The 142065-nt window shown below is 43.9% G+C and overlaps 9 protein-coding genes across 16 annotated transcripts in view; 5 read left to right on the plus strand and 4 right to left on the minus strand.

Moving 5' to 3' along the window:
- Positions 1-627: 627 nt before the first annotated feature.
- LOC142994354 (adenylate cyclase type 1-like) lies at positions 628-27198 on the plus strand. Of its 2 annotated transcripts, none has more exons than XM_076145146.1 (20): positions 628-1236; positions 3625-3774; positions 4237-4355; positions 8489-8600; positions 15789-15916; positions 17121-17279; positions 18075-18216; positions 19393-19548; positions 21392-21589; positions 21764-21861; positions 21957-22041; positions 22186-22275; positions 23142-23404; positions 24047-24173; positions 24626-24742; positions 24868-25014; positions 25120-25218; positions 25307-25421; positions 25519-25643; positions 25865-27198. In XM_076145146.1, the coding sequence occupies exons 1-20, from the start codon at positions 628-630 to the stop codon at positions 26273-26275; spliced, it is 3450 nt and encodes a 1149-aa protein (XP_076001261.1). In that variant the 3' UTR covers positions 26276-27198. The 2 variants fall into 2 exon arrangements, with proteins under 2 accessions (XP_076001261.1, XP_076001262.1); XM_076145147.1 differs by having other exon boundaries at positions 643-1236; positions 24626-24751.
- A 4067-nt stretch (positions 27199-31265) lies between these two features.
- LOC142994218 (insulin-like growth factor-binding protein 1) lies at positions 31266-33542 on the plus strand. Its single transcript, XM_076144959.1, has 4 exons — positions 31266-31693; positions 31789-31925; positions 32086-32214; positions 32306-33542. Exons 1-4 carry the CDS (start codon positions 31348-31350, stop codon positions 32429-32431), a joined length of 738 nt encoding a protein of 245 aa, XP_076001074.1. The 5' UTR covers positions 31266-31347; the 3' UTR covers positions 32432-33542.
- Positions 33543-33682: 140 nt separating this feature from the next.
- Positions 33683-38302, minus strand: LOC142994217 (insulin-like growth factor-binding protein 3). Of its 2 annotated transcripts, none has more exons than XM_076144958.1 (4): positions 37842-38302; positions 36946-37064; positions 36060-36179; positions 33683-34674 (listed from the first exon to the last, which is right to left on the minus strand). In XM_076144958.1, the coding sequence occupies exons 1-4, from the start codon at positions 38230-38232 to the stop codon at positions 34549-34551; spliced, it is 756 nt and encodes a 251-aa protein (XP_076001073.1). In that variant the 5' UTR covers positions 38233-38302; the 3' UTR covers positions 33683-34548. The 2 variants fall into 2 exon arrangements, with proteins under 2 accessions (XP_076001073.1, XP_076001072.1); XM_076144957.1 differs by having other exon boundaries at positions 36946-37196.
- A 6895-nt stretch (positions 38303-45197) lies between these two features.
- tns3 (tensin 3) lies at positions 45198-73133 on the minus strand. 5 transcript variants are annotated; one of them, XM_076144630.1, is made up of 27 exons: positions 72914-73133; positions 67175-67341; positions 66961-67011; positions 66679-66801; positions 66515-66579; positions 65255-65338; positions 64622-64734; positions 63974-64034; positions 63424-63499; positions 63209-63338; positions 62894-62959; positions 62330-62431; positions 56615-57787; positions 53441-53598; positions 53218-53350; positions 53036-53119; positions 50773-50911; positions 49955-50514; positions 49780-49866; positions 49544-49675; positions 48305-48403; positions 48027-48104; positions 47724-47801; positions 47385-47553; positions 47227-47295; positions 46940-46969; positions 45198-46851 (listed from the first exon to the last, which is right to left on the minus strand). In XM_076144630.1, the coding sequence occupies exons 2-27, from the start codon at positions 67322-67324 to the stop codon at positions 46707-46709; spliced, it is 4155 nt and encodes a 1384-aa protein (XP_076000745.1). In that variant the 5' UTR covers positions 67325-67341; positions 72914-73133; the 3' UTR covers positions 45198-46706. The 5 variants fall into 5 exon arrangements, with proteins under 5 accessions (XP_076000745.1, XP_076000749.1, XP_076000744.1 ...); XM_076144634.1 differs by having other exon boundaries at positions 49955-50451; positions 67175-67344; XM_076144629.1 differs by having other exon boundaries at positions 67175-67344.
- A 1573-nt stretch (positions 73134-74706) lies between these two features.
- dspa (desmoplakin a) lies at positions 74707-89758 on the minus strand. 2 transcript variants are annotated; one of them, XM_076144628.1, is made up of 24 exons: positions 89317-89758; positions 88024-88108; positions 87575-87693; positions 87289-87430; positions 85921-86046; positions 85741-85800; positions 85488-85655; positions 85296-85400; positions 85112-85207; positions 84641-84766; positions 84211-84363; positions 83938-84092; positions 83722-83848; positions 83436-83622; positions 83028-83329; positions 82718-82899; positions 82360-82498; positions 81973-82166; positions 81679-81841; positions 81468-81551; positions 81249-81356; positions 80945-81043; positions 80314-80811; positions 74707-78486 (listed from the first exon to the last, which is right to left on the minus strand). In XM_076144628.1, exons 1-24 carry the CDS (start codon positions 89604-89606, stop codon positions 75268-75270), a joined length of 6927 nt encoding a protein of 2308 aa, XP_076000743.1. In that variant the 5' UTR covers positions 89607-89758; the 3' UTR covers positions 74707-75267. The 2 variants fall into 2 exon arrangements, with proteins under 2 accessions (XP_076000743.1, XP_076000742.1); XM_076144627.1 differs by having other exon boundaries at positions 78997-80811.
- A 4931-nt stretch (positions 89759-94689) lies between these two features.
- Positions 94690-122318, plus strand: LOC142994058 (solute carrier family 22 member 23-like). The gene is made up of 10 exons (XM_076144728.1): positions 94690-95602; positions 101080-101183; positions 101294-101448; positions 111570-111738; positions 113185-113312; positions 114580-114682; positions 115349-115584; positions 116560-116592; positions 117030-117153; positions 117985-122318. The coding sequence occupies exons 1-10, from the start codon at positions 95159-95161 to the stop codon at positions 119582-119584; spliced, it is 3096 nt and encodes a 1031-aa protein (XP_076000843.1). The 5' UTR covers positions 94690-95158; the 3' UTR covers positions 119585-122318.
- A 383-nt stretch (positions 122319-122701) lies between these two features.
- On the plus strand, positions 122702-126493 carry LOC142993924 (tubulin beta-2A chain). Its single transcript, XM_076144476.1, has 5 exons — positions 122702-123009; positions 123350-123458; positions 123739-123747; positions 124518-124628; positions 125167-126493. Exons 1-5 carry the CDS (start codon positions 122953-122955, stop codon positions 126249-126251), a joined length of 1371 nt encoding a protein of 456 aa, XP_076000591.1. The 5' UTR covers positions 122702-122952; the 3' UTR covers positions 126252-126493.
- A 2161-nt stretch (positions 126494-128654) lies between these two features.
- Positions 128655-136615, minus strand: LOC142993965 (desmoglein-2-like protein). Its single transcript, XM_076144567.1, has 14 exons — positions 136306-136615; positions 135680-135805; positions 135238-135393; positions 134982-135123; positions 134688-134845; positions 134224-134358; positions 133942-134127; positions 133541-133815; positions 133309-133451; positions 132982-133203; positions 132593-132823; positions 132209-132336; positions 131811-132122; positions 128655-131695 (listed from the first exon to the last, which is right to left on the minus strand). Exons 1-14 carry the CDS (start codon positions 136357-136359, stop codon positions 130394-130396), a joined length of 3570 nt encoding a protein of 1189 aa, XP_076000682.1. The 5' UTR covers positions 136360-136615; the 3' UTR covers positions 128655-130393.
- A 3306-nt stretch (positions 136616-139921) lies between these two features.
- dsc2l (desmocollin 2 like) overlaps positions 139922-142065 on the plus strand; it is an 8826-nt gene continuing 6682 nt past the window's right edge. The window contains exons 1-4 of the mRNA XM_076144636.1: positions 139922-140210; positions 140379-140469; positions 140599-140804; positions 140895-141002. Coding sequence (XP_076000751.1) covers positions 140172-140210; positions 140379-140469; positions 140599-140804; positions 140895-141002 — 444 coding nt within the window. The 5' untranslated portion in view covers positions 139922-140171. The remainder of the gene's footprint in view (positions 140211-140378; positions 140470-140598; positions 140805-140894; positions 141003-142065) is intronic.

Genomic DNA, 142065 nt, shown 5'->3' on the forward strand with positions numbered 1-142065 from the left:
TGTGTGTGATGAAGGACACACTGGGGGGGGGGTGGAGCATTTTAATCAATGCAAATAAATGAGTTTTTGTTGATGTTGATGATCACATTGCTGTTGTGCTGCAGGGAAGCTTGTCTTTGACTGTGTGTGTGTGTGTGTGTGTGTGTGTGTGTGTGTGTGTGTGTGTGTATGTTGAGTAGCTGAGACCTCTTATCTTCACCTCATAATGCGCAGGCGTGATCCAATCTGAGCCCCGCAAAAAGCCGTTACCGTCTGAGCGAGACGCTGTGTGTACGCGCCGCTCTTAGCATTCATGTGGTGTCCAAAGCGGTGGTGCCGGGGCGGGGAGGGAAACTGTAAACACATCGACCTCAAATGATCCGTGGACGAGAAAGAAGCTTCTGTCGCTTTCCGATCTTAGCGGACAACAACAAGGATCCAACCTGTGGATAGTGTGGAGCGCGTCCGCGTCCCTGTCCGCCGATACGCTCCGCTATCTGCTGGGACGCTTTCCCGAGCCCCGCGGTGCGCGTCTGTGTGTCTCTCTCTCTCTCTCTCTCTCTCTCTCTCTCTTTCTCTCTCTCAGTGTGTGTTTGTGCGTGTGACGCTCCGTTTGACCCGTGAAGCCGTGAGCGGATTCCTCATTTTATGAATGGCACTGACATGGAGGAAATACCGTTTCAGAAAGTCAAAACCAGGCGGAAGAGAAGTCACTGTCCACCGGGCGTCCCTCTGACAACCATCGCCTGCGAGGACGAGTTCGACTGCAAAGAGCTCGAGTCTCTGTTCCAGAACTACAACCTAAAGCTGGAGCAGACCTCCACCCTCAAGGCGCTCGCTGTCCTCATCTTCATGGCATCCACGCTGGCCTTGCTGGAGTTCCTGTCCGGCCCCAGCCTCACCATCTCCAAGGGGTCCCATCCGGTCCACTGCGTCGTCTTCGTCTCCCTCTTCATCGTAACTAACGTCAAGTACCTCCAAGTGACTCAGCTCCAGCAGATCGTCAATCTGACGCTGCTCTTCGGCTTCACCTTCTCCTTCCTCTGCTGTCCCTTCTCCCTCGGCGCGATGGGAATGGAGCCGCCGACGTCCCCCGAGCAAGGCATGTGGCAGCTCATACTGGTCACCTTCGTCGCCTACGCGCTCCTACCTGCGCGGACGCTCTTAGCCGTCGTGTTTGGAATAATGGTGTCCATCTCTCATCTGATTGTGACCGCCACTTCTGTCACGGTCAAAACACAGAAACTATGGAGGACGGTGAGTACACACAGGCTATACATCACTTTGGGACATTTTCCATAAGGAAGCCTATTATCATCTTCATCATAATCATCATCATCATTATTCTAGGGTCAGAAATAGGCCCCAGCGCGACACACAGAGTTCAGCACCAGGGACAGCTCCATGTGTCTGCACTTGGGATTTGCTTTTGCTCAAATTTGATGAAAGGAAATTGTATTTTTCTGGGTTACACACATGAAAACATGGAAGAGGCATGAAGGTTACAGGACATGCTGGGTTTTGGCATATGTGGAGCGAGCGAGCGTGTGTGTGTGTGTGTGTGTGTGTGTGTGTGTGTGTGTGTGTGTGTGTGTGTGTGTATTCCTGTTTGATCACGTTATGCTTTATTTGAAATGTTATTCCTGGATAACATAGATTTAGAGGGTCAAAGTGAACAATGGCAGAGTGTAAATGGCTGTTTCCTTGGGAATAGTTTCCCAAGGACCCCCCCAGAGGACTAGCCTGAGAATGGAGAGCCAGGGTGCCTTCCTGTTAGCCTCAGAAGTAGGACAAGTTGGACAGGCAGACACGCCACATTCAGCACCACGCAGTGCTCCAGTCATAGAAAAAGGAGGGCAAATGCATTTCATTTCACAGCAGAAACAGAAATAGGTCCAGCACTCTCTGTACATGTATATTTTTATACCTTTCATGCTACAGAAAGCATGCCAGCGCCCACACACACAAGTACACACACACACACACCGTTCTGAGTGAGTGTCATCAGGTGTGAGGAAGGAAGATATGTCACATTAATCAAATCCTCCAGAGGCCATGGAAACATTTCTGCCTCCATGCAACATATGGACAGGGAGATTGTGCATTTCCCGAGGAAGAAATTGGGATTTGATCAGTTCATCATCGCCTCGGACGACCAAGTAGATTGTGTTTTCCGCTATGTAAGCTATAGTATGAGATACCTGGGTGGTACGTGAAGGACAGCCTCAGTTTAATACCAGAGAGAGCTAATCCATTAAGCTTACAGATGAGCTGTGTGGCATGACCCTGCATGGCCCGAGCTCACACTAACCACCTATACGTCCAAACACACTCCACAGCCGACCTATAAACCTGAGTTATGATACTGTTGATGTAATACGTGCCTGGAATACATCCATCTCATAACAGAAAGCGTAGATATAAAGTAAATATTGACTGCAACCATTAATCTTTTAAGCACTGCGTTTTGGAGATACATCAGATTTCGGAGTAATATGATATTACATCACAAGCTCGCATGGAAACCAAACACCGTATAATACGTTGCCACTGTTATTCAGAACAACTTGAACCAACTTTGACCACAATTTCCATTGTAGATGCTTGGCAGAACAACTTCCAAATCCATGACAGGCTGCTGCCACAGACAGTCAAGGCGATTTGTCATTCATGTGACTGGGAAACATTGCGCCTGTCTGTTGGCATTAGAAGTCCTGTGAAACTGAAATAGTGTTTATCAGGATTTCTCAACGCCAGCTGTAATAAACATGAGAGATGAATGAGCTAACATGATAATTAATGGCTTAAATGTTTTCATTTCATTACTGTTCAGGATCAGATTCTGAGCCAAATATACAGTAACTATCATTATGTAACTATCTTAAGCATGTGAAGCTACATGTTTTCTTGCTTTGTCAATAATCTGATAGAGGGAAATTGAAACATTTGACCCCACAGTCCTCTATTGGATAAGACTTTGACTCTCCAAAGGGGGAAGTTCACCGTGAAAGAGTCCTGAGACGACGATAAGGGAGCATTTTTGGTGCTTGACCAATAGTTTGGGAGCCAGCAAATCAAGAAAAACTGCTCTGTATTGATCACATTGATGTCGAGACATATTCAAAACACGTTGCACACATTTTACATCCATTTACGTCCTAATTGTGTTTAAAAAAGTATATTTTCTCTGCATCAGCTGGCTCAATAACTTTGCCCCCCAATCAATCATTCAATCAATCAATCAATCGGTTAACTGATCAATCATTTGGTCAACTGACAACTCAAACTATTGATTAATATATCAACCAACAGATAAATTAGTTCACGAACATGAAACACGTTGCTAATAAATAAAATTGGGAAATAAATGACAAGAAAACTAAAAAAACAACAAATCAATTAATCAATTTGTTCACTGATTTGCACATTTCTTAATCATTTACTGAATTGCTTTAATGTGATGTATTGATTGATTGGTTATTGTGTCTGATGTGCGACACTAATGTTGTTGAGCATAATGTGATATGCTGATGAGATCCACATTCTGATGTTGAGAGCTGAGTTGAATGCGTTTAATGTTTTGTACGATCTCAAAACTGTAAATACTTTGTAAGTGAAAGTGTTTCATGTGTTTACTCTTTGCAGTTGGTTGCCAACACGGTGCTGTTCACCAGCGTCAACCTGTCAGGACTGTTTGTGCGCATCCTGACGGAGCGAGCCCAGAGGAAGGCCTTCCTGCAGGCTCGCAACTGCATCGAGGAGCGTCTGCGCATGGAGGACGAGAATGAGAAACAGGTACAGAGCAGCTCAAAGTGCTCAAAATGTGTGTGAAACTGTGTGTGTTCTCTTTTTTAGCCTTTGTGAGTCATTTCCACACTCCTGTCTTGCACATTTAAGACATGTAACACTTTTTTTTAGCTGTGCCTTTACATAATAATGCAAACAATACACAGTAAATCGCAGTACAGTGCAGTAGCTCATACGGTTCATTCTATCTGTGTGAAGTTTAGAATGCTCAGATTTTGTTGGCAGTGTGTTGATGAGGTGTTGATTAAACCCCATGGTGATATTTAATTGTATAACATTAAATTAAAAGGTGTTTGTAATATCCTGCTGCCCCTTGCATGTAAAACATTGTGAGATAATATATAAAACACCTTTATATACTGTAAATATAGAACTTTATGTTTCTCTTTGTCTTTGCCCCCCTGTCTCTCTTTTTCACACATACACACACACACAATCACACACACATAGGAGCGCCTGCTAATGAGTCTGTTGCCCAGGAACGTAGCTATGGAGATGAAGGAGGATTTTCTGAAGCCCCCAGAAAGAATCTTCCACAAGATCTACATCCAGCGTCACGACAATGTCAGGTAGGATCCCCCAAAACTAAAAGCGGTCGCAGCTGTGGAGCAGCGCCAGTGATATTCAACACAAACGCCTCTTAGCTGTGACTTAACTGATGCCACTTAACAGTAGATTATGAAGACAGCCTGTTCTTTCCGTGGGAGCATTTCCAGCTGAAATAGAAGATTAAACGCTGTCTCAACATGTTACAGCACAACTCTGCAAATAAACAACGTGTCCTTTGGAAAGAACCCCCTGAAGGCAAGGCAACGCGGTTTGATCTGACCTCACAGTGTCCTAAGACATTAACAAACAAACCCAAATGTTTCATGTTTCATGTCTAATATCAACTGTTAGGCCTCGTTCATTTATTCCAAGCTGAGATGTTTTAAATCATCGGTCTGAATCACCCTCAACCAAGGTCAAACTCATATGTTACGCTCTGGAATCTCTTGCGAAAATCTGGTCGTGCTCCTTTGAGATCAAGTATAAGCCTTTAGTGTTTGGAACCGTCATATCTCAGCAGTCCCCAGGGGGGCGGGAACAAGGAGTTTATGGTTCCTAGGTGAGGAGACGCAGATGAAACGGTGCCTGGCGAAGGGGGACATTTCTCTGGCACTCGTACTAGATTCTGCCCGGTTACCGAGCACTCAACTGTTTGGGTTCAGCTGCCCGGTGTGTTTTTTGCTCCAGATCATTAGCTTTCACTGCAGGTCGATGGCCATACTGGATCACAGCCACCTAACTGGGATATGTGAGAACCAATAGGTCCGCAGACACTGAGCGACAAAGCTCAATTAGTTGTTTCTTTACTTTGACTAACTACTTTGTCACTGCCTCCTATCTGACGTAGCTCCTCCCACATTTTGACATGCCCCTCCCACTTTATTTCCTGTCTGTTATTTCCCTTCATCTCATCTTCTCCTCTTACCCTTCTTCCATTCCCCCAGCAGGAGAAGCTTGAGGAGGAGAGTTTGTTTAACCTCAGGAACCGAGATGCTAAAGGGGATTACATGCAATGGAGACTTACTTCTTGTTACATAACACCGGGTGTGCAGTGGTTAAATATGGACACATCTCAGCGGAGCTCCTCTTATTGCTTTTGCGTGTTGAACTGCCTCAGACTCAGCCGCCCTTTGAGAGATCTGAGCTCGCTGCGGATGATTTATGTGATTCGTGTGGGCTCTAATTACAAGTAAACAGCGTGCAGCACAATTTACTCAATATTTTCTTCATTATGGTCCGAGACTGTGGGCAGTGTTGATTTGATTAAAATCCACCCAGGGAAATATTATAGTAATTATGGTTTTGTCGAAATAGAACTTTAAATCAATGAAGGAACCGTATGGAGTTGCAAACCTGATGTTGACATGTTTATTTAACAAGATATATGAAACAATATGCCAAATGTTTGTGGGAAAGGTTCATAACTTTCCACAGGAGGAAATGAGTGAAAATGAAAAATACTCTCCTACGCTGAAAGCAACTGTGATTAATCAAAGGAACATTTTAAAATCAATAATCAATCAAATCACCTCACAGTTTGTTCCTTGCCAGGCACAGGAATGTCCATCTATCATAGATTAATTTTAATCATTTCATGGTTCATTTTTGTCGCTTGTTTTGTCGCCCTTCTAGGAGTTACATTAATATTGCATGTTTATAGAAAGGTGATAAATCATTTAAAAAGTGAATTGTTTCAAATTAAACCGGCTCTATTTCCGTTAAACAACGCTCATAACCAAGGTCTTATGAGCATCTTAATGACAATAGCTTATCTTATATCAAAACTGTCATCCTATTTACAAAAGAACAACGTTTGGGTCACTAGGAGACGGGATTGCAGGGTCCTAAGCCTCTGCATGCGTCACATCCCTCACGGGGCCGGATCTCAGCACGTACTAAACACACACACTTCCTCCAAATGTTGACCCTTGAGTTGGCACTATGCTCCAGTCTTGAGCTGTGTGAGTGTATTGTAATCCCATCAGTCCTCCCAGCTAATACCTCCCACTGAGGAAAATGGGAGATTAGCATAAATCGGAGGACTAACTCCCTCAGACTGAGCAATGTTGATGAGGAAATGATAGATGAGGGTGTGAGGGAGGTCATATTAGACTAAATTACTTATCAGACAGTATAAGTCACACAAGAATAAGCCTGTTTGCATTTGTGTGGCGTGTGTGTGTGTGTGTGTGTGTGTGTGTCTGTGTCTGTGTGTGTGTGTGTGTGTGTGTGTGTGATGACGGGGCGTGGTTTAGCATCTGTTTGCAGGCGAGAGTTCACATTGGCTGGAGTGGCTCAGCAGATGCACCTGTATCCAATTACTAATTAAAACTCCCTATTCTTCTGTTGATGAGAGACTAGAACTTTCCCTGCTGAGACAGACAGGCAGTCCAGTCCAGTGCAGTCCAGTCCAGTGTAGTCCAGTCCAGGATTTACTGGCAATTCTAGAGGAGTGACACTCAAGTTTCACTCTCTATTCCCCTCTGCATTACACTACAAAATTGAGGGGGACTAAGGCAAGCACAGGACGTCCCCCCCCCCCCCCCTTTCCTCAGTGCTCTGCAGTATAGTGCTGCTATGATGAGGGGGACATTGTTGTTTCTCTGAACACTTGGGGACTGAATAACCTGGTGTCCTATTGAGAATTCTGTGCACATCACTTCCTCTCTTGAAGATGACATACAGGATAAATGTACTGTATGTCTTATCCTTGCATCATGTTTAAAATTGGGCCCCACCAGTGGTTAGGCTCTAAAAATAGCAACTACATCTCTGTTCCTTTGTCCAAATCTTGGGTAATATGTTTTTCAAATAGGAATCTATACATATATACCTTATACATTATACAGAGATTGATTTACTCTGAAAGCTCCAATATACCCACTTAGTTAAGGCAAGAACACGACTAACTAAGTGGTGAACACAAGCTTACTTACTTCTGTTTGAGGCCTTCATACTCTCTCAACTGTTCCACATCTATTATTATTATAATTCTTCTGTTTTCTAAGGTTTGAAATCCTGCAAAAGAACAAGCAGGTCAAATTGAAACTATTCATCACTGCTGGTCCATTAAGTGTCCCTCATGCTCCTTTACTACTCTCCCACCATTACTACTGAAACGGTGTGAGAATGAGAATGGCAGGGAGCCAGAGACATATGGGTAAGAGTTATAATCAGTAACTTCACCTTTAAAAAAGCAGCAATAAAACAATTTAGAGGAAGATTTCAAATGTTCTGGCGTGGAGTCATGAGTGGGCATGGAACAGAATTCACTGGTGTGAGTTTGACTCACACAACAAGGCTGGTTAGTCAAAATCAGTTTGATCTTCATCCATCTTCTCTCTCGCTCTATTGTTGCGCAATACCCACACTACAACTAGGTGTTGTTCTATTTTGAGTTTTAGCTCATTAAACTTATAAAATAAAGTCCATTGCCCTCATAATGGTGACACGTGAGAGACAATATGACATTTAGAGATCCACCCTTTAGAGATCCACCACCCAGTCACACACACACACACACATGCAAGTTCTTTAGGACAGTCGCAGTTTGCTGACTAAAACCATTCGCACCTTCCATTGTTGCAGCAGCACTCAGGGCAAATTCTCCACAAGCAATGTCTCTGCTCAGCTCTGATGCAGATTGATAATGAGCAGGCTCTCAGGGACAAATGGAGCGTACTAAGACGCCAGTGTTTTCAACAGAAGTAGACTTTCCTTCAGGCTTTGTTGTCAAGTTTATAATGAAATGAGAGTTCACTCGCGGAGCGTGACCGCGCCTGGGCGGTGGCATTAGATGGCGTCTGTGTCGTGTCCACCTTGATCCCTGTGAGAACCCTCTCGCTTCTATTTTGGGTCACTGTGGCTCGACTGTGGCACCTGTCAGCCAGCGAATGGAGCGGGTCATTAATTTGAATGTTTGATTAGTTTGCAGTAAACACATTAACCAAAAAGGAATGTTCAAATTGACTTTGGCTCAGGCTTCCTAAATGTCATTTTGAACAAATTCCTGTAAACTAATCTGATCAGGCAGCCAATAATCTTGTTTCCAGGATACAGTTTAACATGCTACTATAAATAACCTGCATTTATTCAAGCCCTTCTTCTTTCTCTCTCTCTCTCTCTCTCCCCCCTCTCTCTCCCCACGTTACAGCATCCTGTTTGCAGATATTGTCGGGTTCACCAGCCTCGCCTCCCAGTGTACAGCCCAGGAATTGGTTAAACTACTCAATGAGCTGTTTGGAAAGTTTGATGAGCTTGCCACGGTAAGTCCATTGCCCTTCTTTGAACTCCTTAACCCTCAAAGTACAGTCACAGGTGTCGTTCTTCCACGCGAAGAGCAACTTGCACCTGCAATGCTCATGTCCAGTATCTGTTGTGCTGTAAGTAACTGCAGCCCATATGATGTTTAATATGATTACCCAGTGGTTCATTTGAGGAGGAGGCGACAGACCCCTTTTAATCTAGACCGGATTTATCCAGGGCTAAACCTTGCCTTGGCTCGGGTGATCTGAATGAAGAGACTGCTGACTTGTACTTATCCATGTGGGAAGGATTTCAGCGCCCATCTGTCGGTGTTTTCACTCTTTATGACTTCTGTAGTGAAAATCGGCGCAACTTCTGCCCCGATAGTGGCTTTGTGTTTGGCTGCTGTCACTTTCAACAAACCAAACATCTATTCAGAGCTCTATAGATGCGCTAACATGCTTAGAGGACCTTTATTGGTGTGAGGGTTGAGCTCCTGCCTTATCTAACATGTAATCTAGCTTCTATTACTTAAACTGAGCACATGGCCTCGTCAAATCCATTAATCCACAGGATTAACAACACAACAAACCCTTTTTTTGCTTTCACAGAACGCTTCCTTTGCCTTATCGACACCTCTATTTTTAACTTGTTTATATGCATAAAATAGAACCGACCAAAAAAGGGAGCGGCTCTTATCTGACTTGTCATTTTCAAACACTTCTCATTTTCTCATCCATTAATCTCGGATCATTTGATTTACTCGGGAAGTTTAATTTTGCCCAGCATTGTTTTCATTTCAATTAAGATGCTTTTTAATTTGGCTACAGATTATATACTTCACTCTTCATTTCCCAAATTAGTTTGTCCAGAAGGAATGCAAACTTGATCTGTCACTTTTCTTGTTGAGAGGTCTCACTGGTCCAGCTGCCTAGATGGGTCTCATCTCCGCTTTGGCTGCTAGCTGGGACCTTGGTGTTACACTGAAAGGATGTCCCCAGCCATGAAACTTGTCATCAAATGTTCTATCTTTGCCCTGACCCAAAGCCCCAATCATACTGATCCACTTTGGCAGGAAGTGGCAGTGCCAGTGACTCATCGCTGTGGTCACTGTGGGCACGCAGACTCTTCTCATTCCATACGAAGAGCGGGCGATGCCACATGGCCGTTGGGCATCATCTCATAATACCATTCCAGCACCATCCCCACACCACCTGTCCACTCTTTGGACTTGTCAAGCTGCATGGGAACTGTGCCAGGAACACAGTGTTCTCCTAAAGTGCTATTGATGTAATAAACCAAGGCCCATCTCGTCTCCTCTCCTCTTATATTAAACTGAACTAAACCCAAATTGCCTCATGCTTAAAATGCAAGACCTAATTCAGTCCAAACTCAATCCGACTTCGATGGCCGCTACGCGTCTGTGCCGACGTCTACGCGCCTCCCAGATTTTTGTCTGCACCTGCGCAAACATGCAAAAGCTAGAAAGACCAGATTTCAAGTTATATTTGGAGAGAAGCTGTGTGAGAAGATCCATTGTTGGAAAGAAGTCACCTAGACTGTGGAAATATATGTGAAAAGCAGAAATGATATTTTTCACACAGCATTCGCTTTGACAGCTAAGTGTAGCAAAGATAGGAACTGCTGCTGCTGTTGTAAATAAGCTGCCATCTTGATTTCTAGTGAATGTATGTGGAAGCAACCCTGTGCATTCAGAGTCAAACGAGTCGTATGCAGAACTGCTTGTGCGTATGCTGCTATCTGTGTCCACATCGATTTTGAAGCACAATCTCGCCTTTAGAAGATGTGGCTGTGCTTGTTTTCTATTCTTGCCTCGGTCTAAAAAGAGTGTGTGCACCTCTGTGATTCAGTATGGATACCAAACCTATTTAAATGAACTATATCAAAGTGGAACAGCCATCCTGTTGTCAACTGTTAAAACAGCTTGAAGTCCCAAAACACAAATCCTGTTGCCTTCCTGTTATGACAATAGAGCATAATGGTGTGCTATAGTAAGAACATCTTTAACAGGGTAAACATGCTAAAATATGAGTCACAGCTGTTGCCCTCCTTTTAACATCAGTAAACACACTCTGCTCCTCTCACGGAGCCTCTGGGTGCCGTCGTGCGTCGCGGTTGGACCACAATCACAGTGGGAACGAGTCAAAATTAGACTGTAAACAGAAACGTGGCATCCAAGGGACATTGACTTTTCCAAAAAGAGTCACATGTGAGAGGAGGGTTTGCATTAAAGAGGAAGGTGACATGTTCTTCAAACTCTTTTTCTCTCTGGCCAGCACCTGAAACAACAGTTTATGTTACGTACAGCGACCCGCAGATTTATTCATAGCTGTTGTGATGCTGTAACATTAATAGCTCTGGAGTGGATGCATTTTTATGTCTATGTGTGCGTGTGTGTGTGTGTGTGTGTGTGTGCTCGCATCTTCGCTGTTTCCATGGCAGAGTTTCACAAAGCTTTTCATCCCTGTCTCCCTTTTTTTTCTCTCCCTCTTCTCCTCTTGCAACACCTCCCTGCATCACAGCTTTCAGACTCCTCCACTTCTTGTTTCTCAGCTTTTTGATTGACACTCAGCAGCCTACTTCCCTCAACTGTGTCTTTTATGGTTCTCCACACACTCTTCCCCTCTCATGTTTCCATTTTTAGGACGGCTCAATGATACATCCAGCTACCATCTTCTACTTTCTCAACAAGCCAATGCTCCTTTTTCAGTCTCATACTATGACTGAGAAAGCGTGTCTGTTTTCAGTAATAGCATCAGTTTAAGTGCATATTTACTATTTGAAGATACACTATACAGTTTAAACCATTTCTTTTCATTTAAAACGTTTATTTGATATGACAAATTAAATGTTAGAAACAACATAAATGGAAGACATGAGTACAAGATAGCAGATGATAAGACAACAAGTATGTTTGTACAATGCCAACAAAATCTGCACCATTTAATGAATAATTAAGAACTATGCACTGCCCCCCTGTGACATCTGCCAGCCACAAAGCTAAAGTCTGAGTGCAAACACAGCTCGGATAACCGTGTTTGAGTTTGTCTCATGGTGAGCAGGTGCAGGGATCACTTTCAGTCCTGTAGTTTGGCTCGGATGCCTGACGATGGTACAGACTGGGGACTGGGGCAAACCCCAAAACAAACAAGCAGGCTGGGTTCTTAACAGGAGGGAAAACAAGGAGGAGGTGCTTCTGTCATGTGTCAATAAAATAAGGCTTAAAATAGATAAAATAAAATAAACCGTTGCCATCATCTTATAGCCAAACATTGTAGTTGATATGTCCCAAACCGATGGTACAAACAAATTGCAGCTTATATCTTTAAGTGTTTTATTTAGACATTTTATGTAATATTTCATTCATTTTATTGATTATTTTCAACAGAGGCAAGGCATTGTTAGAATATTTTGCTTTGGGAGGGTGAGAAAGTCATGTATGTAAAACATAAAACAAATAAAAGACCTTAACGGCTTTAAACTGTTAAACTATTGATCCCTGAACTAAACAACGCAAAATCAACCCAAACTCAACCAAGCTGGCTCATCTGGCACAGCGATCTATCACAATGAGAGCAAACTTGAACGCAGCACAACCTTCCTGGATGTCGAGCAGCAGCGAGGCGGATTGTTTCCTCATTCACAGCCGAAACAGAACGCCACCTTACGGGGCTGTTTCAAGTTCCCCCGGGCTTGATTGGGACGTTCCCATTGGCGGAGGCGTGGCAGGGGTCGTCCAATCAGCATAGTGGAATGGAAGCAGGGCGAACATGAACCTTTCCGGTGCGACTCCGCCCCTTCCACAGGAACAGCCAATCCTGATGTCGACACAGCACAGTCGTGTTTGCATATTAATCCCACTCAGTGAAATAGAAGGCAAGATAAATCAAATAAGGCAAACAAATAAACATACAGATGCATAACCTCCCCTAGAGGTCATTGTTGGTATTACATTATATTATCAATTTGTTAAAATTAAGTATTAAAATAATACAAAACAATATTCACTTAATAAGAAATCGTTCATAATATTATAATAAATAATTGGCAGAAATGTTAACTGATGTAGAAATGGAATGCGATAGCTAATATTATCTGCACTCTATGCATATCGAATGAATCAACTGGAGACTATTGAAAGAATATTACATTACTCTTTCCATTTTCTGTTTCTGTTTTAGTTTAATAGAGAACTTCAATGTGATTATGCAGTTTGTAGTGTTTGCTGTGTTACAGTATAATGAGAAAGAGTCTGTCTCAGTTACAGCATCGCTTTGTGTGTGTTGATAATAATTCTCTCACACAGGCTTTAGCTGAGCTGCTTCCCCAAGTAGATATCTCAGCCCATTTTTTATTTATCATTTCCATTTATTTATCAGTTCCAAGGAATCAAATATTCTGCCAAACAGTCTCAAAAGTCTGGTCACACTGAACATTTGTTATTTGCCATCTTTGTCACAGCTATTTGTCATATCCGTCGTATCTGTTAAAGATAAGTAACAGATCTTCAAAAGCAGCTCACACCTACTCACCAGATATATTAATCATTTGTTGTTGTACATTACTGATTTTACATTATTTCAAATCAAAACATCAGATAACATAAAAGAAATATCCAGTCACAGCTCATATGCAGCAGTGGAGAGGAGCCAGGAAATTTTGAAAGGCAGCCTGGAGGGCCTTTAGATATTATCTCCTCGCTGTGTTAACATCAAATACTTCAGTACACCACCTCAGTATTCTAAGGTTCTATCTAGTTTGACATAGTTTGGGTGGAGGATGCGCTATGTGCTTGTATATTTCAAATTTATGGGCATAATAAGTCAAAAACTCATTCGGCGAGCCAGAGTGTTAAAAACTTCTTCTCAAAAATGGGTCTGTGGGCAGGTAGCAGATACTACGTGGCGGCAGATACACCAGATACAATCCTGTTAGCACCAGATAATCTGGTATCTGGTGTGTGCGTGGGATAATATTTGTTGCATCATTTTTTCTCCCTCCAATGTTATATTTTAGGTAGTTCACGACTCCGAGCTTTGTCTTTGTACCTTTGGAAGACTCACTGAACTGTTGCTACACTTAGTTGACCCATTTCTTCTACCTGGAAATCATTTACTGAAGGTTATCCTACCCTGTGTTTGCCCCCCCCCCTCTCTCTCTCTCACGCTTTGCCTGTGTGTGCTGATGTGTTTGCTAATTTGCATCCATGCATGTAAACAGGGTGGCAGGCTGGCCCGGGAGGTGCACAAGCTGTCATAATACTGCAAGGTCCCTTTGACACTGCAATAGGTTGTGTTCAGCTGTGAAATAACAGGTGGACGGTGCCTTCATGTACACCGGTGACAGCACTGTTTTCCCCTTTTTAAATTAAGACAGCGCGCACAGGTCTATTCCGAGCGTTGCATTCTGGGAAATGAAACAAGTAAACATCTGGGACGTTTAGGAACAAGCAACATCACAAACAACACTTCTTCATGAACACTATGTCTATCTTTCTTTCTGTGCTGATGACCACTCAGATTGCCCACAGTGCTTCAGTCACATGATGGTGGTAATCCTGCTTGGGTCTGATTCAGCTCCTAAACCCTCACAGTGCAGATTAGCACAGGAAAAGTACAGAGTGGGAGACTCTGTATAAGTACCAGGGCTTTCCCCTCCTTCTTGGAGCTTCAGCCAGGCCACACTGAAGCTCCATCTGCTACTCCTCCTAGGTATGTGACCTAAGCTACCCTTACACCCTTGAGAGCCCTCCCTGGGAATGTTACATTCATAAATAAGAGTTATATATTCATTTACAGTCTTTCTCATTACATTGGAACATGTTGGAGAACAAATTAACAGTGTAATCAAAGATGTCATCAAGACACCTATAGACACCCAAATGGCATCAAAGTTAACAGGATTGCTCAGAAATATGTTCTCTCATATAAGGAGTCTCTTCTATATTTTGTATAATTGTAAATTCAATATCATTCTTTGCTTTTTGAGCATGTGTATGTGTGTAGAATAACTTTGGCATAACTATGGGACTTGAAGCTGAAGTTCTTCTTCTTTTCCACTGCACTGCATTCAAACAAATTACTAAATGATTAATTAAAAAGTACAATTAACCAATGAGTGATGAAAATATTCTTAAACTGATTATGAGTCATTTCAGTTTAGAATTCAGTATTCAGGCCTGCATTTTAAATAGTAAACTACTCGCTCTTTTCCTTTTCATACCTTTCAATCTCTGAGCTGTACATGAACGGCACATGCGTGAGCCTTTCTGCCACCGAACACTCAAACATAAAGAGCACAGCGTGTAAAATTACACGGGGTAAATAGTTCCTTTGCTGTCTCTTTTTCTGCATCATGGCTTGCGTGTTAAAAATAGAGCATTTGTCTTGTGCCCACCAACGTGCATAATTATGAGTCTCTGTGCTCTTCACATGCACAGACAGTGATCCCATTACGTCCAAGGAAACAATGAGGGGTTATGAGGTGTCCACAGTAACCAAATCTCCCAGATGAAATGAATGTGTGTTGCTCATATCCTCTAATAATGAGTTATATTTGTAAGCCACCTTTTTATGCCACTGCTTATTCTCCCAAAAGACTGAGTGTGAGTCACCTAGTTCACATTAACATGAAACTGCTGCATTGACTTAGACCTACACAAGAAACAACTCAGTGCTGGTCTAAATTGAAAGTTTTATGTTCAAATGTGTACCATATAGATTTTAGTTTGTACATATCCACAGACTCTGCATGAATATTTTAACTGTATAACCTTATCATTTATTTATTTATCTGTCTGGCACAGTTACAGCTAAATATGTCTGTCACTGCTGTCAGCCAGGAGATGGTGTGTAGATGATCATGTGTCTCCTACATATGGAGTCCCTAGTAAGCCCATCTGTCCACCTGAGTGCTGGCTGATGTATTATTGGAAATGGTATTAGTGCTTATGACATGTGGAGGGAGTGTGTTGCAGTGAAAGAAGTGAAAGAACAAGTGTGTGTAGAAATGTTGTATTTATGTCATTGGGACTCTGTAATGGCTTATCAGAAACGATGCTACTTGCGCTGGTTGAATGTTTTTTATCACAGTGCCGCCTGGATACTGCTCCAGGATATTGGAGGAGGATGAAATCTTCACTCAGACTGACATTTCCTCTCAAATCTTTTGTTTTTTTCATTTTGTAGGAGAACCACTGTCGCAGGATTAAGATCCTGGGGGATTGTTACTACTGTGTGTCTGGACTGACTCAACCCAAAACAGATCATGCCCACTGTTGTGTAGAAATGGGTTTGGACATGATTGACACCATAACGTGAGTGTTTACACATGAATTTGTAAGATAATACGATAATGGATGGATCACACAACTGCTTTGGTAAACGAACGCAAACTCGTGATTGACAGCTACAGTACGTGACCATGGGGACTGAACGTAGATCGATCATTTAGGCATAATTTACCACCGTTCTATCAATGGAATTTGCTCAAACAGGAACTGTAGAGACTTGAGAAATTGTTAATCTATTTCATTCTAAACACTGGTTAAGTGAGTCCGTGATGAGAGATTTCTTTCAAGGAGGAAAAATGCAGGCTGATTACCCGCATGTGTGCTGAGTGCATTCCAGCACTGAACATTTCAGAGAGCGAAATTACGCTTGGCTGAGAGAGAAAGGCTTTAATGGAGAGTGAAAATTCGGTTTTATTGAGCATGAAAGTGCTTGTTTTCCTTGCATATCCTGCACAGTTTAGATCTTGAAAAAAGGGCCAATAGAGTGGGAGAAACTGGGATGCAGCAGCAGAATGAAACACATATATGCAATCCTGTTAATTGGGACTGCCAGGATAAGATGATATTAAACTTTTTCTTAACACTCGAGACACACAAAGCACAAAATATGCTCACTTAGCAGCCATATCGTTTTTCTTTGTATCTGTGCACGTTAGCAGAGCATTTATGAACACTAAAGTATCTCTTCTATGTTCTCCACCTGTCACTTCCCTCCATTGAGAATGACTTACAACATTACTTTGCTGTTGTTCTGCCTCGATCATTCTTTTAAACCAAATATTCTAATGATATAAGAACAGTAATGTTTAAAGCAGCACTGATTATTTTATCCTTTTAGATGTGGCCAGTGTTTATACATATTATGATAAGAGTTGTGCCCTTATGCTTAATGGAGCTATGATGGATCCACTCATATACATACACACATCTAATTGCTTTATTTTTATTCATTATTATACTAACTAAACCAGGCACATTTGTTTTATCTTATACATGTTTGTGCATCATTTCAGCTGCTATAAATATTAACGTGTATCTGCTGCCATTTGTTCCTTGGATTCATATACAATCTGTCTCAAGGTATGTTATCCACATAAGGAAAAACAAATGTTAACGCAAGGTGTGAATGCAAATCCTGACTTCCGACGCAGCCATAAGTGACACAACCTCACCGACACGCACCAACACGTAGCTAATGTAGTTACATCAATGTGTTATGCCCCTGCAGGTCCGTAGCGGAGGCCACCGAGGTCAACCTAAACATGCGCGTGGGCTTGCATACAGGTCGGGTGCTGTGTGGAGTGCTGGGCCTTAGGAAGTGGCAGTATGACGTGTGGTCCAACGATGTGACGCTGGCCAATGTGATGGAGGCAGGGGGACTGCCTGGGTCAGTAAATAAATCCCACCCTCTACAGCTACAGACATCAGGTTTCTTTGTTCATTGTTCAACGCTGTTTAAGCCAAGTGATGAAAAATGTAGTTATAAAGGTTTTTTTTTTTTAAGAATGACATCTCAATGAGTATTATTGTTCAGTTAAATGTTGTCAAAATTGCAAAACGTTACAATAGAACATAACCTGACCAGTGAGTGAGTCACTGACCGGTAGCTTATGTCACAGCTGACCAATCAGAACAGAGTGGGCGGATTGAGAAGGGAGCCTTAAAGACACAGTACCTAAAAAAAGCCCTTTATTTATTGAGCGAAATGCTGCTGGAAGGAGGGGGGAGTAGGCAGATAAGTGGGAAATTGTGTTTTTCTGTGCATTGATGTGTCACAAAGGTTTCAGAATAGACCACTTAAATGAGAACGAGTACACAGGAAAATACCACATCCTACAAAATTTCAAAGGAACAATCCTGCATAAAGAGACTCTTGGGTTTGTTGTTTGGGGATCCTGCCAGATGAAACAAGTGCACTTATCTCAAGCACTAGAACGCTCACACGTTGAGGGTTAATAGTAAGAACTGAGGATAAACTTAACAACATTTTTGTCACATTTAAAATCCCGATCTGTGCTCCTGGCGGAAACAAAACGATTCACGACAAACGACACCCTCAATTCAAATATAGAGAGGCAGGACCGGAATCTGCTGCTGATGAAACAAGCAAACAATATTTCTCTGTCTAACTATCAAACTAGAACTCAGCTACATTTGACCTTATCTCTCGTTTATTTCACAGAAAGGTCCACATCACCAAAACTACACTGGAGTGCCTGAACGGAGACTATGAAGTGGAGCCAGGAAACGGACACGAGAGGAACGCCTTCCTCCAAAAGCATGAAATTGAAACCTTCTTTATAGTGCCATCTCACCGGCGGAAGGTACTGTGTTGTATTTATGTCCCGAGGGACAGTGAGAATTTTGTGTGCATTTCTATTGACGGGTAAAAAATGGCCAAAAGGTATCTTCAAGGTGACTCGTATTAGACCTTGGCCGTAATTGAACCTACTGTGATAATGCGTAGACAGTGTACACATTGGCAAAGCTTCTGCCGGCCATAATCCATCTTAATGGACCTGCGTGGTAAGTCAGATGCTAGATTACAAAAAAGCTTATCTTGACCTTGTCCTCTGTGCCAAGATCTACTGTAAAACCATCCTTCAAATAGAAATGCAACAGCATGCAGCATGCAGCATGACATGATGGAGCTCTCATGCATTGCAGATGATCTCGCATCCAGCCTGTAATGTATTGACTGAGATTATGAAGAGAAAAAAAAACAGCCAGAGGCATCTCTCATCTCAAATCTGCACACTCCAATAAATTTACACTTATGGGTGTGTGTTGGTGCCAACACACACGCATACACACAAAATCTCCACCAGATGTGCCACAAGCAGCTGGAGAGGGAATTTCAGTCTTGTCTTTGTATCAGTCCTCCAACAGGCTGCTTCTGTATTCTCCTCCCCTCTCCTCCCCTCTCCTCTCCTCTCCTCTCCTCTCCTCTCCTCTGCTCAGACTTGCATATACTGGTCTTTATGTGAACTTGTGTGTATTTCTCTTTGATATGTGGGAAGACTGTGCTTATCCTCTTAATAAAGCTGATGGTTAGTCTTCATCAAATACATGGCTTAGAGAGAGATGCATCCTGACCAAGCTGCTGTAGTGCCTTTAATCATGCATGCTTAGCGACACACTTGCAACTTAGCGTACCGAACAAACCATACCTTTCATTATACAAAGGACTTCCATAACTCATGCTTCATATTTATCACGTTTTCTTAAATAACTTAATGAAAGGGAAGAGGGCAACTAAGTCCAAAAACTGTTAAAGTAACCAAAGGGATTGACCTATTTTCCCTTTAACCACTTGCTCATTAAATTCCTCACTACAGTGAGTCTGATATACTAATTGCATGCGTGTGTGTGCATTGTGCACGTGCATTCTGTCAGATGACTGTGCATGAGTTGACAAGTTAGTCCCTTACATAATATATCTTACTGTGTGGGGTATCATGTCTTAATAATCCTTGTTCCCATTTCTTATCTGGTGACAGATATTCCCAGGATTGATTCTTTCGGATATAAAGCCCGCCAAAAAGATGAAGTTCAAAACGGTGTGCTACTTACTAGTGCAGCTTATGCACTGCAGGAAGATGTTCAAGGCTGAGATTCCCTTCTCCAATGTCATGAACTGCGAGGATGGTGATAAGGTATCGACTCTCCGTGTGTGTTTTCACGTTTCATTGTTGTTGTCAGTGCTGTGAGTATTATCAATAGAGAAAAAACACTTTAACATTCTGTCTGTCTATGAGTTGCCCCAGTTACAACAAAAATAGTGAATGCTTGTTTCCTAGATTATGCTACAAACATAAAGCGATGTCTGAAGAACCGGGCACCTGTAGAATAGTGGTCTGGAACATCTGAGGGGTCTTTGACAAACACTGAAATAGAAGTGGAAGAGATTCTTTTAGCTCTCCTATTGTGATTTCAGATATTACCACCTGCTACTGATGCTCTCATATCTATGGATGTTACCCTAATGTTCCCTGTCACCTCATTAAACATTGTACAGTGCACTCCTGCAGTAATTCTTGCTGTACAGCCAGAGGTTAGATAGCCTGGAGTGCCTCCTGTGTCCTTGGACGGATGCTCCAAATGGAACTTTTTCTGAGGTGATCTGAGGGATTTCCCACTGCATATTTGTTGATATAGAACCAAGCCATATTTTAGGTAAAATTTCATTCAAGATGTACGGTTTTGACAGAAATTAGGCTAACCCTATCCAGGCAGTGATTTTGGGGTGTTATCTGTCTGCATGAATCAATAAGCAGTGGTGACCTCTGTTTCTTGCTCTATAGCCACAGAACAGCAACATTACTTTGTGATCTAGTTTGGTGTCTTAGAGTTTGTGCCCGGAAGGAATCCTGCGACCTGGCAGTTGTACGATTCTTGCATCAGCTGCTTGAATGCCAGATGGATTCACAGATCTTTACCATAACAATACATGCTTATATCTGCCCTTATGTCTACATCCCCACTAACAACAGTGTTCTCACAATGGAGAGGGGAGGGAGATTAGTATAAAGCCCAAAGAAGGAAAAGGAAGAGGGTGATGGGTTAAGTGAGACACACACACACACCTTCCACTGAATTGTATTTTCACATTCCAACCACACACACTCTAACTGAAATGACATATGCATTCAAGGCACGGAGGAGAGTGATATGAGGGACAGAGGATGAATGAACAGGATATTTGGAGCAGCAGGCGCAATGGCCGACTGATGTCCTGTGCACAATATGGAACAGGAGGAGGGGATAAGTGTGCATCTGCAGGCTAGGAAAGAAGGAAAGGAAGGAGAGGTGGAGAGAGAGAGAGGAAGAAGTGAGGTATGAAAGATAGGAACTGAAAGAGGAGGGGAAAGGGGAAAGAGAGGCGGGATATGGGATAAAGGACAGTAGGAGGAGGGAATGGGTAGGGGGAGGAAACCAGGAAAGGAGGAAAATATGCAAGGGAAAGAAAGAAAGAAAGAAAGAAAGAAAGAAAGAAAGAAAGAAAGAAAGAAAGAAAGAAAGAAAGAAAGAAAGAAACCCACAGTCATGTCAAGTCATGAACAATGCAGTGATCCATGCTCACCCATTGCCCCCTGCCAACTGCACCAGAGAGCTGCACAGTTCATCTAACAAATCAAATCAAGTCACACCCACACACACACACACACACACACACACAAACACACACAAACACACAGACACACACACACGCACATTAACTCACTGGCTTTGCTCCAATGCCCATTGAATTGCAATGACGCTCAGTTTGGCTGGCAGACATACTTCGACACAGTGGGGTAAATTCAGTAATAAAGTGAAGTGTGAGGGCAATGTCACAATTTGAATGTATAATCAGCTGTTTATTATTAACTCTTCTTTGCCCCTAATGTGATAAAACACCAGCAGTGCAGAGATTTTGGGCACCGCATTGCAGTGTTAGTTACCAAACTACTCTCCCAGCACTGAAATTTCAGCCAAGATTTATTTTTATCCCACCAGCGGAGGGCCATGCGCACGGCTCCACAGAAGCTGAGGAACCGTGCCAACACCAACCAGGCGACGGTGATCCAGAGCAGCCCCAGAACCCGGGTCAACCGCTACATCGGTCGGTTGATTGAGGCCCGCCAGACCGAGTCGGATACGGCAGACCTCAACTTCCTCACACTCATGTATAAGTGCTCTGAGCACGAGCAGAGGGTGAGGGACCCTAGAGCAGGAATGCTGGTTCTCCATCCTGGTCCTTCCCTGATCAAACCAGGACCAGGATTGAGAACCACTGACTTAGACAGACATTTGTGAGCATGTGATGTACAAAACACAGAATGTTATGGTATAGTTGTTTACTCTTATTTGGTCTCTGGGGCTACCTAGTATCACCAGGTTCCTGATGAATACTTCACCAGTGCAGTGGTCCTTTCTCTGATCCTAGCGGCCTTGTTTGGACTTGTCTATCTTCTCATCATACCACAGTATGTAAGACGCTGACAGAGTCTTCTTTGAGATCTTTGTCTTCACAACTAACCTGCCATTGTCCCCTTTCCTTTCTTTTCTTCTTCTTGCCCAGGGGCACGGTGGTACTAGTCCTTCTCGTCTTCTGCATCTGTTTCCTAGTAGCTTGTATCATGTACCTGCATATCACTAGAATACAGGTAAATACCATATTATCATTATGTAAGTTAGATTTCTTCACATTTACAGGGTAATTTGGTCAAGGATGAAACTTCCCCAGCCTCTCTTATACAAAACAAGACTAAGACTAAATCACTTATAACATCTTCTCTCTTTTTCCTCAGTGTTTTCCAGGGTGCCTGACCATTCAGATCCGCACTGCTTTGTGTATCCTCATAGTGCTCTTAATCTATGCTGTGGCCCAGGCCTGTGTGGTAAGTAGGCATTGCAGCAGGAAATCTGATGCCACAAATGCACCACATTTTCGACCAATCAGTAGTGAGCGTGTCATCTTGGTTTTTATCTGTAATTATAATTCTTCATTGCGCTCATCAGAGGAAGTTTGGATGCCGGCTTGCAACAATGAGATGCATTGTTTTCTTGTGATTACATTGCATCAAGGAATCTGAGATGATGTTATTTTTGTGAATTATGTATTAAAATGTGAGCAGTGGCAGCTGAGCTACTGGGCTGCTGGAAATATTCATACAAACTGATTTATCTGTAAAAGTGATTTAACTTGGTGACACTCGCCAGTTTTCTCATATTATTCATACAACCCTAAATTCAGCAATGCGGTTTATGATGTTTGATGTCCACTATCAATAGTGACCACTGTGAATATTAACATTTAGATTGGCTTTGCTGTATATATTAATCTACACAATGAAGAATCACATTATTGAGCGATATAACCCCACATTTCAATCTTAATTTCTTAACTGAAAGTCCATTACACATACAAAATTGAAATAGATAAAGTACAGTGAATTTATGTTCATTAGCTGACCAGAAATATTACTGTTGTGGGTTCTTAATGTTGCTCTGAGTCTGCTGTGAGGTATGCTAGTACTGAAAGTTAGCTGATACAACTTCACATGTGTGGTACAGTGTCTGTCACCATATTTTTGAAGATTTCTGACCTGTTTATGATTCCCAAATAGAGAAAGAAACAATTTTTAAAACTAAAAGTAAACAAGATTACACGTTATATCCAATACTATCAGGCTAAATTAGACAATCCTCTATTACAGTAAGCTACATGCTAACTCACGTACCCGAGTGTGTTTGTGTGTGACAGGTGGGCTGCATGCCTTGGTTCTGGGGTAGTGCCAACTCCAACAGCTCCATCGTCATCATTGATGTGGACGGTGGCGCCAATCGTACCATGGTGGAGCTTCCTTGCGACGGTGCTCGCTATGCCTTTCTGTCCTGTGTGGTGGGCACGCTCACCCTGGCACTTTTCTTGCGTGTCTCCTGGCTGCCAAAGGTGGCGCTAATGCTCCTGTTGGGCGTGCTGTTCATCACGGTGCTGGAGCTCAGTGGCTTTCACAAGACTGCAGGGTGAGGCTCACAACACATATGTGAAATAAACATACCAGAGTAGACAGACGTACAGTTCATGTGTGTAATTTTGGTCGTTTCATGTCACACATACGCCCACATACCTTCCTACACACACACGCAAATGTAAACCAGAAACTCACACATCCTACGTTTGCCACATAATCACATCTTACACTTACAGCCTCCAGATTCAGCCCGACTGTGATTGGCTGCGGGCTGAGTGGCAGCAGTTGTGTCTTTGTTTGAGCCGGACATAAACAGGAGATCGAGGCGCATTCACATGTGATGAGATGTGTGTGAAGGAGTCTTTGCTTGTCCTCAGCCCACACACTCTTTCATTTGCCACCCTTTGAAGCAGCACATGTGCTCATTAGTTCCGAATCAGAAGCTCTAAAGGACAATGTGGGCTGAATGATGGGAGCACCTAAACGGTTTCCGGCTCCATATCAAGGGGTCTGGGCAATGTTATTGAGCCTCAGGTCATAAAAGTACTTCTAAAAATTATTTGGAAATCGCTTCTCTTTTTGGAAACTGGATAGACTTGGATAGAAAACCTCTGGCGAATGTGACAGTGTGATTTCTGTGTGGTCTGCTCCAGCGCTGTGAGGTGCTTGACTTGTATCTTGATCTTTTCCACAGTGGGGGGTCTCTCTACATCCGGGGTTACGAGCCCATCCTCTCACTGTTGCTCTTTGCCAGTGCTCTCGCCCTCCACTCCAGGCAACTAGACCTCAAACTACGCTTGGACTTTCTATGGGCTGTGCAGGTCAGGAAAGTGTGAGTGTGTGTGCGTGGATGATTTCTTCAAAGATAAAAATGGTTGTTAATGACAGCAGCCAGTACGAGATTCAAAAGTGTCCTTGAATTGGTGCCACGTGTTTCTCTGTGTAGTTGTTGATCTTTGTTTGCAATGGAAATGCTGCCATCTGTGGTTTGTTATATGTAAATTATCTGGTTTTGTTTTGAAGGCTTTTATATTCATAGGCGGCCAGCTGTCTGTTCTTTGACAGATATGATAATGGTTGGGTTTAAAATACTAGTGTGTAGATTCTTTATTTTTTTTATTCAGTGATTGATTCCTTGAAGTTGTAAGCTGAACCATAGCAGTTAATTACAGTGGCAGTATCCTAGTTGCCTAAATGTGATGTTCCACTCGGGAGGTTTTATACTGACGCCTTGTGGTGAAAAGCTGAAAAGTCCTCGTGATTGTGTGTGCAGGCAGAAGAGGAAAGGGATGGCATGGAGAAGGTCAAGCTGGACAACAGGAGAATTCTCTTCAATCTTCTGCCCGCACACGTGGCCCAACACTTCCTCTTGTCCAATCCCAGGAACATGGTAAGACAGGTAGAGAGACAGAGATTATAGCAAAAATAAAGGAACAATCAATATTTGGGTCCAAGCAATGAAACATTCATTATGTTATCCGCTGTTTCTGCCTGTGATCTTTCCATGTGCATTAGGATCTATATTATCAGTCCTACGCGCAAGTTGGAGTCCTGTTTGCCTCCATTCCAAACTTCAACGATTTTTACATTGAGCTGGATGGCAACAACATGGGAGTGGAATGTCTGAGACTGCTGAATGAGATCATCGCAGACTTTGACGAAGTAAAAGACTGAAAAGACTTTGCTCTTTGTTTTCTACTCTGAACATACAGTAGATCCAATGCATTGGCTATGTGTGTGTTCATCTGGTTGTGCTTTTTGTTGCAGCTCATGGATAAGGAGTGTTACAAAGACATCGAGAAAATCAAAACCATCGGCAGCACTTACATGGCAGCTGTGGGTCTCGTCCCCACAGTTGGTACAAAGGTGGAATATCATTTTCGGATTTTATTTTTCTACTTAGGAAGAAGCAAGTCTTGAATCAATACTTATCTCTTGTTGTGCTTCCCTGTAGGCCAAAAAGTCAATTTACGACCACCTGAGCACGATAGCAGACTACGCCATTGAAATGTTTGACGTGTTGGATGAAATCAACTATCAGTCATACAATGAGTTTGTCTTGAGAGTGGGTAAGTCCATCCTTGTGTCATAGTACATCAGTATGAATGCTCACCCCTGTTGGGTGGCTTTCTTGGTTTGACACATTCTGGTGTGGGCTTTGTGCAGGCATCAACGTGGGGCCGGTGGTGGCAGGAGTGATCGGGGCACGGCGGCCTCAGTATGACATCTGGGGGAACACAGTCAATGTGGCCAGTCGCATGGACAGCACAGGAGTCCCCGGAAAGATACAAGTACGCAACACTTTAAACTGACGTGTCTTTCAAAACATCATCGCACTTTAAATTAACAAACTTACAGGGATCAATTTCCCAAAGCTCCTTTCATTGCTTTGTCAGCCATTGGATGGTTGCAGACTGTGCCTTTGTTTATTTATTTTTGCAATTGAAGTGAGACGTGGTTTTACTCCTAGTCTATTTGACATTTTGTTTGTTTGCCTGTCTCTGTCATTCAGGTGACAGAGGAGGTCTATCGTCTACTGAATACCAACTATGACCTGGTGTGCCGTGGCAAGGTCAGTGTCAAGGGTAAAGGTGAGATGCTGACCTACTTCATGGAAGGGAAAGTTCAGGGCGTGGGCACCGTGACCACCTCTTCAGTGATGCGTTCTGTCAGCTTGGCACGGCGGATACACTCCTGTGGCAAGACCAGCACCCCGGCCAATCTGGCCTCCTCTGCAGCCAGCCTGACTGCTCATGCCAGCGTGTGCAGCACCAATCAGATGAGCACTGCCAACAGCAGCAACAGCCAATCAACTTGCCTGCCTTCGTCCCGGGTGCCTGCAGTGGGTCAGCTGGAGGAGGAGGATGAGGATTTAGATGTGACAGAGATCGAGATTGAGGCTGTGGCAGAAATGGCGGTGTAGGGGAGAAAGACGTTACGCTAGCGGAGTAAAGACAGAACAGGCCGACAGGAGAAAGGGCTATCCAGGTCATTCCTACGAAGCACAATCCAAAATATCCTTAATCGGGATATGAACTTCCGGAGTCATGACGTGGTGGGACAATCACGGCTTTGAAGGAATTTCAGCAGCTTGTCACAGTTTGGCGTGGAGAAGATGGGCACCTGGTATCTCAAAAATCCTTTTTCAACATCTTTACACGAGATGGTTTGATGAATGGTTGCCACAGATCCAGGTATGGCGTGCGTCCGCATTTTGTATGTACATACTTTAAGTACAGAAGATATGTACATCTAATCAATATCCAGAAAGGGACTGATCGTACTTTTGCTTTTGCGCTGTCTTTCTGATTATGCCAAGGATACATTGCGTTATTTACAGTGTAAAACAGTGTTATTTCTATTCGGTGTGTGTAAGCATGCACGTGTGTACTTGTGTGTGCGCGTGTATGCACGTGTGATTATTTCCGAATTGTACTGAAACGGCGCGGGATACTTTTTTCTATTCAGAGCTCGAAGACGAAATAGGCTTTTTTGAGATATATTTGATAGTGCATGACTTTTCCAGAGTTGACAGCCATAGTAACAGTACACCTAGAGAAGGAAAACCAAAGTATGAGCTTCTCCATGAGCTGCGTACATTGCCTCAACATACAAAAAGAATACACATTTTTATCGTGGAATGATGATCTTTGGCTATTTGTTTGTTGTTCTTTTTCTTTTTTTGGAATAAAACTATTTTGCAGAGAAACATTATCACTGACCACCCACCCTGCGACACTGCAGAGGACAAGCAGGAAAACACTGAGTGGTTGAAATGACTGAGAAGTTGACTGAGACCAATCGTAAAGTGTCAATAGTGAAAGCCTTTTTCAAACAACAAGACACCATTTTGTTTCAAACCTTGCTGGTATTTTTTTAACCCGTTCCTCCCTGTCACATTACCTGTTTTCACATTATGACGTGCCCTGTGTTAACTTGACTCGCAGGAAAGAGTGGTTGAAGTCCAAGGGAGGAGCTAAAACATGCGTGCTGCTATGGAAACTAGTTAATGCCAAACCTGGACTGGTCACAAAGTGGAACACACGTACAGTCAGTCACATAGTGGTCATACACACCTCCACATTGTAAAGGAAGGCATTCATCCACACAGAAAAGGCAGATACATACGACAAGCACACATTCCTACAAATGTACAAAGACATGACCTTTGACCGCTGCCGACGGTCTATGTACATTAATACATTTACTAGACACCACAGAGACTTTAGCCGCGTGTCCACTTCACGCGGCCACACTCCAGCTTTCATTGAATATTTAAGGTACATTTTGAGTTTTTCCTCAAAACAGTAAGTGGGAGCTTGAGTGGGTCTTTCACAGTCTCAGAGGTGTGAGGTGCTTCACATATCTTTCTAGCCTATCAGCATACAACTAAAAAGAAAATACTGTAAATACATCATGTTTCATGTTTTTGCCTTACTCAATAAGCTTACAGTGATTGCAACCTGCCTTTTTAGATATATTCTCTTTGATATGCAGATCATACTTTTGTAAATAGCCAAAAGCTGTAAACTATGTTGTATCTTGTACAGTGTAAAGTTGAGTTATTGAATATTTTGTAATAAAGACAATATTGGTGTATAAAATATCACACGTGTTTACGCTGATTATGATGGTAATTCATTTCAATAAATCATACATATATAATTGTGCATTGTGGGTATTATCAGTATATTGTATTAATTTACTATTATCTAAAACGATCATTAGTGCACAACATAAAATATATTTCATTATTAATATATCAAAAAAATCATTTTCTAGGTCAAATCTACAGAATTCTTGAGCAATGTGGTTCACAACTGCACAGCATATGTTGCAATGTGTATGAGGTTCATCCGTATCGTGCCTCTGCCCACAGATGTCACCATGTCCCCAATGCTTTGCCAATACTCGTGTCAAATGTGACGACTCAGTGTAGCACAGTGTAGTGTACTACAGTCCATAGCAACTTAGTTTCTAAGTATATCCAGTATTCTTAAAGGGAAAAGAAGGATTAGAGCTTCTTGTTGCAATATGTGTCATATTCATGTATTTGGACAGAGTGCCATGTGTTTTCTGATGCGTGAGTCATATACAGCAAGGCGGAGAAAAATGTGAAGGTTAATGTAAATGTAGTGTAGTTTTCATGTTGGGTATGTTGTTATAAAGCAATTTAAAATAGTTAATCAAAAAAAAGTTATGTTCAATCGCAGCGCAAATTTCGAAGCGCGCGCGCTCTCTCCCCCGTAAACAAAAGTCGAAGCGCGCGCACCCAGGGGGAAAACGGTCTGACTCAGCAAACTGGGTTGTGGCATTTAAGTACTTACAATTGTAGCTTTCTTCAAGATATCTTCTGATTTCGGTCAATCTTTCGGCCATTTCCTCTCCTCTAGCGCCCTTCCTCCACACCTGCTTTGAATGATTGCTTAATGAAACACAAGCACAGCACTCAAAGACCAAAGTGTGTGATATTTCAGCCCATAAGGTGATCAGTCATCAAGCGAAATGGACATTCAGCCGCAATATGTAAGTTTGAATCTGTTTTTTTGGGTGATTATCCTTTTAATAATGCAAAGTATTGCTCATTATCAAATAGTTTGTCCATGCTAATTTTGACTCATATTTCAAATGCAATGATACAAATGATGGAACAGTGGGATAAACTGGAGACCATCCTGGAAGCGGATGAGGCAGAGGAGGAAGATGAAATTGATGGAAGCGAAGAAGAGGAACAGAGGGAAGAGGAGGAGGAGGAGGAGGAGGATTTAGAAACAGAACCCAGTATGGCAATAGAGGAGGAGATGGCAGAAGATGAGAATGAAGATGATGAAGATATTGATGCTTCGCTGAGGGTTCTGAGACCGAGGAAGTTGTCTCGTTCCTTCGAGCAAGGTAACTCTTCCTCCACCCACCAAGAAGAAATAGAACATTCTTCTGTGTCAGACCCACGCACCCATGAAGCACGAGGGCTCACCCAACCTGGGCGCCTGAGGTTAGAAAGTGGAGAGAAGCCCAGAAGAAGGAGCTTTGAATTTAAGGTAACTTACACCACATAAATGAAAACCCTGATAATAAACAACTGAGTGGGCAAAGAGATTTTGTTATTTCAAGATTGCTAAGATCCCATGGAGGAGACAACAACATCATCACGAATCACCACCGCATCAACAACCGGTGAAGTTTCAACGAAGGAAATTACCCAAGAAGGTGCCTGTGAGTATCAATCAGAAAACCCCAGGTGTTTTAACTTGACAATAATTGATTATTTTCTTTGGTTCTTCTTTTCCGAGAAGGAGCCGCTTCCTGAGTGGCTGGTGCAACTGATGTTCGACATCGAAGAGGCAAAAACACACAAGCTGGTGATCGAGCGGCAACCATCTGTGTTAAATACTGACATTGTAAATTTGTAATAAAGTCAGTGCTCCTTGTGTTTGTTATCAATAAACCTTAAAGAAAGAAACCTTGTGAAAGAATCATTCACAAAAACAATGATGACAACTTCTCTATACTATTTGATTGATACATTCTAAGCCTGACAGACAAAAGTGAGCCATATTTACATTGAAGTAGCAAAGTTCCTGAGCTGCTTTTACACATTAACTATCTATCAGCGATATGTATTCATCTGTTTGTGAGTTGTGCAAAATGGACAAACTAGGCCAACAGTGATAATATGCCAAACTGGTTGCCACCCATTTCTGTGGCTTTGAACTAGATCAGCACCAACTGTTCTCACCTGGTTTGGCCCTTCAGACTTTCACCTCTTCCCAAACATCAAAAAGGCTTTAGCTAGAACCTGTTGACGCTGGTGATGTCATACATGGAGGGTTTTGGACAGTGAAGTAGTTGTGCATCTGGCATCATTGACAGAAGTGTGTCAACCTGGAGGGAGATTTTATAAAAGGAGATTTAAAACCTGAAATATCTGAGTAAGATGTTTCTGTGCTAGGCTCAGAACTAATCAATCAAGCCTTGTCTGTAGTGGCTGTAGTGGCTGGGTTAAGACCAATGGGAAATGTGTTTAGCTTTGATGCTGATAAACGTGGTCAAACTTGTGAAAGGATCATTTTCATTATATTTGATTGTATGTGTGTATGTGTGTTTAAGTGATGAGGTCAGCAAACATTGAAATTAATGAACACGTTGAGTGTCATTAGAGGACTTTGAGCAAAGTCTTTGGCCTCCTGGTTGTTGCTGCTGTGCGTAGGAGGAAGGCCATCAGGGAAACAAAAGGGCGTGGGGGGTGTGTTTTCATTGTAAAATCTAAAGCCTGGGGTCACACAGAGCACAATCACGAGTGGTGTGTGTGTGTGTGTGTACATTTGCACATTTGGTATGTAGGGGAAAGTTTACCATAAATATTTGTAAAAAAAATACTACACCAAGAAAACAACCATTACTACCGTCTTTCCTCGGACAAACATGTTGTGATTCTGCACTTGAATCCATAAAGTAAAGGTTATGCAATGTTAAAGGTGAATGATCTGTTTACCTGTCTGGCTGATAAGATGGACCTTCACCAAAGAGTGGGAGGCAAATACGTTTTTAGTAGTGACAAAGCATTGTGCATCAGCGTTACTTAACAAAACACGACAACAAGCGAATCAGTTTTCATAATCACCCCGTTGTTATCTCAAAGCTTGTGCTCCCTTGGATTATTGGGTTTTTACATACAGTGTATTTGGAGTTCAGTTTGTTTTTTTTTCCTTTGAAGAGGGTTGTTTTGATGTACAGTCACTGTATGTCCCAGAGTCAATATTGACTTCAGACCTCGTGAACCCAGATCTACGCACTTCAAGCAGGGTCATCCACCGATTACAGCGACTTGGTCGAAAACATTTAATATGTGTAGTCACCTTGTCAATCATTAACCCCCTCTGGAGGCCAGACCACCATATAAATACAGCTAGTTCAAAGAAATCAGTTTAGAAGAAAAACTACCTTGATAATTTGTACAGGCCGGCTCAAATAGACACCAAAGCTTTTTCACTGGAGATGCCTGGATTATACGAGAAGCTGACGCTTACGGCAGCAGTGGCTCTGGCCATCGTGGCTGTGGTCAGATCCTCCCCGGTGGTGCTACCCGAGCCTATCCGTTGTGCCTCCTGCACACAGGAGAAACTGAACGAGTGTCCAGCCATCCCGGCAGACTGTAAGCAGGTGCTGAGGGAGCCGGGCTGCGGCTGCTGCATGGCCTGCGCTCTGGAGAAAGGAGCGTCCTGTGGGGTTCACACTGCTCACTGCGGCGAAGGTCTCCGCTGCACTCCCAAGCCCGGTGAGGCCAGACCTCTCCATGCACTGACCAGAGGACAGGGAGTCTGCACTGAGGAGCAGGGCCAAGGTATTTTCACTGTCAATGCTTTCTCTATTCTCTCAACCTGCCTACTCTCCTCCAAAAGTAGGAGTATTTATGAAACATTTATTCTCCCTCTTCAGACGAAGCAGCTGCAGTACCTGACCACGGCTCTCTGCATTACCTCTTGGGTCTCAACAGACCCTTGGAAAGCACTCCTGAGACCCAGGAGAGCATCAAGGCCAAGGTCAACGCCATCCTCAACAAACTGGTAGAGGAGGTGAGGATCATCAACCCAACTCAGTAATTTACCTCCCCTCCACAAGAGGGAGTGCTTGGTTTTGAAGAGGGACTGTGAAATCTTTACAAAGATCATTGTGATTAGTAAATATAAGGTGTAATTATTGTAACTCGCTCACTAGTGTTTCCTTTTGGCACAGGGTCCCTGTCACACTGAGCTTCATGCAGCCCTGGACATGATCTCCAGCTCTCAGCAGAAACTAGGAGACAAGTTCACAACTTTCTACCTCCCCAACTGTGATAAATATGGAAACTACAAAGCCAAGCAGGTAAGGCATACATCCACATCGATCTTATATCATAATGCATAACTACTGGCTGATGTGGTTTTAACATCTCTTTTGTTGGGGCCTTTTTCAGTGTGAGTCCTCTCTGATTGGGCCGCCTGCCCGCTGCTGGTGCGTCTCTGCCTGGAATGGGAAGAGAATCCCGGGGACGAATGACCTCCAGGGTGACACAGAGTGCCATCAAGAAGTCACTTACTAAAGGACAGACACTTCCCTGGGAAATACACATACACACGCGTGTACACACAGGCAGACGAATGCAGCCACAGAGAAATGTGGCAGAAATATGTACATACATAATGTGTGGCTGATATTTAAACTAATATCAGATGGTGTGTATACAAATCTACACTGACCTGATGAAGCAACTTCCTTTTACATAAACACACGGGCAGACACTCATTCACATAAACACACAAAGTCAATAAGTACTTCCGAAGGGGAAATTTTCCTCCCAATGTATTGACATAATGTATGTATCCAGACTTATTTATTCAGAACTTGTATATTCTTACTAGCATGAACCATTTGTAATTTTTAGATTTTTTATATGTTTGCCTTTTTAAATTGTAAATAGAGCAACACTGTATACATTTGTGTTTCTGACTAAATAACTCCATTGCTCACAACCACAAGTCCTGCAGCTCTGCCAAGCCCATTTCAGAGTCCTCAGGATCCGATTTTTTTTCTTGTTCTTTAATTCATTCAGAACTGGAGCTGCGGCATGGCACGGAACAACACAGCCGCTCATTCATTCAACATGTTGACAATGTCTGAATGTATCTCAATTGACGTTTCCTCAATGGGTATTGGGGGGGAGTGAAATACTTAAAGTGCCGCAAGTATGTGCATGGCGGCCAAGCACAAACATATCAGGACTCATCCAAGCCGCCGTGAGGTTTTGGGGTGGGTTGATCTGCATTCGTCTACCTCGACTGGTCTCTGCAGGTCCTCAGGTTTAGCAGAGATCACTGGGGCTCGTCTGAAGCTCTCGTCTGCGACACCTTCCTCACATTTTAGGGATCTGTATTTGTCTAAAGGGTTGTTGCTGTCTTTTTTTCTCTTTTTTTTGCCCTATTCTTGCATTTACCCTGGTATTTATTACGATTCAGTGTTGTACGTTTATGATTTGTTTGTTGTTGATGTCTTACATACAGTGGGCCGACTTGTTTGTGAGAGCAATTTGCCCAAAAAATGCTGCTATTCATTTGTTGGGATTTGTTGAAAACGATGTATGTATATATATATATATGCTGTATATATATTCTAATTCTGTGGATGTTCTTTCCAATTAAAATGTTATAACCTCACGATGGGATGTTTAAATCTGTAACTCCACCACTGACAACACACACGTACACAGAGCGCCGGGAGAGAGACATACAGAGACAGAGACAGAGACAGAGACAGAGAGAATAATGAATAAAGCACAAGCTGGATGTTTTATACTGCCTTTATTAATTAAAAATAGACCTTTGAGGGTTGCATTATACATGCAAACAGCGTATTTACTTAAACCAGGGCAAGTGACAAAATTCATCACTGGGTACACAGAGATCAGGGATAAGGGTTTGTGGCCATTATCCCAAAAATCCAGCTTATTTAAACTGACAACAGTAATGACCACAATACTGATTAAAGGCAATGTCCCTGTGCGTGTGGCTTGAGATCCAGCAAAACACGTTAATATGCACATACAGTATGAGCTGCATGTCCCACTGTTGAGGAGTAAATGGAATTCATAGGAAGGCACTGCACTGGCTTCTGTCCCCAACAGTCCTAAAAGTCTTAATCTGAAGGACAGATTCATACATGCACGTAATGTTTGTCTTACACAACTCAACAAGACCACACACTAATACAATAATATAACAAATGCATACTTAAATCACAAGCACACAAATATGATTACACCTCACAAGCATGTACACGTGTAGTGCTAATAAATTGTGCGTAAACGAGGAGCGCTGTCGTCTGTGTTTGCACGTCTCTGGACTCAAGTGTATAATAATCGGAATACAGCTTCATTAAGTGTGTCCTCCTCTGGTCGGCTTAGCGAGACGCCTACATGATGGAAGAATCCATCCGTCGCTCTAAAGTACAGGATGCATGCGACACAAGGAGGGTTTTTCCTCTCGGTATTCTTCTTCTGTTCCCCTTGCTCTGCCTCAGAAAAAGGTCCCATGGGCAACAGATAGAAAAAGTAAACATCCATATATCAGCCGAGCCATCTCTCGACCTCTCCTCCCAATATCCTCAGTGTCTCCATTTGTTTACAATTCTTCTTGCTCTCCCTCCCTCCATCCTGCTCTGGTCCTATTGGCTCTCAGAGTTGTAGTACTGGGCGTCTCCTCGCTCCTTCCCATCAAAACCTGGCAGAGGCTGCCCGTATTTGTCCACACACCAACAAAAGCCTCGCTTTCTGCCTTTGGATGGACGACACTGAGAGTGCGGGAAGGAGGACAAGGTGAAGGAAGAGTAAAAGGGAAAAAAGGAGAAAAGGCAGCAAAATTTGTGAATGTGTTTGCGTAATATTCAACACAATACAAAACAACACGCTACTTAAGAGACATTCATGGTCAGATTGTGCTGAGTCGACGCAGCCTTGGCTATCAAACACGCTGTGGTATTTTGAGCTGCTTTTATGGTCCACCTCCTGTTACACACACATATAGAGACCTTAAAGGTAAACAGAAACCTGGTAAAATATTTGCTAAGTCCAGTTTGTGAACAACTGAGAACCAAGATCTATTTTCAGAAGCCGGTGGCCAGTACGAATCATCTGTTGCTGATTATACCCCACAGCTCCAAATTATGGGTACTACAAATGACTTACAGAGTCTGTGGAGCTACCCAAGGGCTGTTATTTTACTGCCAATTTTACTAAAGGTCAACCTCCACTCTAGTAAAACATGCAGCCATTCATTTGAAGGGCTAAGGCAACTGTGCTGCAGCTCCACGGAAGAGTTGGGAGTTGATCAGGATGGAAGACACTACTATTTATTCCAATATTGCAAAGGGGTTTGACTGGGACGCCGATGTAAGATTCTGGCATTTAGACCGCTGTGGCAGTACAGGAAGTATATTACTTCATTTGCTGGGAAGTTCAAATGATATGTTCAAATGTAAAAAAGAATATGTAGGAGAATCCAATATCGTCAAAGCTTTGGTTTGCGAGTTTTCAAACTCAAGATGCATGATTATGAATTGAATTATGAGATGATTGCAGGTCAAGGAGAAGACGTCCATTAGGTAGGAGAGACTGCTTTGTAATAAGAAAAGTTGCCTTGGTGATGCAGTGGCGCGGGAGCCCTAAGTGCCTCCATATGAATGCGTCAGAACCACTCATTTATTACAACCCGATCGTGGGTGGACCATGTGAGCGTGGGGAGAGCTGCAGCTCTATTTCTGTGCCTGCTTCTCAAAAGTCCAGCAATTATGGGGTGAACGCATCGGGTGCCGGTGGCCACCTTGACGTCTGTCTCCCTGGGAGGGTTTCTGTTAAACGGCCATCGTCCCAGCCGTCAACCCCACTGGGGTTTGGCCCCTGTGGTTCCTGTCTCCAGAGCCAGCGGCCTGGGTCTACCTCACTGGTGTGGTGGTGCAATGATGAGGCTCTAATAACTACCAGTGGAGTACAGGAGGACAGCAACAAATCTGTAATTGGGCTGCAGGAGAACTAAATCTACACTGCGTCTGAGTCACTACACTTCAGCATGGAATCTGTGTTAATGTAGGACTGTAAAAAAGGAGAAGCATTCAAAACGAATAGGGTGAAAGGATCCAAAAATCTGGATCTGGTTAATGTGATTGTGGTTTTTGTTTACCTGCTTTTTCTTATAGAATCCCTTCTTGTCACAGTTTGGAATGCGGAAACCTCTAGGGTTGAGACTGTCTGTAATCTTGAGGCTGCTGAGAATGCTCTCAATCTCCCGCCGACAGGGACCCTGCAGATGAGGAGGAGACACACAAGCATTAAGAATACATTTGCCAGACACATCAATATCTCCATCTCTATTTTCTGCACTCAATAAAATCTGAGAAGGACCCGATGCCAAAAGCACAACCGTCCACATTTAGATGATAAAACGGATGATAAAAAATAAATATGTGAACTAACCCCAGCTGCACTACACTGCACTTGTGTAGTACTTGTAGTAATGGCGGGTGCAAGATGAAAAGGAAATGAATTCATTTGACCAATGAGTGGAGAAGCTTGAGAGTTTGCTAAAGCTGCTTAGAACCCTTAACACTTTGCACAAGGGGTGCAGGATAAAGTGCAAGCAAAGAGCTCATAGGGAGCCCAAAGGCTTGTCCTCAAGTCCAGGTACTCCAGTCACTAATCAAAGCAGCCAGTCAAAGCCCATTACTAGTGTGCACTCACTTCTCTGGCCAAAGAGAAGATCAAAATAGCAGCAGGGCTTCCCAACAGGCACTCACATAGGCCAATCCATCATTCGCTGGCTCTCAGTATACCCGGCACGCGGACGCCTTGTGGCCAAACAACCGCCTGACCCAGGTCAGCCGCAGGGCCATCGTACCCACTCACTGCCAAGCCATTCTATTGCTTATGAAGCCTGCCAGCCGTCAGCACCGCTACCCAAAACATTTCATCACCCGCAGGGGGAGAAAAACACCAAAACACAGAGGAAGAGGAGAAAAACATTCCCCAGTATGCTCTGAAGAGAGAAAAATATTGGTTGTGGTACTTACATACTCAGGCTCCTGTTTGGTCTCCAGAGAGAAGTTCTGTTGGTCTGTGATGAGTGGTCCTGGAAGCTCTTCCATTTTAAAGCTCTGGGTTCTCTTCTGCTGCTCCCGTCTGAGGACTTCTGACTTGGCAGAGTGGAAAAAGGGATGAATTGGTGGTCTCAGGGTTCCCGTGGGTCTGTGAGGGCTGTATGAGACGCGAAGGCTTGGGCTGGTGGAATTTCTCCCCTCTTCCTGATTCTCAACATTCTCCACTAAAGTTTGAGAATGGCATGTGTTTATTCAGAAAACAGCACCGTATATTTTTGAAGCAGGCTGAAGGTCAGTCGAGGGGTCACACAGATTTCATATTTAAGAAGCCATTCAGATTGAACACTCACTTTCAGATGAAAGAGGATCAAGTATTTTAATCTTAACCTTTGAGTTTAGGGTGCAGCCAAAACAGTTTTAAGACGATAATAAGGCTTCAGACACCGTCCCCCTGACCTGAAACATTTTTCAGACATAGTCTCTGCTTGTGTCCTCAGACAAGTGCAAGTCCCTGATTAAGGGACATATGGGGACTTGCACCTCCCTTTTAGCACAGGGCTCATACAGGGCTTACAAATCCTTCTTAAGTATGACTCGCCCTGATCATCTACCTCCACCATGATCAATGTTGTGATGTGGCTGCTAAGTATTTAAGTCACTGCTGGTTTGCTTAATCCTATATATAAGGTTTAAAAAGAGAAAGCTTCTTGTCTGGGTGATTGACAGCCTTTTGGACGATCATGCAGCCCATAACACAAACACATATAATTACACAGGGAAACAGTAACACACAACGCTTAATACAACCTTACAACAGCAGCAACAAGCGTAATATCCTACTTTGAAGTGTGCAAAGTGGATTGAGTTACCTGGTAGCTCATTGACCGGAGGCGTCGGTCTGACAGTCGTTCGTTTGTTTGTGGCGTTTGCACAAATCCCGCGTCCCTCCAGCAGAGCCTGCAGGGGCTTAGTCTCACCGGGCTGATGCTGACAGGTCAGCCCGGAGCCGCACTTCCCCGTGTACACGCCGCACGGCTGCCCGAAGCTGAGCGCGCAGGTCAGGCAGCAGCCGCAGCCCGGTTCGCGGACTCTCTCGGCGCAGTCCTTGGGCAGAGGTTTGCACAAAAGCCGCGCACCGACGTCACACGGCTCGCATCTAATAACCGGTCCGACCGCACCTGACCTCCGCGTGAACGATGCCAGGACAAAAGTCATGCAAAGTGCGCGAAAGCAGGAATCCATCGTGGCATCCGAGAGCATCTGGTGGTGTCAAAGTGAGGAGACACACTGGTCCTGCTCCGGTGACTTTACAGCGGGCAGCTTCTCTCATTCACTTAAAGCCATCGGACAAAGCATCTGAATATATAGACCCCAGTGACTGTAGTCACACCCCCGAATAGTTTGTGGTCTACTGATGAATTACCGAGACTCCGTTATTCCTTTTCCTTTTCAACCATCATAGAATATCTGACTTTATGCAGAATAATGTTACCCACATGTGTAGCATTTAAATATAACGCCATTTAATCCGATTCTGGAATTAATTCTATAAAAACGTTATTTAAAAGGGTAGGGATTGTAAGAAATACAGCAAAGGTTGTTGAACACTATTTTGACTCTGAATACATTATACAATAATTTATCAGCATAGCAGTGCAAAACAATTTAGAGCCTAAAAATCAGCAGAAATGTAGATTCATAAGCAGTTGTGAGTTTACAGAGCCCACAAACAGGGGCCACATCCAAGCATTCATTCATAGGGGGCGCCAACAGTGTGTGTGTGTGTGTGTGTGTGTGTGTGTGTGTGTGTGTGTGTCTACCCGTGTAAAGCTTCCACCTATGTTGGTCAATGATTCAATGTAACCTGCACTGTACTTACTTACCAAAGAGGCTTAAGTGGTTTCATGTGCTATTTGTGTGTGTTCTGTCTGTGTGTGTGTGTGTGTGTGTGTGTGTGTGTGTGTGTGCATGTGTGTTTAGTTTGTTTATGTACGCTGATCTCCTGCCAAAGAGACTGCGCATGACCCTATGTGACCTTGATCGCTGAAGTGCATACATAAAGTGAGCATTCCAAGGTTTTGTGACATGGAAAATATGATTTATAGAGCGAGTATATCATTTACAGATGAGCTTAGAAGTGTGTAGTGCACAGTGCATGTCCACAGTATGAGTCATTATGTAGGTCACATGGCGAAAAATGTCTTTTATCCCTTTTTTATCTCATAATGTCATAATGTTGTACTGTAGAAAGGTTATCTTCTTGTCTCTATGAGGTAGTAAACAGTGGATGTCTTTCAAAATAAAACGTGACTTCACATCACCTCATAATCACATGTGCTGTACAAGAAGGGTGGATCTTGTAATATGTAACAAAGATGATCATGAAGTAATGAGATACTTTGGTAAGTTGGCTTCATGTAGGGGAAATTAACAAAAAGCCTGGTTGATATTTTAAGCAGAATCCATCCAGCAGATTTACATTTACAGTGTTGTTGCTGGGCTGAAAATGTAGCTGGCATGATTCAAACCAACCTGCCTCATATGGTCTCCAGTGTTTCTGAGCCGTGCACCCCATGTACTGTACCTGTTCCTCAGTAAAGCAGCGGTCTCTGAACTTGTTAGGATGTGTGACATACTTGTGCCTGTTCTGGTCATTTGTCAGTGTTACAAAGCAGACCTTCAAAATAAGGACACATACCACACATGTAAGTGGGAAATTCCTAGGTAATTGCATCTATATTTTTTTTAGGTCCAAAATTAATTGGTTACAGATGAGGAAGGCAATACATGAGCACAAAATGTCCAAAATACCTTGAAAGAATAACAGCAGGAGAGGCGAAGTGTACGGTTCCTCTTTGCTTTTGAAATTTCTTGGAGGCCAATGTCAAATCAGCTGCCAACAAGCCCTGGCGTACCGCCGTCCGTTAACAGACAGGTCTACAGCAGAGCAGTGCTCAGTGGAATGCCAAACATTTGTTTCATATGGTGAAAAAAAAAGCCTGCTGATTTTCCTCCCTCTCCTCCGGTCGGAACTCTGTGGAAGGGGGTCTTTCAGCCACCTGTGCATATTCGGCATAGCAGAAGAGAGAGTCGGGCACAGGGAGTAATGTACCGATGGAATGTTGTCCCGCAGAGCAGCCACTCAATAAAGAGGGAGTGTGAAGAATGTGCGTTTGCACACACAGGATATTACTGTACATGTGTTTAACATAACCTGCTGTCAGAGGCTGCACCAGCCAACCACAACTGCATGTCAAATCCTAATCTGTGGCAATTTTCCACTGTTTTAAGGTGATTCGGACAAATCAGACACACATGCTTAAAGCTCTTCGTCGTGCGGAGTGAGTGGCTTGCGTTGGCTCCGGCAGCCACCTTGGCTTACTGTAGTCTTTTCTATTCTACGCCTTAGCTAAAAATAAACCAACTACTGATTCCTGCCTCTGGAATTTCATCTTTAGTTTTATTAAACCCAAACGTTGCCACTCCGCACAGCTTCCAAAATAGCATCACTGCAGCTATTTTCCAGTAAGTTACTTTCATAACGCTGCCTTAATTATCATATTTCTGCCCGTGTACTTGAAGTGTTATTGTTATACAGCTGTGTCAGCTATAGTTTCACCAAATATGGGGATGTGAAATCACAGCATACATAACTCCAGTTAACAGAGGGAGAAAGGGCAGCAAGCAAGCAAGCAATCTATCTATCTATCTATCTATCTATCTATCTATCTATCTATCTATCTATCTATCTATCTATCTATCTATCTATCTATCTATCTATCTATCTATCTATCTATCTATCTATCTATCTATCTGTCTATCTATCTATCTATCTATCTATCTATCTGTCTGTCTATCTATCTATCTATCTATCTATCTATCTATCTATCTATCTATCATTCAAATGAACAATGTTTGGATTAAGGTCAGGTTTAAATTATTGAATTAGTAATGAACTGATTGGGTCCAGATGTGTAACAGCCTCAGTAATTGATTGCTGCTGCTGCTACATGGTCTGTCAACCAACAATAAAGCCATTGGTAAACAACTTTAACAACTTAGAAGACTTTAAAATGTCTGTCTTTTGATTGCGTTGTACAGAAAGCGGCTACAACATCTTACTCTGATTAGAGCAATAGCATAACGCAGTGCTGGGGGATGTAATCACGCTTCTCTCTTGCAGCTCTGGCAGTGACTGTAATCTTGTCTGGGTGCAGTGGAGAGATGGAGAGGTTGATGTTAGTGTAGTGACAGGGGAAAGCACAAAAATCTGCAGCCGGGGCCAAAGCTCACAGATAGAAAAGCACATAGTTGAATCAGCTGGAGGTCCATAGAAGTGTGGGTTAACCGAGGAGAAGGATCTTTGTGTGTGTGGCGCGAGAGAGAGAGAGAGAGAGAGAGAGAGAGAGAGAGAGAGAGAGAGAGAGAGAGAGAGAGAGAGAGAGAGAGAGAGAGAGAGAGAGAGAGAGAGAGAGAGAATGTGGGCACGTACATATGTAGGTGCCTTGAGGAGAGGGTGGGGCTGTTTAGTAATGAGGCTGAGATCACATGACAGCTTTGCTACAGTCGCTGTTATTCTTTTCCCCCCTTAAACTCACGAGCGTCTCCCACATAATTGCGTCTGTCTGAGAGCTTTTTCAAGCAGACTTTCATCACAGATCAACTGGAAGCACAGGTCTCTATTATGATTTATATGATTATCTCTCTGCCTTGATTGGCACTCATACAGAGCTCCAACAATGATCTAATTGTTAGATGTGGTCTGAATGGTGAATCGAATAAGGAATCAAAGGGGGCAAAGGCCATCTTTCATCGAATTCTAGGCTGGGTTCATTCTTTGTTTTGGAGTGATCTGTTCATTGAGAGAGAGTCAAAGTCAAATCAAGTTAAATGAAGTCATTTCCAGTGCTGTTACACTTGAGAAATTCTTCCTCTTGGCATTGTAAAACCTCAAAAACACCAAAAGCTGTATTATCTTCTCTTCTTCTCTTCTATTTGTATCTCTTACTGGCAGCATCAAGCTGTCTGCACTTCCTCTGCTCCTACTTCAGATCTATATGCTGTTGTAGCTGACAGAGGGAAGTCTCTACACTCTGCACTGCTTCACCATCTCCGATCAGTAAACACACACACAGATGTTTCCAATTGTATCCACCGACTCACATTGGACACACTGGCCGTCCCGTGGTTGTTACCAGGGGAATGAATGTATGAATTTCCGACACAGGTGTCCTATCGGCACCTGAATTGGAAAGCAGCCGGTCTAAGGGGCCTCGCAGGCCGGAGGGATGTTTGGTCGAAAGCGAACACAGAGACAAAACAGAAGGACAGTGGAGAAAGAGAGAATATTAACAGAAAAGAGCAGATCAGCCGCTGTGCTCCATCCCCTGACCTCAACACGTTCTCACCCACACAGGCTTGGCCCCTGGAGCAGTGCAAGGCTCTAATTAGGCCGGAGCGAAGTGGAAGAGCAGGAGAGGGAGCTCCCGGAGCTCTCAGCACTCAGCCTGACGGATTGCAGAGTGCTCGGAAGTGGGCTGCGAGCGGCGCCGCTCACCTTGGGCCCCAAATCCCCCCCTCCCACCCCAACCCCCAGACAGCATTACTTCCTATGTCTGTCTTTCTCTGTCTTACAAACACACATTAGAATATTTTAGCATAGAATCACACCTGTACCTACATTTCCTCCCTCTTACTTTGCCACACTGTCGCCGAGCCTTGTTGTTATGAACTTTACAAGCTGAATCATGCAAAACACAACATTGACACAGTGAAAGGTCTTTGTTTCATGCATGTGTCATTCATCATACTATCCTTCCTGTTGCTTTAGACCCACGAATGCGAATTATTGGAAGAAGATTCAAATACACGGAACAGACAACAATAGGTGTTATTCACTCTCCAGCAGTCGTATATCATTCTCTCACTACCATGAACGCATCGTCGTAAACAATGACCAAATTATAGTTGGTTAAGGAGGGAATATCCCTTGGCAGATTGCAGACCTTACAATGCTCCATTTATTTTGCATGTGATGGTGGTCTGCGGTTGCCAGATGTGGTTTGATGTTCATGTGGGGAGAAAAGACACATAGTTATCACTGCTGGAAGTCCAGCAATCAATATAGAAAGTTATAACTATCTTTGACAGGTTCACCCAGCTGTGGAGTCAAAGTGGACTGACCGAGTTTATTGGGAGATCTATAGGGAACTTCCAAAGCAAATAACGTATAAAAAGAACGTCCTTCGTGAGATTATGACTGCTAACAATTTGACGTATTCGCAGTAATGCCATTCAGTGAGCGAGGAGACGGCGAGAGACATTCTGTGAGGTCTTTGAATATCAGCATCGGGGGGTCAAAATGCATCTGTGCCGCCTTCGTTCTTCTTCTCTCGTTCTTTCTACGTGAGTTTTCCACGTCTGGTTCTCCTCGCCCTCAAACTTTTGACGCAAACCCGTGCAGCATCTTGCAGGCGGCACTTGACCTCACTGCTCCCCTTTCCAGTTCAGTGACCGTGCTGGGGCCGCTGTGACGTTACGTGTGACTACAGACCATCAATGGCCGCCTGTTAGCTCTGTAACTTGCAACCCTCCACTTAAAATGGGTCATCTTTACTTTCAGTGGAGTCATAACAGCAAATACGTCAGACTCTGTTATTTACTATATGTTTTCTCAGTGGGGTGAAGCTGTAACGTCTTGACTTCACCTATAAATATTAGTTATAGATATTTACCCTGCGGATAAACTGTTTTTAACTATAGGCTCATCCTCGTCTTGACCTGAACTGAACTATTACATTTTACTATAGGCAGTGCCTGAATGTGAAAGCCCGCAGTTAATCAGTACATTTTGAGGTTTCAGCGTCTGCTGAAAACCAAACAGGGGCCTCAAATTGTGCAGCCATCCCAAAATGCACTTTCTATTTTTGCTCTCCATTCTTTGTTCTGCCTCAGAGGACAGATGAGCCCTGCCCCTCTAATTAAGCGGCCGTAAACGCGGGCAGAGCCGAGGGTGCTTACAGAGAATGAAAATGAGTTTTGTTGTTGACAAACACGGTCCTCCTCTCTAATATTTCAGGGGCTCGGAGGACGACGGAAGTGACGGACATCGTTATCGGCAAGCCATTGTTTGCTGAGACAAGTCGTTCAGTGTGTGACAGGCTTAATCAGCATCACGTCACAATAGCGGTGTTATATTATCAGTGGTGACCTTTCTCAATGTTTCGGGGTGGAAAAGAAGCCCAATTCTGCTCTTGAACAATTCCATGGCTGCTATTTGTTTGAGGATATTCTTGGATCACTAATCAGTGTGAGGGAATTTTTTTTTTCAGTATCCAATCAGGTCCACATAGCTCTCATGCTCTCTTACACACACACACACAGACACCAATTATTACCTGTGTTAAATATTGTCTCTCTTGACAGGTTCCTCTGTAGTTTTCTGGACTTTCCCCTCACTTCTTTTATTTCCAGGCCACTCGGCACTAAATAACAGAGGAACACAGGATCGGGGCTCTCTGCCTGCCGCTACACCTGGGCCTTCGCTTCCTTCCTGCCCTTCCCCGGGAATTCTTCACTTTCACCACCTGGAGAGGGACAGCGGAGGGGAGGAGAGACAGTCTACCTCATTATACCTTTCCTCCTCTCCTCTCCCCCCCACACCCTTCTTCCGCTCCTCTGCAATTTTATTTCCTCTCAAACACCATTTGCCCAGTCAAAGACCAACCTGTCCATGCTTGTCACGGTGAAATCCTCTTTAACTGCGCTTCATAAATATGAGAGAGAAAAAAGAGACGGCGAGAGAGAGAGGGGGGCTATGTTGTGTTTTGCCACTTTGTTTGGTTCCCTTTACTAGTCTAACCTTAAAGTATTGCTATAAGTTAATGTTGACTGGGGAAGCAGCCACGTCACTACACTAAACCACCCCATTGGACTTTTCACTCATTGCCTGGGTTCAAAGGTTTTGTGTCGTTAGAGCCATCTGCTGGCTAAAAATTGAACTGACACGGACAGCTTTTCCCTTAACTTAGACCCCCAGTAAATCGTTAAAAAGTGCAACTATCTTGTAAACTCTTTCCGTTCCATTCCTTGTATTGTGAGATTAGCTTTTACTCATCTATTTACTAAAGAAATTAAAGATAAAATCCATTCAAAGTCAGCTTCTCATTGGCTACACATGTGATTCAGCTGTGTGCTCATTACATTAACATATCAAATGATTTGTTTTACCTTGTTTATTTACAGAACACATCAAACAATGCCATATCAATATACAAATAAACTGTTCACATGTAGTAAGTTTTAAACAATAGGCACGGCATTGGATGGGATATACTGTGTATGTATGAGGTACAGATAAAAGGTCAGGATAAAGACAACATGTACATTATTAATGGAAGCGTGTGGATTGAGCTTCGTTGTGGTTGGTCCCCTCTCCTTGACACGGCTGCCCAACATAAAGGCCACAACGTTAACGGTCCAAATGTTTTAAATTTTACGGTCATCATCTCATAAACAATGTCAGCAAGCAAACTGGGGGATTAAATCAAACCCAGAGCGTATAGCATCGTATACGTCATTGACAGATGACCGTACGAGTGTGTGTCATATACTAAAAATTCACTGCAACACTGGTCACTTTTTTTTTCTTCAAAGAACTTCTGAAGCACGATTGCATTTACAGCATTTTTTTTTCTCTTAATATAGCAGCCAAAATGATTTTCTTTTTAAAAAATAAACCCTCATTAAATACACAAACGTTTGTTTACCGATACATGTTTGATACTGGAACAGGACTCGTGGCTGTGAGCTTCTAAAAGAAACACACAACAAGATAACAACTGGCAGCTCTGAATAGAATGCCACTTCTAAACAAAGTACTGAGTTAATGAACACATGTCAAAACAATACATATATATATATATATGTGTTTATATATATTAGGGTTCACTTAAAATATTTTCTATGGTTTCTCTCATTTCAACACGCACACACATTCAAAAGTTACTGACAGCTCTCAAAGTGGTCATATTCACATAATCACCACACACACACACACACACACACACACACACACACACACACACACACACACACACACACACACACACACACACACACACACACACACACACACACACACACACACACACACACACACACACACACACAGAGGGTAATGATGGAACAAAAACAAAATGTGTCATGGAACCAAATACATGCTGCGCATCTATGCAATGGGTTACAAAAATAAACATTTACATTGCATAGATTAAGTATAAGTAATCTTGTAGCATGTATACAATGAAGCCGAGTACTTTGACACTGGCTTCCTCTTCACACAATGTTAATAGCTTGAATGAAGTTTGCATTGGTTAAATAATAGAAAATACATCATCTTACATGCAACAAAAAGGCTTTTCTAAATCTCCCACAATAAAAGGTGAGTGTGGATAAGAAAAGCAGACAGTCTAACGTTTTTAAAGCATGTGATACAGATGAATACACCCAGCTGTGTAAGGACATTACAGTTGGATCTTATTAGAGCAAAGTCACTGAACGTCCTCTTGCTGGTTTAGTCTCAATGTCCCGTCCACTTCCTCTGCTCCTCTCCTGTTCCTCTTCAGTCATCATCTCAGTTGTCCACTTAAATGACACTTCCAAAGTAGTTTACCTCAGTCCAAACCAGGAGGCGAGGAGGGGGTGGGGGGGGGGGGGGGGGGGGGGCAGGGCACTTACTTACTCTTGTGAGAGCCGATCATCACCTTCGACACAAAGTTGACGATGGCGCTCGCCGGCTGCTCGGGGTCGTGCTCGGCGAACAGGTGGCAGATGTTGTCCGTGGAAGTGCCGGTTTTCCTGGCCACAAAGCCGAAGATCCTGCGAAAGGGTGGAGGAAAGTGCTTAACAAAGCAATCTCACCAAAACTAACCAACCACTTAAATCACTGCACAAAATGTAAACTTACTTTGATGGAGGGCATCCATCTTTTTTCCACCTATGATGAAGAAAAAGAGGATCAGATGTTGTTATTGTCTTATCAACATGAGTGAATTGTACTTCACCTTATTTTCTAACTAAGTGTGTTTAGATTTCTTCCTTGGGTCATTTTCAGACCGCTTCAGATTATGCAGGAAATATTTTGTGACACCACACGGCCTTACAGTGATAACAGGTTGGACTAACTATAGCCATGACCAGCAATGTTAAAAGCCTTCAATGACATGTTTGACCCATGAATCAGCAAATACTCACTTTCTATCTTGAGGATCCAGCGCACAATAAATCACTGTGTTGACATTGTAGTGCCTCCTGAAGAAGAGCCTGGAGAGAGATGAAGGTAGGGAAGATTGTAAGAAGTGTATATCTATATATATGCCCTAACTGTGTGTGTGTGTGTGAATGGTACTCACTTCCTCTGGTTGTCCGTAAGGGTGATTCCCTGAGAGGAGACCTTGAAATGGACCACGGTGGAGGTCGGCGTGGGGTCAGAGCTCAGGATGACGCTGGTGGCTTTCTGCACCGCCTGGATGCCTGTTAGAGACTCCAACTCCACCGAGCCCAAGAACCACACATTACACGCTGCAGGGACACACACATACAAACACATTAACACACACATTCATATGAAACTATTAACCGTAGAGGTTTGCCTTAAAATCGAAGTTACTGACACCGAACCTTTCCTTACAAATGCAAAGGGAAATAACTGTACAACAACAAATAACAAATGATTTTAGATGACATATTACCTGCCCCTTGTTTGAGGAGCTCAGCAGCAGAATTGGTGACCGACTGCGACGAATTCTCCACAATATCTTCAAGTGGATCTAGGAAAATGGGAAAATTAATTTCCAAGCAGCTAAATAGACAGTCTCTGAGTGTGTGTGTGTAAGATAAGATAAGATAAAAATGTATTATCCCGAAGGAAATAACTGCATTTGTGTGTGTGTGTGTGTGTGTGTGTGTGTGTGTGTGTGTGTGTGTGTGTGTGTGTGTGTGTGTGTGTGTGTGTGTGTGTTTGTGTGTGTGTGTGTGTGTGTGTGACTATTCACCTCTGTCAGGGATAATAAGTTTGCATGGCAGGGCCAAGGGAGTGATGGAGTGCTGACAGACCAATGCAGTTAAACTTCCTGTAAACCAATCACAAACAAATTTCAGTTAGTTTCTCTGTGCTGTTGTACTTGAGCACCGGCCTCGCTCCGACCAGCAGAGGGCAGTGTTGGACACAGTCTCTTTCAGCTTGGATGCAGCTCTGAACCAAGCAGCCAGGCGGCGTCACTGTTGTCCACTGTGTGCAGAAAGAAAGGTTCTCAATAGAGTGGACACTCACCAAAATAGGGCTCATTAGGGCAACCCTTCAGCCGAACACCTTTCTGTGTACACTCAATGAGGAAGTGGCGTACTAATTCACTGGATAGATCTCCTCCTCCTGTTACAAAAAGAAAGGGGCCAAGAAAACAAACAGAGACATAATTAATTCCTCTGACAAAAACTGTCCCCTAGTTTGACAGCCCGCTATTCATCCTGACCCCGATAACTGTGTCGAGTACACCGAGACATTTCTCAGCGTTGAGGAGTTACATAAAACGTATTAAATCGCCGCATTCTATCGCCCCCCCCTGAGATTAACGGGATTATGATTGGACAGAAGCGCCTCTGAGGGGGCAGGAGGAGTCTGTGTGAGGAATGTCTTGACACAAAGGCTGAGAGAAAGGCCCCGCTCCTTAAGGTGGGTTGGGTTTCACACTGTTGAGGAGCGACAATACCCTGAGCTCAGAGCGTAGAGAGGGACCGTGTCAATGATGTCACCACAGGTGCCTTTGGACTGCAGTAGGGGGGCGGGGGGGTGAGGACAGACAAAAGGACAGGTGTGAGAGGGGGACGAAGTGATGGAGACGGATCCTTTCTACGCATTTACTTGTTTTTTGCAGGGGTCGGAAATGGAACATAGAAACTATGCAAGTCGTTTCTGATGTATTGTTAAGCGTTTGGTGTCCGTGGGCTGTTTTCAGAATTACAGGAGAAACACGAGCATCAATCAGTCTTTGTTTGCACGCTGAAACGCAGCCAGAGAATGCTGGCTGTGAGCATTTGGCCGGTCTCCTCTTGCACTTTGTTTTGGTTCCAAGAGATCATCCCCCCCTACCCCCACCCATCACCTCACCCCACCCCTGTCTTTCATGAATATTCTAAACAAACACGCCAGGAAACCACCGCCACCCTGGATCTAACACCTATATCAGAGTTATCAGAGTTATCAGAGTTATCAAAGTTACGTGGGACGGGCAGCTTCCCTAGAGAAAGGCTGCGGCTCACGGGCCCGGCACACCCATTGTTATGAGGTGAAACACAAGCAGTACATCTAAGCCTACCAGGCAATAGGTGTGTGTTTGGCTCTAACATGACGGTGCCCAGGAGAGGAGAGGAAGCCGGGGGCGAGGGAGACAGCGAGGCTCCTGTGATACTTTTAACGAGTCGGATCTTCGGTGTAACTAACTGCGTATTAAACGCTCGTTGTAATATGAGGTCGGGAAGGTGTTCTACTTTTCTGTCCCCGTCTATTGTGTACCTTTCTTAGTCTGCTGGAGAACTGAGGGCGGGGGGGTGGCCACCTTCATCGCCAGCCCGTAGGCCCCGCGGAAGGAGTGGCTGTCCCGCACGATGAAGCAGCCGGGCTCCTTGTCCTTCAGGACTGAGATGGCTGCGTGAAGAGAAAACCCAGTGTGAAGTTGAAATATCACTGGTCAGAGATGTTTCATTTATCTTTTGTTATTTTGAATCAAGAGACAGAAACTGGAAGGCTACCTTGATCCCTGGAGATATCCGGTTTGTACCAGAACTTTGACGTGTCTTGCACAAATTTGACAGTAACTTGCTTGCTGGCCAGTACATCTAGAAAACAGAAGTGTGAGGTAGTGAAGTTATGTGACACCCACAAGGCATCAGCAGCATAAGTCTAGATCCAAGAGTGGTATCTTACCTGGAAGAGGCGATGTTGGGCCTGGTGTCTGAGCTGAGAGGTCAGGCAAGATGTTGGGGAAGGGGATACTCAGGGTGCTCCCACTGTGGGGACTGGAGAAACCACTGAGGGCCGGAGACGCTGTTCCCAGGGAATGCTCCCCATCTGACGCTCTCTTCTTCTCGGGCAAAAGTGGGGGCTGCACCGGCGCTGGCTGCGTTTGATTCTGTCTGTCCACGGAGGTCAGAAGGTCCCTGTCCATGCCTCCGTTCCCCAGGAGGGAGGAGGCGGAGGGCGGACAGTCCGTGCCATAGCCCAGACTCGAGTCATCCTGCTCGTCGAAGCAATGGCCGTGACTCTGGTTAAGGGCGTAGCGAGCGATGTGGCTCCGCTGGATGCTTCTGGGGGAGCTGTGGGCGTTGGGCGCAGGGTGGGCGTGGGGGTGGTGCAGGGGAGGAGAGTGGTGGCCGTAGTCCAGAGACATGGTGTGCTGGGCCGGCGGTCTGGCAGTGGGGTAACTGCTCATAGAGGAGTGGCGGGTCAGGACAGAATGCTCTGGCCAAGACTGGCTTATCGACGGGCTTAAATTAGAAGAAAAAGCAAAGATAACACTAGAAATACACTCACACACTTGAGATACTACACGCGCACCACTATGTTTTTCTAATATGGGATCGCTCTGCAGCACTGTGGCTCCCACTGAGAGCCAACAGGGAGCCACTTCCTCCACACAGAGAGATTTGTTTGCATGTCTGTCATGTTTGTTATTCTTTTATCAGTCTATTTTCTGCCCTCTAGTGGTAAGAATGCTCCATGCTTTGGGTATGAGGGACCTCTACCTGTCTGTTCGCTGAAGGGTCCCACTGATGGAGGCAGAGTACGTGGCACTCAAGGATCTGTGGCAGTTGAGGGACGACTCCGGCAAGACATCGACAGGTAATCCACCGTGACCAATCATCTCAGAGTATCCTCGAGGCTCTGGGTGAGAGCGAGAGATCAAAGGAGGATTAAGTACAACAGTACTTATATGCTTAATGTCCAAAACAAACATTTAGAATTGTCATAGCAGGCAAAGCACAGGTGTAAATACTGTTAAACCTGATAATAGCTCTATTCCATTTTGTAATGCCAATGAGTCAACATGCAAAACACTGAATGTTATTAGTTACACCTGTGTTTGACCAGTCAAAGTTTCCACTGTTAAAAAGATCTGCAGCATACAATTAGACTGCATAAAGAAAGCGCCCAAGAAAGTTGTGTTTAAGTTTCACTTCAGTCTTTTCTCTGCCTCGTACACGTTTATTTGCTTGCCCACTCACAGGCTTTCTCTCTCTCTTTAGTCTGCTAATAGTTATATAAAACCGTGGCTTGTAGGTCATTAAAGCAACAGCATTCTCCTCCCATGGGCCCTGTGATTTCAAATGTGTGAAAAACGTGGTTAGAATCGTGGAATCCAGTAATAAAAATGAATTCACCGTGAAATGAGGTTGGACACCTTCATCGACAAACGGATCCATACAGAATAAAATTGAAAAAGGAAATGATACAAATGTTTCTCTAGGGTTCAAGGTGTCCAGTCGGCCTTCCATCGTGGCGAGGAGGAAGATTGTGAGATTGTGTTTGGGTGATGAACACAGATCCATTCAAACCAACTGCAGACACGTTTAATCCATTTGGTGCAGTGTCAAAAAGTGGATGTTGAGAAGGAAAAAATCCCCTTGGGGAAGAAATAGATTTTTTTTCTCCAATGAGACGCAATCAGTACTGGGGTTGATAAATGAAATGAAAATTCTGTATGCTGCCTTGAACAAAACCATCGATCTGGACAGTAAACAAATCAGCAATTAGCCCTGCCAGTATCCGCTCAGTTACTAAATCAGACTCAATGGCGGCTCCAAATTAAAAGCCTCTAACACAATTACTTAGAAACTTTAATCAGTCACAGGCCGGCGCCCCTGAGAGACACACAGGCTTTGCAGCCTTTTCTCTACTTAAAGAGCTGCTGGTCTCTTCTTGTCCCCATTTCCCCTCTCACATAGACACTTTCACAGGAACGGGGGGGCAAAATAAACTTTTTTGTATCACGGTTCCTGTCCCACGGTAACCATGGAGACGTGGCAGCACTGAATGTACTCAGTGTTTGAGGTAGCCGGAGCACCGATCGGCTCCCAGGCGCGGCCGCTCCTACGCCACAACACTTAACCCTACTGCAGGTCGCTATGGAGACGAGTCAATGAGGGGTCAAGGGGTTAGCAAGATGAATGTAAAGGTCAGATCTATAATGAGATCGTTCCTGTGTATGCGGGTAATCCCTGATATTAAGCAGTCTAGTGCCTCTCAGGAGCCAGAAACTGTGCCAAATAAAACAGAGACAACATAATTAAGACTTAAGGTCACAGCGTGGACATCAGCAGACAGGCTCAAGTCCAATTTAATTATGTTTCTGAGACGGCTCTTTAATAAACACTGGGTCAACCATGAAAAATGAGAGGATGTTGAAAGGGGAAAAAGTCCAAAAATGTGTGTGTGTGTGTGTGCTAGAAAGCGCAGTAGAAGCACAACACGTCCATACTCTGGGAATAATCTGGTACTCAGGGTGTGTTCGACCACAGCAAAGAAACTATACAGGAAGAAGAAGAAGAAAAAAAGAAATCCAAACATCATCGCTGTTGTGTCTAAAAAAAAACAACACATAAACCACGCAAACATTCTCCGCGACCGAACAGGGGGAACCAGAGGCCGACAGGAATCTCCCTGCGCAGGCTTTTATGAGACGGCTTTGTTTTCTGCCACCCCCCCACACAAAACCGCCAAAACTCCACCAACAACAATGTTACCGTTATTATTAAGTAAACCGAGCCAACCTGAAACGTCTTTTTCGGGTTTTAATGAGATAGTTGATCCAAACATGGCGTCACAGAGGAGCGGCCAAACAGAATCATGTTTTCTTTTTGAGTCTGTTGCAATTAGATCTGTGTTTTTGTCGCCATTTTTGAATTGCTCGAGGAAAATAGTAAGAGAATGTTGATGTAAGAATGGATGGAAGCTGTTAAGAGTGTTTGCAATATTCAAGTTCTCTTTACTGAAGGTGTGTGAACCTACCACGGTCGATTCTGAAGCCTCCGTAGGACTGCATGCTGGGAGATGGAGGTGGCCTGAGATGATTGAATTCTGACATGTTTTTCACTGTAAATGCAAAGCAAACAAAAATAAAAATGAAAATGAAACAGCCACATCAGCCACAAACACGCACTGGAGAACTGTGTTTACGCTGCAATACCCACCGTAAGGCGTAGGCGGAGAAATGGGGAATGCAGGAGTTGGCGGAGTCGTGTCGCTCCCGGCCTCAACCCCGTTGTCCATGTCTGGGCCGTGAGCCCTGTAATCTGTACTGTCGCTTCTGTACAACATGCCGTGCTGCAGCATACAACACACACACACAGACATCTCAAAAACGTGCGCACAAATCCAAACAGAGCAGAAAGCAGATACACACACTGTATTTACCTGGGACTGTGGTACGCAGGGGGAATACGCCCGAGGGGCCCTGTACTCCTCCGTCCCTGCCCACCCTGAGCTGCAGAAGCTTGGGTGATCCGTCAAGTCGTTTCCTTGACGACTCAGAGTGCGTGCAACACCCCCCTGCCCCTCGTAGGACTGGACAGCTGGATACACACACACACACAGGTAGACAGAAGTGGCAGAGAAAAGGTCAAACAGAGCTCACAGGATTGCAAACATCTCATTTAGTGATTTTATTTTGCCTGACGACTGTTTAGGGCTTTCAGAGGGGGAAAATGACATCTGATTGTCATTTCAAAACAAAAGATCGGCCATTTACATGACGATGTGTTGAAGTGGTAATTTTTCACAGCCCCTCTCTTCACAGTAATATTTCATGTTTGTCAGTGCGGGTAGTGAAAGGGCCACGCTGCTACAAATTAACATGATCCAGATCTGCTGCCAACAAAACGCTGTTCATATTTTGGACAGCTGAGGAATGTCAGTGGGCTTTGCTGGTGGGCTGGGGGGGGAGTAGGAGTGTGTGTGAGCGTGAATGTATGTATGTGTGTGTATGTGTAGGGTGGGGGGTTTCAATGTTGTGACTACTCTGGAGAGCGCTGCCACTCAGCACCAGGGTGTTAATTTGCGCCCTCCCACGGAGAGCTGCCATCTCAGGGCCCAAGAATGCTAATGATGCAAAGTGCTAATGCCGGAGATCATCACACACACACACACACACACACACACACACACACACACACACACACACACACACACACACACACACACACACACACACACACACACACACACACACACACACACACACACACACACACACACACACACACACACACACACACACACACACACACACACAGAGAGAGAGAGAGAGTCTGCAGCAAGTATAAATGACACGCACACATGCCGCTGTGTCTGCACATCACATTGACTTTGCGCATATGAGCCTGCAGGAGTTTGAGTGTGTGTGTGTGTGTGTGTGTGCATATGTTTTGCAAGTTATTTCTGTATTGTCAGTAAGAATCTTAAATCAATTTCATTTACCAACATAAAAAAGCCATAATTCACCAAACACTTCACTTGGAAGGCAACCAATAGAGGCATGCACTTTATTGGTTGTTCTTTTAAATGATGAAGTCCAGGGCCCTAACCTAACTGAACTGGTGAACCACAGGCCAGAAAATACCAAGGCCAAAGTTTCTTTTTTTTGTTTTCTTATATAACAAACATAACAAACATGTACCGCCTTATGCAATTATGGTGTTTGTTGACACGCCTTGCAAACCACGAGGCGAGCAAGAATATAATTAAAACTATTCAGTCTTGCAGGTGAAAATGTGAAAGGGGACAATTTTCTCTCTCTAACCCACAAAAATACAACTCTTTAGTTTTCACCTGCTAAGTGTGCTGGGGGTGTTTAAAATCAACTAAAAACCAAGATTTTGTGAAATAGCAAGCAGAGCAATAGTGAAAATTGCAATAACATTGACATGCACTAACCCTGTGAGCTTTGGGAGCACATTAAAAAGCTGCGGTAATGTGATCGGCACAGGCAGGGAACCATGTTTGGTCTAATTACTTGGATACTGGATGCAAATCTTGGCTCTGGGTGCTTCAGATGGGCAAGATGCACCATTCGTAAATAAAACCCCCAAATAAATCAAATCAGCCTCCCTATCATGATGAATGGGTGTCAAATCCGTAAAACTCGACACATTTTGGGGCGAAGTGAGTCGGCTGACACGACTCCTGGTGCAACTCCAATCCGATCTTACTTCCTCCAGAAAAGCCGATAGCCTTGGGTCTTTGTTTCTTGGAGCGGAGCCTCCGTGTAGTCGATATGCACAGACAGGTACGCCTCTGGAATCAAATGGAAAACATCTTCGCCTCGGGGCTTAGTCGTTCCTCTCCTGGAAATTCCTCAGCCTTCCCCTTTTTTTGAGCCCCCCCTTTGCAAGCGCAGGTAGACATAGGGAGTGTGACTCAGGCAGCGCAAACACCCTCTCCCACTCTGTCTCAATGGGGTTTCAAGTTTTAACCAAAACATGCAGTCCCAAATACAAATCATGATTCACTGCCCTTGTGTTTGTATCACCAAAATGAATCACCTTCGTACTGCTTCTTGTTAAAACATAACAAGGGGTTGTTATGGTTCTTGCCACAACAGTCTGTAGACTTTTTTGTAGACGTTACATACAGTTACTTCAAAGGTAGTTGTAGTTGGACTGTAAATTCTTCTGCGCAGCGTTTCTAAACCATTCTCTGCGTCCTTGCTCTTAAGTATTAGTTTCAACGTGATCCAAGTGGAAATAACCTCGGTAGATACGAGTCATTGTGTAGCATAACCTTGGGTCTTTCTGCAAAATAAACCAAACAGCGGCAATAACGACATATCCATAACCACAATCGTCGTCGTTCATAGAGAGGATGAATGGTGCAATGTTAACCACTACAAGATACATCTATTAACAATATTAAAACAAAGAGGGTCATTTGTCGTCGGGATAAGGCTCCTGTTGTTCAAACGGCGTATCTGGATTCCTCGGCACGCGGGGAGAGACGGCAAACGTTCAGAGCAGTGGGTGACAGCTGCTCTCCCTGGCTTCATGCACCGCGCCGATCCTGTAGCCAGATAACTGCGGCGGACAAGTCTGGACGACGCCCGCGGCCTCAGAAACGCGCTGAAAATATCTGAAAACCTGGCAACCCCCCACCGCTATTTCTGCCACTAAAACTCTCCAGGTGGGAAGTGGAGGAAAGGTGCCTCTGTGAAGTTAAGTTAACTCTGGCCGAGGCTACGAGCTGTCAGAGAGGAGAAACACAGGTAGAAGGAGTCTACACACTACTTTTGATCCTTTGTTTTTTTTGTTTTGCAAGCGTATTGGCTGTCCTCACTTCAAAAGCACCGCAACTCTTTCTTCCCAAAAATATTGGTATAATGTGGGCAAAAATGTGTAAAAACTGAAATCAAAAAGCCCAAAATTCACCCACAATAAAGATAAATGTTTGTTTCAACACTAGACTATATTGTTGTCATGTTCCATAGACATTTCGGAGGATTATCTTCTATTTCTCCTGCTTTTTCATGACTACACTTCCACAACATCACCACACACACACACACACACACACTCACACACTGTCTGACCATCTTACCTGGCTGCTGTGTGCTTTTCAAGGTTCCTGCGTTGTCCTCGTTGAGTCTGAGACCGATGCCGTTTGGGCATTTGGTGGCCGATCCGTTCACGTGCGTCCCCCCGTTCCTCTTGATGGAGCCGGTGCGGGTTGAAACCGGCACGAACGTGGGATCCAGGTCCATGATTAGCTGGTTGAGCTGGTCAATGGAGTTGTCAATGTCCACCGTGAGAGATTTGAACTCCTCGTCCCGTTTGTTGTTGTTGTTATTGTTCATTGTGGCTTGTTCTTTGTGAGGGGCTGCGGTTCTCAGAGGGTCAGTCATGTCCCTGGTAGGGCCCGCTGCTTCGGTGGGCAGGGCTGTTTTAGGCAGGCTGCTCCCTTGCTTGTTCCCTGCATACCTTTCTGTGTCATTTCCATCCTCTGGCATGTAGGAGAAATGCTGTGCTGCAACCATCTGCTGCTGCCGAACCCAGGACTGGGTGGAATAGCTACCCTGTCTGTACACGTGCTGCTTGGGCACGGGTGCACTGCTGGGACTGGAGGAGGCCACAGAGTTGCTCCGGGGACCCAGGCAGACCCTCCTTGCCTCGGCGTAGGCTCTGTCGTACTCCTCCACCGGAGCAGGGACCGGATGGTGGAGGCGATGCTGGCTTTGGCTTTGCTGTTCCTCTGCTCCAGGACTCCCAAAGCCGTCCGACAGCAGGGAGTTCTGGCTGCTCTTGTGGCAGGACGATGACAACGTCCCTAAGCTGTCCACACTGTGCAGGTCATGACCCGTCATGACCTCATCATCTAGGATGTCCGTTTCCCTCTCTCTTGGACGGGGGTTTCCATTGATGTGCACTTGTGCTGGTACGATCTGCTGGATGGCCACTCTATGGTCATCCATCTCCTCCAGCGAGGGCTCCTCAAGCCCAAAGCCACTAAGGAGGCGTTTTAGTTGAACCTTTTCCTGCTGGCTGGGACCCTGGTTGGGCTTGGCGGTTGTAGTGGCGACAGGTGTGGGTCTGTCTGCCCACAGAGAAGTGCTAGACAGGCCTGAATCACTGCTGACAGAGAGGGCGTGGTCGCTGTGGTCAGGACTGGAGGTGGCAGAGGTGGTGCGGGCCCCTCGGCCCAGCGTGGCCTCTCCTCCGTTGGGGCTCCTCTTGTTAGCCGCTTTGTCCTGGTTTAGGCCTTGAGAATGTGGCGCTGCAAAGAGAATACGGTCAGCTGGTATGGCCAAACATACACACATAGACACACACATACACACACACACACACACACACACACACACAAACGCCACAAACTCACGAAGACGACCACAAACAGCACAAGACTACAGACAAAACAAAAACACGACGACATCATTCAGAATCTGCTGCTGACAAACCGTCACACAGATAATCACACCTCACCTGACGAAGACAACATTTCACATATTGAATTTCAGAACACACTTGAAATCACGAGTCAAGTCAGATATTTACATCATGTCATGTTAGTCACATCTTATAGGGAAAATCCGTAAGGAAGTGGAATCTGCCAAATATTCCTGTTGACAAACCAATCCAAGCTATTTTTGAGAAAAGGAGTAAAAGTTCAAACCTCCCGGTCGACTAGCCCTAAAATGTTCACGCTCTCCCATCGGGCCACCTGGTGAACCGGCAGGGGTGCGTGTGTGTGTAAGGTGTGCAACAGACAAAGGTGTTCTTCATGCTCGCTTATATAAGAAATGTTAAGAGGCATCAGATTGGAGGGCTGGAGGGCTACGCGTCTTCAGAGTCTGACCTCTGCATTCCTCACCCCTCTGCGATTGAGCCACCCTGCTCCCTCTGCCTGCCCCTTGACCCTCAGCATATGTCCAAACAAACTCCTTAATCCTCAAAAGCAAAATAAAAATCGCAGGGGTCGGTCATTTGTCAAATCCATCACCGCTCCAGCCACTTCAAACAATAAAGAAATGGAGGTCACAGAACCACAAGCTTGCACCAAAGCCCAACAGCATTCCCAAGTAAGTAAGTTTCACTGTCAGTCCGTCGCAACAAAAGAGAGCTGGAACTTGACTCCTTTGCTTCTCCCTCAATCTGTTGCATTAAGTACTTGCCTTTCAGTCAGACCATGACTGCAGGATCTTGAATACCAGACACGCATGATAAAAGCTCCCCTCCTCCTCCTCCTCCACCTCCTCCTCCTCTCCAAAAGCTCCTGTATTAGTCGCCCCCTCGCACAAACACATGGCCGACTCGCGGAGCCTGCATCCGGCCCTTGCGCTGCCTGGGCTCAGGCATCCACAGCGAGGCCCGTGCAGGTCAGTTCCGCTGGGAGCGTTCCAAAAACAAATCCGGCTCGCAACATTCCTTGCTGGTAAGGTGCAAGCACGTTCTGAGACAGATGTTACTCCCCCTGCAGACTGGCCCGAGTCTCCTTCTCTCTCTCTGACATCCTTCTGCCTCTCTCTCCTTCTCTTCCCTCCCCCTCATGGCCCCTGTCTGTCTCCTTCGGGTGGGGGGGAGAAAAAGCTATAGCTCTTACCTTCGCCATCACTGCCAGGTAAGTGCACGAGAAAATCCCTGTCTCCAGTGAAACAAAGGTTGGATCACGCGTCCAGACATGGCTTTTAACCAGAGGGATAATGGCCAGGGTCAAATCAAGCTGGTTTCGAATGAGTTACCCCTGCTTTCTTTCTCTTTCAGCGCTGAGAAGGTGAGAGTGTTTGCACTCCACACAAGAGAGGGGGGGGCTTGAGATCTCCAAATAAGGGCAGAAGAATGTAAACAAGTGGGGCGGGGCTTAGGAGTGGGGGGCGGACCGGAGGTAAGCAGTAACCCGACCTCCTGCCCTGCATAAGGGGACTACCCCACTGGAAGAAAGGGGGGAAAGAGAGAGAGAAGGAGAGAGAGGGACACAATCACAGGATGACAACAACATTCCTGCAGCTCATGCCCCTTTTTCACTCCGTAAAAAGACACTTTTTAATTAAAGCAAATCCTGCCTTCTACTTGGAGCTCTGGGGCAATTTTCATGAAAAGCAGCAGCCAGGTTGTTTTTCCTCTCGCTGTCGAGCGTTATGAAATTACATGCCTGCAATCCTCATGTACAGCATTGGTGAGAGAGACAGCTGTGCCTCAAAAGCAATTGCAGGGTGCAACAATTGTCTCACCTATCAGAAGCCCACTGAGAATACTAACGTCCGTGAACGGTTAACCCAAGTATGTCCTCTGGGAGTGAACCTGGGAGAGAATCAGTCAGAACCAAAAACCTCTCATTTATATCTAGTATTCATGTGCTGGTTGTTGTGGTACAGTCAGTCCCTGAATAATCTACCAATTACACAGTGCAACGAGTGTGGCGACCAGAACTGTTGCTCTAGCCGCTCTCATATCAACTCGAGGAGGTCTGGTTGTGTTTTGGCTGTGCAATTATCCAACCCTTTCCATCCCGTCTCCCATTGCTGCTGCTCCACACCTTTCCGAATGCCAAAACCATGAGTCAAAAGTGTAATGATGATCATTCTCGGCAGCCCCATATTTTAATTGCGCCTCTGATGTACAGAAGAAGACGCCACTTTGGTAAGTCTTTCCTCAAATCCAGTACGTACGAAACATACTGTGATATGCAGATGAGCGTGTGCTATATGTGATTGACTGGACAGCACTTGTGGAAGCTATGATCCATGGAAAACTGTAAAAATGAATGAAAAGGTGCTTCTGGTCATCTTCCAACACATTTAATAGAAATAATTAGAACGCATGGAGAGAGCACAAACCTCCGCCAAGGCTGAGTAGTCCTGCAAGTATGTCTCCCGTTTATCAATGGTGAAATTTAACAGATTATAGACTAGACTGTGATCCCAATGCAACTCAACTTAAGGAATATCAGAAAGCAGTAACCTGTCTAGCTTGATTCTACGTGTATGGATGAATGGATGCGGATAGGCTCAAGGAATACGATTCAGATTTGATTTTATGACACGCGATTGAAATGTTATTGGCACAAACAAGGCACAAGGCTCAATAACCTGTTGGGATATCCTGCAGACAGCCAGACAAACATGACCCAAAATATCATCTAACCATAACCATTCATTCATAACCGTTCCACTTTTCATCATCCGTTTCCAATGTGAGCTGTTCGCCGAGCCACACAAAGCCAGCGAGCCGGTTTGACAATAAACTCCAAAAAAGAGCCTTTCCGGGCAAACAATCCTTCCAAATTCAGCCCTAAATTTACACATGGGGATAAACACACAATATAAACACACAATCCCAATGAGAATGGCAGAGAAGCCATTGAAGTAAATGAGGTTTTCTTTTCACAACCTTTAGCACCGCGGTGGCAAAACACTTTTGAGACTTCCGCCTTCCGACCGAGCTCCGAGTGACAGCCGGGCCTCTCAGAGAGACACACCGGTGCTGGCACAGGACTGGTAAGTAGATGTAGAATTCCCTACAGAGCTCCCAGTCTTCCCTCTCAGATGTTAGTGTTTACACGAGAAAACAACACTGTAAATATCCCACATGAATGCTTTGGAATTACGGCAACAGAGAAAGAAAATTGCTCCTTTGTTGTCTTCAGTTGACTTTGATGGATTTCTAATTTTGAGTGTTTGGGTCTTTAATTACAATCCCAGATTTGTGAGTAAAGGTCTATATGGATTTGTTGATGGGAGTATTTTAAATGGAAATAAAAGCATTTTCATGACGCTGAACTTGGCTTATAAAAACACCCAATGAATACTGGGAATGGGTGGATCTATGTTTTAATGCAGCCACCACGTCGCTCTATTCTGGGAGGTTGTTGTGAATTCCGTGGTTGAGCGGAGAGAGCAACAACCGCAGTTAGGATGGGACGCCCCGAATGGCTCTGAATATGTGTGTGTGTGTGTGTGATGGTTAAAGCGTGCCCATTCATTTGATGAAACAAAATAAAAATGTCTTGGGAACTAGCTGCTCTCCCTTTGAACCCAGTATTCCCTACACATGACAACACTCGTTCCCTACCCCGACGCTCACTGCCGCTCTTGTCTGAACGCACCACGTGGAATTTCTCTGCAAGATTCTTCAACCGAGCTAAACTTTAACTCTCCATTGCTGTCCTCGCCATAATAAAAGTCTTGTTTTCATAAGGCCTGCATCGGTGCAATCCCCACTCGTGAGTCATAACTCCCTTTACCGAAGATTGCGACATCGACCGAGTGTGCTGGTTGCTGTGTGCGCATGTTAATGCAATCACACAGCGGCCCCTCAAAAACATGGAATAAAGTTGGCCAGGGAAGCGTACAGGATCTGTCATGCTCCGTTAATGCCCTGAGAGGAATACACACTAGGTTTACATGCACGCTATACTCTGTTACTATGCCAGGTAAGAAAATGCATATGCAGATTGATAACACCGATTTACATGTTTGAGCAAAGAGACCTACAATCGCATGATCTTAGTCTCATTACGATGTATGCATACAATTTGAAGAATAAGACTAAATGTATCATCTTCATCAGAGTAGACTTTTAATGGGTTTTAGTTTGTGTGAGTGAGAGGAAGACGGGCTGAGAGGCAGAGTGCTGCATTCAGGAAAGGAAAGGGTGAAAGAGAGACTAACAGGGGCTAATGCCTACGCAATTCCCTATGGATCTACTTCTATTCACAAAACAGACGCTGACACACTCAAGACTTTGATTCATTGCGCAGCCCGGAGGCACTAAAGAAATGTGGTGAGTCGTGTGGTGAGTAACGTCCAGTAGCCAGTACCTTCTCCGTCGCAGATGTTCTGGTACGAGTCCCACCGGGTTAGAGGATCTGCTGTGTTGTAGTCCACAATAACATCTGTCCCATTCTGCCACCTGTCTGCACCTGGAACCCAAATTAACAGGATGAAATCAATCAATCTGACTATTGTACTGGTGAGGGACGACACTGACAAGCCAATGGCAGCCAGAAGAATTAAGACACAGAAGGGAAAATATAAAGTATGCAATATATGCAGTATAGAACACACACACACACACACACACACACACACACACACACACACACACACACACACACACACACACACACAGACACAGACACACACACACACACACACACACACACACAACAGGTTGGATCCCCAGGCAGCCCATGCTGTGCCTCTTTGCCTCTCTGTCACCACACACTTCACACTACATTTCCCCTCTGCAGCATTCCACATCCCTTCACACCGGGGGGTAGAGGGGGGGAGGAACACAACACATGGCGGTACGAAGGAAGAACAGAGATCGTTCTCTCTCATTCTGATAACATTTCAAAAAGCTTAAAAACTGTGGAATATACCTGGAATCTTCTCTGGTCCCTCTGAGAATACAAGCTCCACTTTGCTGTAGTCTGGGAATCTGGGATCTGGAATGTCAGCACATAAAAATGTCACGAATGTGGCGATTCGGAACTGGAAAGATGAATGATTCAGTCTGTGTCGAAGAATTTTGCAGTATCCCCGAACATGTTTGGGAAAAAAAGATTATTGGTCTGGAGCTGCCAAGTATAAATTAGGTCCAGACTGAGCCGTGAAATGCTGCGTGGAGCAGAGGAGTTGCTGTAAACCGCCGGCGTGTTGGGACCTGCTGCCTGCAGGGTTTTTTTCAACTCTACCTTTGTTAGCGGCCTCCATATCTTCTTTCTCAAACATCAGGTTGTAGCCCTGCACTGCTCCCGTGTGGAACTGCAGTCGGAAAATAACTTCACGCTCCGTGGAAATGTCACTCTTGTGATAGCATTTAATCTAAAAGACAAAATCAATCGATGAATTAAATTAATGTGGGAGACAGAAAGCATTTGCATGTGTCTTGAAATACACTTTTCCCTACCATAATGTCTCCTTTTAGCAGCTGTGCAGGCTCCAGAGTGATGCACACTCTGTCTCTGTGGCCTGGACCAATGTGACTGCAACAAAACAATGGAATATTCAATCATTGTAAAACAGAGGTGGCAGGCAATTGCAGACTTTTACAGAAAGCTGCAAATCGGGAGAGCAAACAGAATCAAACTGTTAAGCCTCTGAAGAACTTGAAGTCTGAAGGTGGCTTTCATTTCAACTGCATGACAGAACAAACTTTCCCTGTACCAAACTGTGAAAATCTACCAATATAGCCGTTTCTCTCAAGCCAATACATGAGAAGAGACGTTGATAATGGAAGTTTTCAAGCCCTTGTCTGTTATTTACAAAGTGGGTATGACTCAAACAGAATCTGAACATGAGAGAAATGATGTGTCAAAACTTCTAGAGTCCGGTTTTTGTCTATTATTTATTAAATACACAAGCTGCCGTGACTTCAGAGGGACTAATGGAAAATTCCCCCGCCGTTCTTTGAAGTAAACAATAATATCAAGTGTTTAACTCATGCATGAGTGACTTACTAGACTCCAGACGAATACACCGCTTGCATTCCCTGGTACACTTTGATGTACGGACGACAGACTGGAGAGGAAGAAGAAAGAACGTTACACCTGGGATGAACTGGATATTCCCAAAGGAGGCGTAAGGACATGGGACCTCGACTTTTTACCTAACATGACAAATTGTATTGTTCACATCAAACGAGAGATAAGCCGCAGCTGTGAGAAAGACATCCACAAAAGTTCCACGATCTCACGCAGACCTTTGTTGCTTAAGTGAAGTGAGTGAAAACACCAGTTTATATGGAAACATGGGTGTGAATTCCCAGAGGTTTACTGGGAACCCGTAAAGAAGTTCTCCTCTACAGTTCTGCCTTTGTGTGTGTGTGTGTGTGTGTGTGTGTGTGTGTGTGTGTGTGTGTGTGTGTGTGTGTGTGTGTGTGTGTGTGTGTGTGTGTGTGTGTGTGTGTGTGTGTGTGTGTGTGTGTGTGTGTGTGTGTGTGAGTTAGAGAGAGAGAAAGATATAAAGTGCAGATAAGTCAGACGTCTTTTTTACTGCTCATGCTCTCATGTGGTTTTGTCTGCATTTTATGTCGCTTTGGTGGCTGCGTGCGTTTTCACTGGCATTGCAGCTGTGCTATATCAAGCTGTAAACAATATGAGTTCAACCTCCAGTGGAGTCGAAGTTCGGTATCCCGTGCAGAATGACGCAGTGCAGGAACAAGGGGGAGGCGTTGATCTTCATCGAACCACTTAGAAGGCTGTTGAGAATCCAAACATACCTGCAGAAGACAAGATAATTACCCCATGTGATCCCATGACTTGGAAAAGCTCAAATGTGTCCATTTTCTACACCCCAAAGAGCTTTACAGGCCCATTACAGCAACGTATCGCAACACAGAGAGAGGAATGCTCGGAGACGCTATAAAAAATAGAAATTAGAGACGCCCGCTGTGCATTTCTGTCCATTGTGTCGTGCGTGAGACCTCAGTCTGGAGTGTTGCTGATTCACAGTGATTCACGGGGGTTAAGATAACACCAGGTCACCATGGGATCTCTTTCCCGTCACAATGACCAACAATGACCTGTCTATCAGCGTGGCTTTTTTTTCAGACGAAAGTAGATAAACAACATTGGGTCACGCAAAGTCAACGGTATTGGTTCAGGTGGTTCTGGAATGTGTTTGGATGGAGGCACGGGTCAGGGAAGTTGCACGAATGAAGAAAGCCACAGACAGGAAGGAGTCGGACCATAATTTGGCCATATGGAAGGGTGTGCTTACAGTATGTTTAGGGGTCTTACCGCTTCTGTGAAGGCGTCATCAGCGCCGACACCTTGTCATCGTAGTACTTCCTCATTGCGAAGCGGTCCAGCGCCTGATCAGCACTTTGAGGGAGACAGAGAAACACATTAAGCACTTTAGGTAATTATGAGTCAAGAGGGGGATTACGACACACACTCCTGCTCTGCAATTGAATGGCGTTACCCCCAACATAAATTAGCACAGTGCTGACACACGCCGACGTGAGATCGCAGGAGGCCCGCGCACACGCACGCACACACGCGGCGCACAAGAGTGAAAGTCATCGGAGAGACAAGGGATTGGGGTAGAGAGGAAGCGAATGGCAGCCTTAAGCAAACACGGACGGCTAGAGGAGGACGGCGTGTGTGCACAGCGCCGCTATTCAGACGGGGCCTAAAACCAACAAGCGCCGGAGCCTTTTCACCAGAGGTCTGCTCCCCCCCCCCCCCCCCCCAACCCAACCACCCCCACCGTCAACCCCCATCAGTCTATTCCATTGTTAATCTCTCTCATTGTTTCTCTAACTCTTCCTCTACCTCTCTTTGCCCTCGGTCTTTCACTTTCACCTTACCAGCCATGTCCCTGCAACCCCCATTTAGTCTTCCTCAGTGGGACACAATCCGCAGGAGGAGATTGGTAAAGACTTACTACGCTGATGTGTAAAGAGGATCTATACATAGTGGCATCAAACTGGTGCAAACCCCCTGCCAACTGCTTTCTACTACAAACTGCTGTCTCGCCAAATGTTTGCTTCCTGCTCTTGACTTTTGGGGGGTTGCTAAATCGGCAGCTGTGTCCAATTTGCTTGAGCGACAATGGTTAGAACATTGTGATCCATTATTTTTTCTTCTTCTTCTCCTCAGAGGTCTTCATTTCACAGGCGCAACACTGGCCATGAGCTATTTCTGCAATCTTACTATTTCTACGTTGACTCATGCAATTCTGTACGCGGTGAATCACAGATGAAATTGTGCGGTTTTCTTCTGAGTTGGGAATAAATAACTTTTCCATAACTCACTTTCTGACTCACCTTGACCCTGAATCAAAAAAGGAGGAGGTAAATAATTTAGCGGTGAGCTGGTGACATCGCTCGCGGTCTTCCGAATGAGCCTCCGCTATCTGTTGTGGGTTTTTGTTGATATCCTTTGCTGCCAGCGATAAGCGGGCGCACTCATACGATCGTAAATCCCAATTTCAACACCCGACCCTGACAGATTTAGTAAAGTAACGTCAGAAACATGAGCCGCTGCTGTGGTTACCTTGCTGATACGTCAGTGAAATGCACAAAGGAGGAGATGACCACGCCGATTCGACCTTTGCCACCCTAAGAGAAACAAAGAGAGAACGTGCAGCATTTGTGGTTTGTGGACCAAGACTTCTTTCAGTTACGGTTAAGTCAAACATGTGAACTTAAGATGCTCACCCTGCAGTGTATAACTACCACGTGTAGCGGGTCGGCGTTCAGCCAGCTCTCCATGGCCTTACAGATTGTGCAGATCTTATCCAAAGGTGGAGCGTGCAGGTCTGGCCAGCCTGTATCCAGGGTCTGAAAACACATTGTACACTGAGACACCGATAACACACCACTGATCAATATTATATACTGTTGACCGATGATAGCTACAGCTGATCAATTTCCCCCTGACATTGTTTGTTGCGTTCTGATGACATCATGCTCTTGTCTTGTGCCTACAGGTGAACCTACCTTCGGGTTCATTTTCGAGAGATCGTGTCTTCTCTCAGACAGGTTGATAATCTAAAGAAAACATACCATAAGTTTTATGTTTTAACACTGACCGCTGAGCAGAGCGAGAACCATTCTGAGATCGATGCCCATCAGCCCCTGACATGAATACCGTTTGCACTTTGACACACTCATTAAGGCGGGACAGTGCGTGACACGCGTTCAGGCTACTGACCAGGTAATTGTCCGCATGTTTGGACTTGAGCATTCGCGTCACGTCCTTCAGGTTGTGCGAGTAGATCTCCTCCGAACATCCCCGGGGGAAGGACACGGCGATGATGCGCTCCGTGATGTAGGTCAAGTCGAGCTCGTAACCCTCCTCCATCCTGAATCTTGGGGTTCCTGCTGAACGCATAAGAGAAACTCAGAACCTTCAATGACTTCACACAATTCCCAGTTTAAACGGGGTGACATTGCTCGAGTCAATATTTGATGTTCAAAGTCCTCGGCTTTAGTCACTCTGTCCGAGTTTTCTGCAGATATCTTTAGCGAATGACCTCAATTCTCAGATTGTATGACAGAGGGTTTCTTGTTTGCACGGTAACAGCCAATCTGTGCGACAGCGTGTGTCAGGAATACTGTAATACTAGAGACATAACATTAAATTAAGGGCTTTTTATCGTGCGAGAAGAAGATCCCCATTTATCTCGAGGGCACAGAGACACAATGGTATCACAAAAAAAGATGGTAAACCAGCAATCTTGTTACCACGGTCACACTGTGGGAGCAACAATGACAAGGGAAAAAAAAGACTCAAAGAATTCCGGTTGAAACCAGTTGCTGTAAATCCCTGAGAGGTGGCATGTCCCTGTGACCTCATGGACATGAACTTCCTGCATTGGCGGACTTGTTGGGAGGCTGCCCTCCCTTCACACATACACACACACCCACACACACACTCACATATCCCTTATCTAGTCATCTCTGATCTGATCTCTGGTGGTCCTGTTGCCTGCTGACCGCTGCAAAAGTGTCAATCCAACTAAAACCTACAGAAAGTGCAGCTCTACCACTATGAAACAGCATGGCGACCACTTCAGAACGCCATTGATTTACACTCCTAAGCTTCATTTGTAATAGATAACGGCTAAATCCTGACTAATAAATAGCTCGGATGCAGATTTAACACCCAGAGAGTTGCATTCCACACGCTGCCTAGAGATATCATCATCGTGGACTGACCCTGATTGTGTGCCGTGATTAAAACAAGTCAAGAATGTGTGTGTCAATTAAGTGACTGCAACCCTCTGAAGGGTGGGGGGGGGCACAGGGGGGGGCCATAACCCAGGGGCGATGTAGCCGGAGCTTAAACTAACCCTCAGAGCGGAATGAAAGGGGCTATGTGTCTGGAGAGGTCATCACTCGGGGAAACGGGTTGTGTGTTCAATGTGTGTGTGTGTGTGTGTGTGTGTGTGTGTGGTGGGAGAGGTCCTCCAGAGAATGCTCAAGCTAATGGTGTGGGTCAAGCCTTTTTCCCCGGAGACTTGGAGAAAAAGAACAGTTGACTAATGGGAAATTAATGAACAGGTCGGCCACTGCTAAGGGCTTCTGTAGCGATGTTTTGGAGGTGTCAGAGTACTGTGCTAACTGGAGAACGGGTAGGTGTCTCCACAATACTTCACCTTTGTGTGACCTGTAAAGGTGAAAGAAAATGTTAATGAAATGGAATAACTTTATAGCTAATGACTTTAATCAAATTAAAGGTTGTGTGAAGTCAAATACAAGCTGCAAAAAGCCCCCTAAAAACTAGAGAAATATCAAAATTTGAGCAACTTCAGTTTTTACTTGAGGCTCATGAATGTGACATGAATAATTCAGATAAGCTTCAGCCGTGCGTCGGTCTGGAGCATTTCCCACCAACACCTCTCACTTCTCCCCGCTCATCACTCGAGCAAACGCGAGCGACCTGCCCCGGCACGCAACTAAAGATAATTGGTCTTTAATTTGCACTGACTGCTTTTGTTCCTGGTTTGAGGCACAACATTAGCTCACAAAAGGCAGAAGGAGCAGTGCCAAGCCAGGAGATTTCAAATCCAGAGCCCACCCATGGCACTGGGAGAGTGCGGGCTGGTGGAGGAGAGGGTAAGCACCGTGATTTGGGGGGGGGGGAAATGGGTTGCAGGGTTTAGCGCGAAACAAGCTGCGACAGGTTTCTTAAGGTCAGGATGTTGGGGGATTAGGGTGTGTCTGGTTCCCCCAGCTCAACCCCTGCAGGTAAGAGCTCGCACTCAGGCTGCGTGGGTGCTGTCAGCCACGTTCACACACGCATGACCAAACGCTCGGGACACCTTCCAGCGCTTCCAAATGCCTTTCTCTCAATCACCATCAACAACGCAGAAAATAAATCCATCCAAACTTTTTCATTTTGATGTAAAATAATGCAGGAACGATAGAGAGCGGCGGGGCGGTTCAAGTTCTGGGATGCGGCTTGGTTGCGTTTTAGGAACCACACCCTTCACCTGGCCTAGATAGCGTGGAATCTTCCATTTTGGATAAACACACGAGCTACAAGATGAAAGCGCACCGCATCATGTGATAGGCCGTACATTGTAGCAGGAACAATTCTACTCGGAGAAATCAGAAATTTCAGCCCCTGTGGGCAGAACGATGGCCTAATTATGTGAAAAGTGACCTCATGGTTGTTTGGATTTTTGAGCCCACTGTGGTGACAACACTTGGCAAGAACTTTGCATACTTGACTGTCACGAACAATAAAAGTCTCCCAAACCTTAGGGTTGAGCCACAGCAACCCGAATCCATTTGCGTAAAAGTTTGTTTATATGTTATTAGACCGGTTGCTACATGTCTGCAGGCTCCCTGATTATATTTTCCACTAGCCATCGCGCAGATTGTTTTTGCACATGTGTATAAAACAGTAGAAGAAGACTACAGTATGGGGGGGGAAGAGGCCTAAGTCCAGTCATGGGAACGAAAAGAAAAAGCATGTGAAGAAGCTTAAGGTGAGGGAAGCACATAATCTGTGAGAGACAATGTGCAGTGAAGCCATCTGAGAACCAACCAACTACAACTTCAACAATACATATCATTATGGCTGCAGTTTGTATTTATTATCATCCGTCACCTAGTTTGTCTGAAAATAGTCCAAAGCTCAATCATTTAATTTGTCTGAAGCTATTAAAATGACAGAAACTAATCAATTATAAAACACTCCAAATCAATTAATCATCTTGATATCTGAATCTCTTTCTACATTCACACTACAAAAAAATCTGAATTTGCCTCTGTTGGATCATTTGAAGTTTATGACTTGGCATGTTGCGGCATTGGCCTCCATTTTGGTGCAACGGGAATATTTTGATTGGTCTATTAAACCTAAATTGTGTGTCTGGGGGTTTAGAAAAGGGTGCAATGAAATTCATCAGTTAATGCTGGAAAGAAAAGAGAATGCTTTGCCCAAATGGTGCCAAACCCCTTGTTACGGCTCAACACAAACAAAAGTTGTGGCGATATGGTTCAACTAAGGGATTGGAGACTGGGGGTTAGGCGCCGCTTCATTAGGCAAAGCACAGCTCTCTAATGGTCTCTTTGAGAGTCTCTGGACCTCTAAGCTGTTTTTCTCCAAGACCCTAAAGAACTGTAAATGCTTCAGGAAGTCTGGCTGCCTCTGGGGGAACTACGGCACTGATGGTTTTTTAAGGATGGTTTGCCTTCTTTACCTAATTTCGGCGACATGTTTTTCCAATCAGCTTTGCTCCTTTGTTTGCCGAGGACCGTGAAAATTATTATTCAAAGTATTCATGCAAGTTTCCACACTGTCAGATGAGAGGTTTGTTCCTTGACCTGGTTGTGTTGCTTTGCATTGCCTGTAGGCTCTACTTGGTATTCAGCGTTCACATCTAACAGCTGTCTAATAAGGCTGACACCGCTTCGGCGCTCCAAACTAGCCCTGTGTTCATTCCTGGCACAGCTTTCTGAAAGAGCGTGGCTACCGCGGCACGCTCAAGTTGACATAACAAGCTGGTTGGAGGGCCTGGAACTAGACAAGGCCACAGTTTGTTCTGGCCTTTTCCTGTCGGGGGCTCTATATGTTTATGCTGTGGCTTTGACACCCATTCAAAGCTGAAGAACTGAAATAAACAAAACCATGAAATCTATTGAAAACAGCCACAGAAGAGGGTTGGGGGAGTGGATGTTTTTAGCCAGTTTATTCAGTAATTCTGGAGCTCCAACGTGTATTTGTCCCTCATTTTCACAAGATATTCTGAAGGGAGTAAGAAATGACAGCCCAGCCCTCGCTCTGAGCAAATCTCTGCACCCTCCAGGCTCCTAAAGTACACCCTAATTACCCTTTTCTGTCCCAAGGTCATCGTGGAATGCGTTCCAAAATGGATTACGTTCCCACTCTCGCTCTCCTTTCTTTCCCCTCTTTCTTTTTCTCCATCAGCCCTTTCTCAACTCATTATTTCTTTCATCCTTACCCCCCCCATCCAACCCCCCTTCTCTGCGTCTCCTCTCAGTTTAATGGCTTTACACGTCAGCCGAGTGTGGCAACGGCGGCGGCGGCAGAGCTCTGACAAAGTGAAACGCCTCGTCGCTCCGTCCCGTGCCGCTCCTAAGGGTTAGATCAGAGTGTTCTGCTTACAGTACACAACTCCCAACCCTCTGCCAACCCCACCTGTCCAAACCACACTATCAGGAGCCCCCATTCATCTGTCGCTCAGCCAGCCCTTTGTATTTGCCGCTTGTTATCAGGGAAGAAGGTAGAGAAAACGGGGCACATTGCGTTTTCTGACTTTTCTCAGACCCATTTCTTCAGCCTTGAGGGACAGATACCGTTCATGCGACTCTGACCTCAAAATACTACCGACAAAAGCTATAATTGCAGTTCAAAAAAAAATGTTTCTCCTGTCTTGCCGGGTCTGTAATTAAGGCTAATCTTAAAAGACTTTAGACTGCGAAATGTTCAGATCGACCAGCATGGTTGATGTTGCTTGAAAAAAAAAAAAAAGAAAAAGGTGCAGAGGAGGGTGTAAATGCAGGTGTGTGTCTGGTTTCTTACTCTTAAGACGAGAGAGGGAGGGACCGATATATCAGGTAAAGATGGTTGTGGCTGCTGTGATGTAAAGGCGCTTGTACATGTCATCAACAATGGCTGCTTCAAAAGCAAAGCCCCGAGGCCGCAAATACCATGCAGCAGCTGTAACCCAATGAAAAAGACATATTCCTTCCCCGTGTGTCTCTCAATCATTTTCTACCCGCCGACAGAGAGGATCACACGCTCAACAAAGTACAACAAAAGCCTTGTTCCTTTTGTAGCTCTATAGCACCGACTTGAACAAGGCTTCCACAAAAAAATGGCCCCATATGTTTCACATTATAAAAAGGTCTCCAGTCCACCAGAGCCAACAACAGCAAGGAACCCCCAAATTATAGATGTAGCTAAACACAATTCATTGAGGAAGACATTTGTGCTTTAAAAAGACTCCAGGGCAGAACCAGAGCATGAAAACTGACTTCATACACTCTCAATACTCACACACATTCACATTTCAGAAAAGAGAGAGAGAGCACAAGATCAATGCTTGCTCAGTCTGAATGGGTTCCTTCTCTGTCTGGGAATCCTAGAGCACACACACATGCAGGCACACACACACACACACACACACACGCACACACACACACACACACACACACACACACACACACACACACACACCCCTGTCTTTAACAGGACACAGAGCCAATGTAAATACACAGAGAGAGAGAGAGAGAGAAGTACCCTGTATTGCAGTTTGCATAAATTAAATGTGCCCGAGCACAGGGCTTTAAGAGAGAAAGAGGCTGAATGCTACTTTATTTGTGTGGAAGTTTAATTCTACTTTTAAACACCCGCCGGCTTTAAAGCCTCCCTGCTAGTGATTGACCGTGGAAAAGTTCACACAGTGTGTCTTACCTTTCCCAAAAACGAAAACGAGCACTTTGGTTCCTCTAACTCCTCTGAACCGCTTTGTCAATCCGCGTTGAAAGAGAGGCAGAGAGGTGAAGTCCTCAGCCCGTCATACAGGCTCTCGTGCGGGCAGAGAGGCTCATGTTCCTCCGCTGGAATGCGCTCCCAGGCTGGAAGCTCACTTTGTGTCCTAGCTAGGCGCCCTCCTCGATGCTCCTTCTTCTTGCTTAACTTGCTGCCGGTGATAAAAATGGAAGCCAAAGATGTGTTCCTGAACTACTGCTGCTGCTGCTGCTGCCTCTGCTGCTGCTTCTCCAGCCCCCCCAACAACACACACTTCCTCCAGCCGCCACAAGTCCTGGCACGGGACAGTCCTCCCACTGAGAACCCCTTGTGCCCTCCCCCTCCGTCCTCTCTCTCTCTCTCTCTCTCTCTCTCTCTCTCTCTCTCTCTCTCTCTCTCTCTCTCTCTCTCTCTCTCTCACGCTGGGGGGCCGTGGGAGGGAAAGGTCAATAAAAAAAGGGAATGATGACATTGTCAAGAAAAATGTTTTTTTAAAGGCACAGCTAGCAGGGCCGGACCTACCATTGTAGGGGCTCGAAGCAGAGTTTCAAACTATATAGGCTGATTTGATGGACATAGACTGAACCAGATTTCAGTCACAAGTCATATTTCCCTTCCATCTAAAGTTGATTAATTTCTGTGAATCAATTTGAACTTAATCATGTTTTCATCAGGGATGCGTTTGGAAGTTCCAAATTTGAACACAAATCTAAAACTCAAATCTAGTGAGACACAAGATCTGAAAGAAAGAGCTGGTTGTTGACTAATACCATAATGTTTTGTTTTGTATATGATGTATTTTCTTCATCGGAATTATACTTAAATACAGTACTTTGCTATCGTTTCTAGGCCGCTGTCTTAGTCTTTATGAACTTTAAACAAACATTGTGGTCAGGCCTCTCTTGTAAATCACATACTGTAACCCATGATAAAATAAAGGTAACATTTACTGTAAATATCACACAGGCTTCATTTTCACTGAAATAAATGTTATAGACTTCTGTTATAGCCTTCTGTGTTCACTACAGCCCATTAAAAGCATCATAACTCATACATTTTGGCACAGATGTGCAGGGACACATCCCAGCACTATTTTTGGTCGCTGCATACATCACCTTAAACTATGAGTAAATACGTAATACGAGCATGACAACATAATTTACCTTTCCCACAGGGATTGGCACTATTCCCAAACTCGGCCTCCTATTGTCTGGTGGCTCAATGGTGCATTGATAATTGTTGACCTCTGTGCAACTTGGCAGTAAAGAGCAGAGTTTGGTTTCATAATTATAGTTTGCTTAGACCAGATACATTGTTCAGGAATGACTTGATAAATAATTGACTTTGGACAAGACTGGTGGATCTATTTGAGGATTACACACCATTACTTCTGGAGACAAAGGGACCTTGTGTACTTGTAGGAAGCTTTACACTTATATTTAGCCATTAACAATTACTCCAGTTCATATGACACCGTGTGTGTCTGTGTGGAAACTACCTTCTAGTTACTATACATACTAATGTTCTCAGCTATTTTTTTCTCTCTGTTCATATGTAAAATGTGCAAGTGGGCAGCGTCTCATTTCAGATATGCCTAAACAGCTTTAGCATCAAATTCACATCAGCCCCATCTACAGGTAATAATTATAATGAATAAACTGGCACAAGTAAGCTGTTTAAATTAGAATGCCCAATGGAGACATGCAGCAGTTGAATAAATGAATCCACGAGTGAAATAATGTTCTTACTAAAACTTTATTTTTGTAATCAGTTGAGGATAACATTTTAGTAGAAAGGCACAATTGATTATCATTTTCTCAAGTCAGTATTATAAGCCAGTATCTTCAATTAAAAAAAAAAGTTCTCTTCGACAATTACAAAAAAAGAAAGAAAAACAACCAAACTGCAAAAAAAACAATAACAATGTTATTATGGTCTCTGATAGTATGATTAGGCTGAAGTTAACAACAAATTAAGCGTAACTGTCATAAAATGCCATACATTGAAACAAGCAATGACAATCATATTCAGCATTTATGCATTGGAACATTAAGAGCTTGAAATATACTGATCACAAAGCTTGATATTGAAAAAACCAAAGCACAATGAGTTTATGTCACAAATGGTAATGGTTACGTGATGTTAAAGATTCAAAATTGGTATATTGGTGACATCTCACAGCAGATAATCTATTTTAGAAAAGACATTATAAAAAGCACTTTGTTTGCCAAGGAACTAATAGCAATGACTATCCTAGTTTCACACTTTCTTTTTTCGTTCTCTTTCTCTTTTCTGAATTAGGAGCTGGAGTTGTAAGTGGCACTGCTGGAGGAGAAGCTGTAGGTGAAGGTAGAGGAGTAATCCACACTGCCTCTACGTGATCCACTTCTGGAGCCAGTGCGAGAACCAGCCCTGGATCCAGACCGAGAGCCTGGGTTAGAGACGTTGTACGGGCTGCTGATCCCCTTGGTGGACACAGATGAGGCCTGGAGCATCTTCATACCGTTACTTTCCTCCACCATGCAACTATCCATGGCGTCCTTGTAGGAGATCTTCAGTTTAGTCTTGGGACAGGTCAGGTTTTTCTGGTGATTGCGAGTATCCTGAAGCTTCTGGGCCCCTCGGCCATCTAGCCAACCCCTGCGGATCACTTCTTCAATGCTGAGGCGGCGGCCATCTTTGGGGTCTACCAGACCCCCTGTCAGGTACTGGAACTCCAAAAATCTCTGCCCAGCCTCATAAGGCAACCACTTTTCTTTGATCGCTTCTGCTGCTGACATCTTTCTCTTAGTCTTCACATCCTCAAAACCAATAAAGGCCTTCTGAGCAGGTTTCAGCTTAACGGCCATGTCATCATCTATGATGCTTTGATGGACAGCATCCTGCAACAACAGCTTCTCACCAGTGGCAGGGTTGATAATTCCCCCTGAGCACGCTTGGGCCTCCAGCAATCTCTGTGCTGTAATAGTGTCAACTATGCCTCTTCGTAGGCCTTCAGGAATTGTTACCTTCTCCAAGGTCTCTGTGTCAAATATGGCTCCCACGGGACTGTGGTCATCAAACAAGTCAGCAGGAGAGACAGTAATAGAGATGCTGCTTAAGCGTTTACGCACAGTAGGGGAAGAGGGTGTGGCCTGTGTGGGACTGCTACAGGTGACCATGTCATCAACATTACAGGCAGAAATGGTCATCTCAGTGCTGCTGGTTTTGCTGGTAATGAGATCAGCAAACTGCGTCAAGGTTAGTGTTCCAGCGCGATACTGATCCAGGGATTGTTGGTCAATGATGTCACGGTCCAGACAGTCCTGAATGTCGTACTGGGTTCCTGTTTTCCTATCCACCACCACCAAGCGTGATGTTCCATCTGACGACTTGATAGTTATTTCTTCCCACTCGCACTCCTGCTCCGACAAGTCCAGGAAAGTATCATAGTCAATGAGCTCCCGGTGATAAGCCTCCCTCACTGACATCTCCAGCCCTGTATCTGGGTCAACAATCACAACCCGCCTCTTGCGTAAGATATTTGTACGGCTCTCCTTTACTTTATCTTGCTTCTTCTTGTCTGTGAGTGGGAGGAGTACAAGGCCTGTTTTCGGATCTGTGATGCATCTCTCCTTCAGCTGAAGGTATGTGAGATTCTCCTTGGTGTTAGGGTCAAAGAAACCTTTGGTGTCATCTCCTTCGTAAGTTAAGATCTCATTCATCTCCTGATCAAAATATCCCCTTTGAAAGGCAACTTCTACATCAATCCGGTGACTCTCTTTGGGGTCAATAATCCCACCACTGGCAATTTGGGCCTCAAGCAGACGAATTCCATGTCCTTTCTCAATGAGATCCTTCTCAATAGCCTGGAAAAGAGAGATTTTATTTCCAGTGTTTGGATCTCGGTATCCAACAACTGCCTTCTCTGCAGACATGAGCTTATTCTTAAACTCCTTTCCTATCAGAGCTCTCTTTGTGGCCTCCTCCACGGTCAGGAACACATTGGTGACTGGATCAACAATAAAACCAGAGGCAGCTTGGGCCTCCAGTAGCTCCAGTGTGGTCCCTTTCATGAGCAGACCTTCCTTCATTGCTTGATAAAGGGGGAGTATTCTGTCTTTGGCCTCATCATAGATCCCTGCAATACAGGTGGAGCCATGTAGATAGGACTTGAGTTTGTCTTCAATGTCTGAGCTGGTAAGCACCCCCTGGTTGAACCTCTGTAAGTCAGTTTCATCTAGCAGTTTGGAATTTACTAGCTCTGTGACAGAAACTTCACCGCGGAGGCCTCTTACTGTAGAAGACTTTTCTAGACCAGTGAGCAGAAGCAAGCCAGAAACAGAGTCCACTGAGCACAACAGCCTCAGGTTACCATAGCTTATCTTGTCTCCCGTTGCTGGATCCAGGTAGCAGGCAGGTTTTTTGTTCAAAGCTCTGTAAAGCTCCTCATCAATCAGATTACGATCTAAGGCCAGATCTTTGGGAAGGAACACACTCAGAACAGGGTCCAAGATGCCTCCAACAGACTCTTGTGCCTGGAGCAAGCGGATGGCTGTCTCTTTTCCTATGCGGCCCTGTTTGCAAGCCTGACCCACAGACAAAACCTTGCCACTGTATGGATCTTTGAAGCCTGTGCTAGCTGCTTCAGCTGTCAACAATGTATCTCTGTCTTCTGTGTCTACAATCCCTCTTGAGCAAGCAGTGTCCACAGGCATCTTCTCATTGAAAGCGGGATCAATAATGTGACCTGTTGCAGCTTGAGCTTCCAGGAGCATGAGGGCACTCTCTGGGCTGAGGAGATTCTTGTTTTTGGCTTCAGTGAGTGGCATTTTGCCCTGAGATCCTCTTGTCATGCCTGCAATAATGCCAGTGCCCTTTAGACTGAGTTGGATGTCTACAGCAACCTCTTCAATCGTCTTCTGTCCCTTCAGGAGCTGTTCTAAAGTGACCTTACTGATTATACCACAGTCACACAGCTGGTGGGCAGTGACTTTGCGGCGCACGCCATCAAAGACCAGTTTAGAGGGATCCACTGTTGGGATCTTTTCATCTGTCTGGGTTTGCCTGTGAAGAGTGTTAGGCCTTTCCTGCAACTTCCTCAACTCTCTCTCCAGCGCTTCTCTTTTGATAGACAGGTCTGACACATCCTTCTCAGAGCTCAGCAGCCGACTCTTGTACCTCTCCTCTACCATCTTTAACTCCCTCTTTAGCCTCTCCACGTCACTCTTCAGGGTGCTGTTCTCTCGATCAGCCATGTCCTTATTGGATTCATTCTGCCTTATTTGGGTTTGTTTCAGCTCGTACTGGCTCTTCATCTGGGTGAATTCCTTGCGGATGGAATTGTTCTCATCCTGCAGCCGCTGTTTATTGCGAAGCTCAGCGTCCAGTGACAGCTTGATGCGGTTGAGCTCTTCTTCTAAGCGTTGTTGGCGACTCTTGTCCTGCTCCAGTAGTTTAATCTTAGCTAGTAAGCCGTCTTTCTCGACCAGCATCTCACTGTAATGGGTCTGGGACTCATGCACAATCATGGACGTCTGTGAAGAGATGAGAAAACACATTGTTTAATCATAACACAAAACTGACTATGTTTGATGCACAAAGAAGGCACATTAAAGGATAACATAGCATGGCTTTCTTTAGCTGCAGTGGTGAGGACCTATCAACATATTAGAGTATCAAAATGTGTACATAATATAATACATATAGTATAAATACTTTGTGCATCAAGTTCATTTAATCAGTTAGTATACAGTGATGAACAAAGATGAGAGAGAATAATGTGAGGTTAATACGATTGAGCTACATGCTGTTTAAAGTGCAAGGCTGAATGAAGTACAAATCAAAACAAATAGGTGAGATGAGTCATTAAGTGAAACATGCAAGACCTCAGTCATGCAAACCCCTGAAAGAAACGGCATCTTGAGCGTTACAACCACTGTAGAATGTGGCTGAGTATTAATTCAACCATTAACCATTCAGGCAAAAAAGCTGCAAAAATGTGGAATTAGTTGAATCATATTGAAAAAATCCCAGATCAAATATACCTCAATAGAATGCTTTTGGATTTTGTCTATTTCCATTGTAAGCTTTTCTCTTTCCTTGGTCAGGTCATTGATGAGAGCCTGGAGTTCCACTGTCCTCTTGTTGCTGTTCTGGAGTTGAATATGCAATGCTGAAATCTGAGACGCAGCCTCTCCATCCACGCTGTTCTTGCTAAGCTTCAGCTCGTCGCGCTCCAGCTTAATCGTCCTCAGCTCCTCATCCAACCTCAGCCTCTCCTTTGTCAGGTTCTGTGTCAGACTCTTGAGCTTATCGATTTCTGTGTTGTATTCGTTAAGCAGGCGACTCTTCTCCTCAATGGTCTTATACAGAGTCTCGTTTCGTTGGGTGACCTCATGAAGCCGGCCCTCCTCTTGCATTAACTTCTGCTTCAGTGTCTTCAACTCAGCTGTCACACGGCTCAGTTCCTCCTTGGTAATTTTATGGTCCCTCACACTCTTGTCTAGAGCCTCTTTGAGGCCTCTGAGGTCCTGCTCATACTTTCTCCCAGAGCTGGACGCCTCATGCTGAATAGATTTCAGGGAGGTAATGGTGGTGGTGTGCTCTCTGCAAGATTGGGTCAATCTCTCCACATCAGCTTCCATTCTCTTCCTGCGTGTGAACTCCTCTTGGTTTGCCCTTTTCTGTTTCTCCAACTCAGCCTCCACCCCGTCCAGAGAGCACTGCAGCTCCCGGATGCGGCTCTGTAGCCTTGCAGTGCCCTGCTCGGCCTTGGTCTTCTCGCTGGTCTGCTTCTCCAGCTCCACTCGAGTGATGCGAATCTCCTGCTCAGACACTTTGAGCTTGTTAATGGCCTCCAGATAGGAGGAGTTTTTGGCCTTTAGCTCTGCCTCAGCTTGTTTATGGTGGCTGATTTCCAACTCCAGAGTTCTTCTCTTCTTACCCTCTTCCTCCAGGTTAAATGTCAACATGCTGATTTGCCTGCTTTTCTCTTGATTGCTTTTTGTGGCGTCCTTGAGCCTGAGCTCATGGTCCTCTTTCTGCTGTTTGTAGGTTCTCAGCTGCACTTCAAGTTCACTGCGTACCCTAGTTTCCTGGACCAATGAGGCCCTCTGCTGGCTTGATTCTTCCTCTGCTCTGCTTCTCTGATCGTCTGTGTGAGCAATGGACAGTCTCACTCTCCTCAGCTCCTCCTCTAGGTCTCGCTTCTCTGCAGCGAGTCTCTCACATTGCAGTTTCAATTCCACTGTGTCTTCTTCTTTCTGTTTTGAGGCTTTCAGTACTGTGGTCTTGGTAACGTGGATCTCTTTCTCGAATGTCTGCTTAAGAAGATTAACCTCCTGGGAAGACTGTGTTCTTACCTTTGATGTCTCAGATTCCGCATTTCTCCGACGCGTTGCCTCCTCCTCTAGTTGTCTCTTCAGCCTCTCAATTTCATGTTCCTTGTCTTTCACAGCTTTCTCCAAGTCAATCTTTGTCCAGTTTAGCTCCTCCTGCTCTTTCTGTCTGCGACGTACAGCAGACTCATACTCTTCTTGCTGGCTGTTGTATCTTTCCTCTGCCAGCCTTCTCTTCCTTTTTTCCTCATCCAGCTGATATGTAATACGGGCCAATTTGTCGTCAAGATCTTTAAGCTGACCACTTGTGCTGTCCAGGCTGTCCCTGGCAGCGCTAGCTTGCATTGCAGTGGTTCTCTTCACTTCCTCCATAGAAATGAGCTGGTCTTGTGACTGAGTCAGTTCGAGCTTGTAACGGGACAGAGCATCCTCCATAGATTTGTTTTTCTGGTTACGATCCAGGAGGTCATCCTTCAGACGCCTCAGTTCCTCCTCCAGCATCTCAATCTTGGTGTTCCTTATCTGAGATTGGAATAACACAAATCGGTAGGTCATATTTCGCATTCATCAATTACTGTTACAATTTGATTAATTTTACCAAGTGAATGCAATGAACATGCAGAAACATCCATGTCATGTTACATCCAATACTTACCTTTAGCTCTTCCATGTTCTTCAGCAACTCTCCAAGGAACTTGTAGTAGTCACTCGAGCGGGTAAGTAGCTCTATGTAGTGGGACTGGAGATCATTCGCCTAATATAATAAAGGTTCAGTTGTTAATTCCACAAGTAATCACTGATAAATTCAAGGTAATACAGGCAATTAAACGATTAACCTAAGTACCAGTATTGCATGAGATTACAGAGCAAACTGACTTCACACACTGAGGATTTGGACATCATACATCACAAGCGCCTGCAAATTGGCTTCATGTGACCTAATGTAGAGCTGTGCGTACCTCTTGTCTGATCACATTGGAAGGGGACTGCAGCATGGTTTTCTTGATGGGGATATTAAGCAGAGTTTCTAGGCCAGCGCTATAGGAAGCCAGCTGCAACTCATAGTCCTGACAGAACACAAAAGGGATTTAATAATTCTTGTCCAGTACTTGCATGAGAGTGTGCGTGTGTGTGTGTGTGTGTGTGTGTGTGTCTGCTGTGTGTGATAAACAACAAACCTTAATTGAGTCAGCGCAGGTGTCTGCATCCTTTTGCACGTCCTCAACTTTTTCCTTCCTGCCTTTGATTTCAGTGTGAAGAGCCTGTAAGTGGAGAAAACGGAGAGAAATTAAATGTACAGAATCAAATCTGACATGAAATTATCCAGCCTCTGCATCTTTCCATCTACATTACATTTACATTCAGCATTACTAATGAGGAAAGGCATGCCTTTTGTTGGTTGAGGTGATCCATTAGGGTCTGGATATCACTGAGCTTGGCTGACTGTAGGCTGTCCTGGCGCTTCCTGGCATTGTCTATCCACTGTTCCAAGGAAGTGCTGGTGTGCTGATAATGTTTCAACTGTTTCTCCTGCTTCTCCAGGTCCCACACTCTGCGGGGGAAATCGTGGGTGGAAGAGGAAAGGGATGAAAGGATATTTTTGGCGACAGGGAATGCCGGGATTTACTGTAAATATGAGGAAGTTATGCGTTTCTGCACGTGTTCAGTGTGCACGTGACCCACCTGCTGTCAATCTGGGTTTGGATGCGACGCCAGCGGTCGGACATCTGGCCGACCTGGTCTGCATACTTGGACAAGTCCACGTCACACTTGTGGAAGGAGTCTGAGATTTGACCGTTCCAGTGCACCGCTTTAGCCAGATCAGACTCCATTGCAGTCAGCAGGTTTCTTTTTTGCTCCAGATCACTCTTCATTTGCTTTTATAGACAATAGAGAAATAGCTTGCAATCATTTCAATGAAAAACCAAGAGTATAGCTTATTAATAGCTGAGCTGGTGTAACTTCAATCATTATTGCAACAGTCACGCTCTCTCTTTCAGTAATTTCCCTCGGGATAAAAAAATGTCATGTTATCTAATCATCTTATCTTATTGTTATTTCATTACATACCTTTAGTGTGCTTCGATAGCTGTCCACCTCACGAAGGTCCAGGGAGCTGGTCTCTTTCTCAGTGAGTCGCGCCTCGTGGACTTTGATGACATCCTCAGCTTGGAGAAGGTTCTGGAGCAAGGCGTTTAGAGCCGACAGTCTGTTCAAGATACAAAACCATTTCAGTGCTCACATAGCAACCTCTGCCAGCAAGATACTTTCTTTCATTGTATTACAAAAAAATGTGTAAAACAGTCCATGGCCTCAGGTTTTAGTCAGGGTTAAAGCATTATGTATTAAACCAAAGTGCTGCTCACTGCATTAGTTAGACATTGTGGAGGGGAAAGAGCGATGTGATTAAACTTTTTTTTTAAAATACCTTTGATGGTATGCTGAGGAGAGACCCTGCAGACCTCCCAGTTTTTGGTTGATGATCTCCAGTTCAGAGCGGAGGAATTTGGCTTGCTCAGAATCTGCAGGTATTCCTTCTAACTGCTTTAGAATCCTCTCCCTCAGGCGCAGATACTCATCATGGATGGAGTCCAAATCTTGGTGCACAATCTGGACATGGAATCAAAGTTTTTGTGTATGGTATGAAAGTGTTTTGTATGTTTCCATTCCTATATTCTGATATGGGTTTATGCCCAATCCCTACAGATGGCACTAAATTTGAAAAACAGCCAACACACCTGGAGCTTCTTGATGTGCTGTGAGCACTCATGCGCGCTGTTTTCCCCCAGAGGGATGTGCAGGTGATAAGTAAGACCAGACTCAGCCAGCTCCAGCCTGCGTCGCAGCTCCTGCAGATTACTGAGCAAGGCAAGACTGAGGACTGAGGTAGTGGTCTTGGTGACAGACGTCTTGATGGGCTTGACCACCTGCGGCTTGATGGGCTCTTCCTTGGGGTGCTCTGGCTTCGGGGGCTCTGGCTTCGGGGGCTCTGACTTCGGGAGCTCTTGCTTTGGGGTTGCAGGCTTTACCCCCCCATCCACTGTTGTAATCAGAATATCAAACCACAGTGAGAAAAGGACGGATATCTTATTCAGTGGACTTTATCACAGACATCCTAGGCATAGGGCAAAGACTGATGTACTCACCATAAGTAGGCAGTTGGATTACCAGCGTATCATAGTGGGTCTGGGCTCCAGAAAACTGGCCCTGAATCCTTTTCTTCTCCTCATCGCCAAACATATCAGATCCTTGACTGGTGCGCAAGAACTCTTGGTAGTGAGTCTCCAGTCTTTTGAGGACACTGCGATACTCCTCAGGACGCATCTTGGACAGCTACAAGGCAACAGAGATGTCACAAGACTGACAAAGGTGATGATCACCAAAGCGAAAATCTTTTTTAACTTTGCATGTTATATGAAAACTCTATCTTACCATGGTGACAGTGAGAGTGTTGATGTAATTGATGTCTTTCAGACAGTATTGCCAGGAGATGAGACTCTTGATGTTGATGTAGAACTGGTTCCAGATGCCCAAGATGGCTTCATAATACTGCTCATTCCTGGAGAAAAACACAAACCGCAACTATATTAATTATACAGGAATCCAAATTAATTTCCAAGATTCCTTTCGGCATTTAGTGCAGCTTACTTGTTGGCAATGCCGATGCTGAGTGGGTTTGGTGGGGGGATCAGCAAACACACAGAGGGAATCAACATATCCAGGCCTCCGGGACCTGTCACAAGCCACTTGCTGCGCTGCGTGTTGTCCTTCAGGATGCCTTCATTGCCTTTCAAAATTCCCTTCTGAAGCACAAAACATGCAGGCCGAGTCAGGAACACTGACTTCTGTGTTTGTGTGTCTGTATATGTTTGAGCCTGTTTGCAGTGTGTGTGTGTGTGTGTGTGTGAGCTTATATCTAACCTGGTCTTGTTTAAAGTCACACAAGGCCTTGACAATGATTGGGCTGTTGCTCTTCTCTTCGGGGTTGCGAGGTTTCAGCCTGACAACCGTCTTGGACTTATTTACCAGACTTTGGACGTGTCTCTTATTCTCCATAATTCTCTCTTTCTCTCTCTGTGAATACAAAGATCACTAGGGCCTTTAGAAGACATTATCATATATCAGTTTACAATGAAGCCGGTTCATCCTCTACAATGTAATCAAAGGTGAAAATACAGGGACACAGACGCATTCCAATCTTTACTCCATTTCAAAATGTGTCACACACTAAGTCTCTTACACTGGACCAACCAGTTCACCAGACAGGCAAATTAGTCATTGTCACACTGTAACACACTTTTCATTTTCATAGCATACAATACCTCTTGGACATAGTTAAGTGTCGTTATACCTCCAGGTTCTGAAGGAGATCAATCAGGTTCTCCAGTGGTGTGTTCTTGTCGCAGCTGAACTTGCTACGGATGTTCTCGTGCTCCTTCTGCAGCTTCGAATTGACCTCACTGGCCTCCTTGAAAAACTGAAGAGGACAACAAAAACATATGATCATTCCTCACAGGAAGCCTCTACAATTCTGCGAGGGAAATATGATAGAAGAAGCAGCGTAGTGTCTTGAACTGAAACAACAAGTCCTATATTGTTTTGTGTAAGTGTGTTTGACAGAATCTATTGTACACTTGTGGGTGTGGCGTCAAGAATTGGTTAGTGGATGTTACTTCCTGTTGCCAAATTATTCCCGCCATTGGCAATTAAGTTCTTGTTTATCGCCTTCTCTCTAATTTTCCAACCATTTCCTGCACTGGGAAACCTTCAGAAGGTACACAGTCTAGGCAGAGTTTAAGTGAGCAGAGTCATGTCCACTTACTTGACTGTAGGCGGCATTTTCTTTTAAGTGAACATGAATGCACTTGGTGATCTGGAGCAACCAACTCCACTGCGTCTGCAAGGTGTCCATGTAGGCCTACGGGAGCACAAACAGCCATCAGTACAGTAAGTGTTAATGTGCAGCACAGCATTGACTTTGTTTACCAGAAAAAACAACACCTTACTTCAATCTTATCTGCGGCAGGATGGTTGTTGTTCACGAGTCCATCCGCTTTCACCTTCAGCTTGTTCAGCTCCTTCTCCTTCTCCTCCAGGTCACTCATCATCCTCTACAGGGAGAACATGAAGTGAGGCTACAGATTTGTAACTAGGACTTTCATGATACATATGAACATTTGGGGCCCGGTAGTCCTTACCGAGTAGCCCTCCTGCTTCTTCGGGATGTACTGGTCGATGTTCTTGTCTCCCCAGTCAAAGACGAGCTCCTCCTCCTCTTTCTCATTCACCCACATGATGGCGCGGGAGATCTCCTCGATGATGCTCTGAAGCTCGCGCAGCTGACTCACGCGACTGTACGACATTTTCTGAGTGGCAAAAAGGTTGAATGTTACCGCTTTTGAGAAACAAATCAAATAGTTGTTCAATCAAAGAGTGGAGTTTGGTTTCTACCTGCAGGCTGTCCCATTCTTGTTCCAGAGAATGGATGTTGAACTTGTCATTCTTCATATTCTGAGGCGGATGACAAAAATAAGCAAACCACAATTAGAAGACTTCGAAAAATGCATAAAAAGTTTGAGTGATTCTGCAATGTAACTCAAAGGTCAAACAGGGTGGAGGGTGGCTACTTACGAGCTCGTCTCTGGCGCGGTCCACTTCAGGGCTCCTTTGGATGGAGCTGTGGAACTTGTTGTGGCTCATGATCTGCTGTTCGATGGTTGCAGAGTCGTCCCCCCAGGGAGCCGTCTCAATCAGACGCTGCAAGACAGAGCCATGGCTTATCAACTTCATGAAATACAACTTTTATACTTTTGAAACAAAGGTAAAAGGCTAATATCAAAGTAATTTAAAGGGGAAATATGAGGATATGATCATATACATATGTGGTAATGTACTTCAACATTTGATATTCCTGACCTTGAATCCTGTCTTTACACTTATTGTCCTCTAGGTGTCGGCACATAATCATTTGTGGAGTGTATTGTCTGTGTCTGTCTCTTAAGCAGGAAACTATTCCAACTATTCCCCCTCTGAGCAGAGTTCATAGCCCTCAGCTTTGATAAGAGCCCAGGCAGCAAGCCAACCTCAGCCAGTCCCTGCTCTTTTTATTCTCCTTTCACACATTTCTTTGTTCCCTCACCACTCCCTTCCTCCGCAATTACTTGGAATCTACTGAAGCCATATAACAACATGGCTGATGAGATCGCCAGGCTGTGCGCCAAATGTCGACTGGCGAAAGGTGTGTCCATGTTTGAGACATAGGTACGACGGCCGAGACGTGATCAACCAGATACACAGACAACCATTTTGGATGTTATTACTAATACAGAAGTGTGATTGTTATACATTTAAAATCTTACTGGGGAGATCACATGGACAAAAGAAATGAAATGTGTCACAAAATGGCTGTAAGTGCACTGAGAGGAGGCACTGTGAATGAGCGAACACAGAGAGAAGCAGACGAGGCTCGGAGTGGTGAGAGAATGAAAGGGTGTGTGCGCTTGTTTGGGTGGGAGTGTGCAGTGGTTGGGGAGGTAGAGTGACTGGAAGGGCGTTTTCCCATGAACATGTCAGAGATCAGTCATGTCCCATCACAACGTAGTGTCGGATTTCACAATCCCTTACTCCTTGTCTAGTTCTCTTTCACTTCCTTGGCTCCTCCCTCTCTCTCCTTCTCTCTCTCTCTCAAATGGCAGTGCTCTCTCTTCTCCTTTGTTTCCATCTGTATCTCTATTGGCCTCTTTCACTCTACGGCTCAGGTTTTGGCTGCATGTCCAGATGGTTTCAGTTACAGCAGGTCAGAATAAGTGATAGGCTAAGTGCATTCCCTCCTCTCTCCCTCCTCCCTTTACGTAGAAAGGGGAACAAACACTCATGCAACCCAACAGGCATGCACACACACGCAGATACAACCAGTTTACCACCCCGAAACTGTTAAAAACCACAGAGATTTTCAAGTTCTTGCTTGTTGCCGTCATGTAGTGCATCAATCAATTTCACCTTTTGCTGAGAAATCCAGGCCATGGCATCATTAAAGTTCCTCCCACCATCAATGGAGCCAATGCTGCCTCTGTTCCATCTATGGGTCATCCCACCCATAGACTGCTGGATAGCACTTTGCATGTGCTGCAGCTGTTCCACACTGTACAGAGAAGGGAGAATTAATCTGTCGTCATTTACATATTAATCCACGATACGAAACACTCGCAGCTCGTAAATTTCACATTTCTCACCTATTGCACACCAGCGCACTTTGCAAAAATGCACACAATGCACTTTGTCTTACCTTCTCATGACTTCATCAGTAATGCGCAAACGCTGCAGTTCTAGGCCGCGTATCCTTAACTGCTCCAGGGTTTCAGAAGCCAAGCTCATCATCTTCTCCGCCTCAATGGCCGGGCCTCCCTGTAAAACAGCAGAGCGTAGACAATGAACACCTGGCACAATTTAGTCTTACTTAAGCTGTGGCTGCAGGGGCTTATTTGCTTTTCTACTGATGTGTTCATAATAATAATAATAAGGAAACAGAAAAACAATCAACGCTTGAATTTGCAGTGCAGGCAACATAAAAGGCCACCATGAAATGCCACCCTGAAATAATTTTGCAATGATAACTCCACTTTACAGCAACCATAATGAAATGTTATCCTTCTTATTATTCTAAATCATTTTAGTACTACTACAATTTGGGACAAACTTGTCGGATCAGTGATGTACAAGATATATATGACTTACATGTTGGAGAATGTGCTGTGCTCTCAGCAGGAAGTCATGGCACTGGGTTTTCAGCATCATAGCTCTGGATTGGATCGCCTGCACACTACACGTCGAAAAAATACAGTTGTATATTTTCAGTATTTACAGTAACTATTTAGGATTTGCAATAATTTCAACACTGTGCATCTTATATCTCACATCTGTATTCAGTAAAAAATGCCATAAAAAGTTAAAATTTCTCTTACATCTTGAGTTAATTATGAAGTTTCCATCAACAAACAGTGATAGATGAGAATATAGTTAATAGCTTACTAAAATGAATGCTCCACAATTGGACTTTACATAAATTCAAAGCAGTAGACAGATATGGAACAACATGAAACAGCAGCCCAAATGGAGGAAAGGCCATGTGTAAACAACCCTTTAATTACACTATAAATGTCATCATGGTAGCATCAACATTATTCTGCCACAAGTTCATTCCACAGGGAAATCTAGGTGGTGTTCCTCTCACGGAATGTGGGTCACCAGCAAAAGTTAAGCTTTTGGAAATGTACGGTTTTTGATAGGATAATTGAATATGCAATGGAATAATATATGTTCACGGATTCCCCGTTTACTTTAACCTGGGGTGATCAGAGTGTGGAATCATCCATCATCGCTTCAAAATAGAGACTGACGGCAGGATGAATGGTAGTGGGAGGACGTGTCTGGGGGTGGGACAGGGTGTGTGTACAATGTAGGGACAATTTCCTAAGTATGTCTTCTATTGTGATTAAAAACATTGAGCAACAATGTGTGATGCAGCCTTGAGCAACTGCAGGGATTAGACAGAACCACACACTAAATTTGACTAGGTCAAGCAAAGGCTGAGTAATGACGTCTTCTCTGAACCATTTCAAAATATTAATCCGTATATTGTGTCTACTGATCTTAAATGAACACACTTAATTCGTTATAACATATTATTTCATTTAATAAACGTAGTCCCTTAATCTTTTTCCGACTTTCTCAAATGGGTTCTTAAGGATTTTTGATGCTGCTCCTGCATTACGTCATTTACGGTTGAAATAGTAACACAACAGGTTCATTAAGAGTTAAAATGCAAACTCAAAACTCGACATATACTGTGAAATTAAGCATTATTGAACAAAAACGACAACATACGATGCATGTTTGCACTTTTCACTTAAGACAAGAAGGCAACAGACGAGATTGGACCTGGATTCGCACTCGGAGGACTAGAAAATGAAGCCCGTGAGTAGGAAACCAGTTCCAGCCTCGCAACAGGTGATATATACCGACTCTTACCTTGTCCCTTCACCGCCGCCTCCGCCGCCGCCTGAGAAGCCTCCGCCGCCGCCGCCGCCGCCGCCGCCGCTGGCTCCCACCATGCTCACGTGCATTTTCGGCTGACCTTGCATGGAGCTTTTGGAGTAAGAGTACCCGTAGGTGTATCCGTCCCCTGCCGCGTACTCTCCGGGGAAGCCGTTTCCACCGACGAAGACGTCGTTCCGAAAACTTGGACTCCCCAGATCCTGCCTCGAGTTACTTCTCTGTCCCATGGTGTGTAACTTCTGCGAGGACCCGTACATACTCATCTTTGCTCGGTTGTTTTTTGATAGTTATTGTAGAAAAAAAAAGTGGATAAAGAAGAGTGTTGGTGGTTGTTGTGGCCTGCAGTGCACAGGACGGAACGAGCGCTGCGCCCTCCCTGTTGACTGTTGCGCAGTTACTGGGCTGGCTCGCTGTGAATAGACGGAAGAGGGCCGATTTTGGGGCAGGATACAAACCACACCTTGCTGTGTTTACGAAACACTCCCGCACCTACAGGCCTGTTTAGGAAGATTACTGTACACTGCCTTCAATACAGCCAGGTTCCTCACTTTAAACTCATATGCATATCATCTGGAGACAATCAGTTCTGTGCATATTTTTTCTAGATTTAGATAAATAAATGACCTGTAAAGACTGATTAGCTCCACTGCTTTATCTTGATTGGGTCTTTATCCAATAACTACAAACTGCAATGCAATACAAATAAGGTGATTATCATATCGTGCAATAATTACTTTCTTTTACTTAGAAAAGCGTAATATTTGTTATTCGTTCAGATAAGTTTCATTTTGAGTTTGAAGTGAATCATCATTTATTCTCATCATTTATTAAGTCAAAAGTAAAAGTAAAACCTACAAAATTACAATACATGGATATATAAACTACTATTACTATATACTACTATATATATAACATTTGAAATAATCACAAAAACATTCTGATTTTATCACATACATCCAATGGGTCCCTGAATCTAACTTTGAAGGAATAATGACATCAATGTCTTAGATTTGAGTTCTTCATTATTCCCATTGACATCACCCCTTATTTTAGTTTTATATTGTCATACCGCCACCAAACATGAGTTCATTCAAGGCCTGACTGGTGACTTATGCCGTATGCACTTGCCAACATGGAAAATAGAGCAGTCAGCAGACATTTACACCCTGCTGGGCTAAGTGGAGATAGATAGTGGTGCAGCAAAGAATTTGTCAGGCTGGGTTCAAAATTCTTGAGGTCAAAATGAGTTTGAGGAGTCAGTGTTTATAGCAGTTTGAAGCTGGAGAGACATCAAGATATTTACTGAAGGATAGATGCTGCTGCTCAATTTAAGGGCCATTTTATTTCTTACTCTCTTGTCTTGTGCTTTCTTTCTGTCTAGTTGTCTACACACGGTGGGTGGGCGTGTCTAAGCTTTGAAAAGTAAAAGGGAGACAGAAAATGGAGGAGGGAGGGTCACACACACCTAGTGTCAGCTTTTTGAAAAATGCTGTAGGGGAAACAACTTAAGAAGAAGTGACATGTGTGTTTGTACGCACGCAAGCACGCACACAAGTTGGCAAAGTTAGAAAGAGCAAGAGCGGCAGAGCCAAAAAAATCTAATGAGAAAAGGTTAGAGACATGGAAACCATCAAACTGACCTAATGAATATAATACAATAAATAATTACATAGCAATGTGAATTATTTGGCTGTCTTTCAGGGTGGTTTAAGGATAACAGCCTGTGACCTTGTCTTGACTGGAGGAAGCAACAATACTGGACTTTCCTGACAGCCACATTGTATTGTGCCCTCTGGTGTTGTAGCCCTGATGTTGTCAAAGTATGCAACTACTTACTGTATATCAGATACCGTGAGAACAGAAAGAATGGGTAAAAAAAAGAGGGAGAGGCAGGGTCATGGATAAGCAGTGAGCTGCAGTCCAATGGCTGTAAGAAACCGACACGCTGAACTGGAAATACCATATCTTTCAAGCGTCACTGTCCCCTTTGTTTCTGACATTCTTACTTTGTGAAGAGGTGATTTCTACTCTATGTGCTGGATATTTTTTGAGTAGCTCATAGTAATGATTACATCAAAAACAACATAATGTTGTAAGAGACCATTCTTGCTGTACAACCACATTTTTTGACAGGCCTGTCACAGGTGAAGCACACCCACCCACACAAACACGCCCTGCATTTTTTCCCCTGTAGGCTCAGGTGTGTGATGTTTGCTGTTTTTTCCCCTTATGATGCTCACTGCAAACAAACCAAGCAGCAAGACTGAACATGTGGCATGTCCTTAATTCTTTCAAGTTTGAGAGCTCCAACAATGCCAGAAAATGAACTGAACTGATGAAAAGTGGATGTTTTAATAAGAGGGAAAGTCTTACTCCACTCCTTTGAGCAGCAGACAGAGCTTGGTATTATTATATGTAAAATACACAAACAGACAAGAGATCTGGATTACATATCTGAGGTTGCGTCTTAAGATTTGTTGACTTTCCTTTGGTATTAACAGGGAACATACTTTCACCACAAGATAATTATCTTGCCTGAAGATTTGAAGTGAAGTTTCACCGCAGCTATCATTAGGTGCGGCACACACTTCAGGGTTGGGTCATTTTGTCAAATCGCTCATCACATTCTGAAGTTTACATTCGCAATGCTTTTCTTTCATCGTGCACTAGGCGACCCATCCCCTGTCTTATCCTGTGCGACCTCACATATCCACATTCTATCTGTCTGTATTACCTATTTTGATGTAGCCTATGTGAGGTGTTTTAAGGAGATAAAATATAATCACTGTCACTCCAGTTGAGAGTAAATGATTAACTTGTAATGTTTGCCTCCAAGCTAAAATCCTGTGTGTTTAGTGTGTTTCCTGGTTCTCGTACAACAAGAGATTTACTACAACCGTCATTTGTGTGCCCACACAAAACTAAATCCGGAAAAATAAGACTAAGCCTTTGAAGGATTCACACCCAAATCTTCATCAATACAATAGCAATTCAAGTGAAATTCTGGATTAAGTAGTGTGGTAACGACACTGTGTCTGATGATTCACAGTGACTATGAGAGTGCTGACACCTGTAGCTATTCACATGATATCATTTCCAGACAGTGGGGGTGACATCATCCAGTGAGTAAACAGTAAAAAAGTCTGACAGCTAGCCAATTAAACCATACAGACAAATGACATTGTCTTGTCTATTGATGTCCTGTCCTGATTTCAGTTTCACCAGTAGGTTGTGCACATACAAATAATTAGGCAGTCTTTCATGACGTAATGCTGAAGGAGTCAAGTGAAACATAAAGAAAAAATGACTCATATAAAACCACATCAACTAAATGACAATTAATTTGGTTCTTAGGTGGTGCAACAAAGTGTCAGGCCAGCATAGAAGTGCAAAGTTCTTCTATGGCTTTGAGCCAGTGAAGCATAGTTTTCCTTGTAGTTTTGCTTATCTGCAACAACATTCAATGAAAGCTCTTTCTCTTTTCTTTGTGTGTAGTATGTGTATGCATTGTTGTGTGATGTGATGTTGTGCAGTCTGTACACAAAATGTACATTGTTAATGCATTTATTATTTTTCTTTCCTATCTAATCTGACATTAACCCCAAGTTATAAATCATGCAACTCTGCGAATCTCTTGGACTTTGAATCTAAGGTGTGGCTCATATATTCACAATGTTATCTTGTAAAGGGGTGTGTTTTACAACAATACTTTATCATCAAAAGACACTTTGTTATTTAAAATAAGGCAATTTTCCTCACTGTGTAAGATCTAAAATCAGTTTTTATATTTGCTACCTGGTGATATAACATTCTCAAATGTGACGGTTGAGATTATGTGTCAGAGACTATGACAGCAAATGTTAAAATGTGTCAGTGTCTCATAGTACAACACATTTGAATTGCTCACTGCTGAGTGAAAGCTGACGCCACACCCATTTCTTTCTCCTTTACACTTCATGTGTAACCTGCCAGTTTGTAACAGGGTCACACACAGACATTGACTCACGGTGTCATATGGGGGCGGATCGTTGGCACACCTGAAATAGTTGCTAGGGAATAAAACAAGCAGGTTTGAATAATAACAAACAAAGTGAAATAGTGTGGTCGACTGGTTTCTGTTGGCACACAGTCATGTGACATATTCTGCACACACTGCAGATAAACGCTTTGTCTGACAGAGCTCTAAAACTAATGCAGATAATACGCGTCTAGTCAACCATGTTTCCTATTGTTACTTGAATTACATCAAAATATAGCCGACAATTTATACATTCTGAATATCTTGCAATGTACAAAAGACATATATAAACTGTAGTAAAGCAGAAAATATAATTACAATTCATTTGTTTTTGTTTATATAATTAATTTTGGAAGAAAAATATGTGAAACATTTCAAACTTCCATTCTTTATTGCAATCAAGGTTTAAAAATTGTAATATACATAAAAACAAAATGTTTTATTAATATTATCATTGTCCACTGCAAATGCTTTAAAACGAGCGTTGTTGCGCCCATTATCCAGTAGAGGTCAGCAGTGTGCCATAAAAGAAAACAGGCTCAAGCTTGTTGTTGTTGGAGAGCACTCAAACATTTGTATGGTGCAGCTCTGTAACCCCTCTGCTATGCTTGCCATGTCCACTATGGTGTTAAATGACAAATGTAAATTATTGCAGTTCTTAAAATGTATAAAATGTCGGGTAAGCTGGGGTCACATTTCAAGGAGACTCAACAATATAAGCCATTATACCGAAAATGTCTGTACTAACACACAGTAGCCAGAAGAGTGAGGCATTGCTACACAGACAGATGGTACAAGTAGTCAGTGTGTTGTGTTAGTTAGTTTAAAGATACTTTTAAATATATCATGTATATTTATGAGCTGTGCATCAATCCTCAGCCATTTTGAATGATTTGCTCTCATTGTCTTTCATGCATTTATCCAGTTGCCATAGAGATCTATGATAATACTCACACCTAATACACGCACTCCCGATCTCACTGTACATCCTGTCAATCTGAGTTTAAACATTTTTAAAATAGAAAAAGAGCATGTCCCATCACTTTGATCCAGTTCAGTTTTGTAACCATATGCCATTTTGTGTCTAATACAAATAGTAAATTCCTATGAGTCAAAACAAGTAAAACTTTTAAGATAATAATTATTATTTCTGGAGTTATAGGAGGTTACACTATTGAACATGTAAAGACTGCATATAAAATGTCTAAATCTGGTTTCAAGTAGGTGTTCCTATGTAAGCAACAAACCATTATATCATAAATAGTTGGTTTGCTGGGTGTAAACAGAAGTGGAAGCATGATTTCGTTGTTTCACTTAATTTATGACTTACACAGAAAGGGGGTAATGTTGTTTACTCACGGGTGGCCATGTTGGAGGCGAGACAAACGCAAATGCCATACATACGGGCCTGCAGCTTGGCAGGTGTGTTACCTGTGGCGCTTTCAGGAAACACTTCATTCGGCTGTACAACAGCCGACCGAAAGCGATTAAATGAGTCAGACAGCTGGGAAGAGGAAGAAGGAGCTTCATTTCCCTCATGATCCTCAAATCTACTGCAACTCGCGTTTTTATTCGACCACATATGATCCCCGTGCTGTCGGTCCAGCACGCTGGGGACAGACAGAGAGAGAGGAGTGCTTCCTGATAATAGGTGCGTCTTAGTTCCATTCCAGTGATTGACTGCGCACGGCTTCCACCGTCGGAGCTCGGGCCATTGACGCATTGTGGAGTCGACAGGGGGTAGCACTGCAACCCCGGCTTCTCTACACAACACTGGCATCCGTGAGCGAAACCGCGATGGCCGTGGTGCAGCTCGAAAGGGAGGATCACCAACCGGAGAACGGCTTCGTGTCCCCCGAAACCACTTCGCCGGGGCTGCTGACACGCATCGACGGTAGCGTTCTGCCATTTCTCGGGGGATTTGGGAAGTACCAGAAACAGCTGATCGTCCTGACTTGGATCCCGGCGATATTTATTGGATTCAGCCAGTACTCTGACAATTTTCTTCTTGCCCAGCCAAACAACACATGCATTCAGCCGCTGGCGAACATAACAAATCTGACTACTATCAGAAATCATTCTTCGTTGTTTCACAATCCAAAAAATAGCAGCACGCGTCCACTTTATATCTATGCCAATGGAAGTTACGGCACCCACAATGACACGGCCAACATGCAATGTATGTGCAAGGAGTGGACGTTTGAGCTGCACACTGGACTTGTGCAAAACGTGGTTACAAAGGTAAGCTGTCCATCTCTATCATCTGTATCATTTTCATGCCATTATGTCTCTGTGTGTCTACCCCCCCATAACCGCTCTATAGGAAAATCCTATTTGGGATCTATTCATGGTGGCAAGTGGGAGAAATCCTGGCACTCATCAACACTAGAGACGCTCCTTTTTAAACACACCACATTCGGGGCGAGAGCGCCGGTCGCGGTACATTTCCTAATCCTGCTACAATCGCGTTGAATGTATTTTCACTGATTCTGGTTAGGTTGTGGCAGTGCCTCCATTATTGCATCATAGGCGCGTGTTACAGCCCCGATTGCGTTAATGATCTCCCAAAAATGACACGCGAATGTCGGATCTGAGAGACGGCGTACCGTGCTGACACTGACTCATCGCAACAGCTGATACTGTGTGACCTGACGCATTGAGATGCCACCACATTGGCTCATTGGAGGTAAAAGAGCAGCGCCGGTGGAATTCACCGGTTGTCGTACCGACATAACACACAGGAAGCCAAGCACATTTGATTTAGAGCAAAGGTCATTATTGCTCTGTCTCGAATAAAGCAATCCCATCCCTCACCAAACATCTCCCTCCCTATATCAGCACTCACCAATCAGCAGTGTGATATTCTAATAGCCTTTTGTATTATGGCCTTTTAATCTGCCTCTGCTACTCAACAGTGATGTCTTTACCTTTCATCAGGTCAATACACCATTGTAATATTCCTGTCAAAGTCAGCAGGAGGATACAGTGAGTCTGCAGTCATCACTTGTTCTGCACAGCCTGAGCTGAAGGAGGGAGGATTTTATATCTTATTACGCCTATCAGCTCCTCTTCCATTGTGGATGCTGCATGCTCATATCAAGTTATATTTTTATTAAGGACTTTTTTAGCCACCCTAACTTGAAATAGATGTGTTGGAATCACAAAAGTAAAACAGATGTTTAAATTGTAGCTATTTTTGCTGCCTGATTCGTGCCTTCTAAAATTATCAAAAGGCTTATCAGGCAGTTTCATCTGAAGTCAATCTCAGTTCTCTGTGGGGTTTTTGGCTCAGTGATGCCAACAGTCCATCTGCTTATCACTGAGTATGTCTCCATTGAAATAAAGCACATCAAAGGCAACTCTGGTATTTCGTTCTAGCACAACCCTAAGGTCAGTGTGAGTCTTATTTTCTTTTCCTCTCCACATTTGGGAGGCGATGTTGCATGTTCAGTATGTAAGTGGGAACTTTTAAAATACGCCCTCCACCTGCAACTGAACGCTCAAGTGCAAATGCAGAGAAAAGAAGGGGAAGAAAATAAAATGTCTCATCAGCCTATGGGTTGGAAAAAACGTTTGTTATCACTACACAAGGCCTGTCCTTACATACTGAGTGGTTTGTTACCTGTAGGTCCTAATATCTGTGTTGCCCTTGCACACACAAACCAAGAATGTCATGTTGACACTGCAGATCTGTGACGGAGCAGAGCAGTCGGGGGAAAGTGTGTCGCTGTGCCCTTCGGTGACCTGTGCAGTAGAAATTCTGACAAGGTCGTCATTTGAGGAAAGCGAATCAGATGGCATGCTGACCACTCTCAAAATGGAGCCCAAATAGAGAAGGAATGGTCTCTTCCACTTCTCATTTACGTGGTCTATTTTCATGTGATCTGAGTGGAAACTGACCCCCTTTCGCCAGCTTTGAGAAATACCCTGACACTACAGCAGGAAGTGATGACTGGGCACATCTTCCTGTGTTTGGATTGCATAGGCATAAATGTTCACGGCCCTAGTCTGGAGCAGAGTGCTATGAAATGTGTTTGTATCAGAATGTATGAACACACTTTAACCCCTTAATGCTCTGTTAACACTCAATATCCTGTATTTTGTCTCCGGATTAAAAGGAGTAACGGCAGCGTAGGGATGCGTCTGCTCACTCTTTTGATGGAGGTGGCAGAGGTTGCGGTTCAGTGAAGGATGGTTAAGGAGGCCCTGTCTAATTGAGTCAAAGCTCTCCTCAGGGCCCATCTTAATTGGACTGAGCCATGGAAATGAGAATGTATCATTACTCTGAGACAGCTAGAGTCTCCCTGCAACCTACACTACTGACACACTACACTATTACATTTTTTTAAGCTACAATACACATTTTTACACACAGCGGCCACCTCACTACGCACACTTTCATAATGTAATACACTCCAGTACAACAGCCCTGGAAGGAATTGTACTTTGTGAAGCCTATACGTTTCAGTTTGTGTTGACATGATGTGTTCAAAGGAGTATAAATCAGCACATATATGACACTGTTGCACCAAAAAGAACCTAAGAATGTCTACAAGTGTCTATTATTCGGAATTTGGAGACTGCATTTAAATGTACAAGTGTACCTAACAACGTAGCAACTCACTGTAGTTGCCACAGTGTTAAGGTTAAAGTAATGTATGAGTAAGATAAGGAAGATATGTATGTTGTCCACGTATGTTGTATGTTGTCGCGTACACCCAGACCCAATATCACTGTGATGGAGGTTACACACCCATAGATCTGAAAGATGATACTGTAGTTAAACACCCATCGAGGCCTCTCAGCTCCATGTCCCCTCATACTGTTTACCCAGCTGGCTGGCTCCTTCCACAGACCCTGGATCAGTGTGGGACAGTTGGAAACAGTCTCAGCTGTCAAGAGGGTATGACCTGACTGCAGATACCCAGTCAGCACACAATGATAGCCACTCACAGCAACAGCTGCAGGGGAAGATGCTTATGTGACCAAAAGATAAAACTTTGTGGAGGCTCTGAGTGTATGTAACAAAGTGTGTGCGGCTGGCTTGGTTCTGATAAGTGTTATTTTGTAAGAGGGAGGGGAGAACATCGTGGGGTGTCTGACCTTTGGCCATGGTTTGGGGTTATTACAAGGATTAAGTGGTGGAATGCAGGTTCTGGGATTGCTGATTGTGGATACACATCATCTCTCCTTCTCCTCAAATTACTGTTGGTCTCAGACACATAGTTATGGTTCATTAGTACACATGGATAATAATTGATAATTAAAAAAGGGACAAATGTTTTGCCGTCTCACACCACACTTTGGAGGAACTATATCATATTTAACCACCCAGCTAGTTAAATATGTTTGCCAATAAAATCAGGTGGAATTCAAAACAGCATCCTATCCATGATCCAAAACAATAAACCCTAGATTTGGTGAAGGTTACGATTTTGTGGAAATGTCAACTGACGTAGTGTTAGATATGACTACACTGTCAGGTCTCTAGCCTAAACACTCACTACAACACTACTGCAAAATAAGGCCTCAAAAAAGGCCATAGTGATGAATCAACAACTCTGTGACATGGTGTCAGCAAAAAACTCCATTGGATTGCAGGAGCATGTAACTATGTATTACATTATATTGTAACAATGTAAATTATAAAGATCAGAAACTTCTTTTATTAACCTTTTTTGACTTCTTTGCTACAGCCGCCTGCACTGGAATGTGTATTATATTTATGGCTGCGTCTGGCTTTCAGTTCTACCCTCTTTTCTACTAAATTCCTATTATTATCTCATCTACCACTACAATGTATCGTCTCAGCCCATGGATGAGGCAGTGGTGCTAAAACATACAGTTCGAAGTGGAAAGAGACTGATAACCACTGCGATGGTCTGTTGCTAGGCAGTAACTATGCAGTAATCTCTCCACATGCCTTCCACCCTCTCCCCACAACTGCTTTTAGGCGTTTCTATCACTCTCTTTTGCACATTAGATTTTCCCTTGAGTTCCCTGTTGTTCTCCTCATTTCTCTGTGTTCTGTGTTGTCTTCACACTCACATCTGTTCCCCGTTCATTTCTTATGCTGCTTCCCGTTCCACTTCTTTCCTCCGTCCTCCTGTGCTTTCCCTCCGCTCCCTATCCTATCTCCTCTCCGACTTCCCCTCCTTCGAACCCCCAACACCACTGTGCAGCTCGATGCACTGTACTAGTGTGCAGTTGCAGCTGAGGGCTTCTTCATTGGGGCTAATGAGGCTCGCTGTTGCAGAGTGACCAGTCGTTTGAGAGCGGCTGACCACCACCCCAGGGGATTTAGTGGAATGGCTCCTTGCTGTTCGGTGTTGCACGCCTTCTGTCAGCTCATACATCTATATGTTTCTGCCTTCACACAACTCTGCAATAGCAAGGGAGCAACAAACAAGAATAATAATAGGGGCATAGACTGTCTGCATGACTTTGAACCACTGAACCACAGTGTGTTGTGGTTTCTCTGCTCTTGTGTAGCTGCAGTTCTATCCATATTTTACCACTTTTCCTAATAGCAGTTAGGGTGTTCATTAATAATTGTGTTTGATCTAGATCAGGGAGTTGCCTGGTTAATTATACATCTCAATGGCCAGATGATTTTTAAATAAGCAATATTTATGACAATATACCAGTCTTAGCACCTTGGTCATTTTACTTGGTTACACATTTTAACAGCATTATCACTTAGACATGGTTGCTTTGTCTTGTGCATGTGACTTGGAAATTCTGACACAACATTGGACATCTGTCTGTGGTCACCCTATAAAACCTGTTCTGCACAGTCATCAATTTGTTACGCGGTCCTCATGCCTCTGCACGCTTAAGAGTTTCATTTCACACAGACTTTATTTGTCATTGTCTCAGTGGACCCATGTTTGTCTTGGCATTGTGCAACAGAGACTTGTTTGCGGCCCTTCATATATTTGCCTCTACTGATATCTATACTGAAAGCAAGAATGAGCAGCATGCTTGGATCATGTGATGGCTGCATGGCTGTGGGCAGTCCTGGAACTTTCCTTCTGAAAAGGTCACCATGATCGGGGTTATGAGAGGTCAGAGATTAGGTTAAGGACGTTAAGAGACATTTTTTTTATATTTCAAGCAAAGGACTTCTTACTCCCATGGCTTATATTGTTTGATGTGTGGATTAGTCATTGCAGACTTTAGGTCTGTATTGATCTGCTTCTGACCGTGTGATGCAATCACCCTAGGTTCTCATCTACCTTCCACTAGGATGACTAAGTATAACTGGTGTATTTTTTGAGCAGTGAGTTTATTCCTAGAGACAATAAAAGTGCTCTCTGAAATAGTCAACACTTTATCGATCCACTGGGCTCCACATTTACTACTACAGATGCCTACAGTTATTGCTGGTGCTTTGTTCTAGGTGTACTGTGTCACTAGTAGCGCTGTATGTGCCGGGAACAACCAGCCTGTTGTTTATTTATGCAAAGGGGGCACATAGTGTTTCTTGCACTCTGGAGATCACTATGCTGCATGTGAGTAGAGTTTCCGTAATTGTCAGAAAGACGGGAGGTAGAGAAAGAGGAGAGATGCCTCACAACACAGAGCATAGGATGGAAACTTACATGTCAAAATCATTATTTGTTTGACCATGTAAACTGAAACGGAAAGAATTGCTATTTGATTTTTGGTATTGTGGTGACCCTTTTATTTATGTCTGTGTTTATCTCTCTCTGCAGTGGAGCCTGGTGTGTGACTCAGCATGGAAAGTCCATATCGCAAAGTTCTCTCTCTTGGTGGGTTCCATCTTCGGATACCTGGTGTTTGGAATCCTTGCCGACTGGTAAGATTTGTCTACATTTTCGCTTACGACTGCCGTTTCACACCAAAACAGATAATACAACCAACAGATTCATGTTTGGCAAAATGAATTCTTTTGACTTGATTCCACAGGTTTGGTCGCCACCCAGTACTGATAATCTCAGTGCTCTTCATGCTGGTGTTTGGCCTGACCGTCGCCTTCTCAGTCAACGTCCCCATGTTCAGCACCCTGCGCTTCTTTGAGGGCTTCTGCTTGGCGGGGATTACCCTTTCTCTCTACGTCCTCAGTAAGTTCTTTATCTTCAAATTAAACCCCTGCTCTAAGTATTTTCATTGACTTCTTTTTTGGCCACTTTGAAAGGTAGTTTTTTTGTTTTGCCTCAGGGTTTTTCAAAGATCCACCACATGTGATACGCCTGTGACTTATGTTTGCACTGATCACAGGCTCTCTTAAGGAATCGCCCACCACGCTAGAGCATTGTATGAAACGCAGGACTGTTAAATGGAACCTAAGCAGTTTGCTTACCATAGAACAAATCAAACTGGTTTGTTGTGCAATTAGTGCCATTTCAAGGAAGTAAGCAGCTCTTTTATTGTCCATTGTGAGTTCAAAGTGAGGAACAGTCAGCTAATCCTTATGGCCGTGTCCAAGTAACGAAAAACAAACTGCACATGTACTGTAGGGAAAATGAGTACTCTGAAGTACACAATCATGACAGTTACCTCTCATTTGTTAAATTAATTTGACCATGGCTTTAATTCGCTGTAAACTAATAGAAATAAAAATAGATTTGCGGTTCACAATTGGGCAATTGAACCTACTGTGATATGCTTTAAGTTAATTCTTTCTTTTCATACTTTTATAAGCTAATGTAAAACCTGAAGATCACATGTGTGGAAATGCATCCAGTAAGTACCTATAACATCCATATCCTCATTCCTGCTGCATAGCACAGAGGGTGTGTGGCCTAGTAGTGAAGTGTTAAGGCATGAGTTCCACTCATCACTTAAGTGTCTATACACTCCATAATGTTCATGGAGATTAATCCCCTCTGTTGATTTGCACATCTCCCAGCACAGTATAAGATTAAAAGAGCAATCATCTCTGGAAATGTTGTGCTAGTTGCATGGGATGACAGAGAAGGGACTTTTGATAGCGTCCTGGTAATTGGCCTTGCAGTTGATGCACACTCTGGTCTCAGCGATGGATCCTTAAAAGCCTCTTTGGTCGCGGTAATTGACCAGTGCAAAGGGCGGTTGGAGAGTGGAGAGCAGGGAAAGGAGGGAGGGAGTGATTGTGAGATGATGCAGGAGGGGGCCTTCGCCGTCCTTGTCACTCTAATTTACTCTACACCGTATACCTTGGAAAGCTTCGCCACGCTCCCAAAATAGATGGACCGTTTAGTCCACTCTCAGAACAAGGGAGAGAGGGTCAGACAGAGGGAGCCATGTGCCAACAGCGGGGGAGGGAACTCATAGAACTTGAAATGAACTTGACATTGCCATCCATTCTTTTTTCAGCCTAGAATCCATGGTTCTCAGCCTCGGGGTTCGGAACCCAAGAGGGGCCATCCATGAATTTTGCTGCATCACAGCATGTTTCTGCTTTGCTGCTGTACAAACATATTAATCATGTTTGTCTCTCTGATTTTCCACTAATTTGTGCCTTCGTTTGCCATCGCTCCTACATTTGTGCAATTTGGTTTAAACAAATGTAAGTGAGATGGAATAGAAGAGGGAAAACATTTGAATACCAGAGCAGCTGACCAGTGTTTAAGCCTTCCGATGGGCGAAAAGGGAGTTTTACTTTTATTCACTAAACTAATGGCTAAAAATGGTGCTTTCTCTCCCAAACAAAATTCCCTCATTATTTGCTGTCTGTTTCTTTTATTGGTCTTCCATTCTCACTGTTTTAATTTGATTGTCTTGATGTATTGATTGCGTTCAATCTGAGTGCGCTACACAGGTCTTAATGTTGGTTGGTTCACAGGCTGTGTGACTGGAAAAAGATGACTGCCACTTAAGTTTGTTGTGACTGCTTGTTAATGGTGAGGATGTGACATAAAGGAGCTACGCCACACTACAAGACTATGCAAATATGTATTGTTCATATTGCACTTGTGTTTGTACATAAGTGAAAGTTGTCTGTGATGCTCATTAGAATGTGAGATGCTTGTATATTGTATTATTTCAGACCACACATGCCAGAACACACTTCATTTTAGCAGCACTGGCTAAATAGGCTATCTATTAATATGAAACCTATACTAACTCCAAAGAGCAGTCTCTCCAGAGCATCTATAGTAACCTGAGTCCACCTGCTACCTTAAAGCAAACAGCCGCTGTCCCGTAAATTGACCTGTATAAACCCAGACTGAGAGGTTTGGGTCATGGAACCAGATTGTATAACCAGAACTGATCCGTTTGTATCAACAGCAAACACAGGTTCTCCTCGGGTCCTTGCATCTGAAAGGCCAAGTCAGGATCATTCAGGTTTCCATGTAACAGTAGATAGTAGATTGGTAGGTAGGTACTTTATTCATCCCCTTGGGCAAATTCCAGAAGTAGTTCTAATATGTGAAATAATATTTGAAACCTTTTCCACATGAACCTTTTCCAGTTTTCCGCTCCTTTGGAAATGTATTGTAAAAGTACTGAATTTACTTTACATTGGCTATTAAGACTGACATACATTGACATATGGAGACAAATGGAGACTATAAATTGGTATAGACCATACTGCTGCCATTGTCTCTGATCATATGTCCTATGTCACATTCTGTCACATGATATTTTCCACTCAGCCATTCTGTATTGACAACACTACACTCGTGCTGGTCAAAATGTACACACACTGTATAGACAAGCATATTGTTTAGAAATCACTGTGTGTGGTGTTTGATGCAGTCTTGAGATGTGCTTCAACTGTTGCGGCTGATGTTGGATCAGCTCTGTCGGTCATATGACATTTCTGCATCAGAAGCATGGAACCCACGTGACTCCTCTTTTGTGGCTTGCTTTGTTTGACTCCGCTTACTAAGGAATGTCGGCACCAAATCCCGACTTTAGATGTGTTTACACAGGGAGACATTACAGTAATCTCCAATATGCAATCTTGACCCAAGAATCTTGCATTGGTCGATTGGTAAATCATCTGGACCGTTCAGATTTCATGTTCAGTTTGATAAATCTATGTGGCCGCCGTGTTCACTCATATTACCCTGGAAGTAGCAGGGAGGCAGTAGTCGAGTGGGTAGAGCGTCCGCTTAAGAACCGGAGGGTTGCCGGTTCGAGTCCCTGAGCAAGGCACCGAACCCTCAAGTGCTCCCCCCTCTGCGAAGGGTGGTAATATAATGTAATGTAAGTCGCTTTGGATAAAAGCGTCCGCCAAATGATCGTAATGTAATGTAATGTAAAGTAGCAGGTGATCCTTTAAATATGACGACAAGTGTTTGTGCACTGCTACCAGCCATTCTGGCAAGATGGCCTGTTGGCTTTGGGCCCACTGCTACATGGCTGATGTGACGTGACACCTCATGAGGCAACTGGCGCCCGATGCTATGCAGAGTCTGTAATAAAAGGGACAGGGCGCGGACAAACTAGAAAGGATGGGTGGTGACAAAAACAGTGATGGATAGGAATGAAGAAACTGAATTCGCAACACTTTTTATTATTATCTTGGATTCTGCGGAGTGCTAGACTGTGATGCAATGTGACAGGATTGCTCATGGCATGTTACGGGGAATGTTGCTGTACGGTAACACGAGGCCGTCTCATGTATAACCACCCAGACGGATGCATCATCCCTCCACCACATTGATCTATGTTGGCTATGAAGCATACCGACAGAGAAAAAAAGCCGTTAGCTATAGAAAGTCATCTGATGCCGCGCTGCTATTTATATCTGGCTGCTCCATCCATTTGTGTTAGCATTTTTAGCATCTTAGCACCGTGCAGCCAACGCGAGGCCCTGGCACTTATAGCTCAGGGTTACGGTGTTGCTCGCAAATGTGTTTTTTTAAAGTACATATACACCCCTGACCCTTACCTCTTACCCCACCCCCACAGACACACACACACACAAACACATGCGCACACAACGCACATCAGTGAGCTGAGTCATGCAAGCTGGCTGTGCTGGGTGGGTTTGTGGTTGTGTTCTGGGCCACTGTGCTGGAACTTGTTTTTTGTTGATGCGTGCATTTCCTAAAAAAATATTATCAGCTGGTCTGGAGGGTGGAAAACTTTTCTTTTATGACGTAATTCCATATTATAACTGTGATGAAAGCCAATATTTACTGTGATTAAAAGGATTTGATTTCTTATCACAAGTATGTCATTTAATATAGATGGTTTGTGTTTTTCATCTCACCATCCCACATTTTATAAAACCAACAATTACATGCAGATGTGTCCAAAAAAGCAGTAAGCTGGAGGAGTTGAAACACATCACATGAGTACTGCTGGTTTCCTTTGGTTGAATCTGTGGCTTGTCTATACATGTCCTGGGTATGTACAAGATGCAATTTGCAAAGAGATACTTCAGAGTAGAAATACAGAAACGCATAGAAGGAGGCTGAGAAAGAGAATCCATCTCTCATATACTCCTGAGTCTTGTGTCTTTCGGCTGAATAACCTCTGACACACATGAGCGGTGACTCAGTGGGTGCCTGTACTGCTCTGATTGTGATGATCTAGAAAGAAAACATGTTCATAAAAGGATGTTGTCAAGGGATAGAGGATTCTTTGTAGGTTTGATGCCACATTTCTTTCCCTTTGAGATCCTACGTAAACGCACCATGTAGTATTTACTATTATACAGAAGTATTGCATTTTTCATTGGAATCTTTACAACACTCCACTCTAAATCACAATTTTGCCTTTAATCATAGTCAAAGCAAATACTCTGAGTATTGAAGGAACTGTGTAGCACAATCAAGCAAAAATCATTTTTCTTTCATTTATTTCCAAGTACAGATTTCATATACTAAGCATTTAAAGTTACAAGAAATGCCAAGTAATTATTAAAAATTGATTGTAGATAATACAAGGCAGTGCACAACTGTGAATTACCCATCAATTTGGAAAAAACTGCATGGTCTTGAGCTGAGTAATGGAACTGTGCCCCAGACTTAATATGACTTTGTTTGCAAAGCCCATTTAGTGCTGTGGTTTTGTAATGACTCCTAGCTGAAACTGCTGATGTTGCCACTTATGGACATATGTTGGGTCTCGTCTGGCATCCACTGGAACAAAATTTCCCTTTAACTGCAGTGATCAATACGGCAGCTTTGTCAGCCATTCTAACTACCTCATTAATGAGCTTGTCAATCACAAAGGAGACGCGAGGCAGGAGCAGGAAGCCTTCCCGCATTGTAACTAAAGATTTGGGGTTATTCAGAATTTTTAAGTGGAATCTGAGATTGTTAAAGGCAGCGTCAAAATGGATTTGTCTATGAGGTTTTTTTTCTCTTCAAAGATGCATTTGAGAAAAGGAGCAACTGCGTGTATTCCACTAGTGATGACTGAGCCTGTGCAACGACACTGATGGATCTTCCTTTCAGAATCCTAGAGTGAAACCAGCAAATAAAGACGTATAGGGTAAAGACAGAACACGAGCCGAGCTTTGGAATAGTATCGACTTTTCCCCGGGTTGATGTCAAGGCCACCAATACAACAACAGTACCATCAGTAATATATTATTACAAAGTCAACACCAGCTACCTATAGCTTTGAATCATCATCAGTCATCAGTGTGGATGAATCGTACTATTCAGACGTCTCTTCGACAGTCAATAGACACATTTCCCCCATGGCAAAGATAGTATTCAGAAATATCCAAACTGTATATACAAATTGTAAAAGAGTAATGTTGCTGCTGACACACCCAGGCATTGTATTGACTGAGTGGGTTGTTTGCTGTCACTCCTTTCGTACATTAACTATTACATTACTGGGCTTGCACCTGTAGGGATTGGTTACGGTTTATACTACATTTAACGACATTCACCAGAAGCGATCTCAATGTAATAAGACGTGTGATATTATATTGCTGTGTTATTTGCTCTGTCAAAGCTGATCGCAGTCGGTGTTGCATGGTATAATCGCGCTGAAAAAGTAACTTGATACTACAGTTTGTAAAGGGTACTAGAGGACAGCGCCTGCAAAGCACGCACAGACACACTCATGCACGCACACAGCTGTACTTGTACGTGAGAGAGTGAGTCAATGTGTTTCTCAATGCATTTAGGGGAAGATGTTCAGTGGTTTTGGTTTGTTCAGCAAGTTGTTCCCTTTAATAATATTGCCTGGATTTGTCTTTATTTATGTTTGTATTCTTTGTTGCAATAATCATTTTTGTATTAATGCATGTTAAAATTAAAATGTTTTATTTATTATTATTAATTTTATATTCAGTGCAAGTACATTTTACATAGAATTGTTTGCGTTGCCCCCCCTATTACTACATGCATTCATCTGTGTTTACACGTGTGAGAGGTAAAGGGCAGAATAGAGGAAGGGGAGGAGGGGAAGCAGTGTGTGCGTGTGTGTGTGTATATGTATGTGTGTGTCTACAATATGTATGCAGGTATTTATTTGTGTGTGAATGGATCCCATTGTGTCAATGTCACATTCTAGTTTGTCAGTAGAGCTCGAGAAGCCAGTTATTGTTGTTTGCCCACCTCCTCTCTGTACCTGTTTACTTATATTCTAAAGTGCCTGCTATCTACAATGGCAGGATTTGGCGAGATGTTGTCGTGGGATCAGACGAAACTTACTAACAAGAGTCTTTGTTCCTTTTAGTGTGGGGAATGGTGTAGTAAAGACAACCAGTGATGGAATACTCCCCTCTCCAGTGTCGCTAGTTCTTACACAGCAACAATGTAGGACAGAGGGCGTGTTGTATATGGCGCATGCAAATAATTTCCGACCAAAGAAAGCAATTTCCCTGTGATACAGAGGATGAACTGTCTTCAACCTTCCCCTCTGGCACGTCCCCTGTCTCCTGCCTGTCTTCTGATAAATGGGTGAAGTTGCACACTCAGTTTCTTCCTCTTTGGAGGGTTAAAGTTCTGTGTTTTGTGCAGAGTGTGCAGTCGTGGTGCGCTGAGAGGGATTCTTCTGTTATTTCAGCATTTCAGGCTACATGTGTTTTCCCCCCCCCCAGCCCGTCTTTTATTCAAGGAGTGCTGCTTGATAACTTGACGATCCAGTTCTGTCTGGCCCAGATTGAGGATTATTTCTTATTGAACCATGGTGTGAGAGAGAAATTGCGTGTCACAACCCCAGGCTATCTTACTCCACAAACACTCTTGAGTGAAGTCCAGTGTTTGGGTTGATCAACATTGACAACCTTTGCACTTTTTTCTGATCTACTGGATAGTATTTGAACTTGTGGGATTTAATCTTTTCATGCTGTTCATCATTAACCGCAGTCCCATTTGGTAGCTAAACATGTATGATCGTCTTACGTCTGAGAGAATTGTCAGCAGCTGTCAGGACCATTGTGTATCACCTTTATAGACCTGATGAAGACCTTTGACCTCGTCATTCACACTGTTAGTGTTCGACTGACTGTGTGCCAAAGCATCTTTATGGTCTTTTCTGATTACAGGGCAATTCTCACGTGCTTACCCTACATTCTTTATCACCTTTTCACCGCCATTACACAGGGGTGTAAAGTAACAAAGGAAAACTATTCAATTGCAATACTTCAGTATATTTTGAGAGTGGTTTGTGTTCTTTCTTTTATTTCACTTCATATACGAGAGCGAGGATAGAGAGATACAAGTTGAAATGTTTGTCTAGGTCTTGATTAGGGAAATACTGTTTGCTATCAATGCTGCACCGGCCCTGAGGGGCTCTGGCTTTACCATCGGCCGGAAATGGATCCGGAAGATCAAGTTACATTATATGGCCAAAGGTGTGTTGCCACCTGCCCATCACACCTATATGAGCATGTTGGACATCCAATTTCAAAGCAATGGGCATTAACATGGAGTTGTGCTGAGGCATCCTATGACACTGAGCACAACATTTCAACCCATTTTGCTGCCAGTGTTTGTCTATGGAGGTTGCTGCCTTTGTGCTTGATGTTACGGTCCCGTTAGGGATGGGTTTGGCTGAACGCGGCAGTGCCCCAAATATTTCAATTTGTATTTGCTTCTTCAGGTGTATAGTTCACAACCAACTGTTTTTTTTTCTCCCCAGATGTTGACCCCTGTTGACCCTGTGCACCTGTGTACAGCATTAACACATTTCTGTCTCAAAACAATCATGAAAATTCAGCAACTGCAGCACATCCACGCTTTTACCTACTACACCTGCAGCAAGGCCTGTAGTTGAAGACTTGGAATTACTGCAAGTGTTGCTAAAAATGAACAATAACTCCATGAAGCTAAATAGGTCAAGCTACCATGGCAAAATGTTCACAGTACAAAAGTCTCTTATTTTTCAGTACAACCAAATGCCACCAAGTCTCCTTATCATCACTCAACAGATCCAGCTGTTAGGCTCATGCAGTGAGGTCATAGCATGGGCCCATACGGACGTCATGTGACCAGGAAAAGGTCACGACATTAGCCTGAGGGTGCGGCTCCAGCATGGGCCTCTAGCGGTCAGCCAGACTGTTTCACTGTAAAACAATGGTCCTCCTTGACAGAACAGTCTTGTCATCTACTGTGGACTGAACCAGAGGCTGTTAATCGTACGCTTGTTTTGCGAAAGTCAGCAAAACAGCGCAAGCCTCTTAAACCAATTAATAATCAGGATAATCCTGATTAATAATTGGCTCCGTCTTTGATTATGGATTTTTCACACCCGTCTCTTCTGTTTTTTTAGTGCGAGTTGTCCCCTTTTTCATTACTCAGATGTTTCATAGTCCATCATGCCAGAGACCCCAGCGGCTTTGCATCTCTGGTAAAGGTTTAGTGTGTGACATCAGATTACTTATGGGTAGATTTATGTCAGTGGGGCACAGGCTGCAGCAAGGCATTGTGGGAATGCTGATCTAGTAGGTTGTGGAGGATTAGGGTCAGCAAGAGTAAGGAGCTCAGGCCTCCTTATTTTCCACAAAAGTTGGGTACATATTGCTGTAGTGCATATCTCCATGTTCTCCTGAATGTAGAACATTAAAGATTGTGAATGCATGCAGTTTGTATTACACGTGCTTGAGTTTCTTACATACAGCTCATCATGGGGCTCTGCATTCACGGTGGAGTGGCATGTTTAGTGCACATGACATTTGATACATAACTTAGGAATTCCAATCCCATGCAGCCCATAAGCAGGGAACCATAACGCTTCCCTTGCCGCACACTTGGAAGAGGGAGAGTGGAGGTTACTTAGTTCAATCTCAGCAGGTCTTGCACCCATCACCCTGCTCTCCACTCATTGGCTTTGTCATTCCAGCTGCGATAGTGTCTGTGAACAGAGACCATTATTCATGTCCTCAGAAGGGGGCATGTCCTAATTGAAATTCCAGGCTTTTCCTCTGGAAGGAAGCCATCGACACCCACTGTATTATACTGGCCTTGTCACCTTGAAAGGCCCATTTGGGGACTGTCCGCATTCCGGGAAAAGAATAAAAGATCCAGTGGGGCGCAAAAAAAAAAGTTGTGATGAACCCAAACGGGGTGAGCAGTGGTGGAGAAAAGAGTGGGACATTGTCAGAATTTACATGACTATTGGCTTTCTTTGGTTTGATGTGAGCCCGTTCTCTCTGCTGCAGTGTCTAAAGGGCTGAGCTGTCTGTGGTCACTGGCCTCCAGTGTGGCGTGCATGCTAATGCCCGTGAATGAATCGGTGCCATTCTGATGGAGGAGGAACGAGTACAAGGAACCTCTTTCTCGGTTCCCCTCTCACAGCGGCCTACTGTCTCCATCTGTTTACTGTCGTGGAACAACAACTGTAGACGCTGATTTATCTGCCAAATTAAATGTCTTGAAATTATTGCTCCAAATTTGAGCTGCAGCTGTTATTGACACACATTTTCATGTGTTCCATTAAGCAAGGAGGTAATGGCTTGAAAGCTGGTGTAATTAAACAAGAATGAATAGGTTTTTCGATGATTATCTACGTCTGTAATGACTGCATCAATATTATTTATACTGTGTGGTCTGGTATTACCTTGTCTTTTGCATCAGAACGCGGCAGATCCATGTCATCATCACTGGATTCGTGTTGAGGCCTGACCCTGACCTAGACGGAGGTTGTGTTGAATCATACTGTTGATTCGCATGAACTCTGTGGCTTATTTCTATCAGCTTGTGGAAAAATCTGATTAAAATCCCACATAAAGTTTACACAAGCGTTGTCAGTGTGTTGCTACCTTGTTCTCTTACATTGTGTGTGTCGTCCGCTGCAGAACATTTATTCATTCATTCTCTGTTGTTGTTCTCTCTACTAGGGGTTGAGGTGTGTCTGCCTGGATGGAGGTTCTCCATGACCATGGTGGCCAACTTTGTGGTGCTGGGTGGTCAGCTACTCATGCCTGGGGTGGCTTACCTCTGTCAAGACTGGCAGGTGCTCCAAGCTGTCATCATCTGCCCCCTGCTGCTCATGCTGTCCTACATCTGGTAAGGAACACACCTAAGCGCCTGATCTCTGTGTTTTTGCGCGACTTAACTCTCCACATCTCCCTCAGTACATTTCTGGACGAATTAGATTCCTTGCATCCAGTGTTTTATAGTCCAAATAAAACCTTGTTAAGCCAAAGATGCCGTGGTGGGTTTAACATGTTTTATTGGTGGCAAACAAAGAGGAATGAGAGGAACTTTTGCGTTCAAGGACATTTTCCAGTCGGGTATTCCCATCTGAATAAGATTGAATGTCTTATCGTTAACTTGTTTCCAATGACCTCTACTGGGACTGCAGTCTCTTTTTGCTCGGGCTCAGCCAATAAATAGCCACACATTCACCTCCATTTATCCTCCCATGGCACATGGTACACTAAGGCTCTACCGCTGTCTACAGAGCCAGCAGAGGATCACTCAAGATATTAGATTTTATCACCGGGGTGTGTCTGAACCATAAATATAGAGTCAAGCGTAGTCCAAAGGATCGGTTATCGGATTGACTTCTGATCAAACACCATTTGTGATAAGAATACGCAGAACTGATGGAGATTTGATGGGGATTAATTCAGTCGGAGAATAATGTAGCACAAAGGTCAGTGATCTTTGCTGGCATGATCACTGGCACACTGGTGAATGAATGTGTGACAGAAATTGATTAACGACTCCCATCATGAAACGCTAATGGAGACTTAAGGAAATTGTTGTAATTTAAGCTTTTTATTTGAGTTTGATTTTGAGTTGCTCTGTAAAAAAATAAAAATAAAAAGACTCCTTGGAAATTTGGCGTTTAACCTTCAGAGTGTTGATATCAAGGCGTCGGTATCAAACCACTGACGTCACAACTTCATTTCAGACTGCAACGTGTGGAACAAACTGTTTGACTTTGTTTACACATTGTTGGCTTTGTTTGTTGGCAATCTCGCTCTTTTTACGTCAACTAACTCATTGTGCAATTATGTATCTGCAAACATACTGATTGTGTGTGTGACCTAAGCAATCACAAGAAACACAGAGCCACATGTGTAAGATATCGGACATGCAGAATCTGTTGTAAACACCCTGCAGTCATTTCACAAGTGACTGCTCAGAAGCGCGTGTGCAATATTAATAGGCCGAACACGATACTGCTGAAGACATTCAAGTTTGAGATCATTCACAACTCTAAAGTGTGTGTGTGTGTGTGTGTGTGTGTGTTACACTGCAATGGAGTGGCATCCCAACTTAAGTGTCTCCCTATCATATAACTATAGTTTATTAAGTGGTGAAATGAATAGATTGATTGATGTAATGTGTCGATATGGCACAGTGGATCACAAAAAAGTCTAAATGCTGCACTTGTTGCTGCACCATGATGTAGTGGGCGTTCAATTCTCCCATTTAATTGTCTACATGAAGCTGATATAAATCACGAAGCATTTAATTCTGACTGGATTTTTCTATTGATAGGATCTTCCCAGAGTCACTGCGTTGGCTGCTGGCCACTCAGCAGTACTGCCGCTCCAAGTGGATTATGGGACACATAGCGAAGAAAAACCGAGTGATCACGGAGCTCGACCCCGAGGGCATCCTCACAGGTACTGAATGTATGAGTGAATGCAAGACGTAAAACATCAGCAGTGTGCGTCGACCCTCCATCTTCTTTCGTATTAAATATTCAAAGGCGTGCATCCCGTCATGAAATCTTTGGTGCAGTGTCTTTCTCTGAATATAGGCCTGCGTGGGTGTGTGGGGGTGTGTGTGTGTGTGTGCGTTCATTGCCAGGGTGTTGTTGTTATTGCACCCCAGCTGATTGACAAGGTTACATCCATTTCCTCTCTCCTGCTCGCCGTAATAACAGGCTACTCCAGAGGTATAGTGGAGGGAGCTTAGCATTATTCTTCAGCACTCTGAGGACTTGAATTGATTTCATGACTACTTTGGGGCAAGCGGACGAGCATGAATACACGCTGCAAAGACAGCAGATCTACACAGACATCACACACTTTGCTCCCGGCTGACCCAGGTTATTGTTACATGTCCACGTCAGGCATTGTTATCGGTTTGATTTGGACAAAGACAAAACATCTGCAAGACAAAGCACTCAGAATGTGCTTTTTTTCAGAACCCTGAGTCCATTTTGCTTATCCAGTAAAAGCAAGTAAACTGCAATTACACAAAGAAAGAACACTGCTTTGTCGTTTATTTATCACCTCTTGATTTTGCAGTTACAGGCTGTACACAACGCTTATATTTATATCACATACGTGGTCTTTGTGTACTGGATGTACCTACTGATGACTAATCTGCTCACACGCTCCACTGCTGCCACAGAAGAGTAATCAAGGGTGTTTTATCATGTCCTGAGGCACAACAAAGGCTTATTTTTGTGTTTGTAGGAAGTGATCTATAGATTTTAGTGTATATATATATCCGACATAGGTTTGATTCTTGGCTCTAGGATCAGCAGAACGGCTGCTGAGTGATTTACTGCTGCTTGATGTAACTTTGAAGCAGCGGTGTGGAATGCTGTCACATGCCTGTGTCAACACGGAGACACACAATCAGAAAGCAGAGGTGTGTTTCTGTGGCAACCCCGCTGTCTTTTATAAAAACATCCTGAAGGTGCCGAATCAACCAACAATTATGGGGCGTTGTCCTCAGAAACGGTTCCTGTTCTCCCTCTGAACATGGACGTACAGTTACCTGTCTCACGGAGCAGGAGAAGATGAGTCACGCAGGAGGAAAATAGGCTTGTTAGGTCTTTAAAAATGCGTCTTTGTCTTCTTGTCTGACTGTCTGTCTTTCTCATTCATCCTCAAATCTCTCTTTCATGTGTTAACTCTAAAGCGTCTTTGTCCGCAGAACTGCAGAGGGCCCTTCAGAGGAAACCCAAAAAGACTTGCATCGTGAAAATGGTCGGGACGAGGAACCTGTGGAAGAATATTGCCGTCCTCTGCGTCAACTCGTAAGTGTGTGTCGAATGTGTCATTGGGTTTATGGATTTTGTGTTTGAGGTCCGTGGGAGGGTGTGAAATCGGACGGAGAAAAAGGTGTGTGTGTGTGTGTGTGTGTGTGTGTGTGTGTGTGTGTGAAGCTCGATATAGCATCGATCCGTCGCCCCCTCCGCTCCTCCCAGCTGTCTGGCTCTCCGCACTTTCTTACTTCTCTTTTCTTTTCATCTAATTCAAGATTTCTGCTTTTCTCTCCATCCCAGACTTGATCTTTAGCTTAAGCAGACGCAGCACTGGCTCTGCTTCAGTGCACGCTGACTCCCCTACGCCAGCATAAATTTTACATGAGCTGTGTCCTTATGAAACATTAGACGGGCAAGACAGAGGGCACGCGTGGTCTGTGTGTGTGTGTGGGTGTGTGTGTGTCGATAAGTTTGTGTTTACATCTGTGCAGTTTCCCGATTTTGAAAGGAAAGAAAAAGTGATTAATCTTCCTCTTCCGAGCCCTCTCAAACCTCTTCATCTCCCTCTGCTTGGATCCTTTCTTGTTTCTATCATCCCTTCTTATATTCTAATATATTCTAATATATTCTCTCCTGCAAGATCTGTACAGTATCTATCCCAAACATTGAGCGATTCCCTAATTCTTCCCTCTTTTGCTCTGTATGTATTCCCCTCAGGCTAACTGGCTATGGAATCCACCACTGCTTTGCCCGTAGTATGATGGACCTGGACGTCCTGGAGACCACCATGTTTCATAACTTCTATGCAGACTATTACACCATGGCAGGCATCGCCGTGGCCTCCTGCATGGCGCTGTGCCCCGCCGTGGGACTGATGGGGCGGCGAGGCGGCCTTCTTATGTTCATGATCATCACCGCTCTGGCATCTCTGCTGCAGCTGGGCCTGCTCAACTGTGAGTGTCTTATGAACAAAGGCACACGCGCCCACTGACACATAGATGATACGGCTATCAGTGCTGGAGTTTAGTGGATTTGGATATGTGGCGTTGGAAATCAGCAACAGCCACTGAAATTAAATCTTTAACGCTTAAATACAGACATTAGTCCTCTTAAATTATAGGAAGAATTGGCAGTTGCAATAAGGCTTTTGAACGTAGTAAAACAAGCAACCGTGTGACAACTACAGTACTGAAACAGTCAGTCAGATAGAAATATGAAATAATTATTAAATCAAGTTATTAGAAAATAACTATGCCTGAAAATTAACTCAACAAAAGGAAAACTAAGCTTGAAATATGAATGTAATCCACCTTCGGCCTGTGAAACATCTCAGCAGCAAACAAATCCAGCCCACTTTTGCTAAATTTGGTTGAAAATTTGTGGATTTTATATCAAGAGTGTTTTAGCAGCATAAATTTATTAATAAATCACGTGCAGAGAAGCTACAAAGAAGATACACTGCTGTGGGTTTCTCTATATTGTTACATTGTCATAGAGGAGACTCCATTATCTTCTATTGTAAAAAGAGCATGCATATCAGCCAAATCTGTTAATCTAATCAACTAGATCTTTACTTTTATGCCACTCGAGGTCCTGGATGTCCGACTGAAATGATCTCAATTCCGCATCAGTGATGCCTCTGACACAACCTTCTACCTACAAGCTCATTTGTTTCTAATGGACGAGTCGAACATGATTACAACCAGCTGTTGTAGTCAATGTGTGCCAAGATCGCTCCGAATGATCAAAAAACTACTCAAGTCTGTTTACTCAGTGACAAAAGGGCTTGATGTAATGTTTAACCCCAGCTGACATGTAAAGGTTACACACAGGCTTCATTTTCACTTTGATGTTGTGCAACATGGTGTCGACATACCTGTGAATCTAATCTCGCCATATCTTTTAATTTCTCTTTATCTCTGGTGTAGTGTTGGGGAAGTACAGCCACCAACTGAAAATAGGTAAGACAACATTGTTATTCCTAAGCATTGTTAGTCTTTTCGATTTAACAAAATGTGCTGCATGCCTGTTTCTTCCTTTTGTGTTAAAGAGGAAGGAGGCCATTGTAAGAGGGAAGCCTAGTCTGTCTCCCCTGTTGATCAATCCCTTTATTCTCCCCTCACTAATCCCCCTCTGAGACGTTCTAGAGCCGATCATAGAACGGCCAATTGTGATCCTCTTCATGCCAACGTCGACAATTCAAGCCCAGGCCATCCTTAAGTAGTTGTGTGTGTCGTCGTAATCATCGCTAAATGAACAAAATAGACATTCGTACTGGAAAAGTTTCAGATCATTGCAAATCGTACATTCCAAAGCCATGAAAAAGGAAACGTTGTACAAATTGTCACGCCTATGCCTCTTGCTGTGTGTGTGTGTCTGTGTGTGTTTGTGTGTGTAGAGCGCTCAGATACACTGAAAAGGAACTTCTCCATTGCCTTCTCCATCATCGGCATGTTCTCCTCCCACGCCGTCAGCAACCTGAGCATCTTTTTCTGCGCCGAGATCACACCAACTGTGATAAGGTGAGTCCACTGACACACACTGCTGAGACTGCACCATCTGAGCGCTCAAGAGGAGGAGGAAATATGCATATGTGCAGGAATCGAAATGCTTCAAAACGGAATGGTTGTATATTTAGGTTTAAACGCAGGATCTGCTTTGCCCTGTATTCATTTAATGTTACAGGAATAATAAACGTTGGCGATTTCTCAAGTGGCATAACAAGCAAGTCGAGCCTCATATTGATTACCTCACCAATCCGTGTTGGATTTCCCCACATTACATGTTCCTGCAGATGGATTAGCTGCTCCGCCTCCTGTTAAAGGTGGAGGGGGTGAAATCATCGCATGGCTGAAAACAACACACACTCTCACAGTTCAGTGTCAGATGTAATTCACATCATGTACAAATAAGCTTTTCCTCCCATGAGGATATATGACACAGCACTGGATGTTCAGTGTTTCTGCTTATGTAAGGGGTGGCGATCTGTTGACAAGAGTGTTTGAAGCGCGCCCCCTGGTGTTTAACATAGACGATGACAAAGAGGAATGGGACTGCATGCTAAGGGGTGTGTGAGTGTTTGGTGGTGCTGCAGCACTCTCTGCTGCTGTACGGTAAAATGGCAACCATGCTGTTTGTCAGTGTAAGCACACAGTACAGATGAGAGCTCACTCTGTCAATAATCACTGCATCACTTACTTAAGTCGTAGGAAACTCAATATTATTGCAAGATGTATCTTCTCTGTTGGCTCATTGAGGCAAATTAAATTACTGCATTTCCTTTGTGAATTTAATAGGTGTCACTGACCGTCATTAACTTGTGAATGGTGATAACGTTTTGCATCTCGCCGTAGGGGCGGTGGTGTGGGTCTGGTCCTGGCCAGCGCCGGCTTCGGCATGTTGACGGCACCCATCATGGAGCTCCACAATCAGAAGGGTTATTTCCTTCACCATGTCATTTTTGCCTGCTGCACTCTCATCTGCATCATCTGCATTCTCCTGCTGCCCGAAACGCGGTACCAGCCCCTCCCCGAGACCCTGGCCGACGGCGAGCGCTACACTCGCCAGCCTCTTCTCCCCCCGAGGAAGCCTGGGGAGCAGCGCCTCCCGCTGACCAAGTCTGAGAGCAGCAGGGATTACACCCGGGTGCACGACACGCCTCTCCATGAGGCGGCTGCCGCTGCCACCATGGACTCCACTGCCTCCTCAGCTGTGGATTTGACCGCTCCATCAGTGATAGACATATGCGCCCCCACGTCCATGGAGGTCCACTTGGGCAAGTCTGAGCACAAAGACATCAACGGGCACTCTGTGTCATCCATACCCATGACTGTTATCACTCCCCTGCGTAGAGACAGCGTCATCCGTGCCAGTAAAGAGCACCTGCTTTCTTCCACTCCTTTACATGAGGCCTCAGGTGTCACAGAACCACTTTTGGGAAATGCAGAAGAACCTCCAGAAATTGTGATTGATAACGTCAAACCATTTGTGGATTCTTGCATTCCTGAGATGAATGACACTGATCCCCCGCTCTCAGAAGAGGCGGTGACCCCCCCTGCCACCGCACTTCACCCCACATCTTCAACAGACTCCTCTACTCCCTCTGGTTCTCAGCCTGTGCCTACCTCCATATTAGTCTGCACCACTCCCATCATCGAACCCCCGCCAAGCTCCATGTTGGAATCCCCTGACCACCTGGTCAATGACATCAGCGATATCAGCCTAGATGTTGACTCGACCCCTCCATGTTTACTGGAAGCCATTTCTGAGCCTTTAGGGGGCTCCCCTACACCATCTATGCATGACAGCAACCCTCCATCTCCTGTTCCTCTCGCAGACTATAACAACATTCCCACTAACCTCTCACCCGCCATCAGTACAGACTTAGTTGTTCCCATTCAGTCAGATTCCCTGTCAGCAGAGGAGCCAGCATCTACTCCTGCCATGTGTTTAGTGACCCCCTCTGACCCCCTCATAGACAGTGACGACTTGCCACAGTTAGACTCTACCTCTGTGTGTGTTAATGATGCCCCTTATCCTCCTCCTTCCCCCGTCCTAGTGACAGTTTCCCCTCCACGTACTTCTTCTCCACCCATTGACGCAGACCATGCGCCCCAGGGGGATTCCTCCACTGCCCCTGTCATAGGGAGTGTCACCGCCACTGCAACTCCACCGTCTTCCACCATTCTTCCCATAACAGACATTGTACACACCCCTACTCCAGAATCTACCATTTTGACTGTCACAGACGTTGTTCAACCCACACTGGGTTCAGCTGCTTCACTTGACATAGATTCACAACCACCCGCCATCACAGATTCTGGCTCCACAGAGGCGACTCCTGCCTCTGTAATAGACTGCACCATCTCCTCTCCTATAGACTCTGGTGTCCTTTCCGTCATGGACAGCACCAGCACAGAAAACAACACTATCAACGGAGCAGCGTCTTCGTGATTCAGGATGAAGCCTCGGCGTAGGACCCTGCTGCAGGTAGAACTCCACGTAGGGCTGCAGGTACATAATGACAGCCCCCGTATGGAGTTGAGCCAACGCGACTGACGGTGCTGCTGTATGTCTCTCAACGTCCACCTGCCTGCGATTAGCCAATAATGGGAGTGCGTAGGCGAGGGAGTGCCAGAGGCTTGTCTGTGACAATGTGACAGCATCTTATGCTTTTTGAATGTCACTGGACATCACCAGCCTATGAACTACTTACATGTAAATGAATGAAAATCACTGTCTGTTATTTTAAAGAGACTTAAATAATACTCGCAATCACAGAAATGTGTCGGCAAGCCTGGTGAGAAATGAAGCGACACAAAAAAATAAATCACTGGTTCAGTTTTGCTCCAGTTAAATGGCCGTCTGACGTTTTTGTATAGAAATATATCGCCTTACAGTGGTGGACAAAAAAATATCTGAATGTTACACAGTGTGTTGCCCTTAAAGAGGAGAAAATTCTAAATCTGAGTGATTTTCTAAATACAACGCCAAAAGCTGTTCTGACCAAAAAATACGTGTAGACGTAGTGCCAACAAAGTAGAAAATAACTTAATAGCTGCAGTATTTGCCTGTTTGGAGTGAAATACTGGTTCATGCAGTTTGCTGCAATAGACAAGAAATGAATCAAATGAACCCTATTCCAAAGTTGAATAACACTGTTTCCATGGTGTTCTAAAGAAATGAAAAACAGTGCGAAAAACAGGATTCAATGACTGAAAATTACATCACCATTTCTAGAATTCAGACAATTAAGACCGAGAATGCTAAATTGCTTTAATCTTGTGGTTCATTGTATGAAATGTGATATTAGAAACAAAAAAAAGAGACCCATATTTTGTTGGTCTGAAGTTATTTTTACAATTGTTCCAGTCAATGAAATTTATGGTATGCAAATTTTTTTGTGATATTGTAAGTAAATGCATACTTGACTATTGTGCTTGATTCTGTTTTTTTTAATTTTTTTTATTCTAATTATTATTTTTGATTAATCTCCCATGGTGTGCCCTTATTGTACAAACTATAGCTCATTCTTACAGTATTTGTGGCACCTTGGTGTGGTGGCACCTTCTTTGTTGCAGTGGGGGGGGGGGGCGAAGCATGACAAAAAAAAAAGCGATTGTGAATTGTGTCAGTGAAACAAAATGTTCAAAATAACAAAAGATTCTAAAGCTATTTTCTAGAAATGAAACCATGGATGACAAATTGTGTGATTTGATTGCCAGCTGTCTCAGCATTATTAACTCAAATCATGTGGTGATGTAAACATTTTTGTATGCTGTGGTCACATACGATGAAGTTTACATCGAAAACTGCAATACTTCATGCATTTGTCGACATGACATGTTGAAATTTTGGCCAAATGATTAATCATTTGTATAGATCTTAACATATTAACACATTTTCTTCCAAAGCCTGTCTCTATCTGTGGACAGAATTGTACTTGACTAAGATCTGTGTGTAACGTGACAATGGTTGCTTTGACGCAAGGCTGAGAAAGAGGTACAATATGATTAAAGATACATCTGTTTACAACAATCCTCATAAGAGTCACAATAATGATACTGTACTGTACAACTTCAGAGCCAACTGAATGATGTCTTGTCCTTGAAAATGTGATAAAAACTCTCTCACTCAGTATATTGTATTGCAAGTCATTTTTATCCAGGGAATGCTGGTGATCCAAGAGTACATAGTGTCATTGAGTAGTATAAGAAGACACCAGAAGATCTTGTAGTGCACCCACTTGTGCTTACGAAGCACCTTACAGCCACTTTACTCACCAAACGTCTCTTGTTTATCTCCGAGTATAAAATGTGCACTGACAAAAGGTTTCGTATCTATCCGATGTTTTTATAATTCCTGTTTGTGGTTGTTTTCCATGTTACTGACACCAAGCTTGGATCACCGTATGAAAGGTCTCATTTCATTAAGTATGTTATAAATGAATTGCTGAGTCAGACGTGTGTTTTCCATGATTGAGCCTTGTCATGTTATACAGATGCCACGCGAAAGCACAAAGCCCTGTAATCATGTGATTTTTGGGTTTGGTTGGATTGAAAAGGGAACGTTTAAGAGTAAGTGTGACTGAAAAAGTGATTATAGAATACATAGACATTTTTGTTTAAAACAAATGATGTTGACACAAGATGATGATTATAAATTCTTGGCCTGTGCGGTAGGTTATTGACGCTGAGCCCTCAGGTCTTTGCCTCACCGAAACCGACACTGATGTAAACACAGTGACACAGCACAATCTGGTGACTCCACTCTGATCTGCAGGCTAATGGGATCTTTCCCACCGAGTGAGCCTTCACTTCATCTCGGCTCTATAGAATCAGCGATATCAGCCTCAAACATTAGCAATATTGCCACCAGACACTGCTATGGGCACAACAAATTGTCAGACGCAGACATGATTTTGTTAATAATAAATGAAGGATCGCGTATGATGACAATATGGGATTGATGAATAGTTTTCACCCTGCAAATTAAAACTCTCAGGGACATGAAGTCCCCAGTGTACATGGCTGTGACTCTTAAATGAATGTAAAACAAACAAACTATGGATTGTACCACAATTTCAGATACTTTTTGTTTTGTTTTTGTTTCTCTGTTAACATGCATAATGCACTTGTACATAAGCCATACCTGTTGTTAAAATAAACCACTATTTATTGATCAACAATGGGTGTATAGTTCCTTTTTTATCATGACATGTGGTTGTTTTAAAAATGAAATAAAATAAAATTAGATCCCAAGAGGAATTTGATATTTTGAGCATAGGTACATTTGGCTGCCAGAGTATAGAACATCAGAAATGACAGTGATTGATCCTGGTGGTCAGTGTCATGAGTCTGATCAGTGTGTGTGTGTGTGTGTTTATGTATGTGTCTTCTGGGTGAACGTGAATTTTAGCATTTCTTGGCAATAAAACAACACAAAAACACATTTCTCCTGACTTTATAGAATTTACACCCCAGCCAGTGAAAAGGCTCGGTGACGTCAGGCTGCACAGTGCGGCATCCTCTGCATCAAAACCTGCGCCCTCCCATTGGTTGCCCGGGGGATGCTGGGGATGCTGCGTCACGTCACCTCACCGGTCAGCGCGTTTATCCTCGCTCACCCCCCCTCCGAACTCTTCCTCTTCATCCTTCCCTCCTCCTCCTCCTCCTCCTCGGCTCCGGTAGAAATGAGGCGTTCTCTGATCCAGTGAGAGACACAGCGGCGAGGGACTTGGAAGACTCTGGACCCCCCTCCGGCGAAGTGAAGACTTGATCCCGATCTTTGCCTTGATCGCCCCTTAACATCCGCAGCGCACCATGAGGGAAATCGTTCACCTCCAGGCGGGACAGTGTGGAAATCAGATCGGGGCTAAGGTACGTACATTTTTAATTCAAGTTTGGTTTTAAAGTGATTTTAGTTCTTCTTCGTCCAATTTGAGAAGATGAAAGTCTCTATCACCGAAGTTTGTGTCCGGTGTGGGTGCGGTTGATTCCGGGGGCTGCAGCGGCCGTAGCCGTGGCCGTGGCCCCCCCCCCCCCCCTTGACTGCTGCGTGACATTTTATCACCTGATGCGATGTTACAATCTCAGGCCCTGTCTGCTCTATATTCGCTCCCAAAGCCAAAGCTGCTCTGTTATTCTATGAGATCACCGGTTGAATCCAAAGAATGTTTCAAGTTCGTGCATGTGAACTTGTTTTTCTCAATTGTCTCAGTTCTGGGAAGTGATAAGTGATGAACATGGCATCGATCCCACCGGCAGCTACCAAGGTGACAGCGACCTGCAGCTGGAGAGGATAAATGTCTACTACAATGAGGCCTCGGGTGAATATTTGTCCTATTATGATCTTTGTTTTAAACTAACCACATTTGCATCTGCGTAGGTGATCATTGCATAAAGCTTTGTTTCTGTTCCCATTTCCATATCCGTGCATGACCTTTGAATGTGTCGTAAATTTAGCTGCAAGGGGAAAGTAGGTCTCACTATCTGTGCAAAACAAATTAGGACAGCCGACCTGCTAAATAAAACCAAATCCTCCCTCTCTTTCTCTCTCTCTCTCTCTCTCTCTCTCTCTCTCCCTCTCTCTGTTTCTCGCTCTCATAGGGAGCACAGGTACCTGCAGTCTCTGTATAGCTGACCCAGAGCTCGCTTCAGTGTCTGATATGATTGGCCAGGCATGTTGAAGGTCATTGCAAGTGCACATCAAGCAGATTCAAACGGTTCAAAACACCCACCACATGGCCCTGCATGCATGGCGTATTCATTACAAATGTCAATGCCTATACGGTGCTGTTAGCAGGAGTCAGCAGCAGCAGGCGTTATTGATCCTTTGCTTCTGTGTGTTTGCATGATGGCATCGGTACTGAGTCACTATTTCGATCGATTGCTCATTCTGCTAATCCGCTACGACTGATAAACGATTAAGCAAACTGATGAGCGGATGTCACTAAAGCTCACACATGGTAAGAAGAACACGAGGTCTCTGTACATCTATGGAGAGATCAAATCCAGTTGTTTTGATCGGCCTCGGCACAAATCTGCCACTGTATAGGTTAAGCGGTGCAGAGTGGTGCTGCGGTAAGCGTGCGATAAAAGGTCACAGGGAGAGAGGGAGGAGCAGAGCAGTGTAGAAAAAACAAAACAGCTTCACACAAAAGTGCTTTAAAGAGTGTATTAGTCATGTTTGTGTTATTTTAAGCAAACATTTTAAGGTAGAAATAAAATGAAATCCAGTTCAAAATAATTTCCTGGATTACTATTATACTTTTATCCTACACGCATCGGACACTATAGATAGTTGTTGCTTACTTCACTCCATCCATCCTTCCAGTCCTCCTTTCTTCGCTCCCTTCTATCCTCTATCTGCTCTTCTTCTTTCAAAGGCAGCAAATATGTCCCCCGTGCCATCCTGGTGGACCTGGAGCCCGGCACCATGGACTCGGTTCGTTCCGGCCCGTTCGGACAGCTATTCCGACCCGACAACTTTGTCTTCGGTGAGTGTGCATGTGTTTCACGTGTGTCACAGTTACAGTACGTGTGTGTGTGTGTGTGTGTGTGTGTCAGAATATGCCCTCATGTGGTCTCCACCTGGCAGCTCTGTGGATTCTCAGCATAAAGCTTTCTGCAGCCTCTCTGCAATGTGCCAAAGATGTGATGCATTGTTCACATGCAGCTGTGTCAGACTGAGCCAGCTCGCAGGGTGACTCAGCAAAAAAGAGGCTTCAAGGAGAGATACTGCTGCAGTGCTGAGCACAACCAAGGATTTAGGGGCCGAGTAAAATCCAGCACACGATGACTCCTCAGTTTCTTTCCTCTCACTCACACGAACACACACACACTCACACACACACGCAAATGAGCTGTCTCAGTGTTTCAATATAATATAAATGCAATTAAGTCTCAGCCAAAGATTTAAAGCTGACCAAACCTGAACAAGCAACTTCAATTTCTTTCTCAGTTAAGCTTTCTCATGCATGCTTATTTAATGTGTTTGAGGATGATTTGTGTTTAAACCTTATGTGCACCGTTCAGGTCAAAGTGGAGCAGGAAATAACTGGGCCAAAGGTCACTACACCGAGGGCGCCGAGCTCGTGGACTCAGTTCTGGACGTGGTGAGGAAGGAGTCCGAGAACTGCGACTGCCTCCAGGGCTTCCAGCTCACCCACTCGCTGGGTGGAGGTACGGGCTCAGGCATGGGTACGCTCCTCATCAGCAAGATCCGCGAGGAGTACCCGGACCGTATCATGAACACCTACAGCGTCATGCCCTCCCCAAAGGTGTCTGACACTGTGGTGGAGCCCTACAACGCCACCCTCTCTGTCCACCAGTTAGTGGAAAACACAGATGAGACCTTCAGCATTGATAATGAGGCCCTGTATGACATCTGCTTCCGCACGCTGAAGCTGACCACGCCAACCTACGGAGACCTCAACCACCTGGTATCGGCCACCATGAGCGGCGTGACCACCTGCCTCCGCTTTCCCGGTCAACTTAACGCTGACCTGCGCAAACTGGCCGTCAACATGGTGCCCTTCCCTCGTCTGCATTTCTTCATGCCCGGCTTCGCTCCCCTTACAAGCAGGGGCAGCCAGCAGTACCGCGCCCTCTCCGTGCCAGAGCTAACGCAGCAAATGTTCGACGCCAAGAACATGATGGCGGCCTGCGACCCCCGTCACGGACGCTACCTCACCGTGGCAGCCATCTTCCGCGGGCGCATGTCAATGAAGGAAGTAGATGAGCAAATGCTGAGCGTGCAGAACAAGAACAGCAGCTACTTCGTCGAGTGGATTCCCAACAATGTCAAGACGGCGGTTTGCGACATCCCTCCCCGTGGCCTCAAGATGTCCGCCACCTTCATTGGCAACAGCACGGCCATCCAGGAGCTGTTCAGGAGGATCTCCGAGCAGTTCACCGCCATGTTCCGACGCAAGGCCTTCCTCCACTGGTACACCGGCGAGGGCATGGACGAGATGGAGTTCACTGAGGCTGAGAGCAACATGAACGACCTGGTGTCCGAGTATCAGCAGTACCAGGATGCCACCACCGATGAGATGGGAGAGTATGAAGAGGATGAAATTGAGGATGAGGAAGATATTCGCCATGATGTTCGCCACTGATTGTAAAGTACAGACATGCTGTTGTAAATGAATGAGTCACTTGACATAATAGTTGTTTGAAAGCACAGGGAGATCATAAGAAAGGTGCAAATGTTCAAATACATATTGCAGTGCACAGATCATGATGAAACATAAAGAATTAAGCCTAAATGACATGATGTATAGTTATGGATCATACTTGTTTGCAAGTAATATAGTACTGGTTTTGTCATGCTTTGCCAGTGTCAAAAGAACAGTCCTCAATACGTTTTGTAACATATAATTCTACATGCATTCAATGTTTCAAGCCTCAAATAAAAGTTGCAGTCCTATCAAGAGTATGTGTGAATTGTTTTTGCCATTACTTTACATTACATAGAGATTGTACTCTTTACTGAATCGATTATGCAGTGATTCTTAAATGTTCTCAGTCAAATTGTATCTTGGAGCAAACCACAACAACAATTCATAATAATAAAACAAAACAATGTCACCAAAAAAATCAATTAAATCCATTTTGATGTTTAAACAATTAACAGAATTTCAATAATTGTTCTGCAGAAATGTTCTTGCCGACCACCAGGGGGCGCATGAAGTCCTACCAATGATACATGGACCACAGTTAGACCAAACATTACTTTGTTTAGAGCACAAAATGCTCGTACATACTGCTTCAACTTGTTTAATAGCAGCCTCATATGATCAGAATTAGGGAGAAAACAGGTTCCATTGAATACACTCATCCGATCCCAAAAGCTATAAAGAAAAATGTGGCTGATTTAGCACAATGTGTTTAGCCTTTGTTGCGTAACTGTGAGATGCATTGTGAAATCTCGAGCCATACAGCTGTTCCGGATTCATTTGTTGCCCAGTGATTCGGGTGGGGCCAGTGACTGAATCAATGCGTCTTAAAAAATGTGTAGTACAGATTGGACGAAAATAGAAATGTTTTAAAATGAATAATGCTAACAAGTTATAGCCTTTTGATATGGCGACATGATGAGCATTGCTGATATGAGCTTTGAGCCTCCTGATAAGACACTAAAGGACATGCACATTCCAACAAACTGGGCAGAGAAGAGCTGCTGAGACACTCCCTTTGGGGTGGAAAAATGTTGCATTTATGGCCCCACCCGAGTCCCTGATGTCGAAGCAAGAATTTTCCCTTTCACCGGTGATGAAAAACATCTGTCTTGACTTGAGTGATAACCAGAAAAGTGAGTGCTTCAAGAACAAACCAAAGCAAAGCAAAGCGTGCAGATCTCATTCCAACAAATGGCGTTGTTGTTTTGAGGTGGAGGTATGCCTCATTTTTAGGAGGAAGTAAAGGTGAATATATGACAGCGAAAACTGCTACAATAAGGAAGAAAAGAATGAGACAGAAGACAAACAATTGTCTGGTCTGGATCTGTTAGGAATCATGAGTCATGCAGCATAAATAAGACAAAGATCATCACATGAGAAAGTTTCTGTGAATCACTAACAGACATGTCAACTCTTGACATGATTCATTGTTAGTTCAATCGAGTCGAGAGACGGATCTCCTGTCTTTCCGTGCATCCTGACACTCATACTGGCTGCAAACAAAAACTCTTGCATGTCTTGGTGAAAGAAAATGTCACAGAAAAAAAAGAATAGAAAAATGCTACCTCCTCTTTATCTCTCATATAATCTATGCCTTTACCTACAGGTTGTGCTGACAGTTGCTGACTTGTTGTGTTTCCACAAACAGATAGGAGAGGAACAACACCCTGTCAATCAAACTGCACCTTGAAACCCAGACTCTTTTGACCCAGACTAACTGGCAAAGATCCACAAGTCATTATCAAACTATGCTCTTCCTTATTGTTAACATGAAAAACTGCATCCAAATCATGAATGGTGACCTCTAGTGGAATTCAACAGAAAGCTGTGTCCTCATGTGACCCGGACAGCTCAGGTAACAGAGGTTTGGTGACATCTGAGACTGTGGTGGAACATGTTCTAGGACTTATTATATACCTCTTATGTTTCCTTCTCAACCTAAAATATTTAGTATTGCTGTTGGTAAAACAGTAAACTCAGCCCTGCTAGAAAGATCACACTGCGCCTGCCTGCCCTGACAGATGACCCTCTGGCTTCTTCTGCCTGAGTTGCAAATGAGAGGAAAATTGTACTAACAAATGAGGGAAACTCGATTTTCTACTTCTGCATTTACTTCAGGCATGGCTGAGTCTCTCCCAGACATACACAAAGGAACCTGTTGTCCATACCTACTAAGCATACATCTCTCCTTGAAAGAGTTTAAAACAGATTTCTCTTTATATTTCAACATCACTTGAATAACTGCATGTTGCCTGACAGGACACTAAGTAAAATGTGTTTTCAAATACAAATTAAACCTTTTTTAATATGGCATAGAAATCACACAAATCAAGTCAGTAGTTTGTTTTAGGAAACTTTATTTATTATTAAGGTGCAAAATTGAACAAAAGTAAAAATATCCTGTTATGTCAAATACTGTATTCTAAAGCAATATACTATGTTTTATATGCATGTGCTGGATCAAGCTTTCAGCTGAAGATCAACCCTCTGTAGTCTAACATACTTTAAAAAATGGTGTTTATTTGTAATATTTTCCACGATTCTTTTAGGGTTTGTATTTTCCACAATTTTGTAGAATCAAGTAGAGAATTTCTTTCGTTATGGAATCGCTAAATTATTTTTGATATTATTTGTATTATTAAGAAAATATTTTTAGAAGACTTTTGACTCCAAAGGGTTGATGGATATACAATAGCATAACAAAATCAGTACAAAAAACAGCTACATCAAACAATGCCAAATACAATCAGTGCCTGCAAGCCAATCTTTCACAAAACTTGGCAAAAATCCCACACACCCAAATTACATTATCATTAGAAAACACACAATAAAGAAATGAAAGTGTTGTATCGAAACCTCATATGTATGTCACTTGACTTAATGTAAATTTAATGTAAAATCAAAACTAACTACAGTATTAAAGTAGATACGGTAAATAGTAGACCATAGATGTGTAAAAAACAAAAGCTTTAATTCTAATATACAATATATCTGTACAGCTTTGGTTGAATGAGTTTATGCATCTTTTGCCGTCAAAACATGGCAATTAAATAATCCACACAAATACTGCACTGTTCATTGATTTAACAAAAAGAAGGTTTTCCATTCATGGTATACTAAATTACTTAAATTTATTACATCCTGCAGTGGGCGCTTTAAACAGTTTTACAGTACAACAGTAGTTACAAGCAGCAACAGTTTCAGACTATATCATTTAAACATCAGCAGAACCGCTTCTGGCACAGCTAAAGCTAGATTATCCGCCCGCCACACTGAAAATGCTGCCCCTCTTCCCTGGATTGGTTGGATTTTGTCACCCTTAGAAATGAATTGTGTTCCTTTACAGAAGAAGGACTCACAATTAACCATGATTACCGCTTTGACTTCAACGTAAGGTAGAAGAAAAGTTCAGTTCACGATCTGATTGTTAAACGCTCCCACAGGCAATCTACAATGCTAGAGCCTATGGACACTGGTGCATTGTGGGTTATGTGATTGTCCGATAAATGTACCTGCATAGCTCGCAGCACTCGCTGGGTAGGATTTTTGTTTGTGGTCTGTCTCTGTCTCTGTCCCTTCCCTTGGTTAGGTGTTCAGGTTGGAGGTTTGTTTGTTGTTTGATTTGCTTGGAGGCTAAATGCTGGTTCGACTGGTTTTTACCTTGCTGTCATACGTGCAATAACTGATGTGAAGCTTGATCGGATAGGATAGGATTAGGGAAAGACTATGTTTCCTGAGGCCGGGGGCTCTGTCTGACATTATGAGTCAATATGGGTCACAATGCCCATTTGCAATTCCTTGTGAACAAAACTATACAAATAAAATACATTTACCGTAAGCCTAAATCTATGTATTTGTTGTGTTGGGCGGTACAAACCACAGCATTCAGGGACATTTTACTAACTTTTTGTTTCTACCAAAGAAAACTATTCATGGAATCAATACTATGTGTACAATAGCAGTAGCATTAATGAAAGGATTGAAACATTGTACTGAATCATAATGTGTATTTCAGTACTGCAGATATGAAGGCCGTACTCACACCGCAATCTTGGCATATTTCAAAATTGGGATGCAAGCTAGTATGTTGTACCAGTGTCAGTATTTCTCTCTGTAACTGACACTTTCTTATGTTGCACAACTACCCTCTTGCTGCCTTGCAGTTTGGGTGTGGTTGTAAGTTCTAAGTCCTCATAAGACCCCAGAGAGCCATGCTGGGGGCTAGAACTCAACTGTGCACCTTGACCTCTGACCTCAAAGCCCTGCCCTGCAGATCCCTGGCTTGTCTGGACAAATGTCTGCACTACATGTCCACCACTCTGTGCACATGAGCCGGCTACAGAGCCATTATCCACCACCAACACTTGTCTCGACCTGGGCACAGTTCCTTGTGAAAAGCCAGGTACTGTCTGCACTACAGTTCCATCCATTCCTGCTTGCCTTTCTACAAGCATCACACCCTGAGAACCTTGAATTCCCCCCACTTGCACCACACCCGGAGAACCTTGAACTCCCCCCACCTGCATTAAACCCTGAGGACCTTGAATTCCCCCCACCTGCATTAAACCTTGAGAACCTTGAATTCCCCCCACCTGCATTAAACCCTGAGAACCTTGAATTCCCCCCACCTGCACAAACCCCTGACCGAGACCCATGTGACTAACTTGACCCACTGCCTGCTGGGTGACACCTGCCAAAGCCTGGGAACCTTGAATTGTCCCCACCTGCATTAAACCCTGAGAACCTTGAATTCCCCCCACCTGCACGTACCCCTGATTGAGACCCATGTGGCCTATTTGACTCACTGCCTGCTGGGTGCCACCTGCCACAAGGACCATCTGGGGCTTAGGCTCAACCACATACATGGGTGCTGTGGTGTAGTACATAGCTGGCTGCTGTATGAGCATTGTTGGACTGGATACAACAACGTTCTCCTGGATGTGTACCTTGGGGATGGTAGCTGATCCCTGGGCTCTCTCAGAGAGTCGATGTTCCTGGATGAGGGTAGAAGATTCAGAAGCAACATTGGAGGTGTTGAGGGTGTTGACATTGACCCCCCTGTCTCTGATTGTTTCTGTGTGAGTATGCAGGTGCGTGTGTGTTGAGGGGGTTGGCAAGGGGGTTGGCATGGCAGGGGCCACCGGTATGGGGGGACGAGCTGACACTGCTGCAGACACAGACTCGGTCACGATGGTTGAGCCCTGGCAAATACCTGCCAAGGTTTTGAACTTAGGTCCGAGGTCATCGAGGAAGGCTAGATCATTGTCATTCTCAAGAAGACTGCAGCAGCCCACTGAACCAGCCAGGGATTCCCGACCCTCGTAGTCATAGACCAAAAAAGAGTCCTTCAGCTGGGATTGCTCTGTAGCATGGTTAGCTTTCTGTAAAAACATAAAAAAGAATGAACTGTAAACCTTAATTTACAATATACAGTATACTGCATAGTTAAAAGCTCCTGTCTTTCTCATTGGCCTGTCTGTAGTTCCAGGTACTTACACTTGAATAGTACTCTCCCAGGAAATGATCAGGCAGGGCGAGCCCATCATACGCGTCAGTTCTGTATCGTGAGCCCTGTTCTCGTCCTGTCATCGTCATCGTCCCTCCTTCCATGTCGTCCATCCCTGAATGCCCACTGAATCTGTACTTGCTGTACCGATCCATGTGTAGTGTGGAAGTGTTCATACCACCGCCTGAGACTGCGCCATCGACAACTCCCCCACCGAAGGCTGCCCCCCCGTACCTGTTGACATCTACAGCCGTCATTGTCCCATGGTCTACCTCAGCTGGGATTTGTAGTAGAGGAACTTCCTGCGAGGGAAATGTGAGAACCTGTCAGAACTGCAGGCAACTTAAAGAAAGATGAGAACATAATGGATCATTTTCACATAAAGTACCTTGTCTTCGCCCTGTCCTTCAGTGTGATAGGAGATCAGCTGTTGTTTAGCATCAAATGGGATGGCCTTGAAATTTCCCAAAGCTGCTGAACCCCCACACAGGCAGAACAGCAGCAGGAGGGGCACCACTATCAAAACATAAACATTTGAGTGAGATTAATTTAAGTATAGTGGTGAACAAGTTTATGTTAATGTTTTAAGTCAAATGATCCATTGCTCATTTACTTTTCTTCTCCTTTTGACACACCCTATTTGTCTAGTCAATTCCTCAAACGCAAGCTGCAACACGTCTTGCAGAAGAAAGGTGATGACTGTGAATAAATAACTACAGAATATATAATCTGCCAGCAAGTAGTCATCAGTAAATACATGTTCTGTACTCACGCAGTAGCAGCAGCAGTCCCAGGAGCAGGAGCAGGACGCCGGCAGCTCCCAAGCCTGCTCTCTTCGCACGACGGCTGAGACAGGTATTAGTCGTTTCATGGCAGGTGCACACAGTGACATCCACCGTCTGAACATCCCCACATGACCTCCCCTGTTGGTCCTTGATCTCCATTGCCACTTTGTAGATGCCTGTCCACAAATTTGCATGGTCTCGAAGAATGGCTGTGGTTTCTAAAGAGAGATGAGACGTGGACATTTAAAGGTTATCGCCCTGCTAAGACTAGGTTTTTCGAGAAACGATGGTACACAAATCTATCTAGAAGATAAAATAATGACAATTTCGGAAAATAGGAGCAAAGATTCCACAACAAACAAGGAAAGACTCGTACCATTAAAAGGCTCTACAGACCATGTCCCTTGACTTTCCTTCTCAATCACATTGAACTCAAACGGCCCTGCGTTGGGGTACTGGTCATTATCCTCAGCTGTGACCCAGATCGTCTCCTGCTCTATACACATGGTCTCACTTGTAGAGGTCAGTTTTGGGCAGTTATCATTGCTGTCCTCAACCGAAATGGCGATGGTCCCTGTGGCAGTTTTTTCTGGAATGTCTTCAAGCACAAAGAAGCGCGACGAGACAATTAAAGCTAACCTGCTGTGCATCACATATTATGTCCAAATGCATTAACGATTACTGTCATATTCAGTGTACATACCATTAGAGATGCATACGATCTCTGCATAATATGTCCCATTTTTCAAGTACTTGGATTCACGATCAGCCCATTTACTCAGTCTGATATCTGCTGTCTTTTCGTCAATTATTATCCAGTTGTCCTCATCCCGGAATTTAGCATACCTGAAATTATGAAAGTCCACGTCGGTTATCTCTGTGAATGACCTCCATTGACAAACAGGCAGTGCCATGTATTTTATTTTTCACTATACCTGACATTAGTTGCGGCCTTCAGTGTATCGCTGTCAATAGCATGGTAGTTGGTGATGATTTGGTTGAGGGACACTTTGCTTTCCTCGGAGACTGTCACCACTTTAACACTCGGTTTGAAACGTGGGCCTTCTTTCTGGTTGACCACATTGATTTTAATGGGGTAGGGTTTGGGTTTGGGGATTCCACCCGTCCAACCCGGCCCAAATTCATACCCGGCTTTGTTTGCGACGACTACTCCCAGGTTGAGCACCCTCCGTTGTTCGTAGTCCAGGGCCTGTAATAAATTCAAGGGTGACAAACTGTAAATGCCATTCACAGATGGCTCGGTAACGTTTGCTTCTATTTCACATGTCAGGAATAACAACAGGAAATCAAAATGACACTTGTAAAACTCTTTTACCTTGTTTATCATGATGATTCCCTCATTGGTCTTAGAATCGGTAGTGATGCTGAAATAGCCTGCCTCATTACCAGAAACTATTTGGTAGGCAGCCAGCCAGTTGTCCGTGTGGATCATATCCATGTCAATAGCTTTGATCCTCATTACCTCTGTATTGACAGTGTTCTCCTCCACACTCCCTTCATACTGTAAATGTAAATACATACACACTTGATTTAGAACAAAAGTTACAGTCACACACATATGATAAGAGTCATCATGTAAAAACAGTTACACACGTACCGTTTCTCTTTCCAAGGTGGGAACGTTGTCGTTTATGTCCAGGAGTGTGACCGTAACGTCGCCTGATCCTGAGTTTCCTCCTCCTTGTCCATTCAAGTCAGACACTTGAACGGAAAGCGTATAAGTGCCTTGTGACTAAAAAACAAGATCAGAAATAAAATGCACGATTAATGAATGTCGTTTTGGTTTCCTGAAGATGTAGATGACGAATTCAAGTATGACATTTTGTTTAGTTATGCCTAATAATACAGTTGAGCTTTGAAAGGGCAAGTCACAGAAATGTTTTATTTGTATCCATACAAATAAATGTCTTAAGGAGTGTTATTGATTTTTTATTTCTGTTTCATAAGTTGCAAACATTTACAGAAAACAAGCATCTACAACTGTATCTGGAAATGTCAGTATCCATCTGCAAGCACAACACCCTTTGATCTTTTACAGCACAATGTGTGTGAGCGCCTCACCTCCCTGTCGAGAGTGTTCTGTCGGACCATGATCTCTCCGGTCTGAGAATTGATGCTGAACATCTGAGATGAAGAACTCGAAAGGGAATAGTAGATCTCAGAGTTTCTTGTGTTGGCTTTGTCTGCATCAGTAGCTATCACCTTCATGACCACGGTGCCTAGAAATAAGCGAAGGAGAATGAATTTGACTTCAAGTCAGGTATTACTGATGAAGATCACTTATGATTGAATGAAAAGTTATTGTTTTTCTTTCCTCAATCCCTGTCACACACATAGGAAAGCTTTCTTGAATACCTGCTGCACTAGATTCCTTGACATAGCCGACTTGCTTGGACTGAATCACTGGGGCGCAGTCATTCACATCCTCCACAGTAATTTTAAGATCGATATCCTTTTCGGCAGCACTCCCATTTTGATATCTTGCACTACCTTTTAACTACAAAAAAGGAGATGTCACAATTAATTCACCTTTCCTTGTTATGCAGTTTGAGGATGTGACCGCAAATGCGATGATGTGTCTGATTGCATGAAGAATTAAATGTGTCCTTACAAGGTAGAACTCGCGCTCCTCTCTGTCCAGAATGCTATGAACTCTCACAAAGCCATTATCACTGTTGACACTAAATATCCCATAGGGCTCCTGGTTAACACCAGGCCCTCTTATTGAATAGACTATCTTGGTGAAATTCTCCTTATCAGATCGGATCTGGAAAACACACACACACACACACAAATACGTTAACCCACTGGATCAGACAGTTTCCGACAGGCCCGTACAAAGAAAAGGAATGCAGGTCTCGTAAGTGACACTCAATATTAATGAATTCATAAAAACATTATTGCACACTTGTCTGTAACTGTACTACACAATGAATCATAGCATCCCAAGGGTTCAACCATGCGTGTAGTGAGATGCAATAACTTTATGGGAGACGAAGGTGTGACAGAATTTTTAACAAAGAAAGTATAATTTAAAGTATAATAATACACACTTTTGCAATGTACTTGTAGGTCGTGTAGTCGTGGCGCTCCACCAGTCGTCTGGGAGCTAAGATCCATTCTCTTTTCTGTCTCCTCAGCGTTGGGCCATTTCCTTCAGCCTGCACACTGCAGTCAAGCTGAAGGTGAAGAGAGAGTGTTTAAATTGCTTGTTCATGTGTGATCATTTACTGACACGGTTGTTTGACTTTTATTTTCACCTGAAGGAAACAAGATGTATGTACAGTACAACAGCCTGACACACCTTGATACACTTCACCCCTCATCTTTAAGTAAACTGCCTTACACCTCCTTACAGCTATTATAAGGAATTTCATTAACTGTACACCCATCGTTGTATTTAAGATTGTACTTGTATTGAGGTGTGTTACCATTATTATTATTATCATTATTACAAATACAACTAAAAAAAGAGTTACTTCATTACGGAATAAACAGTGTTAGGGGAGGAATTCCCCGGACCAAAATGCGCGAATGTTGCGTTTACGGACCTATAATCTCTTTCGTATATTTCACAACTTTTTCCTCCATATAACCCCAAACAGAGCCACACCTGTTGTATCCGTTAAAAACAAACAATACGATCGCGACTTCATACAAAATACGCTGCGAAACTCACCGCCAGTAAAAACGGCAGCAGTAGAATGAGGCTACACCGGAGCAGAGGGGTCATGGCGATGAAGGAGTCCTTCCCTTAATCCGCACAAAATTGGACTGGATATCCCGTCGATCGTGACTCTCTATCTGTGATCTATTGTTGCCTTCGATTAGACTTTGACCGTCCCGATACCGCAGTCAGAGTTTGCACCGAAAAAGGCGGTGCCTCTCCTTTGCGTTTCGTTGCTCACAAGTTCCTGCTGATAACAGGCGGAGAAAGGGAGGTTGTGCCCATACGTGCGTAGCTGTTATGTTTCTGTGCAGCCTATTGTCTAAGAAAAAACAAGAGGGAGGAAACTGGTCAACCAAATGTTCAAAGCAGGCAGGTGTTCCTTTAAGAGGAATGAAGTGAAAATAAAAGTATTGGAAAAAGTTATCTCGTATGGTTTAAAGTTCTGTAAAAGTGTTTTTGTTACATTTAGTTGTAATTTTGATGATTGTTTTACATGTGTAATCCTGCAGACCAATGCTTTCCCGCTTTCCCATCTTACTGCAAAACTTCACCTGTGGTTGTGAAATTCCCACTAAGTTTCTGGATTCAGCTGCCACACAAAAGTCCCAGCTGCACAAGTTGGAAAAGAGTGTGTGTGTGTTTGTGTGTCTGTGCGGGCAGATAGGCGTTGGGTGTGTTTGCTGTATCTGAGCCAGACATTTAGAGAGAGAGAGAGATTGTGAGGGAGAGAGAAATAAAGAAATAAAGTGGAGTTTGGCCCCCCCGTAGGCCTCCGTTCTGTTGTCAGGTGTTGCCGAGATGCAAGTAACAGAGCTCAAGTATGCGGGAGTAGAAGCTTTGTAACGAAACCTGCATGTATACTGCCTGATTAGGCCTTTTTGCACAAAGGAGTTAAGTTGTTTCCCTCCTTTTCTATTCACGACTGCCTTTTACTTACACTCGCTACACTAGCATTTTAATTTATTTCTCTTTCACGTTTTTAAAGCCCTTTGAGTTACTTTTGTGTCTATGTGGATTGACATATCACATATCATAATCTTCAAAGTAGGGAAAGAGACAACAAGACGAGAACCATTGTGATTTATGGGAGACAAATACATTTTGTCTCGGAAATTTCGTTTCCATCGACACCACTGGAAACGTGGTGTCGATGTTGTAAAACAGCATGTCCTTAATCTCATTAGGACAGCAATCTTCCAAAGGCTGTGCTTATACGACCATTTTGACTCAGTTAAAGCCTGCAGTCTGAACGCCCGCTGTCGTTTGTGTGTGAAATGAAGCAGAGTGAGTCGGTTAAGAAGCAGGGCGTGACACTTGGGTGTGTTTGTGCTTGTCTGTCTAGATCACAATTAAATGAAATTATCAGTTGTTTGTTCTTCATCAGGTAATTCGGTTTCAGCTTTTGTAAATTGACGTCACAAACAAATATTATTTGTATCGAAGACGACACATGACTCACCAGACAGCTATTTATCATATTGTCTTTACAGATGTCACACAGATACTATCTCTCACATATGACTCCATTGCCCCACCCTGTGTAACACACACACTCACTCACTCACTCACACTAATCAGGGTGGAGACACACGGTGGAGCATTTTTTGAAAGGTTTCTTACCTCAGGGATACGGCTGTTATCATTAGGCTTTGAATCATATAATTTTGACGCCTGCTCTGACAACCTGGATTTAGAGTCCATTTTAAACAAAAATTGTGGCTTAACAGAAGATTTGTTAACATCTTGATACTACTAAAAGATGAAATACATGACTTCCATACCATAATGGGAATTGAAAGTTAAATCTTGCACAAGTGTGTGACACAAAAGCATTTTATTTCCCAAGAAATTCCTCACGTAGCTACTCAGCAGACATGTAATGCGGGGGTTATTTCAACTGAAACTGAGGCTCCTTGAAGTGACTGTTACCAGAGCCTATGATATCATAATTTCTGTGGGAGGTAGTGTGGCAGTGAGGGTCAGACTTGGTGTCACCAGAAGAAGAGAGCAGAAAGGAGATTGTTTGTTGATGCAAAAATCTGTGTGTTCTGTACACACACTGTGCAAACGTGTCTGGTCGGGGTGGAAAGAAGATAATTCACTTTCATTTTAGCCTGGATTTGACAGAAGAGGGTAATTTGCTGAGTCTGTTTGCATTCACTGTTAAGCTTCCCAAAATATTCATCCTTTCATTATGTCCACACCCATGAGTCACAGTCTTCCTGACATTTTTCTCACCTTTCCTGTTACAGGGCACATGATGAATGAAAGCACCAAAGCCTTGTGAACAAACTGTACCCTGTCCCAGTAGGTCCAAAGTGGACATAGTTTTAAAGGACACGGACACAAGAGCTGTTGGGTTGTACCACTCATTCTTTTATCAGCAGTTTATAGAGATAGTGTGAGCTTGGCTTTGTGTGTGAGCAGAGCCTCCCCTGCACCGAGCGCACATTCCTGTGGTGTTAGTGAGGAGCCCATTTTGTTCCTTCTCTCAGCATGCTTCAATGGAAATACATAGAAGAGAGGAGGGGCACCAAGAGGTCATTCACACTGTAGACCTGGAGACATTTCTCAGACCAGTGAACCAAGGACAAACTCAAACGGCCACTAAGTTAACTGCAATAGATAACTTGTAAAACAAAGCCATTGTTATTATTTATTATGAATACTAAGTCATCATTATCATACAGACAATAAGAACAATGATATTAATATCAAAAACAACAGGGACTTCATATGTTTGTCATGGCGCCATAGCGATCTTATACTTCTTTATAGCTCATATGGTGTAACTTCACTTTCTCATGGGAGATTCTATCTTGAAGAACTTGTAACACACACAATTAATTACAGGATTACTTAAATGCTTCGTGCTAATTCCAACCAGATTTTGAACGTGTGGTGCAATCTGAGTTAAAAATTGATAGTTGTTGGTACAGAGACTAATTATAACTTTGTTTTGGTGAAATACAGGGCCACACACACACACACACACACACACACACACACACACACACACACACACACACACACACACACACACACACACATATATTGAATGGCCCCATCATTACTGTTATAACTGGTTGTTGTTTTCTCTGGGAGTTCTAAACAAAGGTGGTTCAACTGGGACCGCAGATGTACCTTAACAACTACAACGATAATTTGGAACAAACACAGACGAACGTTTTGGATAATCGGCCTATATATCTATTTACATTATATAACACCCAAACTGTCCCCACAAGGTTAGAGGTCAGGGCTCAGTGCAGGACGTCTCAACCCCTCCAACATTGTCTATCTGGCTTTGCTTTGTCCCCAAACTGTCCCCACACATTTCAAAGTATATAATTGTATCTGTACTAAAAGGGGGCCCAACCCAAACCAATACCAAACCATAATCCAGATCACGATCATTCCTCCTCCACCGCGAAATAAGCGAACCCACATGTCCACATACTTCTGGCCATGTTTCCATACCATAGAACAGCTCCCCTTGCTGGTTATCAGGAGGAAGAAGAGCTGTGTCGTTGCCTTTTGCAGGGGCTGACGTGTACTGAGGGAGAAGAAGGAGTGAATGGCATCAGAAAACACAAAGGTGCGGGCTGATCTGACCGTGCAGGCTCACAGTGTGCTGCTGGGTGGGGCAGCCAAAGGTGTGTCCCGACTAGTTTATTGACTCATAGCTAGTAGCGACAGATACAGAGGCTACGAGGAAGCGCAAGCTGTGGGAATAGAAGTGTTTTAATCTCTTTCCCTCATAACTCAACGATCGGATATCCGTCATCCATCTGAGCGGTGAAGTTTTTTGTGTGTGTTGCAGTGGAGTGCACCTCTTACAGTCCCGGTCAAGGTTCAGCCAACAGCTCGCAAGAATGGCTAAAGTCTTTATTTCGTCCATATGCGTGATAATGGTGAGTATTCCTGTTTAAGTATACAAACTTTCATCGAGTTAAACGGGTCTTTAATGTTTGTGTCATTGTTATTCGAGTTAAAGGGAACTGTGTCATTTTAAAGTTTAATAAATGCGTAATTTGAACCTCACAGTGCAGCGCTTGTTTTGTGTTCTGTCTCTTGTTAAGTTCGCTGCCCGGGCGGACTCGTGTCTTCTTCCGAGTTCTATCACCGAGTTTGTTCCGCATGTACTCCCGGCTGAGTATGTGATCACCACAGGTAAACAACAACAATGAGCGAATTAACACTTTATTGATCAGTTAACGGCTCAGACGCGCTTCCTCCCCCCCACCCCCCTCCTTCTCCCCCGCTAACTCGTAACTTTCTCCCTTTTCCTCGGCTTTCTAGTCGAAGTCATTGAATGCAACTCCAAGACGTTGCAGTTCACCTCCAAGGACTCAAACTTCACGCTAAGAAGAGATGGAACAATAGTGACGTTAAATCCCGTCACGGTATCAAGTGGAGGGCGGACATTTTCTGTGTGCGCCCTGGACAGTGGAGTTGAAACTGAGATAGAAGTCCACCTTGTCCAAACTCCCGTGCAGAGGAAGTTGGTACGGTACATTACGGGCTTGTCTTGCAAGTTTCAAATGTAAACACGTCCACGCCATTTTTAATGTCATGATATGTTTGTATTGTAACAGGCGCAGAGTAAAGGTGAAGATTTACTGAAACGCGTAAAGAGGCGCTGGAGTCCGCCGCCCATCAACGTGCTGGAGAACAGGAGGGATCTACCTATAGAGCTTGGAAGGGTAATCAAACTGTGCGGCGCGGCCTGATGCGTCACAAGGCCACAGACACAATTAGCAAGGAATACCTTCTATACCCAACAAAAAACAACAACACCATAATCAGATCAAAGCTGTTGGTGATTAACACACCTGGATTGTAAATCAAATGTAAATAATGCATTTTGTTTTACGGTCTATTTCAGATTCATTTAATTAGATTTAATTTATGATCTACATGCAGCTTTCCACCTGCTCCTATGTATTCTAATATTTATCTGAATGTAATTACAGACAGAAGTATTGCTATTGGGTAGTGTGTGCATAAGGCCTGGGAATTGGCAGAAAACTCCCGATCCTTTGATATTACAATAATATTATTTAAATACATTCAGCCGATTAATTCAGAGATTTTGTGTTCGAAAACCATAGCAGCAGCGAGTATGAGACACACCAAATTTAGAGGACAACAGATACGTAATCCAACAGGTATTCACTCAGTGAATACCACGAGCAGGAGAGTCGCTCGCATAGAGCTGCATCAGTCACTCATATAACAACACTGGTTGAATACAAAGCTGCCTACTGAGATATGCAATGCAAGAAATCATAGGAGCAGATACTACACATGTTTGCTGAGACAAAATGACTGTCACAAATATCTGTTGTATTTGTCCATCAATCGTTTTCTGTCAAACAAAGTCAAGTTGTTTGTAAAGTTAACGTCTCTGTTCCTAAATTCTCCTAATGTTAATGGATGAAAAACGGTATATTGGAGGCTGGAAGGATGTAAAAGTTCTTCTGTTTGCAAAGGAGGGGTGACAGAATGTTTGAGAGCTACTGATTTCGTTTGTATTGTATTCATTTTAAATGTTTTTCAGATGTTCAGGTGTGGCATTTTTAGTATTCAGATTATCTGACAAACACACCTATTATCATGGAGACACAGTTACAAGGGTTGATTGGTGACTTCTGAGCGACATAGAAAGACATACCTGACTCCAGAGGTGTTCCAGTTCATGTGCTTACCCAGCACATTTCTATCAGCAGCAAGCAGTTAGCCTTCAAGGAACATGTTGCTTCAGTC

The sequence above is a fragment of the Genypterus blacodes genome, unplaced genomic scaffold (genome assembly GCF_046128005.1).
Source record: "Genypterus blacodes isolate CSIRO-AG114 ecotype Tasmania unplaced genomic scaffold, CSIRO-AGI_Gbla_v1 ptg000029l_1, whole genome shotgun sequence".
NCBI classification, from domain to species: domain Eukaryota; kingdom Metazoa; phylum Chordata; class Actinopteri; order Ophidiiformes; family Ophidiidae; genus Genypterus; species Genypterus blacodes.

Coding starts and splice junctions, on each gene's coding strand:
- LOC142993965 (XM_076144567.1), bottom strand. CDS start 136,359: ATGACCCCTCTGCTCCGGTGTAGCCTCATTCTACTGCTGCCGTTTTTA. Junction 135,394..135,679: donor CCTACAAGTACATTGCAAAA/GTGTGTATTATT, acceptor TGTGTTTTCCAG/ATCCGATCTGATAAGGAGAA. Junction 134,359..134,687: donor AGAACACTCTCGACAGGGAG/GTGAGGCGCTCA, acceptor CTTGTTTTTTAG/TCACAAGGCACTTATACGCT.
- LOC142994217 (XM_076144957.1), bottom strand. CDS start 38,232: ATGCTCTCGGATGCCACGATGGATTCCTGCTTTCGCGCACTTTGCATG. Junction 36,180..36,945: donor CCAAACAGGAGCCTGAGTAT/GTAAGTACCACA, acceptor CCTCATCTGCAG/GGTCCCTGTCGGCGGGAGAT. Junction 34,675..36,059: donor GATTCTATAAGAAAAAGCAG/GTAAACAAAAAC, acceptor CCGCACTCTCAG/TGTCGTCCATCCAAAGGCAG.
- tns3 (XM_076144630.1), bottom strand. CDS start 67,324: ATGGAGGAGGGTTACGAGCTCGACTTGACCTACATCACGGAGCGCATC. Junction 62,432..62,893: donor GGGACCAGAGAAGATTCCAG/GTATATTCCACA, acceptor TTTGGGTTCCAG/GTGCAGACAGGTGGCAGAAT. Junction 49,867..49,954: donor CCCAACATCGCCTCTTCCAG/GTAAGATACCAC, acceptor TCTGTTTTCTAG/ATGTACTGGCCAGCAAGCAA.
- LOC142994354 (XM_076145146.1), top strand. CDS start 628: ATGAATGGCACTGACATGGAGGAAATACCGTTTCAGAAAGTCAAAACC. Junction 3,775..4,236: donor AGGACGAGAATGAGAAACAG/GTACAGAGCAGC, acceptor ACACACACATAG/GAGCGCCTGCTAATGAGTCT. Junction 17,280..18,074: donor GAGGCAGGGGGACTGCCTGG/GTCAGTAAATAA, acceptor TTTATTTCACAG/AAAGGTCCACATCACCAAAA.
- LOC142993924 (XM_076144476.1), top strand. CDS start 122,953: ATGAGGGAAATCGTTCACCTCCAGGCGGGACAGTGTGGAAATCAGATC. Junction 123,010..123,349: donor GAAATCAGATCGGGGCTAAG/GTACGTACATTT, acceptor CAATTGTCTCAG/TTCTGGGAAGTGATAAGTGA. Junction 124,629..125,166: donor ACCCGACAACTTTGTCTTCG/GTGAGTGTGCAT, acceptor TGCACCGTTCAG/GTCAAAGTGGAGCAGGAAAT.
- LOC142994218 (XM_076144959.1), top strand. CDS start 31,348: ATGCCTGGATTATACGAGAAGCTGACGCTTACGGCAGCAGTGGCTCTG. Junction 31,694..31,788: donor CACTGAGGAGCAGGGCCAAG/GTATTTTCACTG, acceptor CTCCCTCTTCAG/ACGAAGCAGCTGCAGTACCT. Junction 32,215..32,305: donor GAAACTACAAAGCCAAGCAG/GTAAGGCATACA, acceptor GGCCTTTTTCAG/TGTGAGTCCTCTCTGATTGG.
- dspa (XM_076144627.1), bottom strand. CDS start 89,606: ATGAGTATGTACGGGTCCTCGCAGAAGTTACACACCATGGGACAGAGA. Junction 87,431..87,574: donor ACTGATGAAGTCATGAGAAG/GTAAGACAAAGT, acceptor TTCTCTGTACAG/TGTGGAACAGCTGCAGCACA. Junction 82,167..82,359: donor GCTATCGAAGCACACTAAAG/GTATGTAATGAA, acceptor TGTCTATAAAAG/CAAATGAAGAGTGATCTGGA.
- LOC142994058 (XM_076144728.1), top strand. CDS start 95,159: ATGGCCGTGGTGCAGCTCGAAAGGGAGGATCACCAACCGGAGAACGGC. Junction 115,585..116,559: donor GCAGCTGGGCCTGCTCAACT/GTGAGTGTCTTA, acceptor TCTCTGGTGTAG/TGTTGGGGAAGTACAGCCAC. Junction 116,593..117,029: donor CAGCCACCAACTGAAAATAG/GTAAGACAACAT, acceptor TTGTGTGTGTAG/AGCGCTCAGATACACTGAAA.